This window comes from Syngnathus typhle, linkage group LG13 (genome assembly GCF_033458585.1).
Source record: "Syngnathus typhle isolate RoL2023-S1 ecotype Sweden linkage group LG13, RoL_Styp_1.0, whole genome shotgun sequence".
Lineage (NCBI taxonomy): Eukaryota > Metazoa > Chordata > Actinopteri > Syngnathiformes > Syngnathidae > Syngnathus > Syngnathus typhle.
Window position 1 is genome coordinate 10,787,171 of NC_083750.1, and position 139,033 is coordinate 10,926,203.

The window sequence follows — 139,033 nt, forward strand, 5'->3', positions numbered from 1 at the left end:
TCGTCGAGCATTTAGTGTTGCAGTCTCTGCGCACTCCAAATTTTAAATTGAAAGGTAGAGATACCCTATAGAATAGAGACAGCTTCATTATGGAGTCACATCATTAATTTTAACTATTGACTTTTATGGTGTGCGTTTTGCTTTTACTAAGTCAAATTGCACTGCACCAAAGGCTATCAAAGGGTGTTGCTAATTTCCATCCACCGCAGAAGACTGTTTGAGGGGCGCCCTACTCTGCCTGTGCAAATAATGAAAGGAAAAAAATCCAGGAAAGGCTTAGAAAGCTCCGATAAAAGATCATACACATTTTATATTCACTTAAGCTGACTGTACCCGCGATTGAAATCTGCCTAGCAACAAGAGGCCGTGCAAAATTTACGTGTGATATTATATATTAATAATATCATATATAAAGCAGCACATTGTACCTGTCTGTCTATTTTTATTGTATTATATATCGCATTTTTTCTATCTGTATCTCATTGCATCATATCGTAGCTACCCGTCATATCACCTGTCTGCATATCCATCCATCTTCAAAAAGAAAACCCCACCAAAAAAAAAAAAGAATAAATAACAATGTCATGCATTTTGCATTTTTAAAAAGTCGTAAAAGTTGATGTGGTGGGAAACGTGTTTTACCGCGTGCGTGCATGACTGAAGGTAAACGTGTCTTTCTTCTTTCACCAGAAGGGGGACCAGTCCGTCTGCTGTACGGGCTGATCGACGGACGGAGTGTCCGCCGGCGGACTGCAGGAAGAGGCGACGCCAGCCAGCCAGCCAGCCCGCCAGGCCCACTTTCCACTTTGCGGGGCTGGGAGCGCGACTCCGGATCCGGAGCCCGGTGCGAATCCAGGCGTCCACATCTTGCAGCGCTCCCTCGGATTTTAATCATGCCTCTCTGTCTGTGTGTGAGTGCAGGCAGGCTGACAATGATTTCCTCAGTGATTACGTACAGAGCGAGTCCCTGCGGGGTAGGGGCCCCCTCTGGAGCCATCCTGATGGCTTTGGGGGCCTTGCTTCCATTTTCCATTATTATGTGGACTACCGGAGCGACAGCGCAGTCCAAGACCTTGCAGGTTTGTGATGAGGAGGGAGCTTCCATCTTCTCTCTGCTTCTTCATCCTCCTTTTAAGAGCAATTTAGACGTAGACTCGGAGCACATCCGCGCACCTAATTCTACATTAGCTCTAGTCCTCTGACGCGCGACTACTTTTTGTGTGCTTAGCTGGATAACCCGCCCCAAAACTCTTATTTAGTCCCCTTTTCTCGTTTTTATTTTTCACGGAAGGGTGGTTTGTTTTGTTGCACGTTTTTTTTCTTCTTCTTTTGCACTCTCATACCGGAGAGCTCTTTTCCACCACCGCGGATGATTATGATGATGATGGTGGCGGGGGTCGAGAAAAAAAGCAAATATTGCGTTTTTTATTCCTGAGCGTGCACACGCGTGACATTTTCACGGGGAATGGCAGCACGTGACGGAACCACCAGAGCCACGTTCTCGCACTTTTCCCGGGGAAATCGGACCTTTTAAAAACACGTCTTGTCTACCTGCTCATCACAAAAGCCAAGAAATTCTTCTCCTCCAAATAAATCGCTTAGCGTCGCGCGCCGGTGATGGTCGCGAGGCAGCCGCGGTCGAGCCCACGCGCATTTCGAGACGTTTTTGCCACTGAGCCGTTTTACGCACATTGTCAACTTCAACGTTTTGTGTAGGATCATGTCGCGGCGCAAGCAAGCGAAGCCAAGATCCCTCAAAGGTAAGCTGGCTCCCAAAACAATTTATTTGCTCTTCTTCTTTTCAACAATAACACCACCAGCAACAGCTGAAATGTTGCTTTGCTGCGGGCGCATTCCTGCTTGCTGGATATGTTTTTTGCGCATGGAAAAATCATTTTGGACCGGTTCGTTGAGGGCGGGTTCGAGCGTGCGTGCGTGCGTGCGCACGCATGTGTGCGCGCGCGCACGGCTGTGCGTATACAGACGCAAACATCCGGAGCAGCCAACTTTAAGTAAAGGAATGGCGTGCACGGCAGTCACGTGAGCAAAGTAAAGCAGGATGAAAGTGAGACTTTTTGTACGTATGCGTGTGTGTGCGTCCATTATCTTTGAGGCAAAAAGTTGGAGACAAGAACTTTGAAGATTCCACTTTTTTGGGGTGTTTTTTGGGGCAGTGTGGTCAGAGAAATAGATGCAGACATGCAAAGATGGATACTTTGGCAAGGGCGGGCTGGGGGTTGAGCTCTGGTTCATCCATCTGGCAGCCATTGAATTTTGTGTCGTCCCCAATTTTGTGATCATGCATTGGAATCTTTTCCACCTCGTCACTCCTCCTCGGAAGTCTTCATCACAAAGGAATTGCTCTGCAGTAGTGCAGCCACCATTTGCAATCAATATCCCCCCCCCCCCCCCCCCCCCGAGAGTGCGTGCACGTCTTCGATTCTCCGCCGTCCTATTTTTCCTCCTGCTCCAGCCGTTTGTTTGGTTGTTTTTCGTCACTTGTGCGTTTTTGCAGCCTGTTACATGCTACAAGTGTGCCATGCAAAACATCTGTTCCGACTCCTGTGCGAGCGAGAGACAGAGGGAGCAAATCAGTATGCAAATGAAGCCAGTTTGTTTTGTCATCGTCGCAGAGAAATCAACATTTTACGTCTTTGTTCCGAGCGAAAGAAAGCAGGTCGTCGTAGATTTTTTTTTAAAAAAAAGGGGAGAGCCAGATGTTATTTACTGCTCTTTGTCTGTGTGGCTCCTCGGGGAAGGGGGGCTACACTTATACAGATGTCCACAATAACTTTCCTTGTCATTCCGTCTGCCTCGCTATTGTTCAGAGAGGAAGCGCCGTCATCTCCTCTCGCTCTTTCGAAAATGTCTTTTTGCCCGGAAGATTGCTAATTCGTTATTTTTGCCTGCAGTTTGACTTTTTGATGCCTTTAGGGCAAAGGTCATGGTGGCATGGACCGCACGAGTAGCCCACTGGGGTCTGTTCCGAAAAGAACCGAGTAGTCGTAGGACATCGTGATTTCCTAGGAACGTTGTCGTTATTGTGACGAATTAAGTTGATCCGTGTAGTCTCACAAATGAATCTACTCGGATACGATCGGCGGAGTCGCATCGGCAGATATTTCGCGTTTTATGAGCGATACATCGATGACGTCATTGATCGCATCCGCGGGGTGTCAGTGCCCTTCCTCCCTCCATTTTCCATGTATTGAATGTTTTATCAGTGTTTTGGAATCAATTGTTAGGGTTTCATTCTTATTTAATTTTCACATCAATTTTAGGTCAATTTGTTACCTTCCAAAACGTTGGCGAGCCAGACTTGAGCGCGAGCTAATGCTAGCACGGCTGCCTTGCATTCTTTCATTTGGCCCTCTCCTCAGCGTTGGCTACTTGAGGGTGTCCAAGTCTGCTCTTGGTCCCGTCAGGACAGACAGACAAGAAAAAAGGGCAGGCAACATTGCAGCTCGTCTTTCAATTAAGCACGCCAGACAAAGCGGGCAATCTTATTGCTTGGGGGAATAAAAAGGGAGCGAGGGGAGCACGTATATGCAGACGCGAGATCTTTCTGGAATCTCCCGCGCGCGAGCGACGACTGCCACGTCGTCCGTCCCGTCGTCTGCGCTCTCCTGAATGAAGCGCGCCAGCCAGCGTGGATGTTTTCATTCGAAGCACAGACCGCACTCTCAAGGCCCTCGCCGCTGACGTGTTTATTGGCCGAAGAGATGAGTTTCCACATCGGCCGTGCGCATATATAAATATATTTTCCGCGCCATTTGCATTTGAGTGCGACGCTGAAATCGCTGCCGTGTCATGTCGGCTTTAAATATTTCATGTTGTGGAGGAGCTGCAATTAGCCTCCGCGTGGGTGAACTTTGGGGTGCTGCGTCAAGTCGTTGGACTCTTCATAGAGGGATTGGATTTGGAACTCCAAATTTCAATACAATGTTATAAAGTTAAAGTCCCAATGATCGTCACACACACACACACACACATCTGGGTGTGGTGAAATTTGTCCTCTGCATTTAATCCATCCCCGTGTGATTTTCATCCATCCCCTGGGGGAGAGGGGAGCAGTAGCCGTGCCGCGTTCGGGAATCATTTGGTGATCTAACGCCCCATTTCCAACCCTTATGCTGAGTGCCAAGCAGGGGAGGCAATAGGTCCCATTTTTATAGTCTTCGGCCGGGGTTTGAACCCACAACCTTCCAGTCTCAGGGCGGGCACTCTACCACTGGGTAGCTGGTAAATTAGTTGGGCGCTTCAACAAAATATTTTAGATTCTGCTCAAGTGATTTTCAACAAATTGTCCCTTGTGTTGTCCCCCAACTTAAAGATACCAATTAACTCAGCAAATTTGAATTGCTTGCTTTGTTCGACCAACTAATATATTACCCATAGATGTTAATAATTTATATTCTAAAGTTGTAGCCACTTATCTTAGTCTTTTAGCCCCTCCCCCTAAATGGAGCTACATCCTATGAAGGAGCATTTAGTCCTTGCCCCTTTTTGCAATGTTGACACTGTGCAAGAGCGTTGCATTAGCATTAGCATTTGAAGGCCTACTTGAGCTCTATTTCCATGGCGGTTGCCTCAGAACGTGCCGTGCCGTCTTGCGGGCCGTTAATGGACCGTGGCATAACACCCATTAACACCTTTCTAATGTGACACAAAAATATGGTTAGGATTATCATTAAGGAAATTATGATGGAGCCGTTGGTTTAAAGGAGAAGAGGGGGAAAAAAATCCCATTAGCACGGCTGTCAGCGCGCTTGACACGCGGCTGAGGCGAGCCGGACGGGTGCGTCACGGGAGCTGGCCGATATCTCCTCTTATTTCGCGGCGTGCGTCTGTCTTGTTGTCATGGATGGTCTGATCTCCAGACAGTGATTGATCCCCACCGCGTTTGCCTTTTTTTCTTTTTTTTGCAAACCCAAATGAGATGTCGCCCGGCTTATTTGCATCCCTCTCGTCTGACTTGACTCGCGTAGCCCGCCGCTACATTTGCAATCATGGCGCCGCGCTCTTAATGAATCCTCCCTTCTATATATAAATGAAGGATTACAGACATTATGCAACGTGATTAACATGCTGCTCCATTGCAAATTATTTATGACACTAATCATCAGTTCAAATAATGCTCATTAAGAAAGTTAGTCATGTGTGCGTGTCCTCCACCCGCCTCCTCCCGGGCCTAATTGAAGAGGGTTGACCTGCGCACCCCCAGCTAAATTGAGTTGTAGTCCCCGTGGCGAGCATCTCCTTCGCGGTCAGTCAGGGCGGATTACAGCGCCATTGTGCTTGCCACCGTATCGTCCGGACGCCTTGTAACCAAGCGGATGAGTCACGCGTATCCACAAAGACACGCGTGCACAAAAAGACGGCTGAATCGGGGATACAAAAGCTGCAAGGTTATTGGAAAAGCAAGCTCGACGTAATCTGCACAAAATGCTCATCGGCGGCCATTCGCTGCGAATGGATTTGCCTTGTTTGGACGGCAAGGTGAATTTGTCCACGTGAATCGACATAATTGGTTTGTTTGCTGAACTTTGTGGACCGTACGTCGGAGCAGCTTGGAGATTTCTAAGCAACAAGTGGATAGGATAAAATCGAAGGGGGATGTATTCCGGGTTGCAACTTCTGACCTGTTGCTCATACCTCATTTTTGTATCGACACTTGTGCAAAAGATTTGAACTTTCTTAATTCTTTAAGTCATTTTTTTTCTTCATGCTAGGGAGAATGAGTTACATAACATTTTATAATCACGAGGTATCGGAAAATCCGCAGCTAATCAACCTTGTTGAAATGTATTGTGGAATTTTTATTGTCATTTCTTACAAATTCTTCAAATAAATGCCGATTAAGAGTCAATAAATGGATCATTTGTGTAGCTTTGTCTGCACGCAATTAACTCATCCCCAAAAAGGGAAACATTCCGTCGAGGGGATTGTCACTCACGGTAAAATGACAGCCTCCATTCATTCCCGTGTGTGTGTGTGTGTGTTCGGTATTTGCTTGCTCGGTTAATTAGTGGCCTTTAATGTTGCAACACTTGTTGTGGGATTAGGTGGTTTTTTTTTTTGTTTGTTCGTTTTACCCCGCTTTGCACTTTGATAATCAAAGGAGAGCGGTCCCGTGTGGGTTTGGTATTGTATCAACAAATGCTTTTTTTTTTTCCAAGTAATGTCAAACATTAATTAACTGATAGCACTGATTGTGCCGTTGCACGAACGCACGTCACATCCGTCCCGTGTCGGTACGAGATAATATTTCGTATCGTATATTTGTCTTTGCTAACATCTTTGCTCATTTGCGTTGGCATGTCAATGGCCTTTTGCATTATATGTTAGCATTAAGCTATCTGTTTTCTGACATGACATGATTTGGTTGGGTGTTTTTAAATATATAAGATTTCAATCTTAAAATTTCAAGCCGTTTAAGCTCCATTGACACAATGAGCTCAAGTCGAAACATCAGGATCACAAGCCAGGTGCGCTTAACCAAACCCAAAACGTTCCCGCGCTGATACCGGACGATTTAGAGACGTGCAGAATTCTTCTCAAAGTTGTCATAATGAGCAAACTTTTAATATGCTTCCAGCGGGCGACAAATCATTCCCTGACCGCCAGGGCTTCTTATGGTATCATAAAAGAACATTTTCTGCCCGAACTCCCTCATCTCACCAACAGGGATGGTAATCAAAACAAAAAGAGAAACCGCTGCCACCAATCTCTGATGGAACCACGGGGGATTTATTAGGACCCCCCATCCCTGGCCCCATTTAAATGATCTCAGGCGCGAGGAGCTCGACGGCGGCGGAGAAACTCATTAAACTCTCAGGGCGTCAGTCACCGAGGCCCGCTCCGGCGGGAGCGCCTCGGCTGATTCCGCCTTCTGCGGCGGCGCCGGGGGACGTCCCTCCGTGCTGTCCGACCGCGCCTCTTTGCATTAAATGACGCCGCTAATTAATAGCCGAGGTCTTGATTTGTTTGCCGTATGCGGCGTTGGGCAACATTTACAATTAGAGTGGTCATGGGCAGTTTTTCAAAAGGTTCAACAAAATAATCGGATGTGGCTGGATGTAAATTGGAGTCTCTGGGACTTCATAGTAAAGTTACGGGAAAGAAGTCTTGACGCGAGAAGAAAAATGTTGTAATCTTATATATAATCTATTCAATATTAAATGAGCAATATTGCCCAATTAAATCGGTCGAGCAATGAATCGCTCGGGTCCAAATTGCGACTTCATTCCTCTAAAATTCTGGTTTTGTTGTAATGTCGAGAAATGTTGCATTTTCAAAAAAATGCTGAACGCAGAAATGATCTCAATATTTGGACTATTTCAGTTGTAATCATATTTTCTCATAATATTGCAACTTTAGTCTCATAATGGGTTTATTATTGTTTCTAAAAAAAAAAAATCCTGCATAATATAGCATCTTCCTTCCCATACTATCCTTTATCTTGACATTGTTAAATTTAAACAAAATTCTCGCCATATTGCAACTTTGCCGTAGTTATTTTTGTTTTTCTAAAACTTTTCTTAAAACTTTTTGTACTTGTAATTTGACAACATTATTCTCCTTAATTCACAATTTCACCATTGTAAGGTTTTTTCTTGCTACTTCTTACATTATACTTGCAATATTGTGTCATGTTTTTTAGAAGTACATTCTTCCTGTTAACGTTGACCTTTCCCTCGTTCTTTTTTCTGCCGTGCTCGGCTCCTGCAATCCTCATTTGCGACAGCCAAACTTTTCCTCTTCATTTTTCACGGCGCTTGGACTCCCCGCTCGCACGTGACTGGCGCTCCCCTGAGTCGAAAGGCTTCTGCCGCCATAGGATCTCGTCTTAATTATGCAAAGTACAGGATATTTTGCAGCGCTTTTAAAAGCCTGCGTCGGCAGTCAATGGCACTCCCCTGCCGGGAGGTCCTGTCACACTCCCCCTTCACTCCGAGCTGGCGGAAATGAAAGGCTGGAAAATACATAATGGAGAATGCAATTCAACTTCACGGGTGGAACGCAGACGCATGAGAAGCCGTCAGCGAGGCCTTCATTTTACATGGAACAGGTGGGAGACGCTTTTGTTCTCCCCGCTGTTAAAATCCATTTCACTGCTCCTACTTGACACACCGCTTGGAAACCTCACATTGTTAAAGCCGGATTTTTTTTTGGTCTCGTTCTTGCCGTCGTTGCCTAAAAGCCATCCGAGTTGCTTCGCGCTAGGCAGGGACGTAGCTAGAATTTTTTTTTGTGGGGGGTGGTCTGGATGAGAAAAAGTCTCACTGAGGAGTGGCCATGTTGTGGTCTGGAGTGCTGGTCCCTATTTCGGATTCTGGACTTAAGTGCTGCTTGTTTTGGCACATCCATTTTCAAGTCGCCGCCTGATGCACGAACCTTCTCAGCGAAGCAGCTTTCACTGGAGCCGTCTTTTATTCATGAATGTTATTTACGTGGTGGTTGCTTGCCTTGCTGCCACTAAAAGTCGTAAACAAGCCTCGTGTGGATCGCCAATCCGCCGAAAGCAGTTCAAATATCCCGGCAGGGTTTTTTTTATTTTGTCCGGCTCCCTATGATTTCAGTGCCAAATTAAAAAAACAAAAAAAAGAGGGAAATCTCAGTGTGTCAAAGTTGTTTTTGCACTATTAAGCATATCTTTGCCTGACTATTTCTCCCCCTCCCTCCCCCTCTTTCTCTCTTTCTGGGTTTGTGGCAGTAGAAGACAATGTGACAGAGGAGCAGCAGCAGCACAGTCCCGGGCACGCCGCCATTCCGAGCGGTAATGCTCCATTTCATATTTCATCATTTTTGTCTGGAAAGTGGATCATGTGTCTGCGTATGTGTGTGTGTGTGTGTGTTTGTTGAGTTGATGAAGAAACGCGTTTCCTGTTGTTGAGGCTTTTATTGAGTAACCTGCATTGCTGCTGAGTGTGTTATTCCCATAATATTGACTTCACTCAAGTAAGAAGAAAAAAAAATCCTGCTATTACCACTGTGAATATTTTTTCTTGTAGTATTTTTGGAGATTTTTTTTAAGTTTTCTCATAATAGCATGACTTTATTCTTATACCAAATGCCTTTTTTCATCTTACTCCAGCAACTTCAACTTTTTTTCCGAAAGTGTGTTTCTGGGAATGTTATTTTCATGCTCATAATCAAAACAACATTTACCGTATAACCACAGATATTTTATTTTTCTCCCAATATTCGACTTATCCTCACTACTTCATTCAAATGTGAGATTTTCTTTTTCTTATTCTAGCAACTTTAAAATATTATCCCATTATTCTCCTAATATTCCAACTTTATTCTCTACAAATATTGGAACTTGCTTTTTAAAACATCGCTCCATAACATTCCGACCTTTACCTGGTGACATAATTATTTTCATTTCAAGAATGGCCCTAAGACTGCTTGGTGACAGGCCAGCTTGCCATTTTGATGGACGCGGCCACAATCTCCATTAACCCCCCCCCCCCGACAAGCTTCGGGTTTAATCGCAGCTACCCCCATGAGCGGTCAGCAGGCCCCCCGCTTCCTGTTTCTCATTCATCTTTGACAGGAGGCTCAGCCAAACGGCAACAAAAGACAGAAAGACATCATAAAGAGCAAACGGCGAGACTTAATGAGGCTTTTTGGTCGCCAGCCCGACCGAGCCAGGCTCAAGACGCTACTGCGAGGCTGAGTGTAATCCAAACCACATGCCCGACGCTCTTTCTTCCCGCTTCCGTCCCTTTTCCTTCTCCCGTTTCTGGGAAAAAATGGCGTCGTCGTGTCTCAAAAAAGGACTCGTGGCTTTGCCAATCTTCATCTCGATGATTCATCTCCTATTTTTTTCCCAAGAAGAATTTCTCAGGGATCCCAAACACAGAATTAGACGTATGCATTAAATCCTCACTTAATTATTAATAGCGGTTAACAATGCGTGGAGCTAGCAAGTGTGACCTACTGTACATGTGGATGTACTGTATGTGCGTATAGATAGTACCCAAGTTTTTAGATATTTAAGTAATGAGGTGCTGCCAAGCATGTGAAGGTTATTCAATCTTAATGTCCTCCTATTCCTGACAGCCCCCCCCCCCCCCACCCCCCCACTCTGATAAAGGAGCGCACTCACCTTTGATCAGGCCTACCGACATGTGTCGACAGAAGCCGCTCGCTGGTTAAAATAAATTCTTAATTTGAACTTGGGGGTGGTTTTGGAGGAGGGGGTGGTGGTGATGAGGAAGCAAGGGTGGGGCATCAGAGGATCATGATCTCCGGGAAGCGATGGGGAAATAAGGAGAGCCGCTTGAGCGGGTAATTATGTTTCCAACGGGTGCACAAAGAAGCTCAAAAGCCTTGACGGAGCCAGCTCGGCTTGAAACCGCTGCGTTTTCTTTTGCATCAACTACCACCTGCAAAAAAAAAAAAAACTTTCCCCAAAATTCAAATGTAGCGTCGTAGCCCTGATCTTCGCCACCCTAAACTGAAGACATCCATCATATGATAGACTCTCTAGTGGCGTTCTGGTGACATTTATCACGCCACAAGTTTCATCCTACGCCTCCAAGAGTCCCCTGGACACCCCCACCCTTTATATTATTGAATATTTCTGCACTTAAATATTTATAAGCCTTGAACTGATATTCTCCTCTGCGCTCCATTAGCTCCACCAGGGAGCACAGGGTCCCTGGCAGGGGATCCCCCTCCCTGCCTCCCCTCTGTTATGGTGGCCCGCTCATACTGAGACAGGTAGTGAAAGGGAGGAATAAATGCTTCCATCCAATTTTCATTCCATCCCCTTCATTAAGAATTTTTTTTTGCAGGGATGTTGCAAAACGGTTCCCGAGATTGAGTTGCGAGATCGTCAGGTAGCGGTTGCGCGCGACGCTATTGATCTGCTGTCCGGCCCTCAGAGGCTGTGAGAAGATGTCCTGATCTGATAGATTACTGTAAAGGCCCACGGGCGCAGGAACCTCAAGTATTGACGTGGCTCTGTAATCCCAGGCTTGGACGTGACCTTGCCGTGTCAAGCGCCGGCCGGCCGGCTGGCCCCTCCCCTCTTCCCTCCTCTCCTCAGCAGATGTCCTATCTGCCCCTGCCACCTCCAACATGTTGCATTCATCATTGCATCAGAAATGACAGTTCTGCTTATTATGGGATTGCTAAAGATAAAAAAAAAAAAAATATGAGTGACTTTTAATCTTTGTGGGCTGTGCTCTTTGGTGAACCACCTCTGATGTTGTGTTAGCAATAGCATTGGTGCTAACCCTACTGTTGGGCACTTGCGTGAAATTTGGTATTTTTACACTTTACCTTTATGTAAATAATGTTGCTGACACAAGCTTGTCACTCGCTTACAATGAGAATGCATTCCCCGCCATTGCCAGAGTGAGCCACAGTTTTTCTTCTTTAATTGTCTGATTAATGGGCCAGTCAGGAACTTTCTCACCTTGTTTCATGTCACGCTAACATTGCTGTTTAAAATTTACAAACCTTGCCCCATACTAAAATGATGATCAGTGCAATCATTTGGCCATTAAGTAGGCTAACTAATAATAAGGCCGACTCTAGTAGTGAAATAGAAGAGATTTAGCAATATCATTAGAGAAATTAAGCATTCTAAACAGCATTTGAGGTAAATAAAATAAATTTCACAGGCATATGCTCGAAAAAGAGTTGACTTTCAAGTGCCTATTGTCATTCGGTGTCAGTAGCTGAGGTCTATATTGTGCACCGTTTGGCCCCCACAGCGACAAAGGCTCGCTCGCTCGCTCGCTCGCGTGCGTCTGTGAGGATTGAGTTGGGATTTTCATTTTCATGAAACACCTTCCGCTCTCTTCTGCATGCTCCCACCAGGGACCACCGGGCTGATATTTTTAGAGGGCATGTTCAGTCTGCAGGAGAGAAGGACAATGAAGGGTGTGATGTGGCATCAATACTTTGAGTTGGGGAGGTTTGCTGGGGTGGCAGTAGAGGGGGGGGGGGGAAGACTGTGTGGCCTCGGTGAGTCGTGTGGCATAACAAATGCACTTCAAAGTATTAAGAACTCAGTTGCTAGCCAAAACAGCAGCACCTATGCCCATGATTGCTCAATTGTAGGCTGTTTTATGTTTACATTACCGCTTGACCCTTCAAGGACTCATTGTAGTTACTTTTGATTTCATTTGGACTTTTTTTTTTAATATTCAGTTTTTTGTTTATCTAAAATATTATAATATTTTATAATTATAATATACATATATTAGTAATTAATAAATTATTGCATAATCAAAGTATCTTTTCCTCTTTTGCGCACCACTTTAGACAATTGGTACCTTATCATACTAAAAAAAAAACAGAACTTGGAGTCCAGGCGTGCATGATGGAGCTTTAAAATGGCTGCCAGTCTAGTGCACCAGATCCTTTGCCCCATGGGGTCTCAGCCAGGGTGGCCGCGAATGTAAGTGCGGCCGGCTTTTTAATCAGCTTTATTATGAAGTGCATTGCTCACAACAGGGGAGGGGCAAAAAGCGCAGCTCGCCGCTCGCTCATAAAGCGCACGTCGGCCCGCGTGAGCTTTTCGGCTTCTTGTTGTTGTGATTAAAAAGCGGCACGTCGGTGGTCATCGTTCCCGCTTTCCGGTTGCACGACGCCGGCCAGAGACAAACGCGGAGATGGATTGAAGGATATTGATGTGCGTGACCCGCTGCTGCCTGCGAGCCAGGCTGAATAATTTAGGGAAGTGTGTCATGCCGGCAGTGGAACACACACACGCTCAGACGTTTGTGTGTATCGCCACTGTTGTGGCCTGCGATGTCTCCTTAATATGTTTTGTCTCCTGACTATTGCAGTCCACAACTACAGTACATCCTGCTATTTATTTGATTTTTTTTTTTTTTTTGGTCCAGTCCAGTCCAGCCAAAAGCTGTAGTCCACAATTTATTAACTCCACTTATTCCCATCAGTCTGCTTTCATATACTGAAGTTTTGCTTGGGTGAAGCAGGGCAAACGCGGCATAAAACCATTTCTAATAACAGAAGTGTGTGTGTGTGAGTGTGTGTGTCTTTCACCTGCCGCACAATTTTGCAATGGCGCAAGTGGTTGAGTTACAGAGGTCCAAAGTGAACCTGCATTTTTATTAAACTTTTTATTATTGTTTTTTTTATTTTTTTATATTTTTTATTAAACCCAAAGCTAGTTTATTGCCGCCCAAAGGATGTTGGTGAGTCACCCGTTTTTCTTTTCCCTTCCTCTCTGACTGTGTCATTTCCCGTGGCTCTCCAGATCCAGAGTGCGCCCCCGAGAGGGCGTCGGAGGACGCGGAGAGCGGGCGTCTGAGGAAGAAGAGGCTGCTCTCTCCCGAGGAAGTCGAGGAGGGAGAGGAGGAGGACGAGGAGCCGGCGCCGCACAGCTGCGACAGCTGCCGGCAGGTGTTCGAGTCGCTGAGCGATCTCACCGAACACAAGATTAATCAATGCCAGCTGACAGGTAAACAACGCTCAGCCCACCGCGCCTGCCCGCCACTCTGCCACTCACTTTCCCACCCTCGCCGGAGAATACGTCGCGTGGAGGGGGAGCGCCGCCCACGCCAGACTGCCACTTTGGCTCGGCTTGGCGCATATTAGTCATGTTTGCTGCACGTCAATACAGATGTGGCGTGCAAATAGGTTGTCCTTTCGCATTTCAATTGGTACGATCTCTAAAGCTGACCAATTCATTCCATTCAAATGCGTTTTGATTTGATATACAATTTAATTTGAGTTGAATGAACTGTTGTAATGTCCCCAAAGTGGAGTTTGCAAAGCGCCCCCTTATGGCGAGAAAACGGCCTCCCGATGCTAGCCCGCAAAAAGGAAGGCTGCCATTGGCAGTGTGTGTCATTGACCTGTTGATGGATGAATGCTGCTAAAAATACTCTGACAAGGGGGCCGGGAGAACTAATGATGTGGTTTGAAGGTTTTTCTGGGTACGTGTGTGTCTTCCCCGGACATGGTGTCCTCCTTTGCACACCCGGCGTTCTGTCACCGTCCTTTTTTAAAATCAAGTGGCCGTAATCCATTTCGCCAATTAAATCCCTCCAAAATATTTTCGGGCCCAACATATTGTGGAGAACTGAACTTGACTTTTATTGCCGTCACCGGTGTCAGCCTATGTGATTGAATCCGCCTTGTCATCAAGTAAAATATATTTATATACATTTGCATAGAAGCTCAAAATATAACATATACTTACAAACAGGTTACAACTATAAATAAAACAAACAAGAAACGACTGTTCAATAATCCGGGTAATTATTGTATACCATTGGCTGCATCTGACGTTCAACAAATTGAAGCTACAGTGCCCCTGCTGGTGCCAAGCAAATAGCGCACCTCATTTTGCCTCACCCAAGACTTCAAACAGAATTTCTTAAGGCTGGATAAATACATTCGAGCGATCCCGCAACTCTTTGCTGCTGCGTGTGCTAGATGCTTCCAAATTGTATTCCAGTTAGGAAGTCTTGCAATGAATCATGAATGATTTGTGTTGTCTGTGCTATTTTTAACATTTTGGATGAGGCGGTACTGAAGTAGGGTTCCCGACCATTTTTCTATCCAGTCGTCCACTTTCTGGGGCGCTCTTCCGGATAGCTACAGCGGCGAGTGACAATGCAAACGTGCCGATTCATTTGTTCCTTCCGTTGGCACACACTCGTGTGCATTATTATGGCAGGCGTGAGCATGCACGTGCTTGTCGGCCTCGGGTGTGCGCATTTGTAAAGAGCGGCGAGCCACTGTGAAAAATCAAAGCACGCTCGGCTTTCACCGCCAGCCAAGAGAAAGCCTTTCAGCGGAACGTATCGGCGCTGAACCTTCTTTAACACGCTTGTCCTTCTAATCCAGTTTCATCCGTCTAACTCTTGATTTGCCTGTTTGGGAACATCAAGACACAAAGGGCATTATTTAAGAGGCGGCAAGGGCTGGAATTAAAATTCTCTTTGCTGTAATTAGACTTATTTTGCGGCGAAATAGTCGGCGGTGTTGTGAGAGTTGGAGATGTGATCCGAAGCTTTTACGTCGGGCGCCGGTTGGACTTTGTGGTCACGACTGACTCGGCCATACTCTTCATCTAATGAAGCCGGGGGCTTTTATAAATGTCAATCTTACGGGCAAATAACTCTTAATTGCTCGATGCTGATAGAAAAAGAAAAAAAACGTAGTTTAGATAAGAGCCCCCCTCTGAAAGCAAAACAAAAGATTTTAATTGCCATCAGGGCATTGTGATTGTGCAGAAACACTCGATTAGTATTCAAACAACAGTGGCAGAAAAAAAAAAAAGAAACTTAGAGATGGCATACTAAGTACCGCTCCGTGTTTGTGTAGCTTTGTGTTAGTGTGGAGTCAGAAATATGGGAGGAGATTTCCTTTGCGGCGTTATGTAGAGACATCCATGGCCAATTAATTTGCCTTACATCCAGCTTTCCGCTCACAGATGGATGCTTTATTGGAGACATTTTCTAGTCAAGAAGCGGCACCTGCGAAAAGATCCACATTTGAAACCTTTTTTTTTTGGGGGGGGAAGAAAAATGGACATATTTTGCCTTTTGGATGACATGGTTAGATTGCAAATGTACAGAACGGCAGCTGCTTTCCTGCTTATGCTGAGCTGCCCTATGATGACTCGGCGTGCAAAAAAATAACCCACCATCATCAAGCAGGTGCTCAAAACATCGTTATTGTTTCTTCGCCAGAAACAATAGAGCTCGTACAAAGCAAAGTTGTCTGGCTTATATTCAACGTGGAGTGACAGAAAACTCCGAAAGGCGCATGCGGGCCACGCCCGAGAAAGAAATAGATGTCACCACGATCAATGGCGACCATTGTCTCCCCCGGCTGGCCGTCCGGCCGGCCGGCCCCCACCCCGTCTGGCGGAGGTATAACACCTTTCCGTGCACTTAAGCCATGACCACTGCAGTGCGCTAAGGGAGCGCGCGGCTATGGATTGCCTTCTGTCCCAGATGCAATCGGCGCTATCGATCGCGCTAATGCTGGACTGCAGAGGAAGGCGAGAGGCTGCCGGAGGGGGAGCGAGCAAGGGAGGGAGATGGAGGGGAGGAAAGGGAGAAGGAGAGCGAGTGCTGCAGGAATGCGTCCCCTGGGGAGCGGCCGGGCCGGCCGGGGCAGGGCTTCAGGAATGCTCCCCCGGAGATCACAAATGAAGGCTACGGGCACGGCTGCAAGAATGCTCCTCTGGAGAGTTGGGGTGGGACTGCAGGAATGCCCCCCCCCCCCCCCCTAACCAGAGCACCCCTTCAACTTCAGGGGCTCCGAGGGGAGGCGAGGCGAGACGAGGGGGGAAGGCGGGCTGGCCCCCGTGGCTCCAGGATGGCTGCGGATCAGATTTCCATGTGGGGATCAGCATCCTGCCGCCTTGGGGAAGAGACGAGAGGCCGGGGGCTTTTTTTTTTTTTTCCGCAGGGCTCGCCAAAACAACACTTCACCATCGCTTTGTCTCTCGCAAGGGGAAGTGAAATTGTTTTGAGGCAAACTCGGAAAGAGAAATAAGACTCTAAAAGTTGAATTCCAAACGGGCAGCCACATCTGTAGCTATTCGAACGGCCTTGCGCACATTGGGCCATTCTTTCATTACGGCTCCCCGGAGCAACACCTTTCCTTGTGTCCTGAGCCCCTCCTCCCCGCCCCTCCCCTCCCCTCTGGAGAGATCGGCGCCCGGCTATTTTAACCCTCTGCGAGATGACCTTTTTAATAAGTGTCTTTCTCTGTTTTCCTGCCAGCCACTGTGCGAGCAAACAGAGCATGTCTTCTGCTTCCCCCAGATAAAGGAATCAATCAGAAAAGGGTGCGACGCAGAAGCAGAGAGAGATAACTGGGCCACGTATGGATTTATATTATGTAGATTTCTCTCCCCTTCTTCCCCGTAGACGCTCGCGCTCGGCTTCAATAAAGCGCATCTCGGATTTATGAGAGAAGGCAACGCTAACGCGCCAAACAATAACAACCTGGCCAATGTGATGGAAACGGCGCCGACATGTTTGTAATATGCCATCTGACGGCGAGCGTTTCCCGAAAGCCGCCGTACATGCTTTCCTCCCGTTTACATCAAGCCTTTGGGTCGGCCACATGGAAACAGTTAGTAACATCACTCCGAGCGAGCGAGCGAGCGACTGGGCTGGCAGCCGGGCCGTGTTTTGCAACAATTTCCAACAGGATCCCATTAGCCGTACTCTGTAACTTTCTGCATTGATCCAACATCTACCATGCCAAGAAGACTGTGCCGAGGCTAAATTTGCTTCAAAATGGCTCACGCAAGACGACGACGAGAAGAGACTCACTCTGCGTCATGTGGTAGAAAGCGACGGCACGCCGATTACAAGGATTTGCCAAAACGGTCACTTCTGGCATGCAATCCGGGTTCGGGGTCCTGTCTGGACCGCCCGCCCACGCCAGGTTGGGAGGAAGGAAAAAGACGGAGCTTTCAAGTCGCAGGCTTTAGCTCTCGGTGCGCCCGTGGCGCTAACATTAACAGGAGTGTCATTAGGAATTCAAAGCATATGCCCTCATGAGAGAGTGCCCCTCTTTCTCTCTGCCTGCCGTGCGCCCGCCGCCGCCGCCGCCGCCGCAGACATTATGCACCGTATAAAGTATTTATCGGCCTTTGTCAGACGAAAGCCGCGTCTCTTCCTGAAAAACAATGAAAAGAACGGAGAGCCTCGACTCGTACGACCGAGCCCGACGGCGACTCTACCTCATCGTCCTCGCCGCTTTTATTCGTATCTGCTCGGAGGGCTCGGCAGTAGCGGCACCTGCGTGCATCGGCTTGGCGCTTTGGATGACACGTCCTTTAGCGCCCCGCAGGCTTCACTCGACCTCCTTCGCGTAGCGTCGTATGCGGATGGCAGCAGCTCACAGAGCAGCCTTTGCTAGCTGCTGCATTTGCCATGTATTTTAATTTTATTTACCCCGGCAACAACGAGGTGTGTCTCGTTGGAGGTCTCTGAATGTTTTTCTTCATTTTCGATCGGCGCTATAGCAAGCGGAAATGTCAAGTGGCCCGACTGGATCCTGTTTCAACTCCCAAAAAGTTCATAAAAGTTTGCATGGAAATGTAGCAGGCATTGATCCATCCCCATAGGCTTGTTTTTCCTTCAATGGCATCTATGCCAAAGCTGCCCGTAATGGGAGGAGAGGAAAGAGGGAAACAGAGGGCAGTGGAAAGAGTGACCATTCCGACAGGTTTATGTCTCCCGGGGGGGTGGCGGCTGAGGTTTTAATGCTGCACAGAGCAGAGCCAGCTGTGACGGCATCCTGCTCGCCTTTGGGAAATTTTTGGGTCGATGGCGGACTCAACATTTCCCTTCTCCTCCACCTCTCCCTGGGGTCCATGTTTTTGTTGGCCGGGGCTGTAGCGCTCGGGTGGGGTGGTGGTGGGGGGGGGGGGGCTGCTGCCGGGGGAGCGGCCACTCCTAAACTTCAGGATACGGAGAGCCGAGCCACCCAGAAGGTCTGGGATTCTCAAATATCGCGTGTGGTTCCCATTGGAGCGCTAATTGCCGTGTCCCGACTGGAAGGTGGCATTCGCAAATGAGGTTTTCTGACGCCGACATCCGGATCGGAACGCCAAGCAACAGAGTTTGTCGCCGTAATGTTAAGAGCGGCCCGCAGCGGCGGCCGAGAAGGGAAAGGTCATCTGATCTAGCAAGCTACCCGCTGATCGTTTCCGAGCAATCGATGGATCGATCGGAGAGCCTCTCTGAAGAGAGACTGGCGGCTACTCGCCCGAGGCTACGTAAAGTCAACTTGTTGCTCCTCTCTGCGATAAAAGCAGACAATTGAATTCATAAAAAGCGATTTGCTTTTCCGAACTGGGTAGCTGTGGATTTGCGGCAGATTGTTTGCAATTTTGGTGGACCGCCAGGCTTTGTTGAACATATCCCACCAATAAAGTCAACAGAATGAAAAAGGCGCTGCGATTGTATTTTAATCCAAGGGCTTGATTATTCCGGCCTCCCATTGGCCGTTCATTCCTCTTCACGCGGTGCCCGTGTGGGTTGTTATCGCCCAATCAGACGCGGGAATGCATTCCGCGCCATGCTGGAAATCCTGCGAGCTTTCCCTCTCTGCGGACCCGCCGGCGGAATGCCTAATTCCAAAGTAAACTGATTGCTCTCCGCAACCAGATTAAGGCTGTGATGATGTTAGCCAAATGAGATCGCTGCTCGGATGCTTGCTGCAAGATGACTGATCAGCATGTTAAGGTTGGAGGATAGGATGGAAGGGGTGCTCCAAATGCAAAGCGTGCCGCTGATTGTGTGTGTGTGTGTGTGCAGCGTGGGGGTGAGCAGGAATGCAATTTGCCTCTTACCTCAGGCGACTGGACTCTAAAGCCAGTAAATATGCAAACAAGCTGAGCCTGGACATCAATACCAAGACCCTGGATGATTACTAATCTCCGGCGTAGATTGAGATGTGCTCAGCATGGCCATCCATTTTTCCGAAACAAAACCTTGGTTCGAGTTTTGACTATACGGCACCTGATAGAAAACAGTAACTGTTGAGTAACTTTTGATTTATCTTTTGAGCATTGTATGAATGATTTTTTTTTTTTGGTTCACTTCTCCTCCTTCCACCTTGATTGCGCCGCCATTACAAACACAAGTGTTCGCGTTGGAGCTTAGCAGTCCAAGACCCTGTCAGCTACAAGGAAAGGAGGAAGGACAGACAAGGGAGTTGTCTATGGCCCTCGGTGCAGTGCCTGAGGGTGAACTACGTGTGGAGGATAGTTAGTGCGGCGAGGAAGAGTTTGCGGGTGAATCTGTTCGTTTTCGGGAGACTTGCAGCGCATTTGCATTAGCACCTTGAGGCGACGCTTGGGAAAAGAAAAAAAAAAGACCTTGACATAAAAATGCAGCCTAAAGTTAGATCTTTCTTCAATGTTTTATTCCACTTTGCAGGATGAATACACACGTACGCGTACTCACGGGTCACACTATTAGGAACAAAAGGGTGGCGAAGTCAATGAAGGCTGGCTAAGTGAGTGGCAACGCAAGATGGCGGATTCACTTCTCGCTTAATGCTTCGGATGGGTCCTTGCAGAACAACTACTAAGTTGAGCACTGAGAGATGTTTCTAATGGCGTGACCCTCTTCACTTCCGTATGAATCTATCGTCTATATTTGTGTACGGAGGAGCATGCGTGGGAATTGATTAGGCCGGAGAAGGTCAGCGAGTGCGTCTCGGCCGAGCGATCATCTCACCGGTCCTTGGATTTGATTTCAGGATGCGCACGGCTGGCTAAGCGGGCTCTCCGGCAAGCAAGCATCCATCTCTCGGGCCATCAATCTCCCGTCCGTCCCCTCCTGTTCATTTACCGCACCGGCTGTTTATTTCCTTCTCACCCGTGGCCAAAGGGCCGCGTCTCCTTTGCGGCCCCGATCATCTCCTCCCATTTCCTCTGCCATTTATTTTCCCCGCCACTTGAGCGAGTGGCTTCTCAAGGTGGGAGCCCTCCCCCCCCATTCCCGTTTCGTCTCCTTTTGTGTTACGTTTCTCCGACGGCGGTCCGGAAGGTGCTGTTTACTCACCGTCCGAGCTCGCGCCTCTGTCTTTGTTTTATTCTGTGCGAGACTCCTCCCTCCCTGCCTCCTTCTCTCCCTCCCTACCTCCCTCCCTCTATCCTGTGACGGCTCCTCAGTATTCCGCTGCCGTCTTGTGCGGAGTGATTTTGCCCAGACACGTCTGGCTCCGGGTAAAGTGCGGTCCCCCGAGAGCGTGTGCCGCATCCCCTTAGGTTGCCGGCACCATGAATACATTATGATCCCCATTTCCATCCTGTTGCCACGGCAGCACTTTTGGAAGCCGCAGGGCGATTAGGACGAGCGCTGTCGATATAACCTGATAAGAGTCTGTTGCGGGAGCTGTTGGCTTTTTCGTTTTTTGTTTAATCCGAACATACTCGTCGTCATTTGTAGCATGTTTCGGGTTGACCCGGGATAATGAATCCAGTCATTCTTAACCGCCGTCATCTCGCCATCTTCTGATTTCAGAGTAATCGATGGAAACATCGATAGGGTCAAAATAGGTCAAATTTGACCCAAACAGTACGAACGGCGTAAAGTAGAGGGAGAATTTTTTTTTTTTTATGGCGGTGACCATGTGACTTCCTTCCGTCCTTCCTTTCTTCCTTCCTTCCTTCCCTCCCTTCTGAAATATTCTGCACTGACTGCTTTCTTCACGATGTGAGCAACTCTCTTACCTTTCGTATTACCCCCCCCCCACCCCGGCCCCCCCGTCCTTCCCTCCCCTCTTCCTGTTCTTTTGCGTGAGGGTGGGTGGGAGACTCTGTGCGCATGATGTATAAAACATGGTGCCTCAGGTAGAGGATGTTGGCGAGGAAGCCATGTCCCCCCCCTCCTCTAAATGGCCGGCCGTGTGCACGCGCCTAACACTTCACTGAGCAATCTGTCAACATGTCAGCAACACATGTTTTGTAAAAAGCCTCTGGTGGGAGCCAGGGGAGGAAAAGGAGGAGGAGGAGGAGGAGAAAAAGCACTCCTGCCAGACCAGAGAGGAAATGCTTTTTTTCTTCTCCATGCAGTGGATTTTCTATTGCTGGTGCTCAATCCCATGGGGGCCACCGTCTACACACACACATATGTCTGTACTTCAGAAATTTGAGCTGGGGTAGTGGTTTGGGGGTGGGGTGGGGGGTGCTCTAGGGGTTTTACCACAAACTACCCCCACTTTTCTTTTCTAGAGCATCTGAAATTGCGAAGGTATATTGCGGCAGGTCCCCAAGCGGACTTTTCTAATACTTGAGTTTCTGGAAATTACCCTGGGCCCCCCCGAGGGAGGGCTTTATCCACGCCAGGAAGGGGAGCACAGATCAGTAGGGAGGTGACTTAATGTACGGCTGAAATAAAAGAATTTCTCTCCCTTCTATTGGAACTTCCTTCCTTCACTCCTTTCTCCTCTCGTCGCCCCAGTCGTCTAGTTTCCGCCTCTTGACGGGCCTCGATTTTAATAAAGTTTCACAGGATCCCGCCTCCAGCTGCCGACAGCTCCGCAAATACCCCGGTGTGTTCCTCTTTTGTCGAGCTTTTTGTTATGTGCACGCGCGCAAATGTGATTGCTGCCTTTTGCTTTTTCTCTCCACTGCCCTCCTGTCTTGCTTCCCTCTCTGCATTTTGTCTTCATCTCGCTACCCCCCCCACCCCCCCCCCCCCCCTCGGCGAGTTGTCTCCCACTTCAACGCGCACACACGCGTTGAAAATGCGCACACAGAGTCAAACTCTGTCACATGTGGTTGCGCTTATTGTTTGCTCTGTCTCTCTCTCCTCCCCCCCCCAACCACCAATGTATTCCCTTTTGTATTCTGCATGTTTTGTTGTATTGTGCAGAAATGCAGATAGAATACAAACACTTTGCCCCGAGTTAACCCTTTGTGCAGCTCCTGTTGAAAAACTTGGCAAGTCAAAACAATACACGCAGTCAATTTCCATGACCTAAAAAAAAAAAGGCATAGGATGCTACAATAATTCGACACCATTTGATTAGTTAGTGTCTTTATAAATGTTAGAATACAGTGTGGGGGGTGTTGACTTATGAGAATAATCTGTCCGTGACCAAGCTCGTAATTAAAAGTACTCGCATATCGAAGCAATTTTCCCCATTAAATTGGATTTAAGAAAACTGCCATTTTTATTTTTGGTATTATTAAAAAAAAGAAAACACACTTCAGTGCATAAAGACAAATTGACAAAATGTATGAATAATTTTTTTTCTTCTCACTCTACGACATCATGCATTCTAGTGTGTATCTATCTTGAGCAACCACTACATTTTTTTTCTTCATCCACACTATCCAATGATAATAAATCTTCATTTATAAACTAAAAAAAAAAAAATAGGCCCCCCTCGCACCAAATACCGTCCCCCCACCTTCTGTTGGTAAATAATTAAACGGTCTGCTTCCAAGTGCAGGTCTTAATGCGCTACTCCGGTTGGTGGTGGCTAAGCGAGGCAGGCTTTCTCAGCAGCGAAACAGACGGATTTGCCCTGCAAGAGGGCAACGGCCACCATTAATTAGACCCTATAGGATAAAGGTTAGCTGAGGCTGCCAGAGGCCGAGTTGATGGCCGCTTTCATGTGTGGCCCATCTTAATAGAAAGCGTCGTGTGAAATAGCTTTACTAATTTTCTCATAAAGTCACTTATTTATCCATGACAGCAGTCCGTTTATAAGATATAATCAGATGTTACAACATGTTTATTAAATAAAATAAAATAAAGGCTGTGAATATTTCCTCGGTTAAACTCAAAAAGCTAATAAACCCCTGCTGTATAATTATAGTCGCTGATGACACGGCAAACGGTGTCTTAAGTCCTTTCTCATCGGCTTTTGCCATTTCTAGCCAAAATATAACAATTTGACAAACAGAAAATGTACTTGAACCCAAACATCTCAGTGACCAAAATTCCATGTTCACGCAAAAACCTGAATTGAACAAATTGTCCGTTTTATAACGTTAACATGGCTGCCTGCAAGGCCATTGAACTATAAATACCGACGGGGGCCTTTGCCAGCGTCTTCTTTTAACATTCTCGCGAATAAAGGCCAAGGCAGAGTGCTCACTCAGCTCTAGAGAATTCCATATTTAGAAAGCCACATTTCCTTTTTGTCACGTCGCATTACAATAACCATGCGTTTTTGGAAGGACAAAAATGTTTGTTACTTTCGCATTTTAGCTCCTAAAACTAAACAGCGTAGCCAAACTCCAACCAAATACTCGCCCAGGCCGCATCATGACCTGAAACTGATTCATCTGCATATTTGCACAGCAAATTTAATTAAAGGTCACCCTAGTTGTAAAATTCAGATAGCAACTTAAGCACCCGTGCCACTTTTATTGCCTTCTCACTGTATATTCCAATCATTAAGGATTTGGAAAAAAGGAGGAGGACGGAAGATCAGCCTTTTGTCTTCTACTTCTAAAACTTCTGCCATTTAGCAAAATAGTTTTTTTGTTTGATCTTTTTCTGCTGCTAAAGAAGAATAAATCAATTTGCAGCGATGGATGAATAAGTAAAAAATGCCCCGTAGTCATTCGCTCGCTTGTTTTCCGTCCGGCCTCACGATGATGATGATGATGCGTGTCGGCGTGTATTTGCGCGGCGCTTATTAGCATCAAGCTACAATGCAAGAGGGCAGGCGGAAAAAAAAAAGCTAACCCTGAAATCTGTCAGCCATTTGTGCTCACATACTCTACACACATGGCGGGAATCTTCTGGCACGCTTTAGTGGGCCCAGGGAAGTGCTGGTCCAGGGTCTGTTTGCTTCTCCAGGGAGCATCCGCACACAACCACCCGCCAACCTCCTCACCCCCTCCCCTCCCTGTGCAGTCTGTGGACACAGTGTGAGGTGACAAGGTTGCAGCAAAACAAAAAAAAAAAACACGAGCATGTCCGTAGGAGTCTCCTCAAAGATGAGGAGACTCATCACAGTGGTAATTGTGTCGAGTGAGAGATCAGACGAATTATTGGGGAAAAGCGGGGGAATCTCGCCGTGGCTTTTGTTACTTTGCCGTTTGCGCCGCTTTGCGCATTGATCCACCCTTCCATCTGTCATCTTTTTGCTCGCGTCCCGTCTTCTTCTGCCGCCGCCGCTGCTGCTGCTTGGAAGTTGGATTCAAGAGCGCGGAGAGGAGCCTTCTGGCTGGCGCAGAGAGGCGGGATGACGCTGTTTATTCATCTGGAGGGTATTAGAGGCATGATTAAGGAGAGGAGGGAGCAGCCAGGCCGATGCTACGTCTGAATCGCTCGACGGGATTCGGGCCAACAACAAAAAAAAACGAGAAGAATGACTGGAAAAGAACTTGTGAAATTTTATTCTCTCCGGAAAAAGAAATATGTCTGTCTCGAGCTAATTATTAATAAATGCAGGTTCTCTTGGACCTTGGAGAGGTGTCCGTGCTGTAGTCAGTGAGGTTTAAGAAATCTTGACATTTAAGACAGGGATGCATGAAAATACATCGTCTTGCTTGAGCAGATGCTTGTTTTTTTTTTTCTTCTGAATATGTGTGTGTTTGTTGTTCTCCTCGTGCTCCTTTCTCCGTGTTTTTGTCTCCCTCCCGGCCTGTCTCCTGTTGTACTACCACTGACAAGCATGGACGCCTTTGAGGAGATATCAAATAGAACCTCTGTGTATTAATCAGGGGAAAAAACACAAGTCACAGGTCAAGAAGCAAGGGAAAGGCGTTTTCTTTCTGTGTGCGGTTGCTCAAGCCAAAATGCACACAGTTTTCAGATATTTTTATTTTTTTTTTAGACCTTAGTGGACTCCACACATCGAGGAAATGTGTGCAAACAGTCCATCAAATCTCCCTCAACAAACTCTTCCCTAAATCTGCCGTAATCCCAAAACTGACCAAATTGGTGCTACATGGCGTCTCCAGTTATAGTCGTCGAAGAATCAATAAAAAGCGAACTATTAGCTTAACTGCATTATGGTTACAAATTTTCATGGTGGCCACTGAGAAGATTGGGCAGAAAAAAAAAAAAATCTTATTCATTTAAAAAAGTTGAGCTCAGTCAGGAAACTTGGCCGTACAATAAGTCGGCATATTTCTACGCACAACAACGATTTTCCTCATAAGTCATATTCACCCGAACAAAATCAAAAAGAGAAGTGCACACAATGAGCAGATATTAGCAGAAGCACATGGATAGAATGGATTCCTGGATCTTGCATCTGATCTGCCGCAGTGTTCAGGGAACAACACACACACACACACACACTCCGGTTCTCCCTAAGAGCCAGTGCAGTGAGGCGGGCGATGGAGGGGTCATGCTGTGGGACAGATTGTCATCCTGCTCTCTCCCCCTGCGAGACTCACTGTGGCCACTGGACAAGCCAAGACCTGCAGGACAGCCTTCTTCCTGTTTGCGCTTATGCTTCAACCTCTTCTCACTCTCTCGCAAGCTTAGATCAGCTTAGACTGCCAGAAGAATTGGAAAAAAATCATTCCAAATTGCCAATCTCCTATTTATAGTTTGGTTTGAGACATTCGCTCACCATCTCGCTCGCTAGTATTGTCGGACGGACAAGCTTGCTACTAGCTGAATGGCAGCAGGACTAACTTACTAACATCTAGCTGACTGACTGATTAGGTGGCAAAGATTTTTTTGGGTTCCATATTGTCCTTAATATATTTTCCGTTTCCTAATACACATGTATTTTTGCTGCTATTGGTAGGCCGACTTGTAATTTGTCCGCATTTTTGTCATAAGGTTCCTTCCAAGAACTGTATGTGTAAATATTCCACTTGTTCTTCATCTCAGTTACTGTCTGTGGAAGTCTTTGTGTGTCAGGGCCATGTCTTTCACACAGTATGTAAGCCATTTGTCACGGTCACAGGCCAACCACAAAGAAAAAATAAAAAAACAGTAAATGATGACCGTCTGCTCTACTTTTCCTCAACTCTGGCCTTCCATTTGTCTAACTTTCTCGAGGTGGCGCTGGGGCACTGTGATTTCTGGGACAGTGACCAAGTGTGCCTGTCTGAGCTCGGGGACGTGGCTAATGTGGACAAAGTAGTTGACGCTTTGCCGCTTTTCCCCAGGGTGGGAGGCGGGGCGGGCGTAATGGATACCGAAAAAACGTTAAGATTTAGGTTTGTCAGGCTTGCCGATTAAAACCACCAAAAACTCGGGTTTGATGTCTTCGGATGACTTCCGGCCTCTTGGGATAATGCGAAAATTCATTTTGCCGCATCCTCGATTCAATCTTAAGTGACGCTGTCACATGACGCGCAGCTATTTGGGTATCAGAAAAGCTAAAGTGCTGAGATGACACGTGCGGTTGTCTCGCGGGGGAAATAATCATAATGTTAGAAAAAAAGAAAATACATCGTGTGTGAATATGAAGGAAGGTCACGGTGTTACATCAGACAAGTTGTCAGCTTTTTTGTTTATTCATCGAGTCCCCCATCCCTCGTGTGCCAACAAATACGCTCACGCTCAAAACACATTTTTTATGACAAGCATAACACACAAAGATGTGATTTACTTTGGACTGGAGTTGAGCACGCCACCAAAGTGTTGTCCCGCCAACCAATTGCAATGGCGATGAAAAGCCCAAAATGACCAGCGCCATATGTGGACGAATTAATGTCACGCTTTCTTCAAATGATGCCCGTGTATTTTTGTAAGAGCCAAATTTATTAATAGCGGACATAAATCAAAAGGGATCCTCTGGGTTTTGGAGTCCCAAAATGGCAGCCGACCTGTTCCCAGATTTAAGGGCTTTATTTGAACAGGAGTATTTACTCTGGGAAAGGTTACTATGAATGAACATAGAGGAACCGGGGGGGCACAAAGAACACTTCAGTCTGCTACGAGAAACCTCCAGACATGAGTGTGGTAGAAAAAAAAAAATACATGGTATATAGGACTTGTGTAAATAGAAGAGATTTTTTTTTTTTTAATATAGTGCTCATGCATGTGGAACCTGGTGAAATTGACTCGCTATATAGAAAGCGAGTGGTCCTGCATTCATTTTGTGGGTTTGCTGTTTTCTGCGCGGGCTATATTTTCTGTTCGTACCTTACCTTTTCTCCAAAATCAACTATGCATTTTATAATCAGGGATGTCGAATGGAAGCGGACTTATTTGCTCTGCTGCTTTGTTTAGTTGAACCCACCGCTCTCAATTATGAAAGAAATGTTTCTTTCCAATTATTTTCAGTAAATTTGGACAGAATAGAGTGCTGGGATGAAATGTATTGTCGAAATGCTCACATGACCAGAGCTGTTTACTTTTGGGTTGTGCCTTGAAAAGAAGATGGCTACCTCAAACCCTTCCCAAAAAATGTTAGTAAAGTATATTTGAATAAATATAGGAGAGAGATTTTCTGGACACATGATCTTTAGGGTGTTTCTAAATAAATCAATAATTCATTGAGACGGTGGTCCAAAAAAATGCGGCATATGAAAAATACAAATATTAGTTGCTCGGCTTGCCAGGTCACAATCTTTGCACCTCGGTGGACTAGCGATTGCCTTTCTAGTTGCTGTCATGCGGAAAGGTCTAAGATCTCATCTCCCCAGCTAATGTCAAACGATGGCACACTCCCTCCCGCCGGCCGGCCGGCCGGCCTTGTTTTCGTTCACATAGGAGACATTGAACGGAGTGTCGGCATTGCCGCAACTCCCGGAGAGGGACAGGCCTTAAGATGGAGGTCTTCCTCCCAGGATGTGACAGGCTGTTGGCTGAAGGATGCTCAGGAAGGCCTTGGCAGTCCAACAAAGACAGCCCTTCAGCTGCAGGGTGTAGTTTTTCAGGCCCCAGCATCCCCTTTGGCAGCAGCACAGAGAGCGCTGGCGTGCACAGGCCCCCGGCCCGAGAGACCGGGAAGTAAGGCCCCCTTCTTTTATTTACTCAGGCTGCTGCTGCTGAGGCCTGGGCATTTCTTGTCAGGGTGAAGAAGGGGAAAAAAACAAGGCTGTCTCTTTCTCTCTCTTTCCTCTGCCGCTCTCCTGAGGAAGGACTGAGCTTTCATCCACGCTTGTTCACATACTTGTTTTGGCCATTGGACTTCTGACTCTGTTTTTTTTTTTTTGTGTATGTGTGGGAGAGAGCGAGAGAATGAACCTGCACACGCGCCAGGGAAAAAAAAGAAAATTCTTGTTATTGTCCTGCCATTAAAACAAAGAACTAAGTCGCTGTGTCTTTACAGCAGCAGAACCTTTCAGCCGCGAGGGATCTTCTATCGTTCATAAATCATATATACACGGTGCAGCTTCAAAGCTCTTTTTCTTGGACTTTGATTACATTTTGTTTCCTATAATGGAAATAGAAACAACCCATTGCACACAAAAAGCTGTTGGCATCTTAAAACATGGTTTTTCTTGTAATAATTTCATATTCTGGACTATTTGACAGCTTGGTCCAATACTCGAGGCGTTTTAATTCTTTTATGCTTTTTAGTTTTCACACCTCAAAGTTGTAAGACTTTGGATGTTTGGATAAATATCCAGCTGATGCTTTTCTGAACTCAACCTGTTCAATTCGAGTGGCAATTTTTCTCTCTGAATATTTTGGTCAAATTTGTCTAGCTTTGATTCATTCAAATTGTGACTCGACTATTATCTGCTCGTCTTTGCTGGAGAACAACAGTTTTTTTTTTTTTTATCAGATTGATGTTTATGTGTCCTTGGAGTAACGGCACTAAATAAATAATTGACATCAAGCAAATAAGCAAACAATGGAAGGACAGCTTGACGGTGTCCCAAGGCAAAGGCTTCCTCATTTCGGAGCGTCAACTTCCATTTAACCTCGTGCCATACGGGCCCATTTGTTTGTTTGTTTTATAGCGTTGTCTTCACGCCAATACGTTTGACTGCGAGGCATCGGCCGGGGTCATTCTTCATGGCAGAACCCGCCTCCTCTGTGGAGGAGGGCCTCGCTCTGAGTCACGCACCCAAAGAGCCGAGCCGGCTTTGCACCTTGAGAGAGATGCCGAGAGTGGGCGCTTCGCCAGCGGGGGGGGAAGGCATTGGGGAGGGCCGCGGTGTGGAGGTGGACTCCTCTCAACCACGGCGGGGAGGAGGAGGAGGAGGTGGCCTCCTCCGACCGACCGCATCTGTTTCCTGAAGATAGGCCCTGATGGGGCGAGAGTGTTCCGAGAGGGCACGATATCCCGATGAAGGGCAGATCACCCCGTAAAACAACAACAGCGAGGGGAGGAGAAGGAGACGCTCGGATTTGTCAGGTTGGCTCCTGCGACCAGCTTTTCCTTCACCACCCCTCCCTCCTACCTTCATAAATCTTTGCCGTTTCCTTTTGTTTTCCCATTTCTCGGTTTTGCCCTTTGGACTCGGCTTTTTCTGAAGGGCTTGAGATGACACGCTTTTATTTAGCCGAGGAAGTGGAGAGCACTTGGAATCGGACGGCAGGAAGAAGTGGCCCGTAACCTTTTGAACTTGTGGAAGTGCTGTTTTTCAGTCATGCCACGGCGCGGGAACGTCAGCACATTTCGGGAGAGCGCCGAGTATTTGGAACACGTATGGGAGTGTTGGCGTGTTTCACTACACCTGCAATAAGTGAGGCTACGCATGCGGGGATTTACAAAAGCTAAATGCCAAAGCAAATAATAAATAAATAAATAAAATAGTGAATCTATCCATCCATTTTTCGTGTTCAGGGTCGCGTGATGCTGGAGCATCCAGAAACTGGTCACGCATCAGTCGCAGCATCCATACAAAGACAGACAACGGTTCGCAACACCCCCAAGAACTCCAATATGGTTCCCGTTCGGCAAATTGGATCAAAGCAACATTTTGCGATTGGAACCTTTTTGACGTGTCATTAGACAGACTGCTGGCTCCCTTGTTTGCCTCCCCTGCGCCGCGCACATTCTCGCCTCGCAGCTTTGCACGCTGATAAATATGTTAATAATCTTCATTCCGTAATCGGATACGTATTGAGTGATGCTCGGCGCATTCAACTTTTTCATTCCGATCCTTTGTCTCGCGGCGGAGGCTTCCTAAAGGCTACGTATGGCTGCCGTTGAAATTGCACATTTAATCTTCTCTCCCATCCCAGCCAGTGTCGAATCTGTATTTCTCGTGTGTTTCATCCGGCTTTAAAGTTGTTTCAAGGGCTCCTTTTTTTACATTTGTTTTATAGTCTTTTAGCTGTTCAGAAATAATGGAAATGTTCTAATTTACCTCATGCCAGGCTTCCACCCACTGTCTTGCTTTGGTTTTAAATGTCAGAGAGATTGTGTAATGAGTCACAGTGGGCTAAGCCATTACATGGCCACATACAAGGTTAATTGTGCTAAAAGTATTTCTTCTTCTTATCATTTCTAATTATACTTTCAATTGTGTGTTTTAATGTCACTTTTTTTGGTAACACCTTAGATTTGTATTTAAAGTCCAAAAGAATTCACTCGGATTAATACGACGGACGAGACGACAGTGACTCAAACGAATCGTGGCTCTTTCTATTTCCCTTTCAGACGGCGCGGACATAGAAGACGACCCGTCCTGTTCTTGGCCGGCGTCATCTCCTTCCAGTAAGGACCAGACGTCTCCGGGACATTGCGAGGACTATGATTTTGGAGAGGACGAAGGCGGGCCAGGCCTGCCGTACCCGTGCCAATTCTGCAACAAGTCGTTCAGCCGCCTGAGCTTCCTGAAACGTCACGAGCAGAGCCACGGCGACAAGCTCCCGTTCAGCTGCACCTTCTGCAGCCGTCTGTTCAAGCACAAGCGTAGCCGCGATCGCCACGTCAAGCTGCACACCGGCGACAAGAAGTACCACTGCGGCGAGTGCGACTCGGCCTTCTCCCGCAGCGACCACCTGAAAATCCACATGAAAACTCACGCCTCCAACAAACCGCACAAGTGCCCCGTGTGCCGCCGAGGCTTCCTCTCCTCCAGCTCGCTGCACGGCCACATGCAAGTGCACGAAAGGGGCAAAGAGGGCCGAGCGGACGACTGGAAGCTGAAAGAGACGCGCAAGTGCGACCGCTGCGAGGAAGGCTTCGACGTCCCCGAAGACCTTCAGAGGCACATCGCCGAGTGCCACCCCGAGTGCTCGCCGTCGGAGGACGGAGGCCTGGGCGCCACCCTCCAGTGCATCTACTGCCACGAGCCCTTCGGCGACGAAGGCGCCCTCCTGAGCCACATCGACCGGGCCCACGGCCGGGACCGCAAGAGCCACTCCTGCGCCGTCTGCTCCGAGCACTTTCTGTCCGTGGAAGACCTCTACGCTCACATGGACGTCCACCAGCTTCCCGAATCCAGTAACCATAGTAACAGCCCTTCTTTGCTGACCGTGGGCTACACTTCCGTCTCCAGCACCACTCCTGACTCCAACCTCTCTGTCGACAGCTCCACCATGGTGGAGACAGCGCCGCCTGTCCCCAAGACTCGGGGCAGGAGGAAGCGGGCCGCTCACAACGCCTCGGACGCTGGCGGGCGAGCGGCCAAACAGCCAAAGGTTTCTTACACTTGCATGTACTGCAACAAGCAAGTGTTCTCCAGTTTGGCCGTGCTTCAGATTCACCTCCGGACCATGCATCTGGACAAGCCGGAGCAGGCCCACACCTGCCAGTTTTGCCTGGAGGTCCTGCCCTCCTTGTTAAATCTGAACGAACATCTGAAGCAGGTCCACAACGCCGAGGGCCACGCGGCCCTGCTGGTCGGCTTGTCCGACTCGCTCCTTCAGTGCAACTTCTGCCCCGAGATACTGAGCGACCTCAACACCCTGCAGGAGCATATCCGCTGTTCCCACGGCTTTCCCAGTCCCGTGGCCAAGGAGAGCAACGCCTTCTTCTGCCCACAGTGCTTCATGGGTTTCTTGACAGAGACCACCTTGGAAGAGCACGTCCGTCAGACTCACTGCGACGGCGGCAGCCTGCGTTTCGACTCTCCTTTGGCCGTCACCCCCAAGGAGCCCATCGTGGAGGTCTACTCCTGCTCGTACTGCACCAACTCGCCCATCTTCAACAGTGTTCTGAAGCTCAACAAGCACATCAAGGAGAATCACAAGAACATTCCCCTTGCTCTCAACTACATCAATAATGGCAAGAAGACGTTGCACGCTCTCAGCCCCTCCTCTCCAATCACCGTAGAACAAGCGTCCATGCTCAAGCAAGGCGGATCCTCCGCGCGCTCGTCCGGAGAGTTCATCTGTAACCAGTGCGGGGCCAAGTATACCAACTTGGATCTTTTCCAGACCCACCTGAAGACTCACCTTGATGGCCTGCAGCCACAACTCACCTGCCCGCAGTGCAACAAAGAGTTCCCGAACCAAGAATCCCTGTTGAAGCACGTCACCGTTCACTTCACCATCACCTCCACCTATTACATCTGCGAGAGTTGCGACAAGCAGTTCACGTCGGTGGATGACCTGCAGAAGCACCTGCTGGACATGCACACCTTTGTGTTCTTCCGTTGCACTCTGTGTCAGGAGGTGTTTGACTCCAAGGTGTCCACTCAACTCCACTTAGCCGTGAAGCACAGCAACGAGAGGAAGGTATACCGCTGCACCTCCTGCAACTGGGACTTCAGGCACGAGACCGACCTGCAGTTGCACGTCAAACACAGCCACCTGGAAAACCAAGGCCGCGGCCACCGCTGCATCTTCTGCGGGGAGTCGTTCGGGACGGAGGTGGAGCTGCAGTGTCACATCACCACACATAGCAAGAAGTACAACTGCCGCTTCTGCAGCAAGGCCTTCCACGCCATCGTGCTGCTGGAGAAGCATTTGCGGGAGAAGCATTGCGTGTTTGAGGGCAAGGCGCAGAACTGCGGCGCCAATGGCTCCGCCGCCGTCGGCGGGCCGGACGGCCACCCGAAAGATGAGGCCGAGCTGCACGGTCTCCTGGCCAATAGCCACGGCACGGGGACCACGGGAGGACCCACGCTGGAGTCCCACAACAGCCACGATGGGAGCGAGGAAGAGGTGGAGACTGCGGAGCCCATGTACAGTTGTGACATCTGCGGCGCCTCCTACACCATGGAGTCGCTTCTCACCAACCACCAGCTGAGGGACCACAACATTCGCCCCGGCGAGAGCGCCATGATGAAAAGGAAAGCCGATATGATCAAGGGCAACCACAAATGCAACGTCTGCTCTCGCACGTTCTTCTCCGAGCCCGGTCTGAGGGAACATATGCAGACCCACCTCGGGCCCGTCAAGCACTACATGTGCCCCATCTGCGGGGAGCGTTTCCCCTCTTTGCTCACCCTGACCGAACACAAGGTCACCCACAGCAAAAGTCTCGACACGGGCAGCTGCCGCATCTGTAAGATGCCTCTCCATAGCGAGGAAGATTTCCTGGAGCACTGTCAGATGCACCCGGACCTGAGGAATTCCTTGACGGGTTTCCGATGCGTGGTATGCATGCAGACGGTTACGTCCACATTGGAGCTCAAGATCCACGGGACCTTCCACATGCAAAAAACGGGGACCATGTCGGCAAACCAATCCATGGTGCGCGCCAGTGCCCTCGCTCACAACCAGCACCTACATCACGTCCAAAAACCCTTCAAGTGTGCCTCCTGCCTGAAAGATTTTCGTTCTAAGCAGGACCTAGTCAAGCTGGACATCAACGGCCTGCCTTACGGACTTTGCGCGTCGTGCGTGGCCAACGCCGAGTCCAAGAGCTCCAGTCCGACCATGAACGGAGGCAGGCAACAGCAGCAACAGGGGGGCGCCGCCACTCCGGCGCCAAACACCGCCCAATGGATCCAGGGAGAGAGACTCAGCCCAGGCGAGGGCAAAGGCAAAGCCGTCTCCTCGTCGTCCTCGTCCTCTTCGACGTCCTCAACGGCTGCCGCAAAGACGCGGTGCTCCAGCTGCAACGTCAAGTTTGAGTCCGAGGTGGAATTGCATAACCACGTCCAGGCGGTGCACGCAGGGGACAGTGGCGGACAGCTCAAGACACCGCAGATGTCCCCAATGCCCAGATCCAGTCCGTCGCAAACTGAAGAGGTAGCGTGCCTCCTTCTGTCATTCGGGTTTTTTTTTTGCGTGTGTGCTTTACTCGACGATGAGTTTCGTAAAATTGCTTTTATTTACAGAAGAAGACGTACCAGTGCATCAAATGTCAGATGGTATTCTACAGTGAATGGGACATCCAAGTTCATGTGGCCAACCATATGCTCGGTAGGAGATCTTTTTTGTTGTTGTTGTTGTTTCTCGGCGTGTCCCTGCATGAGCTATCGAAATGTATTCACTGTTTCCAAGGTACTTCTATAGTACGGAGAGACCGTGATCAATCTCCTCCATTTGAAAATGATCGTTGCCATTTTGTAGCTAACATGAATCCGACTTGAGCCCATCATCCATTTCAACATTCAAATTAAAAAGAACATCATTTCATCATTTTTGAGGATAAATCACATAGTGTGAAAAATCTAATAAAATATTTGACCCTGTCTCATTTAGGCTCACAAGTTTCCGGATCACATCACAAACTAGGTGGAATTACTTGAATATTTTAACGTCATCCCCAAGTGTTGTGCATCCATAAACATAAGCAAGTCATCTTAATTTCCCCATGCATGTGAATGATCAAAAATGTTGTGAGCATGCTTATGGAGCCTGCTGAAATGTTGATTCAAATATTGATTCAAAGTGGGAAGAAAATATCTTGACACTGTGTAGATACTCTATATGTGTGTGTCTGTATTTATATATATGTATATATATTTATATATACATACTATATATGTGTGTGTATATATATATATATCAATAGATTAATTCATTAATCTGTTGAAGACTTTATCATTTTGTCAAATAATCAGATTAAAAACTAGAAAATACACAAACATCAATTATGATTCAGATATGAACAACGCTGCAAGTGACATATTATTTGACCCTGAATCTATTTTGACAACAAACCACACTCGCCCCAAACATTTCGGCCGGCTTTGTGTGTCATCTGTATGCAGGCAGAAGCATTTGGAAAGACAAAACAATTGGGAAACATTTTTTTTTTCCTCCCCCCCCCCCCTCGCCTGCAGTAAGTAGGTATCTGAATTCTGGTCTCACGTTCCTTTATTCATTCATTTATTCAGCTCGTTTGGCGGCTCTTTCATTACACTGCATTATCTGTTGTCTTCAGTGGGGGAGCGAGTCATTGATCTGGAACCAAACCGCCTCTCTGTTTGGGACACGCTTCTAGGCGCAGGTGAATTTAAACACGGTGGGCAATTCTATCAGGACCGCTCGGCAATTCTATCAGGGGCCCACTGTTTGTGCATAAACAATCAGAAGCATGTGATTTGTGATTTTGATGCCACGGAGCATTTGCAAAGGAGAGAGATGAGCCCAGAGTGTAGGTGTGTGTTTTGTATTCATCTTTGCAATCTGCTCACCCACTATTCTTCGGGGGGCGCATAATACAGTACCGTGCCAGCATTAGTCCTTTCTGTTGCAAAGGCGGGCACGGAGCACACCGGGAGGATACAAAACAAAGCCCCCTACCGGTTACTTTATGTCTTTCAGCGGCGCCCGCGCACAGCTCCCCCGTAATAGTGGAATTCGGGCAGCTTAAGATAACAGGAGGATGGCTGATTGTCTGATGTCTTACTCCTCTGATATGCCGTCGCTTTGTATTCCGCATGATTGCGTCAGACTCCTCTAAAGGCTGCATGGATGCGTTTGCTTGACCATTTGTGAAATGCGGAGAAGGGCCTTTGTCATATCCGTAGAGCAAATACAGAGAGCGGAAGGAAAGGGAAATGCGCCACAATGTGACAACCTGCACAATTTTACGAGATATCCAACATTAGTGTATCCAACTTTCCGCCTTGACAAAAAAAAAATCATGCATCGACTATGAGCCGTATCTGTCTGATTCAATCGGCTTCTCGATTACCTGATCGCGCCTCAGTTACCATTTCAATCAGTTAGAGGAGTGAAGGTAGCAGCCCCGACCAGGTTGGCGAAAGCTAACCGACAATTGTCTCTACGTCGGCGTTAGCATCACAGAGTTGAATCCCATCCAGTCCTATAATCACTGCAAAACTAGTCTGGGCCAAAAAACGCAGTGAAAAAAAAAAAACTCATTTAGAAAAGCTCTAAATACCTTCTCTGGTGGAAAAAAAGGACACTTTCTCTCTTTAATGGCCATCTGCACGGGAGAGGGGAAACAGGGGGGCCGGGGTCATCGCCGCTCAGCTGTCAGCGTTATTAGCGTAGGTAATGGAGCAGACGCTGGATTCATAGGGGTGTTGTTTTCATCCATGGCCCGTTCCTCTACGGTGTCACTTCACACTGATAACTCTATATATAGTCGCTCCGAGCGCTAATGTACGCGAAAACGTAACGGAAACTCGGACGGACGGACAAAATCGTCCATATGAGCTGCCTTTGTAATGCGAGCAGCACTCCAAGCTCCGCTGCACCTTTCCATGCCGCTCGGACGCTCACGCATAAAGTATTTGAGATGTGGGTATTAAAAAAAAAAAAAAAAATGTATGTGAGGTGGCAGTGCACCGCGGCGTCTTAAGCTGGAGGTCGCAGCCCGAACGGGCCCAGATGGATCAGCGCACATTTGCCGTGCAGCTGGCCGCTCTGCTTGGGGACCTGGTGGGAGACTCCTTTGAAAGGAGGGAGGGAGGAAAAAAAATGATATCGCCACCATCCGAGGAGCAATTTAATAGCAGGCCAGAAGACAGCTGGCCACTCTTTAGAGTTTTTTGGCATGGCGGGCTCGCAGAATCGAGGGTGTCCAATTTTTCTCCAGAGACTGGCAGATTTATAGTTCTTTCAGCTGCCGTCACCGTATAATCTTTTATATTTCTCTATAATTCGGATAGGAAACCTCACAATATCTCCACGTGGGGAAAATGGAAGAGTGGAACGTACTGTAGTCAAAAGCACTGCTGGACTTCCAAGTCAATCCATTTCCCCCCCCCCCCCCATCAAAATAATCTGCTCCAGACCTCATTTACCCTCAGTAACATTTCAACTTTTAGAAGGCCATTTATTAGAAATAAAATACAATTAAGTACAACTGTGTGCATGGGATAGCGAGTGTTAAATTCATCAGGATTATTTTTTGGACAGGTAATAAATTATTACCGTAGAACACTGCAATAATGTTTCTCTTATGTCAAGTCAAAAGGGAAAGAATAAAAATAAGTTTTCCCCTAATTGTGTCACCCGCAGTCTAAATCCAGTTGCACTTGAGCGATGCTCTGAAATCTCAAGTCATTTGAATTTTGTGTCTCATCTTCAAAAAAATGGAGCTTCGGCTCAGCTTTGAAAGTCCCAATGTAGTTTTTTGGTGATATTTTACCAGGACGTTTGGAGGTCTTTCAATGACACAAAAGCCCGCTCTGGGTTTTACCAGCACGCCATGATGAAGCCCCGTTGCTTTACTTTGACCCCGCTGTAAACTTTGACATTTGGAGCCTCACGAGGGGGGTCGCTTGTGCTCCATTTATCGTACTGTTTCAAATGTCGCTCCGTGCGGCGCAGGCTGCCTTCTTAAAAGATGAAAAAGGCTTTCTCTTTTAATCTCTGTAAAATCACTCCATTTGGTCTGAAGGACACTTGTAAACAAAACAAACAGCATCCTAGCAAAGTTTTTGTTTTTGTAGTATGGAGGGGGGGGGGGAGGGTCACCTTTAGAATTTTGCTGGGCTGGTGACGGCTTGGAGCCAAGTCAGGGATGAGCCCTCTTCCTGCACAGTGCGACCCGGGCGTAAGACGGTGGGCACCGAGCAAAGGGGTGGGACGCTTTGGGGGACGGAGAGGGGAAAGGCACATTTGCTGTACAGCTGGCCGCTCAGTGGGAAGCGGCCACTGTGGGCTCCCTCGTTTTTATGTTTCCACTTTGGTTTGCGTGATAACACGGAGCTCGTTTTTGTTTTCGATGATTTAAAGGTTCAGTCGTGTAGCTTGTGATAATTTACTTTTATCAGTTGAGGTTTGCAACTTTTCAGCCAAACTAAATCAAGAAACAAAAGAAAGAAGCAAAGAAATACTCTATACTATATTTTATTTTATTTTATTATCCAACAACAAAAACTCTGAATCTGTAAAGGAATTTTCCCCCCTAACAAAAATCAAGCTAGAAAAAAAAACAAACTAAAAATGTCCTCCTCAGATAATTGGCTCACGTTAGATAGTTCAATTTTGAATGTTTGATTCTCATTCCAGCTCATATTTACTTGAAATGTTTCCAGTTGAATGAAATAGCTACATGATAGCTAGATAAAAGTAGAAAATTAATCTTAAAAGTGCCTGTCCAAGATGTTCTGGATGCGGCAAATCGATTAGTGACGTCTGACGGCACGAGTGATTTGTTATTAGAGCATGCACACACGTCATGTGCAAACAAACACTCCTGGTCGAACTCCTCGTTGGAGGCTAGAACGCAAGAAGTCAATAGATCAGGAATTGAGCACCATCAATGTAATCATAATAAAGAGGAGAAAAACCCATCGGAGCTTCGGGCTGGAACAAAAGAAGCCGCCGCGCGTGCTGCATAGCGAGTGTGATATCTGCCCGCTTTTATTAATTGGTGATTAATAACACCTCTCCTTTCGTTAGCGCAGTCACCTCCCGCGCAGCCAAGTGTGCTGCCGCTAATATGCAATTATGTGCACCTTACCGCTTGTTACATTACACCGCTAGCTGACTAATGTTGCATCCATGAGGAGAATTGAAAGCAAAATGAACTTGGGGGGGGGGGGGGATGGACAAAAAAGTGCTGGCAATACAATTCTCAGCTTAATTCAGTCGAGCTTGGAATCAAAGGAAAGTTTTTTTACAAATACCTCCATGCTGAAAGTAGTGCCGACTTTTTGATGTTCTTTTTTTTTTTTGTTGTGAAGCAAAGATAATTGACATCACTGCAGGGATGCGCCTTCCCTAGGCCAGACAAGCGGGGTCTGATGTGGTCCTTATCTATTGATTTTTTTTTCTCTTCCCTGACATTTCCGCACACCTCACAGAATGGGCCAACATGTGAAAAAATATCGGATTTTCTCAGTTCATACGACCTGTTTGTACAATCGCAGTGGGCCGACTGGTTGGCTGTCGCCATGGTGATGTGTACATCGAAACTAGTTTGGCAACAATGTCATTATTTTTAAGAGCCTAATGGAGAATTGACTTGAATGCAGACTGAATGAAGGTAGGCTCCTCCTGTCCTGCCCTTCAGTCTATGTTTTATTGATATACAGGAGGGATGTCTCTTTTGGAGTGTTAATGCCAAGCCTTGTTCTGAAGTGAAGTCCATAAATAGTGCATGATGGAAATTAACCTCGGCGTTACTCCGCCTCTCGTCGGTCTCCGGGGTGTCACCCCTGGATGTGCACCCCTGGTCTGATGAGGTTGCTTAGCAGTCTGGCCGGAGGTGGGTGGCGGGCTGCTCCAGGGAGGGGCGACTAATAGGAGCGGCGCAAACAGATCCCCCCCCCCAATCGCTAAAGGTCAGAGCTGCTAGCGACGCCTCTCAAATCCCACGACTGGCCTACCCGGTGATGCTTTTGCGCCGAGGGCCTCGCGCTGCTGTCGAACCGCGGCGCTCTTAGAAGTTGGCGTCGCTAATGGCGGCGTGATTTAACTTTTGCACCTAAGATGGCCGTTGGTAGAAGGCTCCGATTCCAGTCTTTTGAGAAAAGACACATGCTGATGATTAGCAAAGTTGTCAAAGTTATCCAAAGTGCAGAGCGAGCTTTTTGGTGGTGCTTTTCCAAAACTGTGACTATTCTCATCTAACTTTTACGTCGCCAATGGCTGACAGGGGAGGAGGAGGAGCAGGAGGAGGAGGGAGCGCATGTGTGTGTGTGGGGCATGGGGCTCTGAAAAGGCCCCCCAGCGTCAAAGCCTTAATAATCATGTGAGCAGCGCCGGACTTCATTACCCTCCTGTTCGACAGGCCGAGTGCCAGCCCGGATTGCTGGCTGGCTGTGGCAAGGTCAACGGCGGAGGAAAAACCAGTTACTGTGTTACTCTGGAGCGGAATGGAGAGAGGGGCGGCCATCTGTCAGCTCGGGCCTGCCATACCCGCAGAGCAAATGGACACGGGCGACCAGAGGAGAGGCCACAGACACCCATAGAGCCAAACCCAGTGAGCATAACGCCGAGGCGAGGCGAGGCGCGGGCTCAGCCAAAGAGACGGGCCTCGGTGGCACTAAAACACATATAGACACACAAAGCCAGACTATATCTGCGAGAAATTTGGCAGACGCTTTTGTGTGTTTATGCTTGTTTGTTTTCAGTGTCAGCACACTACTGGGCCCTACTGTTTTAAGTCCAGATGGCAGACCATGTGACAATAATAAAAATCACAAAAAGAAAAAAGTTGATAAAAAAAAAAAAAGTTTTGCTTGGCTCGCCAACAGTAAATGTTTTGATCATGGCGTTGCTTTGTAAGAATTGGGAGCAAAGGTGGCTCAAACTTGAGTGACCAAACAAACATTTACTTCTAAATCTACTCGTACTGTTTCACACTGCTCTGCAAGGACCTTTATGATGTCCTCTGGCTAAAGTGAAGGAACCCTGTGGAATGTTCCACAGCCCCGTAATAGGTTTCAGGTGCTGCAGGCCACTAGCCAGCCAGCCCCCAACCCCAACTCCCTGTGTGTCTCCTCTAAAGGACACGGGAAAACTATAAAATGATTTTCTGTCAACTGTTCACCTTTTGTTGAAAGTTTAGCAAAAAACAGTCTCGATGATTTACACTGGCTTCTGTTGTCGGACTTGCCGGGACAGCGCCGGCGCTTTAAAAACAACGCCAGCTAGAAAGAAATAAGTGCGGTCGTGCTGGCGTTTCCATGGCAACCAACGAGCACCCAATTTCTGCAATATTGACACCTCTCGTTTCATATTAGCACTAGCATCAGCGCTAATCTTCAGAGATTTGTGTGGCGCTTGGATGAACTAGCTTTGATAGTAACCATGTGTAGAATTGTACTTTGAAGCAAAAAAAAAAAAAAAATCCCGACCGCTCGCATTAAAAGGTAGAACTCCGAGATAAAAAAAAAAAATCGATGTCTTGAGCACTAATTGGTGAAGTTGGCGCAGAAACGCAGCTTGCATCCTCAACATTCGGCAACTCAGCACACTTCAAGTTGCTGCTTGTTTTCCTCTCGCACGCAACCCCCCCGGCCGGTTTAAGCATCCACATGCTCCGGAAAACAGGGAGATGGTCCTGGGCTATTCCCGCCCGCATAGCCCCCCTCCTCAAATGAATGGAAATCACACAGGAAACTCCCTGGATGAAAGCCTTATTCGTTATTAAGCTTTAATGTGTAGCAGCGCTTGGATACAGTATTTACCGGAGCTGCTGAGGTGGAATTGTCAGGGAGGTGGCGATATAGACAGGAATTGGTGTACACCCTGGGCTTAATTAAGGAGATCTATTTCCATCTTGTTAGCGGGAGATAATGTGAGCGCTGCCATGCATCGCAAGTTCTCATATTAGACGCTACTTCCTGTTATATTAGATCTGTTGGCACTTCAAGACTGGTGTGCCAAACTCTATCCAGGAGTGATGCCGTGAAAAGTGTCAAATGTTATTTCTTCTTTTCCTTTTTGACACTACCTTGGAATGTGTGTCTGCAACTTTCATTTTTAGACACGAGATGTGTGAGATTGCTGGACCGACCGGGTCTCCTTTGTTGTATTAGCATTAGCACCACTGCTAAATTCATAATGAGCACAAATTATAGCCGGCAAAATATGGACGGACGTGTCAAAGCTCGTTTTTCATTTTAAAAAGGGTGCACTGTTTGCTCATGCAAGGAAATACAGTAAAATTAAAACAAATGAATTCATAACGTTCTTAAAAATCAAGATGGTGATGGACTGGCCAAGACATTTCCTCCCTCAATGAATGTTTTGAAATGTCTTTCCGGCAAGAGAGTGAGTGTATTCCTCACGGCACGTTCCATTTCCAGTGTGAACATGAACGTGGCCTCTTTTTGTCTCTGCGCTTTTTGCCCACCCCCCCCCCGCCGCCTAGAGACGCCAACCTTAAGCCACTCACTGGCTGATTAATCTTTAACATTCATAATTACTAATTAAGTTAGTAAGAGACTTTTAATGTAGTCTTCCTTGAGAGGACAACAGATCATTAGCTTCAATAATGAACGCAGATGAAACGCATAATGGCCTGTGATAGGTGAATAGTGACAGTATGAAATGAAGTGCGGGTGTGTGAGTGTGTGTATGTGTGTGTGTGCGTGGACACCCGAAAAGGTGGCAAAGTGCTCTTGCCGATGCTGCATTAGGAAATTCATCTTAGGGCTCATTAAAACATATATAATCAAGACTGTTGTTCCATGAACATCTGCAGTGGTAACCGTGTCATGGCCACTTTTTAAATCCAAATATTATTTATTCATTCACCCCGGATTTGGTCTCCCTAATGCCTTGGCTGTCTCTCATTATCACATTATTGCATTAGTGTCGGCGCTATCATGGTGACTGTAAGTTGTTGCCCATTAAGAGTCATTTCATCTCTTCTTTTTTTTTTTTTAACGACGATGCTACTCTGGCACATTTTCGTGAGCCGTCCCGCATCGGGGGAAGGTGCTTATGCTGTAATGATTATTATCATTAAGAAGATATTAATGCGCTTAGTGTTTGTGACCCAGCTGCTCATGGCGGCCCGGAGGGGAGGCAAAGGGTGGGTGGGCGTTGAGGTTGCCAAAAAACGGACAGCGCGCGTAGGCTGCCGCCGCCCGCCTGTCCGGAGCTTTGAGGGTCGCGAAAGGTCGAGCATACCAAGGACGTTGCTTTTACGGGGGCTTCATTGCGGCACATTGTGCTCCGTTAGCGAGGTGTGCTACGTTAGCTTAACTGGGGCAAAACAAACATGCTAACGTGGCAGCGGGATATAGCAAACGTATTATGAACTCAGCCAACATTAGCTACACCTCCACAATTATTCTTTTATTAATTTAACAACATATTGTGGCTTGTTGGTGAGATTAAAGTGATGAGAAGCATAACTTTCGTTCTGAGGGTCCAGTGGGAGCTAACGCTGAATACGTTCATCCCCAGAACTTTTGTTTTTCCTCCCTGCATTTGAGCAGCCGTACTTCATTGGCACGCTATCCTCCCGTGTCTTCGTTTCATTAGAATCCGTGAAAAACAAAAACCCAAGCTCACATTTAATCAAAACGAATCGGTATGCAAGACCCGCATAATCAATTGGAATCTCGATGCAGCCAATACGCAGCGTCCTGCAAGCGGGCTTGGCGGAAAGTCAATGACGACAACGCGCTTTCTGCACTCGTTTTCACCATGCGAACGTGGCCGTGAACATTCTTTTTTTGTTCTCCTGATATACGGTGGTGAGTATGACGCGCCATATTGGAATGATCAGATTAACTATTGATGAGGTTCTGCCGCAGCCGTTCTACGGAATGCCGCTCGCTTCCTTCCGAGCTCGTCGATGCGGAGGCGGCCCAACATGCACACTCGTCGCACAATCCATCAGTCAGTGCCTTTCTTCTTCCTGTGTGACACACTCATCATGCCATACACACACGAGGTAGCGTAGCGGGGGCCGCGGGGGCGGCTCCCTGCATGGCTCCCGGGGCCCGGCTGCCAGTTGTTTGCCAGCGTCTCCGTGTGGAATTCATTCAAATTAAAGCGGCGGAATGAGGCCCGGGTCCCAGAATGCCTGGTCCCTCTCCTTCATCAGCATTCCGCCGATGAGAGTAATTAAAGCAGAAATTAATTCTGCTGTAAGCAGAGGAGCCACAGAATAACTGATATTAGAGGCTGAATGATGAATGCTTGGCATCAAGGGAGGTCTCGCGGGGGAACGGAGAGAGGGGAAAATCACAAATCTTTCCCTCCATTTTGCCGTCCTGTTTCTTATTTATGTGCTGCTTGTATTCCACTTTCCAATCTTTGCGTTTGCTCAACTGAAGATATTGGTGCCCACGTGCTCTAAGGCGATTTCACATTTGGAATGAAATGCCCATTGGACGTATTGTTGGATTCGAGAATATGAGCCACACAGAAGAGGAGATATTAATCGAATCTCAAAAACTTCAAACGTGACTTTGAACATGATGCTCTTGTTTTGATTCGGGGTATTCATCACAATCACAATCAATTGATGATCCAAACACAAAAGCCTCCAGGTGATGCTTCTGGTTCCCTGATGCTTTGGTGAGAGAAGGCCAAACAAGTGGAATGGCTTTCCTCCCTTCAATGGAATGGAGCTCTTTATGGTAATTAGCGCCCATTCTGCCATCACGTGTCTAACTCGGATAGAGAAGTGAATGGTAATTTAATGACCTCTCCCCCCCCCTCCCCCTCATGTTTTGGCCTCTGGGTAAAAAGCCCGAGGAGGTGATAAACAATAGATAGATTTGTCTTGTTTGGATTTCACTTGCCTCTCCTAATGGCACGAGGGATCGGCCTCTATTTGGAAAATATTACACGCCCAGATCTGCAGGTAGCTGTGTTGCATTTTTAATTGCTTTTGTGCTAAAGAATATCTCAATAAGATGTTAATGAATGGAAGCGCAGCCTGAGAGTTGCTGACTGTTATTAAGAATTTAGCAGGCTGTCTTCCACTCGGCACAAAATGAATTATTAGGAGCCCTAAAGGGCGCCGATGCTGAGGGGCTACTAAGCGGGGCCAACAGGAAGACGGCCGGGATGGCGGTAAGACCTACCGCAAACTCAGACCAGAGTCCTTTGAAGGTCTGCTGCTTCTTCCCCGTATGTAAAAGAAGGATAGATGCGCCATCCATGGCTTTGTGGAACGAACGAATCAATCCGAGAGTTGAATCATTCTGAATCATTCTCAAAATGACACTTTGTGTCTTTACTTGACCTTAGATGGAAACCACGCTTGTCTTATGACGCAGTCCTGTCCAATATTCCAATCCATGTCCCCAAAGAGGACTTAGAGGAAGTCTAGGAGGAACCAAATGCGAGGGAAATCGATGACATTCCTCTCTCCACTGTCTCGGCCCTGGCTGAATTACCGAAACAAGATGCTGCACTTAGATGAGTCTTTGGAGAGGCAGATGGAAGTAGGGGGGAGAGAGAAAAACACTTTTCGGGACATGGGTGCCATTTAGACCAAGACCATCTTCTTACCCAAAAAGCCACTAAAAGCCGCCAATGATCCTTTTCCCGTCCCTGGCTGGGTAGCGGTTAGCATCCCGCGGTCCAGTCGAGACAGACGTCCTGCTTTTCAGGTCACGGCAAAAACGACCAAGAAAGATGGCAAAGAATGATTTTTTTTTCTTATCCGTTCACGGAATCCTGGGGCATGTCGCGACTGCGGCGATGTCAAACGGGCGTCGTTTAACATCCGCGCCAGGTTTTCTCCTCTGAACTACCAAGATGAAAATGAATCCGGCTCGTTTGGTAGACAGAACAGGGTGCTTAAGGGACCCAATCCCTGTAAGTGCCATTAAGTGGAAATTGCCGTTCGCATATTCCAGTGGTTTGATTAATTACACTCTCTCATGTGCTTTCATAAAGGCCCAATGAAATATGGGGAGCAAATTGCATTGTGTTCCTGTAGCGTGTTACGTAAAAGCAGTTTAATTATTGACACATGTTTTGCCACCTGGCAGGGGAGAGAGACGATAGTCGGACGTGAACGGGCAGAGCCAGACGTTTTGTATTTGTGCTGACCTCCCTTCAGCTCCTCGCCAATCAAAGAGTAACGCTGGATTGTAAGCATTTTACCGTTGCCACTGCGGTCACGTTTGAAAAATATGTGAAGGAGATATTTTACCAAGGCAACAGACGCTCTCCAGGGGATGGAAAGATCCCCGCCGGCTTTGCGTGATATCTGAACACGACTCCTTTTTGATCAGAGTGCGGGCTTAGACGCCGCTTACTTACTGATTCGCGGCGACTTTGATCTCGAGGAAGACAATAAGCTAATGTCTTCATTCCGTGGCTCCTTTCTGATTTAGTCTGAGAACAGCGCCCTCTAAGGCTTAAAGAGGCAAAGCAGCTGTGAGATTCTGATTTGTTTGAGTCCGAAAGATTCAATCGAAGTCAGGAGCGCTTGTAAATAATAGGTCGTTTGGTTGCCATCTTTTCTGGAGTTGCGCCCTCCGCAGTTACAGAAACTAAGCGAGAGGAATGCAGTTGCTCCACTCTTTGTGTGATCCTTCAGTTTCTCTGACGTGCCAGGAGGACACCGAGATGCAGCTTGTCGTCTCTTTCCGCCAGCACTTGTTCAGCATGAACCAGATGAGATTTAACGCACATGTTGTAATTTCTTGGTCCATTACTTAGCTTTTATGGGGTTTTTTTTCCCCCCCTCCACGAGCTGGGCCCTACAGTGTCATGGAGGTTAAGTAACCTCCAGAAGCTGTTTTGCCTTTTAGGTTTGTCTGTCTTGAGTCTAAACGGCAGGATGCATCTTATGCTTTGATTCAGGTTGCATTATTCGGCATCAGCTCAAAATTTAATTCCATGCTGCAATTCTTTGCCCCAAACACAGCGCCCTCTACTGTTGCGGCAAGTAAATAACATTGCTACATGCCATCTGTCGTCAGGAGCAGTATTTAGACCCGATTCAATTGTGCATTCTGCAGTGGATGGAGGTATTAGCTCTTAAAATCCTCCTACTGTCATCTGATCCCAGAGCTGGATGAGAACAGCAGGCTTCTGGTACTTAGTCCCAAGCTGTTCCTGTTTGCCCAAAACGACCGGCCTTGTGCACACTACCCCGATCTAGTTGACTGGGCTGCGTAAGTTAGCTCGGCAGTCCTCGTCTCCTTCGCCAGGCTCCCCCCCCCCCTCCCCTTAAAACGCTCTTGGACCAGGGCTCAGGCTGCACCTTTTGAGTTCCATCGGGACCACGGGGGCCAGATGGAGGAATTTGATTAACCGGCAGTGGAGGACCAAATGTTCAATTGGATACAGAAGCGGGAGCGGGAGATGAGGCAGGGTAGAGGGAGGAATCTAAAATGGCCGGTCATGTGCGCCGGCCAACACTTTCCAAAGGGGAGCCCAAACAGACAGGGAGGTGTAGTAATGCACAAGCTCTTTTCCAAGTACCAGCTGGGCCTTTTAGGAGCCGCTATCCCCACAGCAGACACTCGGCAGTCTCCGAGCAGCTTGACTTTACCATATGTGGAACTTTTTTATGCTCCACCTGGTTTCCCCGGGGGAGCTGTGCCGCTGGGATGCCGCAGGCAGGTGAATTGCTCTTAATGCAAGGCACTGAATCACTGGGCCAACAACACGGGGGAGGGAGGGAGGGATGGAGGCTGCCTGCCCGCCTGCCTGCCTGGGGAGGCAAAATGGATCTGCGGAATGACTGGCATGGACCGCCGCGACCTTGGAGCCGCTGCCCTGCCCGGCGTGGAGCGGAAAAGGTGGACGTGTCATTGCGCCTCTGCTAATAATACACGTACTTTGGCAGCGGCCATTCATTTCTTCCATAGCGATTTCACCGCGCCTGCAGATTACACATTATTTGAATAGGTAATGGGGCGTGACTTGATTATAATTAGCGTTATAGAGCCGTCGAGCTAGTGCTTTGAAATGAATTTGAAAATAGACGTCGTTCGCTTCCGGGCTTCAGAGCATATTACCGCCATTGTTGGTGTTCTTTGGATTATCGCTCTCCCTTTCTAGCCAGGGTGTCCAAATATCTTCATCTTTGGCCGACCGCAGAACATTTGGACAGACACGCGTTTGGCTCATTTATGTGGTCAGCTGCAAAAGTGTTGATTTTGGTGCAGTCTTCCTTCTCGCTCCATTCCAGGAGACGCTGATGTTCCACCTCTTTTCAGTTCTTTATATTTAGACAGAAGAAGAAGAAATGTCTTGCTAATGGTTGGTGATCCCAGTAACAGATAAAAAGACACGACGACATTCTCGAAGCTTTCATTTGGTTTTAAATGCCAGATGATCCGAACAGGCAGGTAAACTGCCCACCATTGTGGAGGTCATTCTTTTGCATCGTTGTGTCCGTGGCACAGAACCAGAGGTCAGGGGTCATCACAGGGGTGGGGGGGGCGTCACGGTCAAAAGGTTTATCACGCTCCGTGGGGTCTTGGAGCCATCACTCAGGCCCTGCGCTACTGTCCGGTTCGCCCCCCCCCCCCCCTTTTAATCCTTCCAAATGGCTCAGGCCGAGCATCTGACAGCAGCAAGAGAAACAAACTGTGGGGTGTGGAGCTCTAAGCCATCAGCTGGAGATTTCACTTTGAAAAGATTCCCTTTCACTGGCTGCCCTTTTCCAGCGTTTGCGCCAGCGTTTGCGAAGGCGTCCGGGCACCCGGGGCAGCTGCCCCCCTGACCTCGCCAGCGGTGGCTGCTTTATGTTGTTTGGGAAGGATGAGGAAGCTTTTTGACAGGTCAGGCGGGCAGGCGGAAGGACCTGGGCGAGCGAGGTCTTGGGCAAAGTCAGCCAGAGGAGCTAAAATTTCCCACATGGATTTGGCCCCAACTCATGTTGCATTTCCACTCATCTGAGGCCTGTCGTCTTCATGGAGACATGTGGAAAATGGTCCTTTTTGGCCCGGGGAAAATAGAGGCCATTCATGCAAAGTGGATTCCATCGAGCAGGCAGAAATGGCCTGATTTGCGTGTTTGTACAGCTGTGGCCGCCCATGAAATGACAGCGATCCTTTGGCCGCACCTCACTTGCGCTCCCGTTGACTTTACCTTTGGACGACTCGTAATTTGACCGAACATCTCAAGGGCTTAAGAAAAAATCAAATAAACAAGAACCCACACCAAAATGACGACATTGAATTCAAGTCATTCCCAAAAGACAAGGACTGCCATAAATATACAGATTTTTAGAGGTTCCATATAATTCCATTCTTTCTTATTGTGGTGTGTCCATAACAAAAAATATGCTAAAATAGATGTCGGAATGTGTTGAGAAAAGGTTCTAGCCACGATAGCTCCTTTTGGCCCATCCCTCAGGATGAAGTACCAACTGTCACTTTGTAGTATCAAGTGTGAAAGACCCGCGGGGGAGGGGAGGAGGGGGTGGACCTGCTTCGTAGGGAGCCTGTCAACTGATCCAGCAGCAAGGTGACGCTGGCGCCCTCCACCGGGACCGCCTTACTTCAGACTTTTCCTTGTTTTATTTTTCTGGGTAGGGCAGCGTTGCGTGCATGCCTGTCGGACCGAAGGGGGGGGGGGGGGGGGCGTCGAGCGGTATAATTGAGAGCACAGAGGGAGTTTCTGCACTCCATCTTATGATTTGAAGGTGAAGACAAGCGCCCTCGGGGGCCCCCTGTCAGGGCTTTTGGGCGCAGACTTCAATAAAAACACACAAAAAGAATTCCCCCACAAGGGCGCCTGGCTGAATTGCTGACGCCGATGTAAAAGATTCGACTTTTCTGTGAATCATTTAGTACGCCGTATAACGTGACAATGAAAGAGAAGCTCCCCAGCCCGTCCCGGCCGCCCTCTGTGAAGGAACATTTTCAGACACGTGGCGCCACGTGGATCAAGTTGAATCAAATTGGGACCAAATTCGGATCCAAATTGAAGTACAGATTTTCTTTTCACCCTGATTATCGTTTGTGAATTTGTCAGAGCGCTCTGATTCGACATCCCTGCGTGAACAATCGAAACTTGTTAGCGCCCGACATATAAATAGAGCGCACACAATCAAAATGGTGATTAAATTGAGAGCTGCAGTGTAAATCGGGCTCGCTCCTTGTTTTGCACGTCACCTTCCACCTCTCACTTTGCTTTCTCCCACCTCCACATGCCTGCTATAAAGAATGTCAGCTATCATCTGATTTGTGTGTGTGTGTGTGTGTTTGTGCTGGGACGAGGATGCGGCGGAAGCATCACACATGTGCATCAGCATCAGATATTTCTGTGAAAGTAACAGAAATATTTCAAGGTGTTGTCACGCGCTCACAGGTTCCAGCTGTTTGTGTGCGGCGCCGGTGGGACACCGCGCCTTCTCCCCGCTCACCTCCCTGCACTCCGATTGTTGTTGTTTTTTTTTCAAACTTATTTCTCTACTCAGTTTGTTACTTTTGTTACACTTAAGCATCTCAGGGTGGCGTTTTTTTTTTTTTTTGACAGAGAAGCTCTGCGTTGTGGTTAAAATTAGAGGAGCGTTCTGTCATCTCCTTGAAGCGCCGGGGAGTCTGTCAGTCAGCGCCGCCGTGCGTTTTAATCATCTCCGTCCCAGTTGGTGAGGCGCTGACGGTTGGAGCGAGGGTTCCCTCCCCTGGACAATAGCGGCGCGCTCCGCTCGCGTCGGCTCTGATGTGAGACGCAGCAGCCACCGGTTAAAGAAAAAGGCGAGACGCGACTTAATCCTGCGAGCGCAATTGGGGAATGGTGAATTTTCAACATGCATCACACGCGCGTTTGAAGGCGCCTTTTTTTTTTTTTTTGTGATCTTTCGATACACTTGACAAGCGCGAGGAGATTGGCAAGAAAATAGCAAGAATTTGTCACTTTTGTAAGGGAACAGAGCGGATACAAATCATCAAAACAGCCGACATCTTAGAGGCTTAATGACTGAGGTCTCCCCCCTTGCGAGCTGTAATAATAGTGCGTTGTAATTCCAAACCCCTTTTTAATGATACTCAAAGGGATAGAATAGACGTTTCTTTGTAGAGCAAAGTAGGTTATGTTTTCAATAATCTGGTGACGCCGGCATAGATATCACCGAGTCGGGCTGGAGTTTTCTTGAACCCCGAATGCACGCCGAGCCCAATCCTGAGCGCACTCCCTGCGGACCTCTCCAGAGATACTGCCTCTCAATTTCTGAGAGCTTCACCTGACAGTCTTAATGGACAAGTATTCTCTCCAGGAGAGCTCTTGCTGGAAATACCGCCGTGGGCCAGTCTGGCCTAAGTACTCCTTCCCTGCTCACCTCACCTAAAATGGTGTTTATGGCAGGGAAATTAAATGGCCGTGAACACAAAAGGAGGAGGAAGGGAAGGGGCTTTTTTTTTTCTGGAGATTTGAATCAAAATAGTATTTACTGCACGGTGTTTTGTTTTTGATGACCTTTTTTCACCACAGTGACAGTCAAATGTTTTCTTGTGTACTGTTAAGTGGTGTCCAAAGTGCAGCTCGGGGGCCATTGGCGGCCCGCCTGCCGTTTTTGTTAACCTCCACATAGGAAGGTCGAACAGGGATTGTCCCCCGAATCTAGAAAATCGAGATGCAAATCTTTCATCCTCTGTGCTGCGTTTGACATTTTGCCGTATTCCGATTGTGGCCTCGTGGCTAAACAAAATGGTCGAAGATTGTGCTTTATTTTATGAATTTATTAGCCCTCTAATTGTCTTTGGAGATTGTACATTATTATAATCTGTTGCCTCTGTTCACAAGAGCAACCACGTTGCCTAATTGAGCTTTAAGCAGAAAGAAATTGTTGCTACCAGTCCCCAAGTAATTAGTGCGGCTGCCTGCGTTTGTCCACCTAGCCGTTGCAGTCTGCATAAAAAAAACAAAAACAAAAAAAAAACACTTGAACTATCTCCATTCTTAAACCCACAGTGGATTTTAGTGCAATGAAATATATATGATGTATCTGGCGAGCTTTTGGTGTTGTTGTTGCAAAGTTAACTTGTATCTTACAAATCTGCACAGTAAATGCTGAAAAGATTTGAGCAAAAAAAAAAAAAAAAAAGTCTTTTCTGCCATTTCCCAATTCACGACTGCTGTTGAAGTACTCTCGAGTACACGTTTCACGCAGTAATACCGTCAGCTAATGGCTAACACATGCAAAGAATAACTCCACGTACGAGGTTGCGATTCGCCAGAAGCGTTTTTGCGGGTTCTTGATTGTGCCTTTTCTTCCCAGCGTGCGCCGTACACGGATATTGCAGCTCGCAGCCAGCGTGAACGTCCGCCATATGCAAGGTAGCGCGAGAAAGAGAGGGCCGCCTCTTTGCCACGCGAGTACCCGCTGTGTATTCAGAGCTCGCGGCACCAGCAGGGTGCGCCATTCCAATTTAGCCATCAGCCGCGGAAGTAGGGGGTAACCACGCGGGGGCTTCACGGGCGAAGCGCGAGATTACAAGTCAGGAGACTCCCGCGTGGAGGTGATGAGAACTCGGAGACCGCGGGGGCCTTGTGTGGGGAGTTTGGACTGTCGGGGGAGGGAAGACGGGGTCCGCTCCCCCCTAAAATCCACGGGCTCTCTGTTTTGAAGGAGAGAGCTGCCAAGCTGCACATCTGTTTGACACCAGACTCCGTGCTATGGCAGTCAGGGGCTGTCTGTCCTCCCTCTGTTTCGCTCGAAAAGAAAATCAGCGTAAATCAGCTTGAGTTGCCTGAAAAGGAGCGTGTTTGAATCCCACAAAGCTTTATTTGTACGGCGCATTTCAAACACAATATGCTTTGTATCGTTCAAGGTGTACAATGTCGCTCGGAATGAACTGCGGCTGTTTGATGATCGTTTGAAGGAGACCCATACAGTAGTGGAGTATTTCTGTAAGATGCCACACTACTCAGGCATGTTATTTATTGCGAAGCGGAACGTTTTGAGGTGGGCCGTAGCCTCCCTCACCAGAATGCGGCATTAGCCATGGCATTGTACAACGGTCTTGGCGCTTCCCTCAGACCCTGAGCTTGAGCGTCGGCCAAATCCATTGCGGCTCCTCCAGAGGCCTCCCAAGCCTGTCGGGGAGAAGGGACATTCCGTGCGGCATAAGTCATCCTCTCCACCCTGCCACGAGTTAATTCTATGCAGGTGTTTGCCGTTTTTTTTTTTTTTCGCCGCCGATCCCATGAAATTGTGACGGTACAGACAGAAGGAGAAAAGAAGGAAATGGAGCACTGGGGAGGAAGTGGCTGAATGTGCTGCGTGAAGCAAATGATTGCCCCCGTGTAGATTCATCAGTTCTCCCGGCTGGATTAAGGAAGGGCCTTTCTAATGAAGTTCGCCCCGTCAAAATGAAGGGACTAATTCTGATTTAGCTGAGGTAATGAACTTCTCCCTCACCGAGAGAGAGGAGCCGCGGCGTGGGGCGACGAGAGAGCGCCGCCTCGGCGCTGGGTGGGATCGGAGGGGAGGGCGGCGGGGCTCAGACAAGACAAGGAGAGAAACATGATGTGAGGAAGCAAGGTAGAGAAGAGAAGAAAAAAAAAATTATGCAAAACGCCTGTCTGGTATTTGCTGAGGTGTATTAAATTTCCAGTGCGGGCGCCTGTGTTATATAAAATTATGCAAATGTGTGGCGGCCCGCTGCGAATGGCAGCTTGCTGGTCCTGAGCATGCGTGGCTGGCCGCTACATGGAGCGCACTCAGTGGGACTCAGCTTTTCTATTAAGGAAAACCTCTAGACACCTGATGATGAATACTCTGCCGCCAAATGTTCCCTTCTTTTTTTCAGGCCAAAAATATGAGCGCTTTCCTAAATGACTTTGGAGATCCCGGAGTGGCGAGAGGGGGAAGGTGGTGATGGGGGGGGGGGGAGGGGGGTCCCTCTGCAGCAGGCTAGGGGAGTCAATTAAGGCAAGCACTGATAATTATAAGCCGGCAGAACGTAGGGGCTGGCTAATTGTACAGAGTTGCATGCGGCGAGCCCAGCCAAGGGGCCTGTGTGCAACGCTCCCCCTTCCCTCATCCTTTGTGCGGACCGACCACAGAGCCAGTGGAGCTGCATACCTCAGCCTGACAATGCTGCATTGAAGAGGCTCGTGAGAGGAGGAGGAGAAAAAAAAAAAGGAAAAAAAAAGACAGGCATGAGCCAGTAATTAACTTTTCACATTCAGAGACTCGCTTCGACTCACACCTCAATCTGAATCGTTTCTTTGGCTTTTTTCTTGCTTGCTTTGAGGATGCTAATAATGCGCTAGACCCGAGTTGGACTCAGGCTTGAGGGTGTTTACTCCTTCTAAAGAGCTGTGACAAATTGTAGCAAACGTGGGATGCCACCACGGTGTGGCCAGTTGGAAAGTAGTAACCTCTGCGTGTCTGAGGGCTTCAACGGGATTCCAATTCAGCATTGTGGAAATGCATCCATTCGGTTGGTTCGAAAGGAGGACGCCGTTTTTCATTTTGTCAAACGTCGAAAAACTGTTCCAGCGGTCTAAAACCTTTTGTCACATCCATTCAGGCGTTACCCGTGGTTTTGTCGACAGCGGAGAAGTGTCATCTTTGGCTCGTTGGCGGAAACGCTGCGGGCCGGCGAACGCGGGCTGATCTTAGCAGGAGCTCCGCTCTGCTCTGATTAGCACCTCCGCCGCCGCCGCATCAGAGCTGACATTCTCCGAGAGACGTGTTACCCCAGAATTCTTTGCTCTCGCTGTGTGAGGGTGTCTCCACCCCTGGCGTGTCAACCCCCCCCCCTCCCCCCCGGAGAACACGGCATCAAGCATGCAATGAACCCGGGGCCCTGACATGAGGGCTTTGGTAGTTGGCTTCGCTTCCACTTTTCCTTCTTTTACATGCCCACTTCCCCACCGGCAAAACACAGCGGAGCTTCCACTTTAGCTTTATTCAGTCGCTTTGATTTTCTTTTCTATTTGTCTGATACATCCATTCACTGATCGAACGATGGAGGGGGGGCTTCAAGGTACCTCGATTTAATCTCCTCCTTTCATTGCCGTATTTTGCACATGCTTTCTCGAAGCATGCAGGCAGGAAATACATATCAGCCGCGTTCCCCGCCGGCACCGGTTCTCCAATCAGCTTTGGTCCGGAGGGGTTCGCATCCCTTGGCGCCACCACCCACCATCTTTCCTTTCTCCCTTCTGCCCCCACCTTAATGGGCTCGCGACGACTTCAGAAATGAGTTTGTTTCCACGAGCGGTGTTTCTACCTCAGGAGAGCGCATCGCACGGAGGTGGAGTCAATTTGTATTCACCCATAATTCCCTGGGCCTTAATCACTCTGATTTTCCCCCCATTATCTGTTAATGGATAGTTCCCGCCGAGAGAAGAGAGAAGTAAACCCACCTACTGTTTACAGGCCTGGAGCTTCCATCCAATTCCGCGGAGGCTGGCGCAGACTGCAGAAAATCCGGCGAAACTCAAATCTTACTCACGGAGAACTCTTATATCAGACGGGAAATTACGAGACAGATGGTAGGCCGGAAAGTAAACGAGCTAAAGGTGAAATTGCTCATAAACAGGACGGCGGGGAAAGGTTTGCTCTTTGAAAGGCTGCGCGCGAATCTCATTGACCTGTTTTGTTCGATTAGACCTCTTTTAATTTCTAGGGTGCCCTCAAAACAACCCACTGCTGCCTACTAAATATTCCCAATTTTCTCCCTCCCTTGTTTACTCATTACTTTGGGCAAAAGAGTGCCTTGATTGATGTCCTTAATATCATTCGGGGGAGCTGCATCGGCCGCACAAGCTTCGGAGAACAACACGGCGGCCATTAGCATAAATCCATCTTGACTCCCGACAAATGCTTCTAGTCGTTCTGAAAATAAAACACTCAGCGGATGCGGCACAAACTGTTTGGGAGGGCGGTATTTGATCATGTTTACGTGGATCGGAAATAACAAATGCAACCGTGACGGCTCGAGTTTTTGATTTGGGCTGTTTTGGTTAGCGTAATTGTTGTGCTTTGAGCATTTTGCTCAGGCTTTTACGATGAGCGCCTTAGGATTCCATTTTGGTTCTTCAGGTTGGGTTTTTGTCCCGGTTTTAAGGTTAGAATCTGGGTTATTGTTTAATGTGTTGGCTTGTTAACAATTCTACATGAGCATTGGAGTTCAGTCCGAACGAGCTGGCCTGATGATGTTGGAAGCATATGAGAGTCTTTCATTAATTGCCCTGCCTGTACTTAATTATTAACTGGAACATCTTCAGTTACTTTCGTCTTCTTCACTGGCTGTCAGTTGATCCGCTCCCAAGCAAAATGAAGACGAGCGGATTGAAGACTTCCAGAATTGACCAGGCAGCGACTCCTGTCCTGTTACATCAAGGATTTACTAAAGCATGCCAGCCCGAGAGCGGCGAGCGCCGGCTCCCCAAACAACCTTCAACGGCGCATGAACTTCAGCCAGGATGGAAAAAAGAAATAAAGACGGTTCTTCTCCCACTTGTGGTGCCACCGCATGGGAGGGATATTAGCCGTTTGTGTTTTAAGGAGCTGTGAAATACATAAAGCATCAGCCCCGGGAAGACGAAGCCCTGTGGATATGCAGATGGGCTTACTTTTCTGGTGTCAGACGCTTAGAGGCCCGGGAGAAGTCGGCATCTGAAGGATTTTGCGAGCAGTGCACTCGGGGACACACGGCCATGGATGCTGCCGTTCCTCCCCCAGATATCTCACAAGGGAGGAACAGGAAGTGACTTCAGCCTAATCAGAGAGAAGAAGAAGATGTGGTTAATCTAGTTAGCTTGCTCCTCCGACTGTCGCTCAGGCTCAGTGCACGGGTATTCCAAACATATTCGCCGGTTGTCATGTTTCACTTCGCCGGGAAAAAAAGACAGCACCCAACTGTTTGTTTATTTCTTTTACAGAACTCAATTGACCCTTTTTTAAAAATGGAACGGCCCGCGGTAACGCTACTTCGTCCACTGTTGGATTTGAAACACAACACTTGCATTCTTGCAACTTTGCCTCCATGCACCTGCTCCCAAACACACACACACGTCCACGGGTCAGTCGGGCAGGTGCGGAGGTTTCTGCATAATGAAGCAGGGCAGCAGGTCCGACGGGAGCGCGTCGTGCGCCGGCCGGGGTCAAGCGAGGGGCTGCGCATATGGCGGCAGCATAGATGAGTGAACCCTGCAGCACGCTTGACCTCCGCGTACTCCCCAACACACACGCACGAGCCGAGTGAATGATGATCAAAGAGGGCAGACGTGCTCGTGCTGACTGGCTGGCTGGATGGATAAACTCTTCCCTCCTCTTCCTCCTCCTCCTCTTCGGCTGCTCCACTCAGAACTATATTTAGGCTGCGCTAGCTCATCTGTCAAATGCGCGGGCTGCGGCAAACAACACTGTGATCAGCCTAACCTCGGTGTCGCTGCGTTAAACCCTGAACAACCTGCTAGCTTGTCATGTCAAGCGGCATCGTTCATGTGTCCTTAAGCGGAAGCGAGGTCGAGTAACTCCAACACGTGCTTTCCTCCCATTTTGCTCGATAGAATTGATTTTCATGCACTTTGCATCCAATTCTTCCGGTACGTCAGGAACGTGGACGAAGCCTAAAGAAGCATCCCTGGTGCATCCATCCTCCCCGTAGCGAACGCTGACCAGCGGGAGTTTAATGGAGAAGCCGTCTGGCCCCCGTGGCAGACATTATGGGCTTTTTATTGACATGCTGGAGATGGGTCGTTCCGCACAAGGCTGACTCGGCGAGATTTTCCGAGCTGGGAAACGAATGTGTGGAGTTTGTCTAAATGATTTAAGCCAAGTGGCAAATTGATCTATTCCGATGTGGTGAAGCGGGGAGGAGAAATGGAGCGGGCATCTGCGCTTTTCCGACCTGAGGTGTCGTACAAGGGGTGATGAGATGAGTTTTGCTGCCGTGAATGACTTCAATCAACCATTTCGAAGTGATCTTCTGCTGAATATTGAAAATGATTTGCTACTATGACTGCTTCTTTAAGCCACTCATGAGTGCTTTGTTGTCTTGCAGAGGAGGGCTTGAACCACGAATGCAAACTCTGCAGTCAGTCGTTCGACTCGCCGGCCAAGCTTCAATGCCATCTGATCGAGCACAGCTTCGAGGGGATGGGCGGAACCTTCAAGTGTCCTGTCTGCTTCACAGGTGTGTGTGTGTGTGTTGCTCTTTTCGACGCAAGTCAGATATTTCCGCTCAACTTTGCATCTTCAAGCCAAATGAGTTGGGAAAGGTCAAAGCAGGTGCTTGGACTAAAGCAGGGAGAACTTCTTCTGCATGCGCTTCCTTATTTAGTCCAAATGGCTTCCGCTATCGGGGGGCCTCGGGAAGTGTCAGGAGGGGAGAGGGGGAGGACGACATCACGAGGCGAGCGGAGGTGGTGTTTGTGGGGGAGGGAGGGGGGGGGGGGGTCATGTGCTAATTGTGGATGGCAGTGGCGCTGATAGCTGTAATGATCTCATCTGTCTCTGCGCGTGGAGGTGGAAGGAGCTCGCTCCTCTCGAGAGGAGAGCGCCCTCCTTCAGTGTCAACAGGGTTAACTATCTCCATAATGAAATCTGCAAAGTCGTTAACTTGGGCTCTTCACTGTTATTTCTCCGCCTCAGCTCTTTAGTCTTCTTTTGCACTTTGGAAGTTCTCAGCTCATTTCCTTCCCTTTCGCCCAGCACACTTGATACGTCAATTAAAACCATTAGCTGGCTTTTTTTTTTTTTTTCTTCTCATCAAGGTTATTATAGTGAAGCAAAACTAACAGTAAAATGGCATTTTATTCAAACGAAGCATTTTGGATGAATAAAGAGTAATCAAAACTCACTGAAATGAAAGAGCAAAATAAAAAATGGAAAAAAGTAGTCCCAAAGCATAATAAGCCTGCTCCTCTGCCATTCCATCTCTCTTTTTAGCTGCAGCCTATTGATATAGGCCTCTCTCTCCCGTCCCGGCTGATTTAATATACACAGCATGCCTCCTCTGAGCATTCATTTTCCTCCACCAGCTTTGACGGACAGGTAGTCACCCTGCTCTCCCTCCGCGTCCGTATTGATCACGGTGCACCAAGGGGTGGGGGGATTGAGGAAGGGGGGGACCCTCAAGACAGTAGTCACAGAGTAGACAGACGAGTTAAAGCCATTGCGGAAAAGCCGATGATGATGCTAGGCTGTAACTTTCTGTCCGTCGGAACTTTAAAGGTGGAATTATGTCAAAGTTTGTACATGAAGGTGGAATTAAAATACAGAAAAATGTTGGTCCATTGTTAAATAAACCAACAGGCGAGATTTATTTCTATTCTGGACCACAAACAGGGAAAACATCTCCTGCTGTGGAGGGAGCCTTCAAATTTGCGACCCGTTGACTTCAGCTGACATTTTTCATTTGAAATGCTTTTCCAGGCATTTAGTCTCACCGTTCTTGCTTTGTCATGTTTGCATTATTGTTTATGTTTGATCTCGGATGTTCCGTAAACTCTCAGCTGCCGTGAAAGCGCTCGATAAATAAAGTACAGTTGAGAAGCTTCGTGCGACGTGGTGGGCGGTCCAATCGTTCATTGACACACGTGTCTATCACCACCACAGGGGACAAAAAGAGGACAAATCTGGCCCCAAAAAAGTGACTGGCGGGAAAGTGCGAGTCAAAGTAAGTCATAGACAAACTAGAGGAGAAAAGGAGACCAAAAAAAAAAAAATACAAAAAACTCGGGAGGAGGCTGAGAAGGTTGCAACCGGCAAGTTTGGATGTGAGATGAAAGTGTGGAAGAGGGGGAGGAGATGTGGGGGGAGAGGAAGGGTAAATGGAGAGAGAGGTCCACAAGCCCCTGGATGATGAGAGGCAGGCTGACTCTCCCAGGACACATTTGACAGGTTTCAGAAGTGGGGGAGCCTGCAGCTAGAAGTGTCTGCTTGCACCCTTAGGAGCCGCAGCAAGGAAGCAAGGCAGCAAGGCAGCAAGGAAGCAAGGCAGGCCTGCTGTGGATATTGTGATTGGGAATATGCACTTAAAACAAACAAAATACAAGAAACTCTGCCTGATGAAAGTAGCACACACGGAACCTGGAGCTTGATAAAAGTACGAAAGCTACGAGCTTGTCACAAATTCCCAAAATTAAAAAACGATGTGACTGTTAGATAGCATTACATTTCATTCGCCTTCCCTCATTGGCTAAGAGAAGTCACATGGCCTGAGAGTGTGACTTTGCTCGCCATTAGTGAGCTTCCATGTGCCTGCTTGCATCGCCATTAAAGTTGTAGCGATTGTCTCTTGACTTGTTTGGCTGCAGAACATCCTCCGCATTCGTGATTAAGCGGCGGCAACCAAAACACATAGCTTAGAGGAATAAATAAATGAAAAGCAGGGAGAAAAGTGGGCGATTGTTAACTTTGTTTGCCTCTCTGCTCAAACAACTTAGTATTGGTGCAACGCAGCCTGCAGAGAGTGCCAAAATAGAGATGAGCCGGGGCCTGTCGAACAGGACATGTCTGCCATGGGTGGCCCCTGAGAGCCAATCAGAGGGCTTAATATCCCCCACAGCGAGGAGACCTCGGGCCCCCGCATCCCCGTCAGCCTCGACACTCTCGACGGCCTGCCGACTCCACTAAAAGTTGCTTTCCTCTTAGCGGTAGCTATCCTCTTTGGTTGCGCTTGTCCAAACCACAACCTAGCGGAGGCAGGCTTTTAGCTACTTTCATATTTTTCAAGCAAATGTTTTCCCAGTTACTTTTAAACACATTTGTGTCCGGTATTGCGAGTCGACGTGGTGAAGCGTCTGCCTCTGGTCATCGCCGTTGTGTTCAGCGTTTGAAGGCCCCCCCGCATCTCGGATCCATTTTTATTTTCGCTGTATCGACTTGTTCCTGTGCTAGCCAAAGACATAATGAGGGCTTCCTGCCGTCGCCCTGACCTGCTGCTCTTTAGCATATGCACGCAAAAACACGCCGCTAATAATAAAGAATCAGGTTGTTGTCGTTAGCGCTCAGACAAAAGATGCTTTCTGCACCAGCCACCTGTTAGTAAAGAAATGAATGTACCCTTATTTATTATATTTCATTCAATAACCTTCTCAATATCCGATGTCATTTCTGTGAGTTTCTATTTGTGGTTAGAGTGCATTATTCTGTTTGGACAACTTCATGTCACATCACCTTGCCCCCCCCCCAACACACACATACACACACACGCATGCCCCATGCCCGAGCACCTTCCTCCATCTCCGCGTGGCTCCACATTGCATTTATTAGAAGCAAAGTTATTTTGAGCTGTAAGAAATTCAAATGAAGGCCCCTGCATGGTAACTTCTTTCCCTTTGAGATCGGACGGCCGTCGTTAAAGCACAGGGGTCCGGGATAACAAACGACGCGTTTGAAGTGTTCCTCGGAGGACGTTGAAACACACCCACGCGTTGAAGGCACAGCAGCTCAACACCTACACCGCCGCCACCGCCATCCCCCTTGGCTCTGCCAATGTGGACTCTGGCTTCATTAAAGCGCAAATATATATCTATATATGTGTTTAAAGTGCCAGTGTGTTGATATGGTGGCGGCATGAATAAGTAGCGCATGAATATTTATATTGTCAATATAATTAGCCATGTTGACTAATGGAGGCCATGTTTTGCACTTGAAGCTATGCCAATTTTGCCGCTTGTTTATTTTCCGCCTTGTTGTTCCCACCGCGGTGCTAAATAAGGAGCCTTATTATTCCCGACACACAATATGCATTTGGGAACGCCCATGCTGTGGATTTGACCGTTGCTGATAACATCTCAATTGTTACATTTTTTTTTTCTTTCTCAATTATATCACATAACAAGGTTGTTGTAACGACAATGCAGCGCTCGTTTGTTTGTAATTAAGTCGTTTTCCTTGCCGTTTGACATCGTCTCTTCAATTTTCATTCAGGCAAATGCAATTATGATGCCGCCTTTGTTGGAGGAATGCTTGCAGCGAGGTCCCCCCTGCATGCCTTTTGTTCGCCACGCTTTGTGCAGGCCAACGATTCATTCTAATCTTACAAGATTACGGTCCTAAAAAAAAAACTTTGAGCCAAACACTGGGACTATTATAAAAAAATATATATATATATTTATTAAAAAATTATAAAAATTATTTGAGCCAAACACTGGGACTATTATAAAAAAAAAGAGATAGATAGATAGATAGATAGATAGATAGATAGATAGATAGATAGATAGATAGATAGATAGATAGATAGATAGATAGATAGATAGATAGATAGATAGATAGATAGATAGATAGATAGATAGATAGATAGATAGATAGATAGATAGATAGATAGATAGATAGATAGATAGATAGATAGATAGATAGATAGATAGATAGATAGATAGATAGATAGATAGATAGATAGATAGATAGATAGATAGATAGATAGATAGATAGATAGATAGATAGATAGATAGATAGATAGATAGATAGATAGATAGATAGATGATGGAATATTTTCTTATCCTTGTTTCCACCGTACGCTCTAAACAGACAATAAATTCACGAGCACGTGTCGTGAAGTTTATCACTGCTAACCTATCAATTGTTATTTTCCAATGAAACCTCTTAACAGTTGTAATATCGTGTCCATTGTTTGTCATTCCCTCTTTCACCTTGCCATTTGACATGTCCTCTCGTCATTGCATTTATTTCCATCCAGGCAGCGAGAATTAGACCGGCTCCCATTTGCACGAGCGGAGTCGTCGTTTTAGAACATGAGATGCACGCCGATAGCATCATCTTAATTCTTCTTCTTCTTCTTCCGTCCACAGTGTTTGTGCAGGCCAATAAGCTTCAGCAGCACATCTTCTCCGCTCACGGCCAAGAGGATAAGATCTACGACTGTTCGCAGTGTCCTCAGAAGTTCTTCTTCCAAACGGAATTACAGGTATCCGCTCCCTAACGTGGCAAGGAATTACTTCAGACCGTCGGAAAACTCATTTGTGATTCCCAGATACGATTTGATTTGCTTATTAGACCGGCGGAGCAGTAAAATATCTGGAATGAAGGGATTAGCCCAATGCTCCTTTTTGAAGCTGTAATTACGCGCGGCGCAGAGGCAAAAAAAAAAAAAAAACACGGATGGCGCGAGTCAAAACGGCTGCATCTCCACATCCAATCGCAGAGGAGGCCTCGTGGCTAAATAGGAGTGTTTTCCTCCAGGGGGCGGCGGGGCGGATACATATCTGCCCTTCAACAAAGTTACTAGTTGGACTTGTGAACTCGTAGCGTTGGAGAGATAATCCGTTTTCTGGCAATCTTTTTTCCCCTTCTTTTATCCTCAGGGAGTGTGAGCAAAAATGAAACATTCCTTATTATTTCATTACACTGGTGGTGTGTGCGTGCGTGTTTGGGGGATTCTCCATAGTGCACATGGCATCATTTTTTATTAGCGTTTGAAGATGAATCATTAAAACCTTACTCCATAAAGCACCTTGTTCTGCTCTAATCACTGGCGTTTTCCCTTAATTTGCCAGCGAGGGTAAAAAGAAACAAATGAGGTGCTCGTCTCCAAACGCGCTTTCCTGAATGCGCGATGAGCAGGTAGCCAGAAGAAGAGCTTGTCTGCACGCCACGCAGTGAGTCTGCCAGGAGGAAGGTGAATGGGATCATTATCTGGCACTCATTGAAATTCTGTAAACATGAATTAAACAAACAGGGATTGTGGATTATTTAGCACAATAAGTCATGCTTCAACTATATTATTTCCTCCAGCCAATGTCAGGGATTTATTTTGGTGCCCAGTAAATTGCCGCTTGCGCCGTTGTGGGAGTGAGCGCAGCCGGTTTGTTAGCCCGCTCATCATATTGCGAGCGGTCTATGGACTTGATCAAAGTAAAAATCAGGAAGTGGACCTGCCTATGCTGATGAAAAGCAATTTTCCTCCCATGAACTCGGATGGTTCGACATGCCCCGTGTCCCCGAGGTGCTGTTCCACGTATGATAACACGCTTTTACACTTTGTGTTAGGAGATGAGAGCACAACATGACAGACCTGTGGCACTTTGTTGTGAAAGCAGGAAGGAACTAGGGGGGAGGGCAAAGACGATCATTATAGTCTACCTGTGCTCCGGAGCCTTCCAAGTGAGTTGATCACAAACAGCACGTATAGAATAACACAATGGTTGCTGTGCATTATAACCCAATAGTTTATAGTAAGTCTAATAGAGCCCTAAAAGTATTTTTTAACTCTATGCTTTTATTTTGAAGGTGCAACCTTTTACAATAAAAGTTGTAGTATCACAAAACAAAACACCACTTTTATGACTGTATGGCTTTGATTTGACTTTCAGTGAGACCAACTTACTCTTTGGCCCACAATAAATGCTTGCAAGTTGCGAGTTGCACGTCTCCCTGACACACGCTGCTCCTTTGTCAGTCCGTGTGAAGTCGGACTGTCTTCCAGCAGCGGCGCCAGACGTGGAAGCTCCCGGTGTTTGCTGTCTTGCACTTTTTTCCCTGACACTTTGGCTCCTCGGCCGTAGGGGTCAAGGGGGCGGCCGGCACGTAGTGCCGCCGCGGCAGGTAAAGGCGAACGGGAAGGATATTTTATTAATCTGGAACAGACCAAAGGCTGTGACAGGTATCCAGCGTGCGGCGCCTCGCAGCCTCTCCCCCCCCACCTCCCCCACTCTGGTGAACTCTACCCTGCGAGGGGGCTAGCCAATTTTCACCAGCCTGTCGAGATGGATGATGGGAGTGCATCCGTCTAATCAGCCCTCCGAGGACCCCCCGCCAGGCGGCCCCCCTCCGACTGGTCAGATTGACTGACTCCTGGGCCACTGTGCCCCGGAATCCACATTCCAAAGGAGAATCATCTCCTTCCCTTCACAGACAAAACAATACAAGTCAGATAGATGCAGGCCGCGGCTCTCCAGAGGCCAGCCCCCTGCACCCCCCTTCCTCCTCACGCCATTAAAATATAGAGTAAAGTCGAGATATTTCACGAGGTGCTGATGGGGAGGGCAAGCGCTCGCCGACCCTCATGGAGACACATCTAGGCTTGTCTTTTCAGTTCAAGAAACTCTCCTTCTCCTACCAGCCTGAAAAAAAGTCCCTCCCTCGGGTGGTTGCGAAAGCCACACTGCTACGCGAGACCCGATAACAAACTTCCTCCGCCATCCCGTTCGGCCCCGATTAATTAGGCGGATTCATTAACTGATGGACGCGCGCTATTAGCCGCAGCTTAAATCTGACATCTCGGAGAGAGTGCGGCGAGTCGCTTTAAGAAGAAGCCCTCAAGTTTGGATTCCGCAGCGATGCGGCAGAGGGAAGCCACGTCTCGGTCCTGATTCTGGACTGGCTCAAATTTGCCTTTCAATGTAGTTGTAAATTAATAATAATTAATGTAGTCCTCAAAATGCCATATACAAGTCGAACCCTCACAAGAATGAATTTGTACTTTGTAGTTTGTTACTGGTTGTGTTCAGCGTTTGTTGCGTTCACTACAGTAAAAACAAGGAGAAAATCGCGAATAGTTCTTCTACTTGTTCTTTGTATTTTCCGACAGTCTGGAGGCACCACGCTGCCTCCCACAGGTCAGTCTTGGTACGACGGCAATCATTCTGCTGGCCTAAAAGCACTTGACCTACATTTACAACCTCAATTGGCCCTCAATGACATCAGCAGATTTCCTTTGGTTGGTCAGCGCAAAATTTCTTCCACACAACTTTGACTAGCGAGCGGCACACAGATAATCAATCAATTCATCAAATTGTAGACTTTTTACATCAAAAATGGTGGGTGGCTGCATGGCTTCCTGCTAACCACATACCTTAATTGGAGTATCTTCCAAAAGGATTCCTTTGTAGACAATGGGCGCCATCCTTAATGAGTGACGAGGGCTCATCTGCATCGCCTTCTGCTCAAATGAGAGTCTCCTCTCCCCGCGTGATGCCAGTGATTGCCACGCTGTGACCAATTCCGGCGTTTTAATTAAGCGTATTTATTGGCTTGGCGGTCACCGGGTCAGTGTAAACAGCCATGTGGCGTCCATCCAGCGCCGAAATTAAGAAAATGGACAGTCAGGAAAGAAACATGTCAGGGAAATAAAGCCATAATTTGATTTTTTTTTCTCAATTGAATTGAATGCACTGTTGTTTAATATACATAATTCCTTCCGAATTTGAAACACCCCGAATGCCCCGCATCCCAAAGGTAAACCAAAGCTCTCCTTGTTTGTCCCTAAGCGTCTTTCAAACGGCCCGTTTCTGGAAAGATCTTGATCGTGACAGCTCTTCACGCCTTTGAAAGTTGCGTATGTATTTTCCCCCCCCTTTCATATGACAACTTGTTTTCGTCTTTGTCACCTCGGGTGCTTCGGATTCTGTCACCGTTTCAAAATGCTACAAGCCCAACAACGATGAATGAGAAGGGGGGAAAACGGCAGCTTGTGAGGAGCCGTCATTAATATTTAAGCTTATTTCTAATTACCTACACAAGTGTAGCGGCGTTACTGTAATGGGGGACGTAAACAGTCTCAGATGGTGAGTGATGTTGTCACCATTGTGGCGCTCTTGTTGTGAAGGTGCATCAGAATTAGACAGCATGACAGACCTCGCCATCCTGGGAGGATTTTCTCCCACTCGCATGTGTGTGTGTGTTTGTCTTTGTGGCGGTCTCTCCCAGGGTCTGCTATGTGCACGCAAGCACGTTGTCCGCGGGGAGACGTGACAAAAAACTCCCAGAAGCCTTTGAGCTCTTTTCCTTCCCTGTGTTGCGCCACCAGGGAAAGTTAAATCCAAACAAAGAAGAGATGCTCGCTCGGCGCGCTGCGCCCCGATCCGTCGACGCGTCTCTTACGCAAACATGTCGTCTTTACTTTCCGCCGTGACTGTGAGAAATCAACAACGTGTCGGCGCTTCTCAGGAAAATCCGCGTACCTCGGAACGTACTACCCCGGATTCTCGAAGTAGTCTCCCAATTGTTCCCTCCTGAATTCCAACAGCGGTTTCCGGTTGCCAAAAGTGTCGTCGAACGAATGACGCCCATCGTGGGTCACTTAAAAGCTCTGATTGGCTTCCCAAAATAAAATCGAGCAGATGAGCTCTACGAACTTCTACGTGGATCGATCCGGAAGGTGCGTGCGTTCAGCTTTGGCGTCACATCTCAGACTCAAGTGGTTAAATGCGAGAGTAATTGTGGTTTTGGTTTCTGGGAGTGACATGCGGAACCCCATGGACCTTGTCTCCTTCCCAGTGACAGGCAGAAATCCTCCCCCCTCGCTCTGTCTAATTAGGGGATGTTGCCCAGGGCTCATGTCCCAGGAAGACCCATCCCCCTCCCAAGATGGCTCCCCTAAGAAAGCCTTTAATTGGCTTCTTTAGTCATAGTCTTCATTTTGGCTGGAAAGGCATCTGTGTGTGCAAGTGTGTGCGTGTGTGTGTTGCCATCACCTCCAAATACACTCTGTATGGCTCTCTTGTGTTTCCTCTTTTCTTCTTTTCCTTCCCCTCGCCGGCCCTCTGGCTGACGCTTCCCCTCGCCCGTCTCCCACCTTCCCCTCACTTAATGAGGCCCCATAATAACACAGCAGTTGTGCACTTGTTTTGCTACCTCAGTCAAACAGCGGGATCGCTGCACGGCCCGATTCCAGCGCCGTTCGATTGTCTGCTACGACAGGCTAATGACTATCATTCACAACAACAAAGCCCCCCCCCCCAAAAAAAAAACAGTGGTCCGTCGTCCCCGGTTACACCTCAGAAACGTTTGCCGCCATTTTGAGCTTGAGTATTTGGTGGGAATATGAAGGCGCGGAGATCGCCGCTTGTTTGTCGGCCGTTACTGTACCGCCACGACTCCCCCGGGTAGCTCTCCTCAAACAAGACAGTCTGTTGCCAGGGAAACCAGGCGGGTTTGTGGCACAACGCGGGTGTTTTGGGCGGGTCATCCCTCCCCGCGGCCCGATAAGTGATGACTGTGGAGAATGCCAACTGCTCAATTATTTATTTATTTATTTATTTATTTGATTGTGCTCGTCGTCGGGCTAAGTTGGCCGGCGCTAAGCCTGGCCTGAGGTCAAAGACGGGGAAGGTTTACCGTGGGGAACGCTCAGCTCGCTCGCAGTCGATACTGGACTGAGTTCAACGCACCATTAAAGATGGAGCCTGGATGCAACGCCCTCGCCTTTTGTTTTGAACACAGCACAAGTCGAACTTTTGCGCGTCATCCAAAATGCAGTGCGGGGCGATTGAGTCAAACTTTATTCAACTTTACTTAGAACACAATACAACTTTATTTACACAGCGCATTTTCAAAGAGCAGCGGCCGTTCGAAATCCTTTTTTGCGTGAACTCTGCTTCCTTAACCGCTCGCTAAAGCTCGGCTTGAAAGCTACATGCTGAAAACAACAGGCAAGAGGCCGCTTTGCAGGTATTAACACGATACCAATCAAACATCTTTCGAGCCGCGATTAAGCCCGACATCTTCCCTCTCTGTGATGTGCTACGATAAGAGCTCGTGTCTAATGCGGCTCGCCCGGATGAAAGCCAAGAGACAAGTCCGTCCGCTCTTTCCTCTGCGGCGCTGACGCAAGCCGCTCACCTCGCTTGCCTCAGCGGAGAACGGCCGCTCTCGGCGGAGGCCCGCCATCTAAAGAGTGATCCTAAATCAACTCCCCATCCGGCTGCTTCCCTCCAACTTCTCCTTCCAGCCGCTGCCTTCAACTCAGAACGAGGCGTTGCACCTGTTTGCATGCTGGAGGGTGTTCTGCCTCCTCCTTTTCTTCTTGCCCTGGAGGAGGTTGCTGTGGGGTGATGAAATCACATGAAAGAGGGCTTGAACAGCAGCACCCAGGGAACGGAGAAGAAGAAGAAGGCACTGCCCATCTTGATATAGTGGAGAAGCACATCAGTGATAGAAGATAAATCTAATTTAGTTGCGATGGCCGTTTTATTTTTTGCACAAGCTTCCAGGGTGGAGGAGGGGATTAAGGTTTGGGGGGAACGGCCGAGCTTCCGGGGGAATAGGACGCCATCCAAGAATGGCGTTGAGACGAGCGCTAAAAGGCTTAATGGAGGCCATCTAATCCTAAATTGCAGTCATTCTGGTGTGACACCATTAGTGACATCCGACTTGCCGCCTGGACCTTTTTTTGCTCCATTCCTGTTCCACGTCTAATTTGCTTCAACTAGCGTTGAGCCCGCACTGTGATTTAAGTCGAAAAAAAAGAATTGCGGGTAGGTCCGCTCCCCTTTTTCCACTGTTGCCGGGTAAATGAGGCAGTGGGTAGCAGCAGATGACTATATTAATTGATTAATAGATCATATATTAGCTAAGAGGTGCAAATTAAATAGAATTCAGCTCAATGTGTCAAATATGGCCGTTTAGATTTCATGAAAACTTTTCTAAATTCCTACATGGACCATGAATGAACTGTAAGCAGAAATCTCAAAGGTTAAGTCGGGCTAGCTACCGTGCGCTATGACGACCTACTTCGAAATAAAAACTCACTAGGGCTCTTGCTATGGCACGCCGTAAAAAGTCCCGCTACACTCGAGGCTAAAATACGACTGCGTAGCGGCCGACCGAAAGCACCGAGCTCACAGGGAAAAAAAGTCGACGTTAACTCTCCGTCACTCACAGTCGGGACTCTGCGGAGTTTAGCGTCCGCCGAGATGACGCTATCGGTTTCATTTTCAATCTTTCAACAGCACCCTTCATCTTTCCCCCCCATTTCCCTTTAGTCTGCATGGTTGCCACTGAAGTCGTTTAACACCGTCCTTGAGAAAGCCCTCAGTGAGGGGAACTAGTGGCGTGTCTAAGGGAAAGGTAGGGATGCAGTGTGTGTGTGTGTGTGTGTGTGTCTCAGACAAAGCTGGGACATACTGTGATGGCGGTGGAAGGGGGTAGGAGCCGTTCCCCAGAGGGGTTATTTTCCCCTCTAATAGCTGTTACGAGCCCTACATTATATCCAAGGATCCTTTGGGCTCCACGCACACACATGCCCGCCGAGGTGCTCGCACAAATTTTCTGTCTGTTTCCCTCTCGCCACACAGAGGCACTGACACACACACACACACATCGAGTCTCGCCGCTTTGCTCTCTCCGTGTCAATATCCTGCCATTTGAAGTCACGTACTGCGGGGGCCTTCGGGAGCAGTCGAGGAGTCGGGCTGACGGGTAATGCGCCGCATTCATTAATAAGGTTGCCGCGTTCCTGTCCCTCCTCAGCAACACCAAGGATGTCTTCACCGGAGGGGAGCGAGAGAGGGAGGGAGGCAAGGAAAGGAAAGGAAAGGCGGAAAGGGGGCTGGGTTTGTAGCACCGGCCCATGGGGACTTTCCTCCCAGACTCACTTAGAGGAGCTTTATTTCTGCAAGAAGGCAAGCCGAGAAGCCTGTCCGGGGCCTTCTCTATTTAAGGAAAAGAGGGAGGGGAGGGGCGAGCCCTACGGGAGGGTCACTCTCCCTGCTCCCCCGTCAAACTGCTTATTACCCCACCTGTCGGGGAGTAATCGCCGCAGCTGAAGGGAAAGCCGTGGAGGCGTTTAAACGCTTCATCCGGAGGCAGACGGAAGGGTAACGAGGGAGGCGAGCGACGCGATGGGGGTTAATAGTCGCCCACCGCTGATGCCCGAGAGACGGTGCGGAAGGGGGACCACGCACAATACCACCAAAATAATCACACCTTCTTGTGGTTATCAAATACAAATATTAGGGGGCTTTCTGAATCCCATTTTCAGGTGCCTCAATATGCCCAAAATAAGAAAGATGGGAATACTCGACAGATGGCTGATGCAAAATTTTTTTTGCACGACATCAAAGTTCGATCTTATTGTCACGCCGCCGTGAAAATGAGGCTGCGAGGGTCCCGTCATGGATTATTATTGTTAGCAATGAATAGAAGTATTATTTTGTTGGTATTCGCTGTGCTATATTCCAACAACTCGGTGTAGCTCATTTTATTAGGTACACCTCATTGAAGAGAAGAAAAAAAATCATGCCTTAGCGTTAGCACTGATAAGAATGCTCCATTTTGTTGGCCAACGTCAGAAAATAAAACACGCAGGCATCGTCACTTATGAAATATCTCTCAGCACATTGCCTGGTCCATGTGATTATTTGCGTCCAATAATGATGAGCCCACTCTTGCGCTGGCGTGTGACAGGTGCGTCTAAGTCCGTGCCAGTCGACAGGAGTCCGAGGCCGTGTTTTAAAGTGAGCGCGGCAAGTGGGGCATGTAGTTTGCATTAAAGGGATTAGCAGTCACTTCAAAAGATGACCTGGATTCCGCCCACCAGGGACACCAGTTACACCCCCCTCCCGGTCCACGCTCCCTTTAAAAAAACCTGGCACAGCTGCCCCGCGACAACCACGCGTCGGTGTGTCTTCATCAACGTGGATGAAACAACAAAAAGTCGACACGGTCCCTTTTGCAGCATTACATATGTACAAAAAAAAGTCACCGGCCGCTTTGATAATCCTTTTTTTTTTTTTCGTAGTGCATACATTGATTCGATGGCAGCGCGAGATAAATAAACAAGACTCCAAGGGACGGTATTCCGTCCGGTGTGCCAGTGCCTCGTTATGGATTTGTTTCCATGGCCACAGTCTTTGATTGGGATGTAATATTTTTTCAGCATGGAGAAGGTGGGGGTTATCTATCTGTCAGAGGTGTTGTGCTTTGGTGTCAGAAGCGGGTTTTAGCGCGCTGCATCCAGAGGGTATCGATTTGAGAGCGTGCACGTCTGACTCAGGTGCAAGTTAATTGGAATGGGGATAATGAAAGCCTGATGGGATGATGTTGAAATGTCAAGAATCAAATCAAAGCATGGTGTGTACCTTCAGACCAGGATGTGGACAAAAAGAACATTTTTGTTTATATATCGGTCTGTGGGCAGCCCAAGTCAGACATACATCTGAATCAAGGATTTTGAAAAGGGAGCAAAATTCTCAAATTGGTCCGGACTCCGGATACATCTCCACCCCTGTTTAATGGTGTGAAGAAACGGCAAGACCATTATTAAGCGTGTTTCTTTGTGTGTCCCCGCAGAACCACACGTTGACTCAGCACAGCAGCTAACCCGGCCCGGACGAGCACCGCCGACGACCAAACGGGAGACGTGACGCGGAGAATACAGCCCGAGCGCCAATTATGGCCAGTGCAACGTCCCGCTCGCTGTCTCGCTTAAAGGATTCAGCGGCGTGGCGAGGCGGCCGTGCCGCTGCGAAGAAGGAAAAAAAGAAAACATAGCACGAAAATAAAGACGTGAGCGGGAGGGGGGAGGTCACAAAATGACATTGCCCATTGTTTACTTTCAAAATGTGCTTGTACATAGCCCTCTTTCATGTGTTGCTTCACTTCAGCTATATTGCAATCTTATACAGTATTCGCCAATGTACAGTTTAACATGTTTGTCTGTAAAAACAACGAAAAAAAATGTCAATCAGCTTCAGTCGGTTTTAAAAAGAAGAAAAGAAGCTTCGGCCGCTCCGCATTCCGCCTCAATCAAGAGGATGAGGAGAGGACGGTATCGTCTTCAGAAGCAAAGCGGGACATTATGCTGACATATGCAAATGTGGCCACTCGCATTTGTGGAAGGTGAGGTCCCCGTGGTCCTGGTGGGCTGCTGAACAGAGGCGTGAAAGAAATTCCCACGTGGCTCCGAGAGCAAGGGGATGGGAAGTCTCCAGCCCGCTGATTCAACCTGTACATTTCTACTCTTGATGTTTACTGCTCATTGAAGCCTGGAGATGACTGGATTTGTTTTTTTTTTATGTTTTGTTATCTCTACGTTTTTGCTCGACAAGGGCGCAAGAATCAATTGGAATTCTATGGTTTGACAAGAAATACAGTTTTATTACCGTATTAGGGATGTACTCGACTTAGTCCCTGGCTCTCCTGGAGAGTGGCCGACATCATTGCTCCCTTTTCGTCTTCTTTGCAGTGTTCCGTTGCCCTCCGCTCCAGCCGGAAGCCGCCGTGGCAACACACTTTAAAAACAACAACATTCGGTTGTGTAAATGTTTTGCATTCATTGAACCTGAGATGCACTTTTGTATGAAACTTTAATGTTTTGACATTTTGACTTGAGAATCGTTCGTACGCCGTTTACAGGATATGTCCGGCTAAAACTCCCCGCGGCAAGAGGACACTTATTGCCAATGTTACTCAAAAGTATTGTACAAATATGGAGCTCTGTATTTCAGCAGAGCTATTTTTTTGTGTTGCACATGTGATGGAAATATTAAAAAGTATGAGGAAAATGCTGTCTTTGTTTATTTCCATAATTGAAATAATTATATGAACAGGATGTATGCCTAGTCAGTAGTATTTATTATTTTTTATTTATTTATGTATTTGATGCCCAGTGTTGGCTTTGACAACACCGTTTAAATGTCAATTTCTTGTGTTATGTGTAACCAATCAGATTTCAGTCAGTAAATCTGACGTCCTACTTTTCCGTCCTCTGATTAGTTCAGAGCCATATCCTCTGATTGGTTGAGCTTAGGATGCGCACCAGAGATTGGTTCAGAGGAGAACATGACAAAGTGCATTTTCAAGGCGCCCTTTTCAAGAAAATGTGAACTTCAAGAGTGGAGGTCAAGCAACACAGTTGTTTCAACCCACTAATTGAGTTTTGGAGCATTTTCAGAGCAATATGCAAAGATAGATAACACAGACAGGTCAGGCAGAAGCAAAGAAAGGAGGTCTGCTCTGCTGCATCGGTTTTTAGTGAGTAGCATTTATTTATTTCAAGTTCTGTTGATAAATGTTGATTGTGAGCTGCTATATTGTAGTGTGGGATTTTAGAATTGTTTGGATGTGATGCAATGGAAGATAAAGGTATTGTTTCCTGCCTTAGTAGCAGTAACCCACAAACTGCAGTTCTACCCTAGTTGGAATCACAATTATCAACATTTTGTAAAATTAATAACCCTTAAACAACTGAGCCTTATTGACTGTCATAAAAGTGTAAAGTTTGCTACAGCTCTTGAGTTACTTCTCATTAGATGTGGCACTAAAATCCTTGAACTCATTTTTTTCCCTGGATAAGGTGCAAACACTCGCACTGGCGTCCAATAATTAGTCCCATGAGATACATTAGTGAAAAGGGACACAAATGCCTTCCTATTTGAACATTATTTTTGACAATTTGGGCCCCTCAAGGTTGCTCTCCATGAATGTAGTCTATAAATGTGTGTACTGGCAATTAACCTATCAGACAAGACCTATGACAGCATGAACACAATCATCAAAAATAACCATTTTTTTCCCCCCCCTGATATTAAAGTGCTTTATATTTGCCAGTGGCTCCCTTGTGGCTCAGGCTAACGAACATCTGAGCTTCTTGAGGGAGGTCGGCGTTATTAATGACTCCATTACCCATCACCCTGTGCGGTCGCAGTACACACACACAAAACTACACACACACCCTCGCTTTAGGTCTATTTAGGGAGCCGCCAGCACTACAGGAGACCGAGAAAAGGATTCACAGAACGGGATGAAACCGACAGCACCTGTCCGTCACCTCTGATGATTCATCAGCGCTGATATTACAACGTTTCGTCAAGCTTTCGCTTTAGTTTTTCAACACATGTTGGTTCTGAGGCTCCACTGACAAATGATGCTTATCTGTAGAAAACCTGCACGTACGTTTGACATAAAGTTGCCATTGCAAACATTTGAATTGGAGAATTAAAAACAAAATCGAATTGTTCATCCCTAATAACAATTTTAATCTAATTTCATTTGCATTTTTATCTTGTACTGTTAGGGTTTTGTTGCTATTCTTATTGGAAAAACACATCCTAAGTGTCTTCTATCGAGAGCTTGAACACCCCTCAATCAAAATCCAAGATGGTTGGTTCCAAGTTGATGAAGCGCCTTTCTGAAAGCAAGCCACGCCATCCATTTAACAACTTTGCTAGCATGTCCGTGTGCCAAACACTTTTAATAAGCTTCAAGGGCATTCGATCGGGTCCAGAACTTTGCTTTGCCAAAGACGGACCGGCCCATATCATCCATTACATTAAATTGGGTGGCGGCCTCCAGCTCATATTTATGATTTAATTAAATTCACTTGTGAGGCGTTTCAGAACCACTGTGGCCTCTCTCTTAATGCCAGCCTAAGCAGACGCGAGCACACACACAGACAAGTGCAAGTGTTGCCTTTCTGACGCGCGCCAAAGTGTGAGACTTTGTGGGCGCTTTGGCAGGAGCATTCTCAGGGGCTCATTTAAAGCGATATAATTACACAGCCCCTCAGTATTCTACCATCAAAAAGCAGCAGAACGGATGGCTCGTTCAGAGATAACTTAAAACCTCGGCGGTGTTGTGACGCCAACGTCGGCAAAGAACCGAGCCAGCCTTTTGTTGGAACTGGACTCTTGGAGACAGATGTTAGAGAGGAGCTGCAATGTGCAGGATGTGTGTGGAATTGCATTTTTTTTTTTTAAATAATCAACAGACTTTATATCCAAAGTCCTCAGGAGGAAAAGCGGCTTCACAAACTTAGTAAGCAGAATGATACAATTGCGGAGTCCACAATGAAATGATAGGAATCCGTTGCTACCCAAAACAGCAGCACCAGCACCCATAATCCAATTCTTTGAAATTGTGGATAAACCGTGTTTTAACTGTAGTATGTCACCCATCTCTTCTTAATGTATATAAAGCCAGCCCCGTCTGCAGTTGAGTAACAAAGCTGAGATTTGTGGAAAGATTTGTTCATGTCTTCCCGCTCTGCTTCTAGTTGGGTGCAAACTCCACATTGTTAGGCAGCACATTTCTCCTACTGAAGGAGACCTGGGAGACCTCTTATGGCATTCAATATGGGCGCCCGAGCGTGAGATCCAGATCCATTTGGCCGGCAGATCCGCTGGGAGTGTCTGGGGGTAACCCAATCTCTCACAACGGCACTCCACATCCGCGCAGCCATCTTTTCACCGCCCAACAGTGTCAGCAAAATGGACGCCGCAAACCTTAGGATTCGCTCCAGGGTTTAATGTTGTTGTGTAGTCCAGGTAACTTTATGGACACTATTTTGCTGGTGTCTACAAATTGCAAATGCTGAAATAGTGATGGTGGCAAAAAGGACAGATGGGTCGATAGAAAGATAGATTAGCACTGCACCTCTCGCTTCGTTTGTCTCAGTCATACCATGCCCCTTTTTAATTCCGAGCTTCCCATTCATCCCCGCCAATTTTTTTTCCCATCCTTTTACCCTCACACACGCCTCCCTCCGCCCCCCTTTAGCATGGCTTGTATTGTAAACAGCTCACAAAAGCATGACAAGGTCTCAGCACATGTTCCCCCAGCCTCTGCTAGCTATTTGTTATTGTCTCCCCGCTAGCTCGCGTGTGTTTGTCTCCTTCTCGCTTTCTGCAGGTTTCTTTTTTTCGCTCTACTCGGCACGTCAGAGAAAGAGAGAGGGGAAAAAAGCAAAAGTTAATTAAATATGGAACGAGACGGAGCAGGCATGTCTTTAAACCATCATGTCATTAAAATGGCATCCCGAGGAGATCCGCTTAAAAGGAAGACGTACAACAATGTCTTCTCAGTCATATATTTACGGGTCTGCTTGTGTAAACATGCCCCCTTTATTCTCTATGTATATTTGGTGTCATTATCACTTTTTGTCGCGCTTCCCCCATGAGATTTTTGCAGAGGCAAGAAGGTACTAGGGGGAATGTCATTAGAGGAGACAATCGCTACAGTGCTTCTACGATGCCGCTCTAGGAAAACAAAAAAACAAAGTTGCCGTCCTGCCTGGTATCTATATTTGACTGCTTCGTGTAAATTGAGACGCTGCGGTGAGAGGTTTGGGCGACTGGTCACTAGGGACAGAAAGCTAGCATAGAAGCAATTGGGAGAATTACCCCTGTAAGTTCTTTTTCCTTAATTGTGTTTTTTTCTTCTTTATTTCTCAGACCTAAAAACCCGATGTGAGATCACTTGCGTCCATCCATCCCCCAAGCGCTGTTCCATGTCGGAGGCTCGGATGTGGCATGGCATTTTGAAGGTGGGTGCCAGATGATGATGAGGTTTGGAGAGTTCGTGGGGCGCCGTATGAAAGAGAGCCACCTGGATTCCCTGTGCAGAGGGAAAAAGCTTTGTTGGCTGCAGCACTTTGCCGCCTTGCACTCCAACGTGATGTACGGCTAACACACAAGTGCTTTTAATTTAAGCCTCAGGCACTTGATGCAAGTAGGCGAGTGTATAGCATAAACACACACACATTCCCTCACGTGGAATGTGGACTCCCTCAAGCATACTGTAACTAAATGCCCCCTCTCCATTCTATTGTTCTCTCAGTCTCTTCTAGCACAGGGTCAAAAGGCCTCCAAGTAATCTAACTAGCGCCGACTTAAGCGACAATAGGAAGGTCTGTCATTACCGCTTTACCCACAAGAGGCAGTAGCGCCCCATGCCCCCCCCCCCCCCAGCAACCACTGAACCTGTCATATTGCTGCTATCCGGCCTGACCCCGCCGCAGCAAACCTGAGCCGAGTTGCCGGCGTCGACAGCAATAACCACTGAAGAATTGCTTTTAATCAAAGTCTGAAATGAGGGTGACTTGAAGCGTCGCCCCATGCTGATTAAATGTAATTGTTTAATTGCCAAGTGCTGGTAACCCATCCTAAGAGGATTCTGATGGAATTATTTAATCTCTAGTCAGGAAATGCACTGCAGGAGGAAAAAGCGGCGAGAAAAGGGAAAGTGGAGGGGGGGGGGGGGGGGGGGTTTGAGTCCTCATGAAATATGAAAGGTGCTTTGCATTAAGAGAACACTGGTACAGTGAGGTCCCGTTCTGACCTGCTGCAGAAAGTCTACTTTAGTGCCAAATACCACAACATACAAGTCATGGCCTCTTATATGAGTAGGCCGTGCTGTGCCGAACCTCACATAGGTCTTTCCGCCCGTTTTATTCTAGGTCTGCTTTGAAGGCCACGCTGTTTATAAGATTAGACAAGAGATGATTTCAGCATTAGGTCATTCTAACAAAGGAGTTGAGCTATTCTCAAGGGCTTGTCTCGCAGTCTCCTCTGATCACGGCCTGCTTCGCTTCTAATGCAGCTCTATAAACTTAAAGGGCACAGGTGCTCTCCATTAGGGGCCCACAGCTCTTAGATGCAGACATCCAAGGCCCCCCCACCCCCATAAAACCAGTGTCTGTTAATTAGGGCTGGGGGGGGGGGTTAGCAGAAACATAAGCATGCAGACATGTTTACCAGATTAACACCTTTTCATCCCTGTTTTTCACAGCACTCCAGTGTAATCCTTCAGCCCGTATAGTGCCGCCGCCGTGGCACACATGCCATGACATTTCAATCTATCATCAAAATCAATAGTGGCTTTCCCGCTGGTATAACTGCACACAGTGCAAGTGTCCCCCGCCTCACCGATGAACCCTGGCTCTCAATTCTGCTGATAAATGCAGCGCTGTCATCCCCGGGGAAATAGGCCTGACCCCGCCTCCCTTTAGTCATAAGGATGGGTCGCTCCACACAGGAGTCAGGGGGGTGCAGAGGCCTGGTCCCTGCAGCGGTCGGTGCCTGTCCTCCCACCCAGCACCTGACCAGGAACCCAGATGTGACAACAATGGGAGCCCCCCGTGGGAGCTTGGCACTTGCAAAATGTAACCCCCCGCTATCTAACATGATGGTGTAATTACTGCTCCGGTGAGTCTACATCTGGACAAAACTCCTGGAATGGATCAAGCGGGGGGGAACCATAAGCACAACTTTGCAAGGAAGTTGGTAAAATACATAATTTGAAAGGACACAATAGTCAATCACTGTGCCATGATAGCCAATTAGCACTAGCTAGGGGTCTTCGATACGACCTTTTTTCAGCCTGTTACAAGTACTCCATTCTTGAGTAGTTGTCGATACCGCTACTGCTCTTCCAAGATGCCACTACAAATACTGTGTACTTTTTTTTCCAAATTAGGTGACTTGTTTGCCTGAAGCTAAAATCACTCAAGACGTTGTTGCAAATAGGTTTATTACGTTCCATTTAAATGTTCATTCATTGCAGTCACTCAGAGAGCAATTTGGGTCAACGACGCTTTGAAGCCTTCCACGCGTTCAACGCTGCAAAGACAAATAGTGACATCTAGTGGTGATAAGAAACAAACGCACTTAAACGCTACAGTACAGTCATTGTTGGAAACATCTTTTTGCTCTCAACAAATGTAAACATTTAGGGGAACAAGAGTGAGGGTGTAGTCCATTTTACAAATGTGTTTGTTTGGCACGTTTCTTTATCATAGTGTAAATATTCTAAGTGACGATGGCAAAATGCTTTTTACACGTAGAACGACATCCTAGATGAATTTTTCATAAACGTCCACTTCATGGCAACACCACGGCGATAGCAATATTGATTTGTTGTGCAAATATATTGTGGAATTCAAGCTGAAGTTTGCACGACGGAATAGAAGCAATTCATTGACGACTGTAAACATTTAGTGTATATAAAAACAGAAATGATTGTGAGCATTTACATGTACTTCACAGTTTGAGCTGTCGAGCGGGTCACCGGCCCGCCCGAAGGACGGCTAAAGGGCGAGTGGAGCTCGTCGGCCGCTTTGGGCACAGAATTTTAGCAAAGGCCCTGCGGAAGCTGCTGTGACACAGCGGGTAGAGGAAAGGGTTAGTGGCCGAATTGAGCCACAGGAGCCAGAAGGTGACCTCATACCAGTGCTGCGGGATGCATCGCCCTCTGCAGGCGGCGCGGATGATCATCAGTAGGGTGTACGGTGCCCAGCAGATGGCAAACACGCACACAATGATGGCCAGCGACTTAGCAATTTTCTTATCTCTGGACAGACGGTTAGGCAGGGCCACCCTGCTGCTGCTGCTGCTGCTGCTGGACGGGTCCACTTTGCCCAAATTGGGAGACGAAGACGGGGAGGGGATGGAGCCTCTGACGGCCACTTTTCTTCCCGTCCCCCAGATGTGGCAAGAGGGGTTGGCTTCCCCTTGCCCGGCGGACACGGCTTCATTTAGCTGAAGGTTGAGCTGGGCCTCCCCGCAGCCGAGCCTCCTCCGGCGTATGTTCAGATAAATGCTGAGGTTGAAGAAAGCCACAAAGATGAAAGGGAAGACGAACTCCAGCATGGAGGCGCACAGCAGGAAGTACCAGGAGTGATAGAATTCGGCGAAGCACTCTTCATCGGGCACCCGACTCCGGCCCACCGCCAGTTCCCAAAATATGATGGCCGGGCCGTAGAGGAGAAAGGCCAGCACCCACACGGCGGTCATCTTGATGATGGCGGGGTGAGACGTGCTCTGTCTGGCCCGGTAACTCACCTGCGGCAAACCGTGGCACAAATCACTTCCCCATTTCAGAACCGGTTTGTCATTTCTTTGCTTGTAATCGACATCACCTCGTGCACGTCACGTGTCGTTAAATGTACATCGAAACTGACTCCATGCTTTTCCTTTCAAGGGCACATTTTGTCGTGTCACTGCTGACGACCTTTTGTCTGTCAGTGTTCACAGAGGCAGGCTTTTAAGGGAACGCTGTTTGGCCAGTGGCCTGCTTCTGGCCAGCGTGATTGATCTCGCCACGTTGGGGGGGGGCGATGGCTGCACCAGGGGGAGGAGGACCTCCAATGATCAAAGCTGGCTAATTGAAGAAGAGCCTCCCGCTTTCTCTCTCTTTGTGCTGAAATTTGTATTCATCGTCTGATGTAAAGTGTTTGCTGGTGAAAGCAAAAAGAACGATGCCTTTGTCTACCACGCCAGGCTTCGTCCCATTTTGGCGTTGCAAAGCGTGGACGCGGATTTAATAATTTCATGCATGCAGGCCCCGAAAGAAAAAAAGCTTCAATAGGGATGCGGACAGTTTGGAAAAATCAACACATCTAGTTTGGAGGAGAAGACTCACAATATTGGCTTGAGATTTACATTAGCCTGGTGTTGTTTCCCAAAGCCAATTTTGTTTTCCATTCCTGACCAGAGAGTTTCCATCGAGTAGAGGGTGGCATAGGGCCCAGCTGGGTCAGCCATGATTAACCTGTGCAGATGGGCCCATTTGGGACAATGAGGTGCTGGTGTCACTGCTCCCACCACTAAGCTGGCACGCTGACCAATCAGGAAGGAAGCGACTGACTCCACCCTGGCGGGCAAGACTAAACACAGTCCCGTCCAATTTGTGTGAATTTTGAAATAAGATAAGATAAAAAAAAATCACCCTTGATGATTTGTGACCTGGGCAACACAATCTAGGAATGAAGCTTTTTTTTAACGTTTTCGACGGTCACCCTTTGTCATGTAAACTACTTTAGGGTGTTTATCGTTTCAGGTTCCCACAAAGGCCACGGGAAGGGAAGGACGACTCACCGCTCTGGTGACAGATTGGAAGCGGTCGTAGCTGATGAGGACGATGCTGAAGGCGGACGCGGAACACAGTAGGTAGTCCATGACCAGCCACAGCTTGCACAGACCCCTGCCAAGCATCCAGCGGCCCGTCAGGATGTAAGGCATGTACACCGGGATGCAGAACGCTCCTGGATAGAGTACATAGGATGAACAGCATTATTATTAACATTGCTTCATTCAAAGTTCATTGAGAATTCATTGGCCCCGCCCACTGCACGGCCCTGATGATCATTTTAGTTATTTGAAACTCCCACGTGACCTTTCAAAGATGAACAGGTGTATGTTCCTCTGATGGAAAGATTGAACGGTTTCAATCATTCAACACTTTCCCTTGATTTAACACACACTTGGAAATGAAACATTCATTTTAGTAGTAAAATGTGACTGACTACCTTTGCAAAAAAAAAAAAAAAACATTTTACTGCGGCATGTGTAAGTCAACCAGGTGCAGAGCTGTCCGGTACAGCCAGAGTGGGAATAAAAAAAAAAGAAATTATTAATTGGCTGTCTTTAATATGTCACAGACAGCCAGTGTTTCCCTACTTAAAGTTATTTGCAACCTGCTCGTGACAGTTGTGGACAAGTGTAGTCGGGGGGCTGTGCCCTAGATTTGCTCCGAGTAGCAACGCCCCTGGATTACATCAAACCAGGTTCAAATTGATATGAACCATATAAAATCGTTTTATCAAGGAGAAAAGAACTCAAAGAAAGAAAAGTAATACCTGAAGATGTACTTACCAACAAGAAAGTCAGATATTGCCAGATTCAGAAAGTAATAATTACATTGCCTCCTCAGACTCTTGTCCACTTTGAAAGCGAACATGACGAGCGCGTTGCCCAGAACTATCACGACCACCAAAGTCACCATCATCAGCGTTAGAATGGCAAGGACCGGGCCCGAAAATGCCAAGTTGCTCTGCACTCTTGCGGGGCCATCATCTAGTTGACGCCCGCTGGAGTTGGACTGGCTGCGCTCCTCCATGTGCTCCTTTCCTTTCGGCGCGCCGTCCTCACCGCTGACGTTGCGCGCCGCTGTCCGACAGCCGCACATTCCAAACCGAAGCGCGCGACTGTGCGCCAAAGTTGCCCTTCGAGTGGAGCGAAAGGTGGGCGGGCGTCAGGGCGACGACCTCGACCGACGCATCTCCCAGCGGTCGCTCTCATGCCACCCGGTGATTTAGCCATGCAGGGAGGGAGGAGCGTCGCCGTCGCGTCAAAAAATGACACGAGTTGCCATAGTGCGTCAAGTTCATTGCACTTGCTTACATGTAAAGGCTCGATCAATTTATGCAGCTTAGATTGATCTCATTTATTTCCGAAAAGTCCATTTCTACCCCAATATTTTGGGAAGAAATTTGTGGTGGCACCCTTGCTGCCTAATTCAGCTACAGTTTGTGTATTAAATTACTTTTGAACTATAATGCATTTGAAGTACATTCACTTAACACTGTCCAAATAAATGTACTTACAATTAATTTAATGGTTACAATTAAACTGCAATTTTTATACAGTGATATTCCTGCAGTTTTGCAACAACACCAAAAATCCAAATGATCTTAATGCGATTACGTCATCTGTGACAGGCTGTGTTAACATATCACGAACTCTCAAGTCACGCTTGACAAGCCATGCATTCTTAATTTATAATATACAGCCATGTGACGCAGCACCGTAAGTGCCATTATCCCGGTTGCGAGGAAATAATGGCTTCTTTTTATGTCCCATATTAACCTTTACAGGCATGATCCGGCTAATTTTCCGCGCTCGCTAGACCGCACAACGATGGCTGTAGTGGCGACGCCATGGAAACGTGAGTTAATTACAGATATCACCAGAGTCAATTAGTTTTCTACGAACAGTGATTTCACCAGAGCAAAGCAGATGATTAGATGGTTTTGTACGCAGAGATAGGCACTCGCAATTTCCTTGCTGTGAATCACTGTGATGACGTGCCCATTGAGCCGTGTGTTACCCTTTTTCACTGCTGCAAAACAATCACAGACTTGATATTGAATTCCCAGATGGCACACACTATTGAGTCGTTATTTCTTTCAGTAAACACACACACACCGCATAATAACCATATCGTGCAGGACTTGAGCACGGGAGCAGGCTGAAGTCCAAAACAATTGTTAATGAGTCAGATATGAGTTCCCCTATAAAGGCGTGAGGTTTAAAAAAAAATTGGGGGGAAAGTGTACACAGCATCATCCTTCCCAAATTTGTATTTTTTTTTCTGCAGAAGCCTTTATCTGATCCTTATTGGGTTACACTCAGTCCCCCAGCTGAGACCCGAAAGAAATGAAAAACACTCGAGATTGCACTGCAACCTGCTAAAGGAGCCCAGAAAATGTTACTTCTGGCCAAATAAGACTCGCTACCATCTCACGGAGTTGTGACAAGGAGGACGACATGTTTTTCACATTACAACCTAGATTATTATTTGATATTTAATATATTTCTTTCATCAGTTTAAAATGGCCTTCAGAATATAAAATTGTTCCTGATGGGGGGGATAAAAGGTTCCCCGCACCTTTCTTTTCCATTCATCATGCAACATGTACCAAAACAGCAACCAAAAGCAATGGCTGCTAATAGGGGTGTAACGATACATCGATACACATCGATTAATCGATATAATGCTCTACGATTTATTGGTATCGATGCTAAAGGTAAACATCGATTTATATCGCCGTGTTTGACCTCGGACATTAGACGCGACTTTATTTTGAAATCCAGTTCATTGTTGCTTGCTTCCTCTTTCCGGCGTTGTTGTGTTGTGAGCAGAGCACGCGCGTGAAAGGGGAGGGGACAACTAGTCCGCGGCTCCTGGGCTGGTGCTATGGCTAGTGTCCAAAAAGACGAGGAAATTTGCTCCCCTTTAGGCTTCAAGTCATTCGTTTGGAAGCACTTTGGATTCCAAAGAAAAGATGGCTCAACGGCCAAGACACGTGCAGTTTGTAAATCCTGCCATGCGGTGATCAAATATTCAGGGAGCACAAATCTCGCCGCACATTTAAAGAAAAAACACGACATCAAAGTTCAGTGTTAAAGTAATCAATTTGTATACTACAATACTCTTGTAATTTCCTAAATAAAGAGTTTGCAGTGCCTTGTTGATTTTGCGTATGAATTGTTATAAATCAGGATATTGTTATATATTTTTTACTAAAAAAAAAAAAATATCGATCGTAGAGCACTATATCGCGATATATCGTGAATGAATCGCAGCAGGCTTTAAGATATCGGCAAATATCGTATCGTAGTTCTTTATATCGATATTATATCGTATCGTGACAAAACCCGCGATTTACACCCCTAGCTGCTAATATAAAGGCCATAATACTATTCAATGTTCAATTCAAAAGATCTGGTTTAGCGAAAATGTCGGCAGCTACAAATAACACAGATAGCACTCATTCAGAAATGTAACAAAGAAGCTGGCGGGGGGGGAAAATAAGCTCGTGTGTGGGTCGCAGTCCTGAATTAAAATGAAAAACATACTAGACGTGTAAGCCTGCGGGTGACTTGACTTAATACTTCGCCTTCAACACGTGTTGAGTTTAAAAATAGCGAAAACAAGAAAACTACTCGCTGCAGCTGGATTTGGAAAGACTTGAAGCGACTCATTTGAATATGGAGGACACTCTGAAACAAAGCCCGGCGGGTCCGCGTGAAGTGTTGTCGATTACACCGAGCCTGCTGTGGCATTCCATTATTTCTCCACTCGAGTGTTTGCGTGCGGCGACTGTTGCTCTGGAGAAGCCACGATAGCGTAGCATGCGTAGCCGCAACCGCCAGCCTGAATCACAGCGATCCCAAACAATGTCTACATTTGCTTGCCTTTTCGGCCATCTTGAGATTTTATTTGAATGGGATCATTCATATCAGATAAGAATCAGCTCATGTTTTGTTTGGAGCCGTGTGACCAAAGTGCTTGGTCACAGCTCCCATGCTAATGCAGTCACGTCAGGGCCAAAACAAAAGTCGCATGACTTCCGAGTCCAGTTGGTTCCATGCTGCTGGCATTTAGTCGACTTGGGGTGTGCCCTGCTTATTGAATTTTTCATGAATCTATGAATCACAGCACTCCACCCTCAGTTCATAACGGCAGCGAGCGAGGCATCACGGAAACGAGCGCGCTATTGATTGCAAGCATTAAATGAGAGAAGAAAGAAACATTTTGTTCCCAATATGAATCCTGGGTGCTCAGACACAATACTATTATGTTTCTGTCTACAATTATTCTGGTAATTCAGGTTTTTTTTTTTTTTTAGAGGGCAGTTATTGAATTTGGTGTCCTCATGCAAAGATATTTCATGACTATAATTTAAGATGTATTGTACCTTCAGTCTGCTCTCCTTATTTGACACATACTGTTGAGATTCCTCAGTCTTGATAGCAAGGGATGGAAAGGAGCTTTGTTTGTCGTAAACGGTAGAGTATCATTGGCCTTGTAGGTGTTGATGAAGTGGGGAGTGCATCAGGGATCAGCCGTGAGACCCTTCATCTTTTGCAGTTGTGAAAATACACATCAGGCCAAAGCAGAGGATTGAAAATTAAAATGACTCTGTGTTGAAAGACAGACTTTTTGGACCCATTGCTCCAGGGTCATTTACATTCCCAAGCAGTCAAATCATTTTCTCCCACTCTAGTTGTGAGGGGAATACATACCTCTCACAGTCCCGTTGTCTGTCTGGCTCGTTCGCTTTCCCTGTCCGTCCCGGAAATGTCCCTGCAGGGGATTCTATCTTGTGGTTCCTTTTGAAGCGGTGGCCTCACTTTGGCTCCATTATCTTGTCATTTGTGAGGGATTACGCTTCGGAGCGCTCACATTCCAACCCCTTTGCTTAAGAAGTGTGACAGCTTACAGTAATTGCCATGCTAATTAGGAACAAGTCAAACAGAGCGCGAGCGAGACGAGCTAGCTGCTCGTCCCTCGCCAGATTTGACGGATAGGCTTTAACAATTGAGTTACACCTCGACATGTAACATAAAGCCAGGTCTGATCGTCGGCACATATCGACAAACAACATTCATATTTGCACTTGAGGAGATGGAAAAAAAACAAAAAAACAATGCATGTATAGAAAACATCCAAAGACAAATATGGAACACATCAAACCAAAATATCCTTTTGGTGTCAAACCAAAAGAAAAAAAAAAAAGCATTCATCAGCTTTCAGAAGGAGACGGCCATCTATCAATGGAGGTGTTTGCAAGGCATCCCGATAATAGACGCATAACCCCATGTGTTCATCGGCTGACATTTAAAAAGAAACAGAAGTGTTTTTACACAGCATGGTGCACCCTCTCTGACCTGCTGTGTGCAAACATTAGATGAATAACACTCTTGTGGAAGGAACATCCAACTGTGGCATATAAAAGAATATCTTTAAAAATGTTGGAGGGCCCCTACCTATTATTATTTTTGGGGGGGCCTAGATTTTGGTAAGCGCCCCTGATCACCGGTGCATCAAAAGTTGGGAATGATTCCCTCGCCCCTTTGTAGCTTGGTGGACGTGTACTGTAAGGATTTAGTAAGCAATACGCCCTTACACTGTGCTGCCTGTAGAGGGCGTAAGCAGTGCATCATCAAACACCGGCGCCTGCCCGCCAGTCGAAAACAGCCGAGGTACCAGACCCTGAAATGCTGTTCAAAAAGACATTTTAACCTCAACCGTGTTAAAATGCACATGCTTGCAGAACAGACGTCATTGGACCTGGACCACACGGGCACGACCTTATTGGTTCTAAAAACACCAAAGTCCTGTTTTAACATGGAACCTTTTATATGAAATGTTGCAACGTTGCCCGTCTGTAAAAACGTTGCAACATTTCCATTTGATAGATTTAGCATTGTGTCTTTTTTGCGTTACTCTCGCTCGCTTGGTCTCTGTGGCTGACACCTGCTCCCTCGTTCAGACCAAACCAGCTTCATCTAGCCTTAAAATAATGGAAATAACACTTTTTGTGTGCTTGCCAATTTTCTCTTTCTTTTCTTAAAAAAACAAGACAAAGAAAAAACAGGACGTGAGCAGCAGAGTGCAGATTGAAGACCCTCTTTGGAAGGTACCCAGATGTCAGTGTGCTCTTGCAATGTCCCCGCTCGGACCTCATTACCTTCAGTGGCTAGACCAAGAGATGGCGTGCACCTATCTCACAGGTGTCAAACTCAAGGCCCGGGGGCCAGATACGGCCCATCACATCATTCTATGTGGCCCGCGAAGACAAATTGTGCATCAAATTTGTGCCATTACTAGAATTACAATTTGTCTTTTTTTTTTTTTTTTTAATATTTGACCAGTTTTTAGTCGTCTGATTTGAAAACAAGTTATTTGTCAGTTTGTTTTGTAGCTTTTACTGGATATAATATGAGGTGCTCATACATTGATTTGGGTTGACAGTCAGAATGGCCCTCCGAAAGAAGCTATGACTACAATGCGGCCCGCCCAAAAAATGAGTTTGACACCCCTGGTCTAACTGAAACGTTTGCGATTGACTAAACTGATTATTTTCCAAACTGAAAAAAACATAATCAACTCAGCATTTCCTTTCAGTAACATTCGATAACCAGATATTGTAAAATGCTCAATAGGTCTGATCAGTGGCCGGGATGAGTGATGAGGTGTTTGTAGCATTTACTCAGTGTGGTAATCTCTGGTGAAAGATCCCCTTTTATGCTTAGGTCCGCATTTAGCTTGCAGATCAGTGCGCACTCACACATACGTTGGGATGCGTGAGGGAGGGAGGGGGTGAGGGAGGGAGGAAGCTGAGGTGTGTGCACGCTCGTATGTTGGCCAGTTCACTTCCAGACAAGCGTACTGATAACACAGTCTCGCTTTTGCGTCAAAGCCAAGTGAGAGGAGACACAAGGAAGGCCAGGTTCCTCATTCAGGTCTGTCCATTTTGTTGTCATCGTCCGCTAGTTAAACGTAATGTCGGCTTGATCTTAATTGCCACAAAACATTGAGCGCCATCTTTTCACGGGCTTCATTTCCATTTAGAATGGGGAAAATGAGATTGCTCTAATTGCTGATGACTGCCTGTCTTCCTTTTTAATTGAAAGCGGCCTCTGATAGATGAAGCACAACATTTCTGTGCAAATGAGATCCTATTAAATACTTTTTGGGGGGGGGATTGTAATGGAAGGCAAACTTCTGAAATTGCACGACTCAACTTGAATGCTGAATGTGCACAATCTCTTTTTTTTTTTTTTTTTCCTGCGCTAAGCTACCGCTACTACTTTATATACTAAGTGGATTATATTTCCACCAGTGCTGAGGTTGATATTGCATGAACACTAATTCCAGCATCCTATTAGCCCACGTGGCGTCCTCCGGGCCTGCTCCACTCCGGTCGTGTACTGTTTCACTCCAAAGTCTCGGCAAATATCCAATAGAGAAGCGCGCCTGATTCCTCCGAGGCTTTTGCGGGGAACGTGATGTTGCTCCTCAGCGGCGTTGGTGCGTTCTGACCCACTTGGGCAGCAGCAGCTGTCCTGCGCCTGTTCCTGCAACGGTGTGTTATGTAAAAGAGTCGCAAGGTTGAGCTGCAAGTAGACAGCAAGCTTCAGTTCCCAAGTGAAGCTCTCAGCTCTTTTTTTTCCCTTTCTGGGTGGTTTGCCAAGGACAAGCATCTTTCCCGATTCTCCCGTCGGCGCGGCCATCAACAGGGCTTAAAATAGACACGTTTGTGCTCATGAGGGGACAGTGAGTGAGCGAAGGAGCTGGCACGGATTGTCGGACAACAAAGTGTTCACTTCCCGGATGAGCCAAGAGCCTGCAACCGTTTGCTGGATAATTCAAAGTCCGATTTCATTTCTATGCTGTTCAGCCGTTAGTGAAATATGATTCATTTGCTTGTACAGTGTCAATTTGACTTTCTAAATCGAACAGTCGATGAATCGATTTTTAAATAATGGTTAGCCCTGCTCCGGTACCTTAACAGCTTTTATGGCTGTAAGGATGAGTTACGGATTAAGTCAAGCAGCACGAGATGATCATCTACTGCTGAGGTTCAGGTTGCACTAAAGAGACACTCAATCCTGGCGTGAGGATCGCTGACCTCGGGGTGTTTGGTTCAGATCAGAGGAAAGCGGATCTAATGGCCGGATCGCCAGCAGGATCGATCAAAGGAGTCACCGTGTCACTGTGTGTGTCCTTCTCCGATGATCTGCTCTCGTAGTTGTAGTGAAATATTGGTTACATTTTTGTGCAGGTGTGGAACCTGAAGTTCTGACGGAGGATCTGCAGACGATCTCCGGCGAACACCAGAAGCTCAAGCGTGGACACGAGCAGGTCGCCCGCTCTCGCCCAAGATGACTTCTACGATGCCGTGTCAGGTCAGCACATCCAAACCAAACGGCTGCTCGTCGAGAAGCAAAAACATTTGAACGAAGTCCAAGAACTGACTCAGGTAGTTCATCTGCTCTGTGTGGGAGGCAGATCGATCATGAGATTATTGTGATGTCATTAGTGGTTGGCAGCAGTTGACAAAATGGGCACACACTTTTCATCCGCATTGATTTAGCGTTTTTCAGATAGCGTCACTCGTGCTTTCAAAGTCTCACACGTTGTTTTGCGCCGACCAGAATAAATATGGACTGTTTACGTGTTTGTTCACGAGGAGAAGTCTCCCTCAGGGATGGCTGCATTATTCATCGAGCGCTCTGTGCACTGACCACACACACACACACACACACACACACACACACACGCACGTATGTGCTGTGAGACGCCGAGCTCAGCACTTCCTTGGTATTTGCGCTGAGCGGAATGCCATGTAAAAAACACAATCATGGAGCTCTATGCCCGGGCGGGGCCGCTGAACGTGTAATGATGTGACAAAGTTGGAATGAATGAGCAGGTCGGCGAGCAAACAAACGCTGCCTCGCCGTGGCGTCTCATTGGAATACAACGCTCAGGTGGGGTTTGGCCCGGGAGGAGGAGCGCCAACGACTGACGAGGTTGTCGTCGGCCGGCCGTCTGCCCCACAGAATCTGAGCTGAGCGGCCAGCGACTCCTGCGAAGAGGACGAGGAGAAAGACGCCCCCCTTCTCAGCGGCCGCCGCCATCCCAGCGCGCTCGCCACCGTAATGTCAGGGGAGGGTAACCATGGCAACCGGAACAATGACGCCAAGCAGCACAGGTGGGACGCGCTCTGTTTATTTGCAAACTGGCCGAGGTGATGTTTTGCCGCTTGACAATCTTCAAGCGATATCTTCGCTAACTTCAGGAACACGCCTATTATGATGCTCATTTTATTGAACTTACTAAATTGAGACAATGAAAGATGTTGGACTTTTTAGACCTAACACTTCCAAACAGAAGTCAGACAAACCCAGATATCGGTTCTACTCCTACTTAGACTCAGTTATGAAAAGGAGTCCACCCGAATGTCGGCGGGGAGAGGCAGGAGGAAAATAAAATGGGCCATCTTGCATCTTGTGTTCCGACAAGCCCAGATGGAGCCAGCCAGCACGCAGCCTCTTTCTGTCTTGTTTATTTAACAGAAATAAGGGTGTGTATTTGGGTAGGCACCATCTGCCTGCTGCACAAATAAACTAAAATAGACAGACACACACACACACACAGCTGCGTCCGTTTGCAAATTTGCACTTGACACGTTTGCTGGCGAGCTGAGCGTTTTGAAGATGGAAATGTGTCATGGAAGGCTTCATGTCCTGAATTCGAGCTGACGCTTCAAAACCGCTGTTCCATAGAACATCTCTGCCGGCTCCGATGGTCTCCCGAAATGATGTCAGCATCTGGAGCATCTTGAAGAAATGCATCGGCATGGTGAGAACAAACCAGTCATTTCTTTCACGTGTTGCAAGTAAAGTCTTGCGGCCTCGAGATCTCTTGCGTGCTCGACTCAAAAAGTATGAATTGTGTATTGTTTTGAAGCTCAAAAGTCACATCAATGCTTCTCACATATGAACGTGGTCTCTCAGGAGCTGTCCAAGATCGCCATGCCGGTAAACCTGAACGAGCCTCTGAGCTTCCTCCAGCGGCTCAGTGAATATATGGAGCACACCTACCTCATCCGCCGGGCCAACGCCGCCGACGACTCTGTCGAACGGATGAAGGTAACGCCTTCAAGCTCTTGAGAAGAGCCGATTTGCAAAAGCTAAAGAAATCAGGCTAATTCCAAACAAACCAGTACAACTTGACCGAGCAAGCGACAATGTGCTCCTTGGTCGATGCCGTCACAGTTGGCAAACAAAACTAACCGTTGTCCGTTGGTAGTGTGTGGCAGCGTTTGCGGTGTCAGCCGTGGCGTCGCAGTGGGAGAGGACCGGCAAGCCCTTCAACCCGCTTCTGGGCGAGACCTACGAGCTCATCAGGTCCGAGGACACGCTGGTTAGCTTGATGAATACGCTTGAAATCGTGACGTCGTTGAGCTTGATTGGTCTCGCTGTCCTCCAGAGATGATTTGGGCTTCAGGTGGCTTTCCGAGCAGGTGAGCCATCACCCTCCTGTCAGTGCCTTTCACGCCGAGGGCCTGGAGGAGGATTTCGTCTTCCATGGCTCCATCTGCCCCAAAATCAAGTTTTGGGGTAAAAGCATAGAAGCGGAGCCCAAAGGAGTCATCACACTGGAACTTCCCAAGTGAGCGTCAAGCCGTCAACGTTTGTCTGTCCCGTCCGCCTTCTCACGTCTGTCCTCCTCCAAAGGTACAACGAAGCCTACACCTGGACCAACCCCACCTGCTGCGTCCACAACATCATCGTCGGTCAGCTCTGGATCGAGCAGTACGGCAGCGTGGAGGTCGTCAATCACAAGTAATGCACCTCCCATTGTTTGTGTGTGTGTGTGCGTGCATCGGAGGAGGCGTGACCAAAGCTTGTGCGACAGGACCGGTGAGCGCTGCAGCATGACCTTCAAACCTTGTGGCCTCTTTGCGAAAGAGCTCCACAAAGTAGAAGGATACATTCTGGATAAAAGGTAGCATGTGTTTCGCAACATTTGGACAGCCTAACTTAACCTTAGTGTTAACTCTAACCTCACCATCTTGTGCAGCAAGAGGAAGCTCTGTGCCATCTACGGCAAATGGACAGAGTGCTTATACACGGTGGAGCCCGCTACCTTCGACGCCCACAAAAAATGTGACAAAAAGAGTTCGGAAGAGAAAAAGGCCTGCAAAAGGGTAAAGCTCCTGTTTTGTGCATTTCTACCCTTTCTGTTGAGTCAATGGTGGCTGAGCATGCACACGTGCGTCTATGTGGCCTCAGAGCAGCGTAGACGAAGAGCCCGAGGAGATGCCGCCGCCGCCTGACGCCGAGACGGTGCAGGTGATCCCGGGAAGCGAGCTCATCTGGAAGATAACGCCTCGTCCCGACAACTCAGCCAAGGTTAGCCGGTTCGAAAAACACTATTACGTCTTATTCTCTCTGGTACATTTCCTTGTGTTGTTTTTTGCAGTTTTACGCCTTCTCCACGTTCGCCATGCAGCTGAACGAGCTGGACAAGAGGATGGAGGGACTTCTGCCAACCACAGACAGTCGTCTTCGACCTGACATCTGTGCCATGGAGAACGGAGATATTGGTATGCCCTCGCATGCGACTCGAGCGGCAAACATTTGGGAAATGGCGCAGACCCCATGACAAGGCTTTTTTGTTTTGTGTGTGTGCTCATATGGTAGACGTAGCAAGTGCGGAGAAGAAGCGACTGGAGGAAAAACAGCGGACAGCCCGGAAGAATCGTGGCAAGTCGACAGACGCCTGGAAAAACAGGTAACTAGGTCATCTATGAGCCGCATTCACTCATGAAAAAATCGCTGCACTGGGACCAGCAGGCTTCACCCTGTTGACTCTTTGCTGCCCCTATCAGGACAGCGTGCGCAAATGCACATCTTGATCATGAATTGTTGTTCAACATCCAAAGGTGGTTTCAGCAGGGAGCCAATCCACACAGCAAAGCTCAAGACTGGCTGTGCATGAAAGGTTACTGGGACAGGAAGTACACGCAGTTGCCCGACATCTACTAACACCAGCAACCGCAACGTTTCCTCAAAACCTTCAACACTAAGTTAATGGATTCATACGTTAGGACCAGTGTGAACAATAGAGCACAAAGTTAAAATGCATTTTGACGTCATTCAAGAGACTTATTATTCATTCCCTGTGTGTTTTGATCCTTACTTTTATTTTGTGTAGATTTTTGCACTTTTTTTTCAAATAGTGTTAACGCTTTGCTTGTCATTGTGAACATTTGTACATGTCAGGAACATGAACATAGAGTAGGAGCATTGCATTGATTTGTTTTTGTACATCAGCACAATAAGCTGCTCTCTGACTGTGAAAAGTCACGTCTGATGACGTACGCGTACGATAAGTGCATGTGAATCACGGTAACTATGCAAGCACTTCCGCTAGCCTCATCAGGTGAGTAGCTGCTCTTTAACAATCTTTCCTATTGTTCAATAAAATCTCAATTACAAGTTGTAAGTTGTAACAACGGAAAGCTCCTGGTCTCACTTGCTTTTACTCAGTGCTTCTCAAACAGTGGGGCGCGCTGACACTGACGGCTCGTGAGTGAACGATTCGTTTGAGAGACCGAATCTTTTCAGTGAACGAATTTCTTCCTAAAGTGATTCGTTCTTTTTTCAGTTCATATGACTTCGACCAGTAGGTGTCGGTAATGCGCATTGAAGCTGGTGCCACCTCGCCGTAAAACAAAACGAAGAAGAAAATGACGTCACTTCCTGTTTACGAACGAGTCGTGAATTGCTCTCCCTTTCACCAACTGAACAGGTCTGTGAGTGAACGAGTCAGTGAGTGATTTGCATTTCCAGTTGATCGCGAGAACGGAGAGGTGAGGGAACGAATCCTGACTTTCCCGTTCGCGAACGAGTCAACGGGTCAACTGCCTTCCTTCCCCGTCCAAATGGATCAGTCAGTGAACGTGTTGCGTCTCCCTCCTGGCATGAACTACGTAAGCCAGGATGTTGATTTACGATTTGCCAAGGAAAGAAAAAAACAGTCACTGAAACACCACGCACGGTTAGAGCTAGGGTTAGGGTTGGAGCTAGGGTTAGGGTTAGACCTAGGGTTACGGCTAGAGCGAGGGTTAGGGCTAGGGCTGGGGTTAGAGCAGTGCTTCTCAATTATTTTCTGTTACGCCCCCCCCTAGCAAGAAGAAATCTATTCGCGCCCCCCCTCCCCACCGTGACTATCCTAACTTGTCTTGTAAGTCGTAAAATGTTGCACTGTCGCAAACGTGACAGAAGTAACAATGAGAGCGCCACTGACCCCTGCTGTAGTAAACCCGCAATTACACTTTATTCTAGTACTGCCCAAAAAAAAGCCTGTTCCCCAGGGTCACACGCGCCCCCCCAGGAATAGCACCGCGCCCCCCAAGGGGGGCGCGCCCCACTATTTGAGAAGCACTGGCCTAGGTGACTGATTCACAATTTGGTTTTGTCTGATTTCAGAGATTAAATAAAGAAAACCAACTGGCTGATTGATTTGTTTTAATTGAGAGGAAAAAAAAACAGCAAAAGCATTTCACTAGCTGACCAGGAGATGGCGACAGCGTGGCATCTGAAGACCATGGATTGTTTGTTCTGCTATAGCCTAGGTGACTGATTTACAATTTGGTTTTGTCTGATATCAGATATTAAATATAGAAAACCAACTGCCTGATTGATTTGTTTTAATTGAGAGGGGAAAAAAACAGCAAAAGCATTTCACTAGCTGACCAGGAGATGGCGACAGCGTGGCATCTGAAGACCATGGATTGTTTGTTCTGCTATAGCCTAGGTGACTGATTCACAATTTGGTTTTGTCTGATATCAGATATTAAATAAAGAAAGCCAACTGGCTGATTGATTTGTTTTAATTGAGAGGGAAAAAAAACAGCAAAAGCATTTCACTAGCTGACCAGGCGATGGCGACAGCGTGGCATCTGAAGACCATGGATTGTTTGTTCTGCCATAGCCTAGGTGACTGATTCACAATTTGGTTTTGTCTGATAATAGATATTAAATAAAGAAAACCAACTGGCTAATTGATTTGTTTTAATTGAGAGAAAGAAAAACATCAGCAAAAGCATTTCACTAACTGACCAGGAGATGGCGACAGCGCGGCATCTGAAGACCATGGATCGTTCTGCTATGCCGGTTTAAAAAAAAAAAAAAAAACGTAATTAGCTAGGGGTCAAAGGTCAAAGTTTACGGTTCAAAGTTCACCCAGGGGTCAAAGGTCGGTTCAAAGTTCACGGGGTCATGTGCACATTTTCGATTTTTAACTAGAGTTGAAAGTTCCGGGTTCAAAGGTCACCCAGGGGTCACCACGGGGTCACCGCGGGGTCACCGCGGGGTCACCGCGGTCACCACGGGGTCACCGCGGGTTCAAAGTTCAGGGTTCACTTTTTTTTTTTTTTTTTTTTTTTTTTTTTTTTTAGGTTAACCTTTATTTAACCCAGTGCTTCTCAATTATTTTCTGTTACGCCCCCACTTAACGAGGGAATAACACGGACACTCCATTAGGTACACCGCCATTTTCAAGTGTACCTAATAACAGGCCACTTTATTAGGGAAATATAATGGTCAAAGGTCACAGGTGTCAAGCTCAAGTCCTCAGGGCCACGTTCCAATATGTTTTCCAAGCTACCCTCGTTAAGCGCACCTGCGTGAAAAGTTTTAGCCACTTTCACGTTCAGCAAGAGCTAAAAGTTTTCACGCAGGTGCACTTAACGAGGGGATCACACAGACACTCTATTAGGTACACCGCCATTTTCAAATGTACCTCATAACAGGCCACTTTATTAGGGAACTATCATTAGAGTGTCCATCTTAGAGTGTCCAAGTGACATCACAGATCAAACAGCCAATCAGAAAGCCAAGTGACATCACAGATCAAACAGCCAATCAGAAAGTGTGTGTGAGTGTGGCATTTTTCACTTTGAAATCAAATCAATTTTTCTTTGCCAAGTTTGAGCATGCCAAACAAGGAATGGGCATCATAGAAAATAATTGAGAAGCACTGCTTTAACTCAAGAAATACAAATTGGCTGCATTTTTAGCCTTTGAAAGAAGCTTTGCTGCTGCAAAACAAAAAATATCACACATCAGGTTGTCCAGTACAAATCTTTTTAATAGATTAAAAGAATATGAAAACTGAAATGGTTCACATTAAGAAGTACCATTGTACATGTGAACTGTAAAAAGTAGTCTAAGAAATACGTGCAAAACATTTCCACATGGGGAAAAATGTGCAGTGTATTGCAAAGGCCAGGAAACCTTCTTCTTACAAACATGAAATCATTTTCCAAAAAACGCCGTCAAATCTTTGTCTTGTCAATTTTTGGCTTTGTCAAGGTTGAGCTGCCGCTTGCACGGAGGCGAGAGCCGAGTGGATCCGCACGTGAAGTCTGTTCTCAAAGTCATAGCCCGCATAGTCCTCCTGCAAAAGATAAACACTCGTTCAAAACAAGCAGCACGCGTTGCGCTACAATCTCCTGGCAGCTCCACTCTCTCCTACTGTACCTTCGCCTGAAGCATCAATGTATGGCCTTTGGCTGCAGACTGGGGGAGACAAGACAAGGTCACCTTAGAGCCAACAATCCCCATTAATATAGCTTAATTAATTAATCAATATTTTTATTTGAATTGTGTTCTTTGCCTTGATTTGGTTAAACGTGATACGCCGCAGTTTTGACACGACTCGAAAACCATCAATGAAAGGAGACGGTAACCATGGAAACGTGATCACGGTTTATCAGTGGAGCCGTTTGCGCCTACCGCCGAGTCGTTGAGGAGCATGCAGCCCAGTTCGTAGCAGGCGTAAGGCTGCACGTACGAGTTGCTCAGCAGGCCCAGCTCATCGCGCGACGCCAGCTGGAAATACTGCAAAGACAACAAGTCAAGGTCCGGAAGGAGCTTTGCATTTGATGAGAATTACCTGAACGGCTTCTTTATTGCTATGCAGGCATTTGCTTATGGTTCCCAAAAGCAGGTTTTTCAGCCCTGCGCAGGAGGCGTCGTCAATAGCCTGCAGGACTACAAAATGTTTTTTTTAAACCAAGAGTAGACGACGATCAAAGAGTAGCGTGCTACCTTCTATCATTGCGTGTAATTTGCTGGTGGAGCAGTTGCAGAGAGCTTTCCACAGGTAAAGAATCTCAATGATGGAGAGGATGCACAGTTCCTTGGACAGACTGGGGATCCTCAGCTTCTCAGCCTGACGCAACACCAACGATTGCATTCATTCGATTTTTTTTTTTCATTTCAATTAATCAGTGATGTGTGCCAAATATGGACCTAAAAATAAAAAATCCACCCGCCTTCTTCATGGAGAAAAGCTCTATTTGATTGTTCTTGCGTTTGAAGAGTTTTTGGACCTGGTTGAAAACTCCCAAGGCTCCCCGCAGGTCGCCCATGGCTCCTTGGCACACTGCAAGAAAACAACACGCCCGACAATCAGCAGCCAATACAAACACGGTGGAGGGAGGACGTGGGCAGGGTTAGCACCTGCGGTCATATACGCGTAGTAGCACTGGGACCAGCGAGACTCGTTCTTCAGGCGCTCAAAGGCTGTGAAAGCCTCAGAGTAGTTGAGCTCGATCATATTGCACCACCCTAGAAAACACACAATGCAACCAAGAAGTCATCCAATTCGCTTTGCTCGGGGTGCCCATCTCCTTTTACGAGTTTATTTTAGAAAATGATTCTGAAATGCAATGTCTGACTCTCAGTGAATTTGTATGGATTTTGTTGGACTAAGAAGTCATCTTACCGATTTCATACAAACACACGTGCTGGATCTCTCTCTGCTCCGCGGCCAGCCGCAAAGCCTCGCCGAAGGACGTTAAAGCGGCGCTCATCTGGCTCTACGCACGCACATACAGGAAGTTGCGTGACGCAATGTTGCTTTTTCATCACACCGACGAGCGTGTTTGCGGTGGCGACCGACGGGCGCTCACCTCCAGACGCTGGACTCTGCCTTTAAAGAACATGAAGAGCGACGAGTTGGGGTAGATGATCTCTCTTTGCCGAAGAATGGCTTTGGCCTCCGCCAGGCCCGAATGGGTGTCGCTGTCATCCAGGGCGAAGAAGGGCTGCACTACCGTGTGGTACCACAGGAGGGCCAAACTGTCAGCAAAAACAACACAACTTTGATGTCTCCGAGGGAAAACACACAAATAGAAATTATATGCATTGTCTGGACTTCAAAAACATCTCCTGATTTTTTTTTTCCCCAGCTACATACTCACGTGGCTAAGGGGGCCTTCATGTCTTTACTCTCGCTGGCGCAGGCCAGCGCCGAGAGTCCTTGGAGACGGTCGCCGGGGAAGCCCAGCAGGTTGACGATCTTGAGGAGGTGCGGCGGCACCATGGAGATGCACAGGTGGAAGAGGCCGTAGCCGAAGCTGACCGAACCTTTCAGCCGGCCCAGGTCTTCGGCGCCGACGGCGTCCGGCTGCTGGGAAGGGCTCGACGTGACAGAGGACGACGCCCCCTGCTGCTGCTCGGAGGCCTTCTTCCTCCTCCTGCTGCTGCTGGCACCACCGCCGATGCGGTCCTGCAGCTGCGTGATGTCGCAATAACATTTGTCGTAAACTTTCCAGGCTTTGCGGAGGATCCAGCCGCCTTTGATGTACGCTGTGGAGGGTCGAGGGGAACACGTACAGCACAGATGAGTGGAAATGATCTGAATTTTTTTTCCCACAAAAAAACCTTACCCGAGAGTTCTTGTTTGGTGAAAGCGAGCACAGCGAGGTAAACCTGGCAGTCGGCAATGATGATCTGCCTCTGGAGTCGTTCCACGGCGGCCAACTCTGACCTTCGAGGGTCCGTCTGCTCGCACATGAAAGAACTTGGACTTGTCTAAATGTTTTCCAAATCTTTTTTTTTTTTTTAAATTCCAATTCCAAACCTGCCCTCATCTGACTCACCGAGCGCTTCATCTTGTTTTTGAGGGTTTGGATGACACCGGCGTTTTCGCTCTCGCACAACCTCTCCGTCGCCTTGAGGTCCTCGGACGCCTGCTGCATCTTCTCCTCTTCAAAAGTCATCATGGCGTTCTACACAGCAAAGACAAAAACGGCATTTATGTTTTTGCAGGATGTTGCCCGTGTTATGCCGCAAGAAATGTTTGGCCGGCAAGCAGTCAAAGTGACCCAAAACATTCTAATCCTAGTGCTAGATTAACACAACTTCAGAACTCAAGAATAGAACTCCCAAGGAAAAACAGACTCCGATCAATTATTAGTATGTGCGATGGGTTCTGCGTAAAGGGGCCACGCAACATCGTGCCGCGTGGACTTACCAGAAAACTGACAAAACTGGCGCCGAAGCTCATGAGAGGACTGTGGTGCCTGCAGTGCCAAGAAGAAAACAGCACATGTCAGCACGCTAATCATTCTAAAGAAGCTCTACTACTACTGAGCATTAGAACGCACAAGGTGATTCTTGTGAGGATGTTTAGGCAGTCACGAGCTGCTGTTTGAGCATCAGCAGCTCGACACTAACACTTGCTGGAGGCTGTTGGAACAAGACAAACGTGTCTTCTTGTGACCCGTTTGATCGATCCGAACTCTTGGACGAACTTCTGGCTCATCTTGTGAACGTTGCATGAGCAAACTGAGAGAACAGGTGAGCCGTGATTGGTCATAACAATCTATATGGCTGATTTATTGAACTTATTGTAGCGCTGTTCTGCAACGCAACTCTCACAAAGGCAGCGTCGAACGGAAACAACGTGTGAGCAGTGTCATCGACATGTCACCCCCGAAAATGCAACATGTCATACGGCAATGGACGAGACTCGGCGTCTCCCTCACCTGTACGCTCTGAAAAGCTTGTCGCTCTCCTTGAATCCATTATTAAGAAGCATGTTGATGCCTTTCAGCGCCAGCTCGGCGTCGTTGAATGGCTCCCTTTCATCGTCTTCCACGGCGGCATCCGTCGAGGCCGCCATTGAAATTGGCCAACACCAGAGGGGGGGCGAGAGGCCGAGTGTGGCCGCGAGAGGTTGCTTGGAAGGCGGCGGCGAGGCAGGGCGACGCGCGCTGTCTGCTGACTTTACTTCCAGGCACCACAATCTCAGCCGGTGGCGCAGTTCCGAGCAGACGCGTCCATGTTGATGTTGCACGACCGCTGCCTTGCCTGTGAAACGTTTTTCGGCTTCTGGAGGCGCTAAAAAGCCGTTTTGGATCGCCACTGATCGACTGAGCAGTACTGCTCCACACTCGACAGTGAAGGAAGCGTGGTGCCTTTAGTTGTCATTGGAATTTGGACAACTACTGTAGTAAATCAAGTGTTAACTAACTGCGTAAAGTAAGAGTTATTAAATGACGTTTCATCTTTTGCTCACTCCTGTTTGATTTGTACGCCTGCGAACATCGGAGGGTGTACAATGTATGAAGCGCAAATGCATATGTACAGCAATAAAAGCATAGCTCTCACTTTGAACGCATTCCGAACTACGTGAAGGCTTTTAAATGTCTCCTCCGAATGGGCGTGGTCTTTGTCGGGAGACGTCACCAATGACGTGTTGGTTTAATTCAGTAATTTTCAAACAATGTGATTTTTTTTGGACGGAAAATTATTACTTTAATGACAAACAGTGACATTGACAAAAAAAATGACCCATAAAATAAATAAATATATATATATATAAAAATATATATATATATATTTCATCTTCTAAACCGCATTTTCAGTGCATTTATTATGGAAGTAAATTATATGCAGATTTTTGATATTCTAGAGCTGGGGCGCAGAAAAACGGCATAATGCACAAAATAGATATCAGAAGTAATTTATTGGAGATATTACAAAATGGTTTACAAACCAGTGGTCACAAAACAGGAATGCAAATTTCAAACAAATCAAAAAACCCCAATTGTGATGATTTTTTTATCTGCCTTTTTTTCTTTTGCTGTCAGCGGTAAACACTGTGCTTTTTAGGGTCTATTGTTCCGTTTTTAGTCTTCAGCTATACTTGACTCGAGACATGCTGTTGTCCAGCGTAAACCACATTGACAACCACTTGGAAGAATGCATGCAAAAGGAATGCAAAAAAAGAACAAAAGGGAAAAAAAAAAGGCAATCATAAACGATTTCTTGGCATTTGTGAGGATTCATATGATCAACAGGGAATCAAACATGCCAAATGGGAAAAGTAGCGAGCACCATCAACTGCAAAGTATTGTTACATAAATGTTTGGGTCCAACCATTTTTCATCTCCAAGCATCAACACACACAAACGCACACATATACATGCTTATATATATAAATTGATCAATTATGATTTTAAAGTGCTGTTATGTACTGTACACTGCAGCCCTGACTGAATAATCGTATCCCCCCCCCCCGAAGTAACAACTCAAGGAGATGCATTGAGAAGTTGGTGCTGTACATGATTTTAAAATAAATACTCACCCACACACACACCTCACCATATACACACTGTGACACACACACACACATTCTCTGTCTTCTTGGTAGCAGATTGCACATTGTTGTTTGGAGGTGGTCCCAAGTTTTGGCCCCCAAAAAAGCCCCCCCCCCCTCAAAATCCGCTTCAACCCGGACATTCCTTGAGGTTGACGGGCCCAACCACCGAAGGCAACCTGGCGAACGAGACGGGCTCGCCATTGACCTTCATGTCCTGGATGCAGCCCTCAAAGGACGACCTGACAGGCGGCGTCGGCAGCAGTGACATCTTGTCTGCAGGGAGCGCAGTAAAGTCGGCATGTGATTTCAATTCCAAAAGACTTCTGTGACCTCACACAAATCCCACCGATACGTCAGTTTGTACTAACCCACTTCCAGCTGTCCCAATACTTTTGCACACACCGTTTAAATGCATTCAAGAGTAGACAGGCACTCACCGGGAAGGCCCCCCACATAGAGGGGATATTTGGTCAAAGTGGCAGTGGTCGACGGTGGTCCTATCTTGTATGTGTCCACCGTGTCCACATGCAGTTGCACAACGTTCTTCCTCTTGATGACTGCAAGATTTGGACGGACGTTTGAGTGGTGCGTGCGTAGAGGAAGAAAGAAATTCAAACATGGCGGCGATGGCCTTTTACCAGAAATTTTATGAAACGTTCCATCGCAGAGTGTCGTTTTGGGCTGGACGGATGCCTTGAAGGCGCCATTGCCGTTGTTCACGAGGGCCACCACCTGGTTTGAAAAAGAAAAAAAAGTCACCGAGTTGCTACACGCTCATAGAAGGAAAGAAGAAAAGAAAGCTGAAATCAAATTGAAAAATCCTCACCTCTCCCCTGAGCAGGTAAATACTGACGTAATGGCTCGTGGTCAGTCCTTGATGAGTTTTGCCAGAATCGCCCACGTGCAACAGAAGTCCAGTCGGCGTCCTGGGACGAACGTTAAACAGTAGCTCGAAATCGGAGCCCACGGCGAAGGAGTCGTCTGGAAGGCAAGAAGGAAACGTTATTTGAGAATGGCGAATTGAGATTGTTTTGACGGGACGTCGTGAATCCTCACTGATGACGACGTGCGCGCCATCCCCCGAGAAGTAGGCCCCCCTCTGAGCGGGGCCCTCAAAGCAGGGGCCGGCCCCGTGGTTTGCAGACGGATTCAGCATGGCCGCGCCGTTCATTTTAAAATGGCGCACACAGCCGGACACGCTTTGCTTTGGGAGGTTCTTGGACTACGGGTCACACAGAGGGCCAATCAAAACAGAGCGTTTGACATTGCCGTGGCGTTCTCTACCTTTAACTCTTTGTGGAGGTAGTCGGGGGCAGTGCCCAAGAAGACGGGCGAGGTGAAGTGCTTCATGGAGGCCACGTCAGCCGCAGTCAGTTGACCGTCCTGCGCTCGTATCCCATCCACCACCAGGCGGAATTTCTTCTTCTCCAAACTGAACATCACCTGCAGGATGAGAGTGGCCAAGAAGCGTCAGGTGCGTCCAGGCTATTCAGATGGTCCTTCAAAAACGGCCGCGTTGGTCGTCTCCCCACCGAGTGCCACTTTCCATCGTTGTACTTCTCCCTGTTGAAGATCTCGTTGTCTCTGCCCACCGACAGTCTGATTCGCCCTTTCGACATGTAGAGAGCCAGATGGGAGCTCCCTCCCCTGGTAGCGGCGAAGAACAGCAGGCCTTCGGGGGATCGAGTCCGGAGGTCCAGAGAGAAGTGCGGCCTGGAGAGGAACAAGGACAAAGGCAACTCTTGACAAATGCGATCCTGAGACCGTTACGTTCTTCCTGCTGCCTTCTACGCTCGGACTCACTCACTCACCTGGGCTGCAGCACCTGCAGGGGCAGGCTGTAGCTCACGCGGCTAACGGGCCCCCCCAAGTGATACGCGTCTGGCACCAGGTCAGGTAGCGCGCACGGAGACGCGCTCTCGTTCAGCACATGCATGGCGAATTCCTGAGACACAAGCAGAGCAGAGAGACTCGGATCAAAGCTGGCCCTTTAAGAAAATTACAAATGGCTGAGTTCTTCTGGAATACCCTAAATACAAAACAAGGCGGGGTAATCTAAAATACTGGATTAGATATTTTCGTTGGAACACACACACACACACACACACCAAGTATTTCTCGAGTGTCTGTTAAGAGGTGATCAAGCGTGGATTTTCAATTTCATGACAAGCGTACGCACGTTAAATTTGGAATGTGCTGTTGTGCAACGTTGATGCCGGAGTGCTGAGTAGGGTCGGATACATTTTGGGCCTGACGTGTACCAACGGGCTTGCAAATAGCCATTGAAAAAAAATACATTTGGGTTTACGTCATACAAAATGGATGAACATATGGACTGGATATATATTATTATTCACGTTTTAATTCTGCTCTGACTGGGATTGCTAAAACCAGGAGAATTAATATTTGAATTCCATTTTTATGAATGTTATATTTTGTATGGGATGTGGAAAGCAAAGACAGAACAAGTGAATGTCATATAATATTTCTTGAAAGTCTTCATAGGAATTGACTTTCGAGAGCTAAGGGATGTTTATTTTTTTATTTCCAGGTGCGATGTTAATCCAGCATTACGGATTATATCTAACGTTTGTGCAGTTCAATCCATGTGGGTCAGGAGGACATGCTGTAATTGGATATCTCTCTCCAGTTGGGATTTCAGAAGCACAATCTGAGCATTGTCATTTTAATGCTTTGCTACTTCATTAAAAAAGCAAACGCTTCTAAATTGCTATTGTTAATTGCGTGTCATGCAGATTCTAAAAGCGTCTGATGATTTACATTTAAAAAAAAATGATGGTCATCTGGAGTTGTTTAGTTTCTATCGGGTTTTTTTTTTTTTTTATCTTCCAATCCTGTCATCACTGAGAAATAAGTGAAGTTGCACAAGTCACGATTGAAATGGTGAATGATGGAGTGCTTGTGTGTTACTGTCATCATGGAAGAAAGAGACAATGAGATGTTTTCAGTCAAGCCTTGTCATTTATGAGTGCCGCTTAAGCATAGAAACATCTGACGAGATTAAACATGGATATGAAATTTGGAATGGCTTATGATGCTCCTGTTGCTTTTATTGAATGACTGCCGAGAGAAGCAAGGGTGTTACGGTTAGACTCTCATCAGCGGGTCTTTAGGCTCCTCCTCCTTCATCTCTGGAAATGAGGCAGCAGAATCAAGTCAGTCAAACACCTCAAGTCACACCTTTCAACGGCAGCGAGCACCGGGCGGGGATGGGCCCGGTAGAACAGCAATTGAGCAGCCATTGAGCTCACTCACACAGGAGCTGCTGTTAGCCACAACTCACGCATACGCAAACGTCACTTTTTGCTGTTGCCGGCAATCGTCGGGTCCTTTCCGCTCACCTTCTTGAGGTCCCGATAGAGCATCTGTTGGACAGGACTGTCGGGGGTGCACACGTCCAACAGGACATCTCCGGACGACCTGAATTGGCTGAAGTCTTCGGGCTTGTACAGATTGGTGGCCCTGCGAGCGAAACAACAAACACGCCGTTGAAAAGACGATGACGAGCGGACGCGACTCGCCCGTGATAATCACCGTCTGGTGTAGAGGTTGGAGATGCAGCCTTTGAACTTGTCTCGGCCCAGAATCACCGAGCTAGCGGTGTCCGGCACGGAGATGCTTCCGCTCTGCTCCGTGCCGTTGTCGTCATCATCGATGAGCATCTCCGTCCTGTGGGCAGCCATAAAAAAAAGATGTGAGCTCGCTTCGACTCTCACGTGATGTAGTCTTTTTTATTTTGACAACGAGATTGCAAATGGCCACGGATCGACGCGTGCGTCGCTGTCCTACCTGCCGGCTTTTCTGGACACGGTCAAATAATGCCAGTGGCCATCGTCGTATTTCTTGTTTGAGAGCCACATCTTGTTGCTCAAAGACACGACCACGTTGCCATTTTGCAAAGCCAGATGGATGTCGTTAGCCTGAAGGAATAAAGCAATTGATTGCGAACGATGGCTTTGAAAGCAAAGCCACGTCACGGTGGAGCTTTCAGGGACCCACCGCTTTTTTCGACTGCAGGAGGATGCCGTCCTTGTCGGTGCTCATGAATCCCAGCGACACGGACATGTCGTTGGCAAGACCCAAGTCGGACAGGTCCGCCGAGAGGGAGCTCCCGAGGCTGAATTCTGCTTTCCGAGAAGTCTGCGATGACAAGCGTATGCGTAAGGCTCATTTTGATCCCAGACTGCAATATTTTTAAAAAAACAAGAAACATACCAGGGAATCTTTGGGACAACCTTTGCTGATGCCGACTTTCTCGTTGATCTGTTTGAAATTTTGGTTGAGCTTGAAGTTGTTCAAGCAGCCTCTGAGGGCTTGCATGGTGATGTTGTTCCTGCCAGCCAGCAGAGAAGTCGGTTAGTGTGACAAGCTTTCCTCACACGTAGCGAGAAGCAAAAATCTGCTCTGCGTACTTTTCCCTCATTTCCATTGGCGCACCACCGATGTAGAACTCTTTAAAGTCATCCATGGCGAACTGGACTTGGGCCGTGGCCACCTCCTTATTGGCTACGCGGACTGTAAATTTACCCTTGCTGGTTAAAATGATGAGAATGTCCACCCAATCGCGGACCTGAGGGGAGGAAAAAAAAAAAGAACGTGACTATTCTGATGGTATCAAGTCACGAAGCTTTGACTTACCGGGAACGATTTCACATCCTTTGTGGCTGGTTCTGGCAGCAAGTTGCTACGCAGGTGGACGGCACCCTTCTCTATTGTCACGGTGAAGTAATTGCCCTTATGTGGGAAGGAAACGAGATGGGGACTTTTCATTTTTTAAAAACATTGCAAAAATGTCCTAATGCTGTCATGACGAAACAATTTCAAAGAGACACATTACCAAGAAGGACTTACCTGGTTCTCAATGTACAAGAGCAGCCCGTTTTCCGCATGCGTCATGATGGACATGCCGATGAGGAGGACATTTGTCTTCTTGTCGATTTCCACGCGGCCGTAGCCAGTGCCCTCCAAGTAAAAGCCCAGCAGAGAAACATACCTGTGTCCACCAAAACAAGCAGATACTGGTTTTGAAATCAGAAATACAAAGTGAAAAATCTTTACACTCAATAAGTTTCATAATGGTGACTGTTCGACCTGCCTCAAAAGTCATTTTTCCAGTATTTAAAAAAATAAATGTCCAAATGTAGCTTGTATATAATACTAATATATATAATAATAATAATAATAATACAGTTTAAATAATACAATTTCATTTCAAATGATATAATAATAATAATAGAGTTGAAAGAATCTAATTTCAAATGATTGCCACCCAAACAGAGACCAACCTCTTGCATGGAGTTTCCACATTGATGTTGTCTTTGTGCTTGAAATTGTACAGGCTGACAACCTTGTCGTTAAAGTAGGCCATCTCAATGCAGCCTATGTACATGGGATATTGGAGGGACGCTGGAGGCTGGCGAGGAGAAAGAAAACACAAGCTGCCGTCATGTCCGTCGGGATAGTGGCCTCCTGGGACTCACGGTGAAGTTGGAAGGGTAGCCTCCCACGTAGAAAACCAGATCTTCCGGGGTGAGGTCCAGAAGGTTTTTCATTTCGGCTCCCCGCTTGAAGTCCACGGTCGGAATGCCGGGAGTGTCCGACGTGTAGTCTTTAGTGAGGATCAACTCTGCATCTTGATAAATTCTAAATGACAACAAGCAAACAAGTGAGCAAAATTTTGGTGCAATATTTTTTTGTCTGCAGACGATTTTACCTGCGCAGGTCGACTTTATCAAACTTGGCTGGCTCGGACGGAGATGTGGTGATGGAATCCGTTTTCATCGTGTGCTCAACTCCGTTCAGCTTGTAGACACCGTGTAGCACGTTGTTCCTCAAGACCATGCCGATGTAGTTCTTTGAGGGCTAGAGAAGGCGGTTTGCGTGAGGATTTCAATTCATCCATCCCCTCCCTTTCCAGACTCACATCTTTGTTGCCAAGGTACATCACAAACATGTCTCCTTTGTCTGCCGCCTGCCTGCGTCTGCGTCTTCCATCGCCCCTGCCCTCGGGCCTCTGCAGGGACAGGGTCAAATCGGTGTAGGCCTTCAGCTCTTCCAGGTTCTTGGGGGGATGCAACTGCACGTGGGCGTTGCCGTTGAACTTCATCGGGATGGTAATCTGGAGGAAGGCACGGAAAATCGTTAGGAGAAGACCTTTATGGGCACCACGTAGCTCCGCCACTGCGCATGATGTTTGACCAAGAGCGGGCCGTCACCCTGTTAGCGGCGTCGCGCGCTTGGTTGATGAGCTCCTTCAGTTTCTTGACGTTGTACGTGATGTTCTTCAGTGGCGGAAACTGCGAGGTCAAGGTCTCCACCTCGGTGATCTTGTCGCTCAGCGTCGGGATGCTTTTCAACAAGTTCCTCACTGAAAACGGTTGACAAATTCGATGACGGGAACTTTCTTTGGTCTTCTTTGGTCTTCTCACCTGTTTGCTCCACGTCGTCCAACGCGCCGCCGAGGTTGGAATCCCCGGGGCTGACGTTGATCTTTGCCATTTCTTTCCTGATGGCGTCCAGCTTGTCCATGGTGTCGCTGGCCGAGCCGTTGGCCAAAGCGGCCTTCCTCTTGGCCTCGTCGATCATATCCGCAATGTCATCTGAGGTGAAGAAAACAGGGTTGGAGGTTCCTGCACAATCGTGCAGACGTGGCAATCGCTGTGGCACACTACCTCTTCTAATGTCATTCAGCTGCCTTCGCGCATCCTGAAGCTCAGCCTCAAGATCATTCTTTTTGTCCTCGCCATTCTTCAGGCGCCGCTTGATGTTAGGAATTTCCCTGGCAGCATCTGGGAAAGGAAAAGGAAGAAGATGTGAGTGTGTAAGTGAGAGAAAGTGAAAAAGAAGAGGTGATTACCATCCAAGACATTTTGTGCTTCTTCTGCATTCTGCACCAGTTCGACGCCATTCTCGTTCAGCTCTTTGGCCCTTTCCGCCAGTTTTTGGTTTTTGACATTCTATAAAACAAACATTCATGATGCAAGGTATTTGCGATGGCAAATTTTTCATCATTTTTTGGGGGGGGGGAAAGAAGAATCTTACGGTCAAGGCGGTGTTGGCGGCTTCTTTGGCTTGGTTGGCGGCGGCTTCTGCGGCTCGGACGGCGTCCGTGATATTCTTGTAGGCATCGATGGCGTCGTTAGCGTTACGTACCTCGGGGCGATCGCTCGCAGTCTTCACGGCGCTGCAAAGACACAAGAGCTTTGAGCGTCGCTGGAGTTGGCAAAGTCTCGTTGGTCCTCGTCGCCAACGTACTCCTCCAGTTCCTTGGACAGCTTCTTGAGATTCTGGGCGTGGTCCTCGGCCGCCTCCACGACGTCCTCCTTGGCTGCCACTTTGGACATCTCGTTGACCTTCTTGATCAAATCGGTCTTGCCGCCATCCAGCTCGGCGGCCAACTTTTCGTACACCTGGCAAAGCGAAGCTTATTTTCAGAATTCCAGCGACCTCACCTCAGCAGCAAGAACGAGACGCAGCGATCTTTATCTGCGGGGACGGCATGTTAGGACGTGACAGCTATCTCGATTCCATCATAATAGAGTAATAATATCTTCTTGTGTTTTTAGTCCTCGGGGTGTTCAGTAGGAGTGTGGTGTTCAAGCTTGCGCACCGTTTTGTTGTTGGAAAGCCCTTGGACTAAATTTTCTATTTTCTTCAGCTCGTTCGCCGCCATGGCCACCTGCTCCTTGACAGTCTTGCGCTCCTTCTTTAGGTTGTTGATGCGATCCTGTGGGTCAAAACATTAGGTACATCTGACAAACAAATCAACTATTTGAATTTCATCAGATGTTTTTTTTTTTTCTTTCTGAGCTGCACTGTACACTTGCTCTTACCCTCAGCGCGGGGAGAGCCTGAGCGTTGAGTCCGTTCTGGACGTTGGCTTTCTTCACCAGCTCCGTGGCGTCCTTCAGAGCCGTGTCCAGCTCCTTCAGTTTGGCGTCGTAGTCCTTCAGCTCCTCTTTCAACTTTGTCGCCGAGGCGACGTTCTGGTCCAGCTGTTTACTCATGTCGTTCTTGATGTGGTCCAGGACTGAAGAAGGGAGCAGTTTCGACAAGTTCATTGATCAATCCTACGCTTTGACGACAATGCACTCGGATGCGGAAAGCTTGAACGAGGTCTCCATACTGTCCAAGCCTTAAAGGTACGTCTTACGTTTCCTGGCCTCCTCCCTTTCCTTCTCGGCGGCGGTCTTCTGTGGCGTGAAGTTCCTGTTCTCCATTTCCTTCACCATGCGCTGGGCGTCCTCCAGCATCTTCTTGGCATTCTCGCCAGGCTGCGTTCCCCCGCTGGAGCCGGCGTCCTTCAGCTGCTCCAGCATAGCTGAAAGCACCAAGAGGACGAATGAAGGTCGCTCACCTTCAGCCGACGGGGTCTCGTCGACTTTACCTTTGATTTTCTTGAGCATGTCTTGAATGGCTCGGTCCATATCCTGAGCCCGCTTGTGGCTTTTTTCAACCCCGAGAACTGCTTTGTCAGCATCTATAGCTGTCTGGTCAGCCTGAACGTGAATCAAAGTCACACATTGCACTCGATGGATGGATTTCATTCTAAATTAAAAAAAAATAATGACCTTGTCTTGAAGAGAGCCAATGTCATCGGAAAGATTCAACATGTCATCTTTCAGTTGTTTGAGCCTGGAACTTTGACCGTTGACAGAGGTGCTGTATTTGATCACCAGATTCTGCCCAAAACAAAAATGTATATTTATGTTTGGATATAACACAACATTTAAAAGAAAATCATTCTTCAACTCAAGTAGACTGTTGCCCTGCCTCACTCGCTGACCTTTGGATTTTTGCCCTGTTTTACTGCCACGTCCTCAAAATATGATTTGTAAGTAGCATGAACTTTATAGAAATGTGAAAATGTCAAAAATATGTCTTGTCAATTTTTGGGGAATGTTTCCAAACCAAGTTGAGGCACAGTGTGAGACAAAAAAATCAGTGATCCCATCTGGAACGTTTGAGCACACCCATCCCTGCCCACCGGCATTTGCCACGTAAGCATAGAAGGAATCTACGACAAGGTGAGGCATCGGGATTCACGAGCTCCAACATGGTTACCTTGGTGTCCGTAACGGCTCGCTCCAGCTTCTTGAGCCTTTCCTGGGAGGAAGCGCCGGCGGAGGCGTTGTCCATCTGAATTTTTATCCGTAGCAGTTGGATGTCCAGCCTATCCAAATCTTTCAGTAGAGTCTGAGCGCAGTTGTCACACTCTAAAAACAAGCGAGCATTTCAAAAAGTAACCCTACGACTCTTTTTTTTTTCTTCTCTCGTTGACTCACCGAAGCAGCGGTCGTCCGTGTTTGTGTCTCCGGGCTCCAGTGTGCTCTTGCAAACTGCAAAACAAATACCATATTAATAAATACCAAGTGAATAAAAGATGAGGATAAATTTGAAGATATGATCTAATGGATGACGTCACCTCCGGTCCTAGGATCACAAGTGTTGCCGTTTCCGCCACAATTACAAAGACGACAGCTTCCCCCGGGAATTAGCGGGTCACCGTAGAAGCCAGGAGCGCACCTGTAACAAACAGAAAAAGTGGAAATCCATCCCAGCAGAGAAGAAACGACAGGTTTGAAATTTCCACTCTATTGTGGATTTGCACTTACGTTTCGCATTTTTCTCCCGTGTATCCCGTCCTGCAAATGCACTGGAAGTCGCCGTAGATCTCTCGGCAAGCGACCGCAAAGCTAAAAAGTGTAACGCGTGAGTTGTGTAACGAAATAACGTCTAGTTCTGAGTTCTGTTTTGGTTTGTCTTAAGTCACCTGTTTGTGGGCGTACTGAAAGGGCAGGGACACACCTTGCACGTCCTCTGAGCCGCGTTACCATAGTAACCCTCTCTGCAGTATTCACATCTGTCCCCAGCTGTGTTGTATTGACAATTCTGAGACAGACAGAGGACAAAATTGGACTTTTGGGCATGCACTTTGCAAGCGGACCATCAAGTCTTTTCTTCCACACACACACACACACTCCAAGAGGAGCTTCGACTTGTAGTCGAGAATGCGTTTGATGTCTCTGCAAGGGCGGCGCACACGCGGCAACGCAGGCCCGGTCTTGCATGACCATAACGTAATGGAGATGATTGAGATGTTCAAATGTGCACAGACTCATCCTCCCTTCAAGGAGAATAATGACAAGGAGAAAAGCACCACGCCATAGCGAACTTTTGTGGTGATTCAAAAAATAAATAAAATGGGGGGGGGAAACACGAGAACCTTTGTATTTTATTTGTCGGATCCTTTTTAAAATGGCTTGAGATTGGAGCATCAACTGTAATGGAGCTCACCAGACACTTCCCGGTCCAGTCCTCGCACTGCTCTGCCAGACCGTTACAATTGCACGGCACACAGCGACCCAGATATGGCCCGTTGCCATCTCGAAAGTATCCAGCGGCGCATTTCTACAATAAAAAAAAGAGAACAAAAAGATATAACAGCAGTGCCCACTTGAGACTTTGAATTCCTCCAATATATTTCTTCTCGTAGCACAATTCCGTCAAATCTCTCGAGACGCCCTTCAAAGAACGAGCAAATCTAAAGTGCCCAGAGCGCGGCCTTTGCCCTTCCTCCCCAGATGAACAAACACACCTAGAGAGCGACCCTTTACCTCAATCTGATTCCTGGCCAAGTCGTTGCTGAAAGAAGGAAAGCTGACCACATGTACCCCGTCGCTCTCTTGCCCGTTTAAGCTGGGATACACCAGCCACTGATCCGCCTGCGGTCTCAACCTCAATCTGCCGACATGTTTGCCGTGCCTGGGTCGAGTCGCCCCTCCCTGTCGGGGCCTGTTGCCGGCCCAGCACAGCGCCATCAGAGACCCCCACAGCAGGATCCTGAGAAGAAGCCCACCGGAGCGCCGGTGTCGGGCCATCGAGCTATCTGACATGATGTTGAGTCCGTGTGAAATAACGCTCCGCTTTCCCCTGCTTCGGCCTCTTAAACTGACAATGAGGACACGCCCCGTCTCCCACTGACTGTACGGAGGCAGACGCACAAGCACGCACATGCCGTTGTTAAGGTGCGCTCTCATTCCTTTTTCACTTCATACACACACAAATATGGCTGAAAACCATCTGATAAGACGAGATCAGTGAACATTGTGGAATATCAGTAAATAATCCAATTTGTTCTATTATATAAAGCATAGACATAGATTTGTTGATTTTTGTGTCTGGAATGCCTTTCGAGGGTCTGGCGAATTGACAAAGACGCGAATTTGCCCGAGCGCAGTGTGTGTGTGTGTTACAGTTGTGTCAGACACCCTCAGACAGTCGACTCACACCTGAATCATAGCGTGAAAACAGACACACACAAACATTATTGAGGTGTGGCTGCTGGACTTTGACACACACACACTTGAACTGTAGGGGATTGAGTGCATACACAATAAAAGCCGCTCTAGTTTATGAGTAACAGTGAGGTCAGGTGAGGTTTCTCCACTTGTCGACTCAACTTCCCTTACCAAATCCAAGCTTGCCATCCATCGCTTAAGGGTTCAAACCCACGACCTCTCGACTGTGTTGCAAACACGCGAACCACTATCGCACTGTACTGCTCTTATAAGCGGAGGTGGAAAACAAACACTGAATCTCAACAAAGAGTCCCGGAGACGAGATGGAATGTGTGTATGGGGTGGGGGGAAAAAAAAAAAAGTCTTTTTTTTCAGCTGCAGCCACGGCAGCGATCCCGGCTAATATTATGTCTGCGTGATTGTGCATCGCCGTCCCGTCATAGCCCGAGGCCACGCCGTTTTGGCCGGCCAGTTATTTCCTAGCAGTACATTCCGCCCAAGTCTTCAGCTGATGACTTTGGCCCCCGGGGCAGAAGGTTGCTACGTTTATTTCGGGCGTGTCGGGACAACCTTCGTAGAGGCGGTCCCTCCCCAGCGAGATGACACCACGCTATTTTACTCAACACCTGAGAAGGTGATCCTCCCCGTTCTTTCTCAGTGCTGCTATGGGGATGTCGGCGCAGGCAGTGGAATTGCTCAAGATCAAATTGACAAATTCCACTCACCTGGCAGGAGTCTCCGGCAAACTGAGGAGGGCAGGAGCAGACCTCCACGGTGTTCCCAGGACCCCCCGTCCCCGTATCGGTGGCTTCCTCTAAGCCCACCTGGCCCAGACTGAGCCGCTGGCTCTGCGTAAAGTACAAGGCTCGGATCTCCAGACGCGCCAGGCCCGCCAGAACCATCATCAGCTCTTCTCTGGACACGGGCCTGTTGGTGCCAGCATGGCGCCAGTTTCCCTGTGGACAACAGAAAAAAAGCAGGTGGACAATTGCAGAATCACAAAGCAGGATTTAATATGAATTTCAAAGTAGTCTGACAAGCTGTGAGCTGTTTTGATTTGTTTACCTCAACAATCTGGACTCGGCCTTGATACAGTCTGTCTGGCAACTGGACTTTTAGAGCAAAATGGACCAGTGTCATGTCCTTACTCTAGAACCAAAACATGAAAATGTTTATTCAAACAACATTACTGACAGAAAACATGTTGACTTACAATCAGTAGGACATCAGGTGTCGTGTCTATCAGAATCATTCCCTCACTGGGAATTCCAAAGGATTTGGACTGGTAGGTGAGGAAACCACCATAAGATGAAACCTGGGAGGACAAAAATACATCCATTAGCTTGTACCAAAAAAAAAAAAAAAAAAAAAAACAATGACTCATTCTTCTTTAAGTATATTTTGATGAGGCTTCTTAAGTCTCGGACTCACCCTGTCTCCCTGGTACGAGGCCGGCGCCACCCAGTGGAGAGCTCGAATGGAAGACGGAAGCTCCTGAATGTCCGCCACCGCCGTGTTACTGGCCACGTTCAACACGGACGGAATCTCTCGGCGGTCGGAACGTTCCAACCTCCATCCGCGCATGTCCACAAACTAAAAAAACGGCGAGCGAGATAACGACCGATGTCGTTCGACGTTGGTGTTTGCACACGACGCCTACCTTGCCCCTGCGTTTTCTGGAGCTGTGACACTTGTCGGTGGCTCCGAAGCAGAAGCAGCCGGTGCACCCGTTAGGGTCGGCCGGGTCAAAGTAGAAGGAGCCGTCCCGACACGTGTCGCACCTGACACCGGCTACATTTCTCTGCAGACATACAGAGAGAAGGTAAACAGGCAAACAGACAATTGGGCGTATTCGGCGTACCTTGCAAAGACACATCCCGGTGTCGGGGTGACACACGTCGGGCGTGACCCCGCCTTGCTCGCAGTCGCAGGGGACGCAATGGGGAAAGCGGTAATAACCTGCGGCGCATCGATCGCACTGGCGCCCGCCAATCCTGGGCTTGCAGCTACACACACACACGGTCAGGTAGTTGCTAAGCGAAGGAAGAAAAGGCCACAAGGACCAGCGTTCACCTGCACTGTCCGGTGACGTGGTGGCAGCCGGGCCCGGCGTTGGCTCGCAGGCCGTTCCCGGAGCAGTCGCAGCCCTGGCAGCCCAGCAGGGGATGATAACTGAACGTCTGGTTCCGACACACGTCGCAGGCCGGCCTGACGGTCTGAGGCGGGCACAAGCAGCGGCCCGTCACCTCGTCGCACAGCCGGCGGCCGCACTCGCACGCTGCGGAGGAAGACATTGCAATATGCGCCGGCGGATGTTGTGCACTTTGCCTTTGACTCACGTCTGCAGTAGGGGAAGGCGAAGTAGCCCGTGGCGCACTTTGTACACCTCCGACCGATGACGTGAGGTCTGCAGAGACATTGTCCCCCGGCTGGCTCGCACGCAGATCCGGTGGAGCCAGACTGGTGGCATTGGCAAGGCAGAGCCCCGTCGTTGTAAAATGCCACCAGAGAGCGGGCGGAGTCTCTGCAGAATCGGGAAGATGTTCTGGGGCTGAGGAGACAAGCAAGCAAGACTTTTACATCGCCGCTGTGGTCGGGTTTGATGTTCAATTTCAATTTCAGGCTTGTTGTTTCAGAAAGGAGAGTTCAGGATAGCAAAGAAACCAAGTTTGAAATCCTTCAAAGAGCAGCGCATTTAAAATGAGCACCTACTCAATGAAGAAGCCTTCTCCTCGGCACTGCTGGATAAAAAGTGCGGACTTATCCAGAGGCTTCTCTCTCAGGACGTCTGGGCTGTAACGACTTTCAGGAACCAGCAATATATGATCCTATACACAAGAGTAGAGAAAAGAACAGGAAATACATTTCAAGAGCACCAAGCACAATAAAAAGTGGATGAGAAAAAAAAAAAAAAACACTCACCAGAATGAGAGTCTTGCGAGGAGGAACAATCACAGAGATTCTTGGCAGCTGCCAAGATTGCTGGGAAAAGTCGAGGACGGTGCGGCCGTCGGCGACCAGCGCGTCTCTGCAGCCAGACACCGAGGGGCAGAACGTCACGTTGATGGAACCTGCGAGGAAAGCACGGGCGACACGGTTCAGGAAGTGACGAGAGAAGAAAAGCAGCCTGAACGTACCCTTCCACTTATGGCCGGCGTCCACTCGGACCTCCACGGGAAAGGTAACGTGCTCCGGCTGGCGATAATGCACAACGAGCACATATCTGCCAGGGAGGGGCACGTTGGGGGTGAAGCTTATCTCCGTCTGAATGGACAGAAAGACTTTCAAAATGACAGATGTGACCCAACCAAGGCGCCGAGATGAGGTTCTGTGATACCTGAGGGTATTTGAGGAGAATCTTGTCACCGTGACCGGATAAGTCGGACTGTCGTCTCTGCCGCCAGTCTGCGTTGTCTCCTTGTTGGCGGGCGGCGCTGAGTTCCCCGTCTCGGGCCGCGTGCAAAATCCAGCCCGGCGAAGGCTTGTCCAAGTGGCTCACAAGGCAGTGCTGACTAAAACCACAAACATGTTTGTTGTGGTTGAGATTTGAAAGTAAAATTTAGTGCACATTTATTTTGTCCATATTTCAAATTCTGAGCCCTGTCCAGCATTTAAATTGCCCATCCCAACACTAGAGGGCGCCTGCGTGCCACGACTGGGACTCACTTGTACCATACTGTGAGCAACTGACCTATTGTGAACTTTTAAGTACATCTACCTGTCTTCAGTGAAGCGACCGTGAGTGGAGACGCAAAGCACTTTGGCCTCCACATACTCCATGGAGAACTCCTTAGCGGGAACTGCGTACACTTTGTGCTGCACACAAAGGCATGGTCGACTCAGCATCTTCAGAAAGCCAGACGCTGGTCCGTCCGTCCCGCAAAAACCTTTCTCACCAGTAAGAAGGAAGCTGTGGAGATCTGCAGGAGAAGCTGCGCCCTGTGAGCCAGCTGCAGCATAGCCACCTGGTTCTTGCTGTCCAATGCCACGCTCCGGCACAAAAAGCTACGCAAACATTTGGTGATGAAACATTTGCAATCGAGCTGGCCGTTTGCACGACTCACCTGTAGTCGCAGCTGTAAACGTTGGCTCTGGCACGAATCTGTCCACCCTGCTGGACACCTACCAGGATGTTGACGTTCTGGACACTGTCCACCTGGCTGGCGTACTCCAGGATGAGAGCGTGAGGACCGGGATGAGCAACAGGCAGACTGAGCTGAAGCTGAGACTGCATGGAGAGAGGGCACACAATATGAACAACACTCCACTCCAGTTGGAAGCATGAAAGTTGTGAAATGCATTTCTCTTGCGTCACCTGTGTGCCATGCAGAAAGGCCATGTCAGGGTGATCCGGAGTGGGCCGTTGCACGGGGGCTTGCCTCCTCTTGCGGCCCCTCCGACTCGAGAGGCTTCCCTGCGAGCCCAAAGCCCAGCCGAAGGCATCCATGGCCGCGTGCTTGAACAGCAAACAGCTGCCAGACATAATGGAGAGTCAAAGTAAAGCCCAAAAAAATGCCTCTCTGACTTGAAACAAAGAAAATACAAAATTACTTTTTATCTTTTTGCGGCGTGGGCACGTATGTGCACGGTTCTGCGATGTCTTTGCGCAACAGCGGGGCCTCGTAGTAATCCTGAGGCAGCAGGACCAAATAGTCCTGGAGAGCAAAAGATACTTTTGGCGTTGTTTTAATCAGAGATGGCTTTATGTGTTGGGGCAACTCACAAGGAGAACCCCGGGCGCTACGATGCGGATGATCCAGTTGCCGGGCGTCAAAGCAAAGGGCTCAGCAAAGCCGTCTCCGGGCACGGTGAGGAACGATGGTTGCCGACTTTCAGGGAAAATCACTTCCTTAGTCTGATGTGATGCTGCAGGCGCACACATGTGAGAGACATTTAACGAGACATTTGAGTCAATCTTTAAAAAAAAAAAAGTCAAAATGCTTCCATAATGTGTTCGTTTCAATCAGTGATTCTCAACTAGTGCGTCGGGACCCAAAATCCACTCTGCACAGGACATTTATTGTAATTTTGTGGGTTCATTATAAGTGTATGACTATTTTCAATTTCATTTTCTTTCTTTTTTTTGTTATAAATGACAATGTGATTCTTGGATTCCGTAATAATGTGCTCTGAAATGCATGTATGATGTACATTTGGCTTTAAAAATGTGAAGTGCTATATTTGCTCTGCGTGGCGCAATTCTGTGCAAACGGAGCCTTCACGACCTTGGGAAAATGTGGGTCCCGAGTGAAACCGACTGAGAACCTCTGATTTTGTTTTCATGGGCGATTCCACTCTCCAGAGGCTGACTTACCCGCACGGCTTCTGTAATTGGCCGCCTGGACGCTACCACTCACACCGGCACGGCTCGGGTTAGTGAATCGCAGCACCACGCGGAATAAGTTGTGTCTGGCATCTTTCAGCTCAACATGCACTACAACTCTGACTTCACTCTGCGGGGATAATAGAAATAAAAAAAAAAAACTGACCGGATCAGACATGGGATCCGCTTTGGCGGGGGTTAAGGGGGCAAAGCAGTTGCGCAACCACACGAGGGTTAATCAACACACGGCAAGCCGGCGGAGGAAAAAAAAAAGAGAAAGGAAGCGAGGGCCTCCACTTACAGTCGCAGCACCGCCGCGAGCCGGCTTCATCCGCCACTGTGACCCTCGCTCTTAATCGTGTGGCCCTTCCGTTATATCGCGGGGTGGCATAGCGCAATACAATGTGGAAAGTAGCGGGAAAGCCGAGTGGAAGGGAAAGGATCACCTCTGGCTGAAAAGAGACAGCTCGAGAAATTGCTGCAGAAGAGCTAAGAGGAAGCGGTCTATTACATTGCATAAGATTGAAATGTTTAGGAAGGAGAGGTGGATAGAAAGCATCACATGGATATCTGAAGAGCAGAAGATAAAAGGAGGATGAGGTAAGGCATTTAGTATGGAGAAATGTACAGGAAATGTGAGTTGAGGAGCTTCATTGAGACAAAAGCAGTGATTTGCCGCCATCTCGTAGCGACCATTTCGGGGAGCGACTCACTCACAAGGGCTCATATTTGAAAACACTATAGAGTATTATTTATTTTGTATTTTTGGATGAGATAAACAAACGATGACAGTAAAATAATTCATTCTATGACTATTTTGAACTGGATTATTATTTGGAATGCGTCCTCACCTGTGCAGGGGACAGCTCAGCATAACCTCTCCAGCTGAACTCTGGGAACTCTTGCGGGTCGTAAGCAAAACGCACGGGCCTGCCGTTTGGCGCCGTGCCCTCCTCCACCTCAAACTTGAACTGATGCAAGTCGGGGAAATAAAAACTCGGCGCTGGTCTGAGAGGAAACGCAGCAGCTTGAAATAAAACCGCAACAATGCAACAATCTTAGTGAAATGTTTGGACAAGTCCTACTGTGTGCATTTCAGGCCGTCTACGTTGCTACGGCAACGGCATTGGCCGGACGCCGTGTCGCAAGCCGGGTTGATAGCGCCACCGACGTCGCACTCACAACCTGCAAGGGATTCAAATGTGATTAGAATGATTTTGGGTCAAGAGGAACAACCACCTGGACTCACCTTGGCAGCCGAAATAATTCTTCTTCTGCAACAGGAAGTAGCCGTCGTGGCAGGAGTCGCACGTACGCCCGCCCACACGAAGCTTGCAGCGGCACTGACCGTTTCTCTGCACGGATGCAAAAAAAATATCCGATTTACCATATTGTAGACACGAGACATAATTCAAAAGCAATTGACAACAATTTGAACAAAACCACATCGAATTCCCAAATTCAAATTCACTACCTGCTCACAATCTCCAACACCACTTAGCGTCCCTTTGACTTCACACCTGCACCCTGGAATTAAATACAAAAAAAAAAGAAAGGAAAGAAAGAAAGAAAGAAAGAAAGAAAGAGGGGATGGTTATGTGCTGAATAGACTCTGATTGCAGGATACTTTCATGGGTGAAGAGCAAGCGCTCAAAAGCTTACTGGGACCTTTAAAGTCAACCGAGTGAAATCAAAACATCCCCATAAATATCCAGCAGAGACATTCTTGAGATATTAAAAACTTTGTTTCTTTTCTTCCCTTCTTGTTGTAGAGGTCACATTCTTGTAAGTAGTAAAAGTATCCAAGTAAAGCAGGAGGCCCAGACCTTTCTTTTTCATTTTAAATTGCTTCCATGCCAAGTCTTAACATAATAACCATCTCCATGTTGAGTTTCTCAGCCATGAGAAAGATGGCTGGCTGGACGCTGGTTGAAATGGGGGGCTTCGGAAAGTTACCTTCGCAGCCGTATACGTTGTCGGCTGCCAGGTTCCAGTGAAGAGCTTTGCACTTGTCGCATAAGGCACCCTCCGTGTTGGCTCGGCAGCGGCAGAGACCCTGAAACAAAGGTAGAAAAGGTTGTTTTTTTAAAAATCGATATATTTGATCGTGATTTCAATCTTCAGCTTCTCTTTCTTCCACACATGAGAAATGGTGAAGGTAGCAAAACGTCGCTTTCATTTCTTGTTTGGCTTCCTTTCAAAAGGGCAGGAAGTCTCTTTTCCTTCATTTTAATTACGCTTTAAGGAGGAACAAGGGCACTTCCTCGTTTGCTGGAGGCAAGTTTGGCAACACAGTTGCGTTATCGTTGCCAAAAAAAAAACAACCACTAAGCAGTCAGAACTGGATTGAGCAGTGTAAATTCTGAGAGTGACCCACTCATGCGGTTAATAGGGCACTGCCATAAAAAATACGAATATAAAATCCAATGTGTACCCCGCTCAGTTCATAATCTTTTTACCGTTTGAGGTTCTGTGCGCTCTGTCCCATCCGGATTGCATTGACTGATGGAAGCTGGAGGTACAAAGTGCTGAATAAATCTCCAACCCCCACAAAAACCAAAACAGCAGGGGCGGCGTTTGTTACCTGAGCACGAAGGGAACTTGCGTCCCGAAGCGCAATGGTCACACTGCTGGCCCACCACCCCGGGCAGACACACACACTGACCTGACAGCGGGTTGCACAAGCTGCCGTAGGAGCCTTCCAGGGAACACTGGCAGGCTGGAGGAACGAAGGCCTGATATAGTCAGCCCAAAAGACTTTCGAGGGGGGAGATTGTGACACAACTCACCAGCGCATTCTGGGTACCCGTAGTAGCCTGGCGCACATTGCTGGCAGCCCTCGCCTCCGTAGTTGGGGAGGCAAATACACTGACCGCCGGCACCGCAGACGCTCTCAGCCACGCCGGCCCCGTCGCAGAGACACGCTAGAGCGAGGGAAAGAAATACAGCGGAATTGCTTAACCACCGTTAGCATCGACGCTAGTGCTAAGACAGTATCTCGGATGGCCTGCTAATATACACTATCAAAGTTGGCTCTTCAGGGTCACAGTTTGGTTGTTGTTGAGTTGTTACTTTTGTTGCATTATCATCTGACCTGATGACGGGGAATTCTCTTGGACAAGGTCGTGACGCACATTTATATATTTGTAATCATACTCACGCTGACAAGCGATTGAGCCGAAAAAACCCACAGGGCAGCCAGTGGGCACTCCTCAGAGGGGGAAAAAAAAAATAGCTTTAGAATATTTGTATCACAGTTTTTTTTTTTAATATCATTGACGTGATGCCAACTCACCTGCGGTGGGTCCTGCAGGGGATTGTGTGGTTGTGTGGTACGCGGGATAACCTGATTGCAAAAGTCGCCATGCACAGAAAAAAAGATTTTCAATTTGACCATTTTAACCTACCGTATTTTCCGCCCTATAAGGCGCACCTAAAAACCTAATTTTTTCTCAAAAACCAACAGTGCGCCTTATAGCCCAGTGCGCCTTATATATGGACCAAATTCCTAAATTTAAACTGGCCCAAAGCATTGTGTCATAAAATCAATCATAAGTGGCCCGCTGAAGACTATGAATCATGACTTAAAAAGACTATGATCATTATTTTATGATTATAAAGTAATTTGTTTCCGTCTGAAGTTGAAATAAAAAAGATAAAATGGAGAATGATTTGGATTTGGATAATCTGACATGATGCATTAATGGTGCGCCTTATAGTCCGGTGCGCCTTATATAAGGATAAAGTTTTAAAATGGGCCATTCATTGAAGGTGCGCCTTATAGTCCGGTGCGCCTTATAGGCCGGAAAATACGGTACTCCTTTTTTTCCCCCACTCAAAGGTAAAGCGAACCCTGGAAAGAAAGAAAAAAAAATACTCCGAGCTTATCTTTCCGCTCGGGCAGACTTAAAGGAGGTGATAAGATGAGGAAATGCGACTTGTGTGTCGAATGTGCGTCTGCTGCTCAAGCATGCAGAGTGCGAGACGTGTCGGCTTAAAAAGTTGAAATCTTCAACATTTGCTTTTGTCACCCTCAAGGCTGACAGAAAAGAAAAGCTGGAACGAGCTCCCGCCAAGTTGCATGACACAATCGGTGTCTTCCTTCCAGCATTGGAAAGGAACTTACGAATGCAGTGAGGGTAGTGGAAATGTCCTTCTGCGCAGCGCTGGCACGTTTCTCCCGCAAAGTGCGCTTTGCAGACGCACCTCCCGGAACCCATTTCGCAGCCTGCCGCGGTCCGCTCGTCGCACCTGCAGGCTGCCCACGCACACACAATTCATTTTGAGTCCTTTTTTTTTTTAGATATATAAAATTGCACGGTAGGTTAAATGTCAACAATTTCCCAGCCCTGACTTAAATCCTCCACTTTGGAGCGGAGGAGCTGAGAAATGTAAACAAGAGAAGGGCCCACTTGAGAGCAATGCCGTACATTTCTATAAATAACTACTTTATGCACTCGTATTTCCTTTTTCATACATGAAGCGAGCCAGTACAGCAAGACACAACGTGCCACGAATAGTCCTGCTTTAAATCTCCCTCCACACACATATGCGGCCATTGTGTGTTTTTTTTTTTTTTTATCCAATCAGCTCCCAGCCCACCCTCGCACATCGCCACCTGTTGCCTCATTTATTTTGCACCAAGTCTCGTTGTGTTCAGCGGCTAAAGAAAGTCCGATATCACTTACGTATACATCCAGTGGGTGAGTCGGGGGCCACTCCGTAAGGTCTGAAGTAGCCGTCAATGCATCGCTCGCAGTTCACTCCAGCAGTGTTGTGCTAAAAAGACAAAGAAATTTCTTCATTAGTCAGAAGAGTCATGATGAACACAATAATTCAAAATGATCAAGCTGTACTAAAAACTGAGCGTTGTTGTGTTGATCTCAGTGAGTTTTGCAGGTGCAGCTAATATTGAGCGAGTGTGCAGTGGGGAGTTCAGAGTGTCGGAAATAGGGTCAGTTGAGGTCAGACTGCATATACAGTATACTTCCTCTCCGACAACACGCATAGGAATCAGTCGAGACTTGATGAGCGCTTCATACCTGGCAGTTGATGCACACGCCTCCTCCGCTGTAGCCGCCGGAGATGTCTAAACTTGCTCCTCTGGCTTCCACCTCTGGGTCGTAATAACAGTCGGCGGCATGAGCAAAGCACTGGCAGGCTGAGGAGGAAACCCCCCCCGACACACGTAAAATTCAGATATATGGCCCCAGCAAAAGTCACATCACGGTTCTTAAGCACGATAAGGAGTGAAAAAAGAGCTTGTTAAACATCACGGGAAAGAATCAAATCCAAACTAAGCTGCAGGTCCTCTTCCGGTCCTTGACAACAATTACTACTTTCCTATTTAGGCCAGGTTTTGCCACCATCTTTCGGAGCAGCTAAATCTCTGACATTTAACAAATTGGTAAGTTGTAAAATATTTAAAAAAATGCATATGCCTGTACCCCTCTGAACTCTTTGGCATGCTGGCCATATGAGGAATGCCCTCCCGGCTCTCAAGGAGGCGCTGAGTGATACCATATCGGGGCATCCACAACAGCAGCAAGTGGACACTTGGGCTTTAGAGTACAACACAGTCATGTCGCGCACTTACGCTGACACTCGTTGGCGCTGTCGACGGTGGCGGCGCGCCACCGCTTCTGGCCGAAACCCGGACAGCAGCGGTCGCACGACTCACCGCAGGTGTTGTGTCGGCACTCGCACTGGAGCCTTGATAGAAGATAATAACGATGGATATTAATCAGCAAGTTAAATGACGCTTCTTGACTTTCATTCCGTTTGCGCTAACAATCTGAAGTTGCGCCTCCCATTTTAGCGCTTTAAGATTGCCTTTGACATGACACCATTTGTTTACAATGTCAGTCATGGGTGCAGCAAACAATCGGGCCTTGTCCGGAAACAAACACATGAGGTAAAAGCAGGCAGGCAGGAAGAAAGCCTCCACTGTAGAAAAGATCTGTTAATGAATAAACGCAGACGACGGAAGGAAGTTAACGTTTGACAATCTCGGGAGAAGAGCCGCTGGAGGTGCAGCGGATGACGTACTTGTTTGGCTTCTCCGGGTCGCGAGCGGCCACGCACGCCTGGGCGTGGCCGTGACACACGCAGCGCCCGCCGATGCTGATGTCCTTGATACTGTAGAAGTACTGAACACAAAAAAAATCTCATTTAAAGCGTTTGGCTCGGTCGCTCGGCAACAGGAGTTAGTCATACGTGTCATGGAAAAGTTCACGGGCTGACTCACTGCACTGGGATAAAAATCATCAAGTCCTGTCAACACATTTCAATTCAATGTGGCAAAATTCAAGAAAAGGTATGAAGTCCGGTTCAGGCCTCACCCGTCGTGTGACGGTGGGATCTCGCTGGGCCTTGGAGATGAGGTGGCCCAGCAGCGTGTTGGTACGCAGGAATTGCAGGCGAACGTTGGTGGCCCTGGTGAAATCCTGAAGCGACGGCGAGCGAGTGAAGTCTCTGGAACCGGGTCGACCGTTGATCAAGGACACCACAATCTGGAAATCACAAATTATTTGTCAGCACACCCAAAATAATAATCATCATCTTGATTACTACATTTGAGGAGATGTTGCTTTATTTACCTCTCCATTCTCCAAAGGGACGATTCTGGAATAATGTGTGGTGCAGAGCTGATCGTCGTCGTTAACCAGGCGAGCATTGGGTTGCTTTCCAAACCTTTCAATGCACTCGCGTTTTGAATCTGCACCCCCCCCAAAAAATAAAATGAATGAATTTTAATCTTAGCAGTTGCAACTTTGTTTCTTTTGCCTTAGCAAAAACAAGGAGATTGGACCGTGTGCGGTTAAACACATACTTGACATATTTTTACATTGATGTTTGATGGCGACACGGAAAACATTTTGCTGCTTTATCAGAAAAACTCTTTTCTATTGATTATGATTTCTATTTGACAACTTACGGGCAAAATACTGCCAGGGGGTAAAGGTCTTCCCGTTGTCCACGGAGCGCTCCAGCACCCACAGGTCGGGTCGAGGCGAATTAGCAAACTTGATGATGACGTAAGCGACGTGAAACAGCTACAAAACATGAAAATCAAATTTGGTTACAAGGAGAACCACCTGCTGGAGCTTCCTGCGGCGACATATTTATAAACTTTATTGGCGGCTGCATAATTACAGAGGATACAGCGGTAAGCTTTCTGACTTTCTTCTCGCAGTTGGCACAAATCAACACGATGACAAACAACAATTTGAGGAGTGGATCAAAGCAGCAGAAGGCCCACCGTGTTTGCGAGCAGAGCTCAACCTGCGCCCACACGAAGCCTTCCTTTATCTCCGTCGCTCATCGAAAGCACACAAGAGCGGAACATGGTGTCTGTGATTGTTTCTGGCGCGGCGCATATTTTCCATTTTGCAGGTGACATCAGCTCGATGGAGCGTGACACAATGGATGCGAGGGGAATCGTCAAGGCTCTCTTTGTTAACGTCTGGCACGGGCGCTGTGTGTCTTGGAGCCTCGCCCACACTTGACCGCCTGAAGAAGATTTTTAGACTTGGAAATGAGCCTGAGACAATATTGACAATCACGGGGCTTTCCAAATTCTTTGGGTTTGAAGTGATTGATGGAAAATTGCGTGCGTCTTTTATTTGGAGACATTTGTATAGAAGATCTCTGGAGAAGCCTCCAAGGCAGGCCTGCACTCGTCTAGTATCCATCAGTGCTTTGATGAAGGAAAAAAAAACAGCAGGAAAGTTTTTGTTTCTCTCTAAAGAAGTTTTTTTTTCTTCCAAATTTCAAACAGTTCACGGGAGTCTTAATAATGTCTCTGAAGTGCTTTTATCAAACGAGATCGGAATTTATGACAGTTCATACGCAATAGTGACTTTTTTTTGTCCAATCGTCTAACGGAACCTGCGTGAGGTCAGAGGTCACAGATGGTGAAAGTAAGCTCGGCCTCAACAATGAGTTTTCCTTCATCCCAAAATTGATTGATGCTGTTCTTTGCCGTCAACGCCGGGAGAGGGCCTTCCCCAAACTCCGACCCAGACTAACGCGCTCATTAATTGATAAGGTTGATGTCTCCATAGTTTTCTCCACATCAGAGCCACTTCAAACAAGATGTGGGCTCTGGGTTTGTTTCAAGTGTGTGTTTAGACTGGCCGAGCAGAGTTACAAGGACGGCAATGAAAGCCGGCGATGTCCCATCAGGGTCGCTCTTATCCTGAAAGATTCCTCTCAAAGTCGCCGGCATCAACAACGCAGCCGGCCGCATTTAGTCTATTGGAGGGATTTTATAGGAGCTTGGATGTAGCGCACCCTCAACAGAGGGAAGGACGTTCATTAAAGCGCACGCTTGAGAGGCCGGCGCCTGACTTGCGGCTAACATCTTAATCCGTTGTGTATCTATCACATGGGAGAGAAGATTTTCACCAGCGTGAGTTACGGCTAGTGACAGGTTCCCCCACGCGGCGGCACGCTCGGTCGGCTTCACGGGGCATTAGGAGGGGGCGGGAATGTGGCGCTATGCGCGGAATTTCAGATGGCTCCGCATGCCAGCCAGCACGTCTCTGACCACCCCGACGCTGCCCTGCCTGCTAAACTTCCTGGCAGTCTTTCATTGATGGCGGTGGGTAGGTCCCCACGCAAAGCTTTGTTTCTATTTTCAGCCCTGCTGTGTTTGCCCATCCTGTTGCATGAGCCGGCATTTTCTCTGATTAGCTGGAGGGACACGCCCGACGAGGTTAGGGGTCAAACTACAAAAAGGAAATCATGACGTCTTGTTTCCCCAGAACAAAATGAAAGAAGAAGGAAAATGTCTCGCATTAGCACTACTTGTCATAACGAAGTATGATTTTTTTTTTTTTTTTTTTGCCCCGCTCACCCAAATTCACCGGAAACGGATGGAATATTTACAAGCTCTTTCCAGCTAGATAATAAAACAATGATAATGGTGCCGTGCCTTAATCTATTCTTAGCACTAAGCAAGACTCCTATCAGATTCACTGATATCATTTCATATTATTGCTCTCCTGCTTTCCAGATCTACCAAGAGTATTTCTCCTCTCATCATTCGCACGTCATTTCTCGGGCTATTCCAAGAAGCGCGTGTGATGAACTGCTAACGCTCATTTACGGTCCTGTGATTCGCACTGACAGCTGACGAGAAGCTTTTAGACGAGTACCGACAGTATCTGGCACGTTTTTTTAGATCCCTCTGATACATTCTAGCACATGAAGGTGTCTTTCCCTTTTCTAGATGATTGAAATGCTGTCAAGCGTTCATTTAGAGGTCAGAAAGCCACGCGGGAGGAATTTGGCCCGCAGCGTTTCACACCTCACGGTGCTCGTTTATCACGGCGCACAAATTGGCTGTGAGCTGCTTGGTAATTCAGAAATGACAATAAACACATGCAAAATATCCACTTGGCATGTCAAGGAGAAACCACAAGCGCATTGGTCAGAGGAATTTACACTCAAGAAAAGCAAACTTGGAGGGCTGACATCATGCCAGTGACACGCATGTGTTGTATATGTGATGCTTTTATGGGGGTGTAAGGTCAGGAACCCGAGATGCACGCGTACGTCGAAACGGTCCGTACGTGTCACGACTCGCCACCTGACCTATTTTGACACTTGTCGTGCGGCATCACTCGTATGTAAAGCCGGGCCGAGCTACTTTTAAGTGTTTTTGTTGACGAGCTTGACAATCGCTGCGGTAAAGAACTACTTTTGTCAAAATAAAGCTCCACAACTTACTTCAACAGTTCTTTGGCAACACCTTGTATTGGGCTTGTGCACAAAAACAGTGGCTAGGAAATCAACACAACTTGGAATGCTGCAGAACAAATTAGGTTAAACTTTTAAGCTTGCATCTGATTTAGTAGTTCCACTCACAACAGAGTCAAGAAGCCAAAGTTCAATCAGAGGGCACAACAGAGAAGCAGAGATCTACATCAAGTCTCATCAAGTCTACATCCAGCCTGATTTGAGCGCAGAGGAATGCCATTCAAAGAGGAGGACCTTCTGTCACGGCGGATCAGGTCCGTCGGAGGCTTGCGGCGACAATGCATCGGTGCAACTGTTTGTGCGTGTGCGCAACAGGTGGGCGGTGGGGAGCCCGCTAGTCTGGTGTATTTTTCTCCATGACTCCATGGTGGAATTAGGCAGTTGGCAAACAGTCAGAGCAGAGCCGCAGTGGTAGGTGAGAAAAAACAAAAAACTGTGGCTACGCATGTCTATGTGATCTGGCTGCCATTGCAATGAAATTTGGATGGTGAAACGGCGGTTAAATTATATGCATGTATGCTTTTTGATATAAAAAAAAAAGCATGTTAAGAATGCAGGACAACTGCACCATTATAACAGCATGTCATAGAAACCAGCCAACTATCAAAAAAAAAAAAAAAAGCACAATGGATTTATTGTATGGAGGCCTGGAAAAAGATGCAAAAATTAGCTGGCATTTTTTTTCCCCACAGTGGAGCAGCAGATTTATAAGGACGTGCAGGCTGGCAGTTGCACTTTCCCAGCCTCCCGTTAACAAACGTGCGGCGACTGTAGTAAATATCTGCCACGTTGGCCCGGCGCCCAAGGAAGACGGACGCTTATATCACCGGACCATATGAACACATTGGATGTCACGTTGGGCAACAGAGCACCCGTTACCATAGAAACGACAATGGACGTGCTTTTGTTGATTTTATGCCGCTTAAATGGGACATCATCGCTTGATGATCGTTTCTGTCTGCTGCCATGTGCAATTAACATGCTGCATGGTTGTTGTTACTTGAAACTCTCACCACCAAATATAGCACCTCTGTATTTGTTTGGTCTGAGAGGGTCAGGTCATTTTTAGCTATGCTTTTTTTTTTTTTTGGGGCAAACTTTTGTAAAGGCCTGAAAGGAATCCTAGAAGGACACAAAAGGGGGCGACGGCAGCAAATACAACATTGGTGGGAAGTGGAGTCCTGACTGAAGGGATTAAGTTCCGAGGGAATGCTCCTAAAATTGCATTCTTGAAAGCAGATCACTCAGCTGAGCCAAAGCCATTCCCTGTACCTGAACCTAATCGACCTCTCCTTTCACACAGAGTGAAAAACAAGCACACTCAACATCATCGCCTGCTGAGAGACAAAAAAAAAGGGAACCTTAATTACCCGCAAACTATATACGCTGCACTCCGATTAAAGCGACAAAACCAACACGGCATTTAGGAGAAGGTCGAGGAGAAGTTTCACACAACGATACTGTCGAAATAAACCAGCCCATGCGACGACTTGGGTTGATGTCATTAAATACCAATAAATGAACAGACTGTCAACTTTGAACCCAATCAACTCCTCAGTACTAAATAACGGTGGCAGTTTATGATGCAGGCATTCATCCAAGAGTTTTCAAATTGTTTATATTTATGTTATTAATTAGATGAGCCGTTGCTAAGGGCTTGATACGAGTGCTACACGTCATTCGATAAGATCGGCAAGCGTGACCTCCTGCTTGCCAAACAGTGAGTCCGCATTTAGCTCCGCAGCTTTGGGCCCTTTGTTTGTTACGAGTGCTAGAAGCTCATGGTGACAGTTGGATTCGAGATTTATCCTAATATAAAGCCGTGATGCTAGGCTAGTGCTAGCTAAATAGTGACTGCTAAACCGCCTTGAATGATTTACAAGCGTTTACGAATCATTGAGCAGTTACAAGTCGTGATTAGTAACTGATTCACAAAGCCTTCTCCTTATTCCAAAATGTCCTTTGGCGTCACTCGTATGTGGATGAGCTCCGTCCGGCTCATCGGATGGAGCGCAGACAGCGGTATCGCTTGCTATGTTTGCCTCACATGCTCAGCTCACTCAGTCAGACAAGCACATGTAAACGCCGCAGGCCTCTTAAAATATATTCCCTAGAAAAATGCAATGACCGCACGTCTGATACGCGTTGTCCGTGTTTACGGCAACAATGGCCTGACGGCTGCTTGCGGATTGTCGTGCCACGTGTTCCCGGAAAAAGAACTTTGTATTTTGGTGCGGCTTAAGAGAGTAGCCGAGTAAGAGTAGCCTGTTGTTACTTTAGGATATTAGAACTCCCGCAGAAAGAAAAAGTACCGTAATTTTCGGACTATAAGTCGCACCGGAGTATAAGTCGCACCGGAGTATAAGTCGCACCAGCCATAAAATGCCCAAAAAAGTGAAAAAAAAACCCATATATATTTATATATGTCGCTCCTGAGTATAAGTCGCCCCCCCACCCAAACTATGAAAAAAAATGCGACTTATAGTCCGAAAATTACGGTAGTCTTCCAAAGAATGACTTGACTCACAAAAGGGGTCTATTTTCATGACCGGCATAAATCCTACGCAATTTCACAGATGAGCACGGCCAGCGGATCTGTGAGAGGGAGGGCTGCGCCACTGCATGAGCGGACTTTAATCACGCCGTTTCAATCATTGGCGCGCTAAGGTACTGGTTTAAGGTGCTTGGCAGTGGCCCTTCTGAAAAATCGGCAAACAAACCCAATGAACCTTGCGCTGATACAAAAATCAGGATACATACATACAGTCGGAAAGGCTCGCCCCGCTAATAAGGCGTTTCTTTACGCTCGGTCGACCGTCAACTCTTGTTTTCAAAGGATCGTCGGAAATGACTTGTTTAGAAAGAAGAAGAAAAGAAGAGCACGCTTTGAAGCTTGCCGTACGCATCAACAGCACCGTTATCTTATTGATCTGCTGGCAGCAGTATAGAAAAGCCACCTGCGCTGGCCTTGAAAGAAACCGCACAACTCATTCAGCTGCTCGAAGCGCAGCCACAATATAAATTATCCTTGTGAATGTGTGTTTTCTTTCATAACACCCACAAAGCAGCCATTCGTTTATTATTTAACCTTGACATCGTCATAATCAATCAACTTTAATAAGAAGAAAACGATCTTCGTCATGGCCCGTGCAACATATATGTCTGGGATGGGTACCACAAGAATCAAGAAGCACACTTTACACACACTATTTCTTATGTTGTTGAAAACAGCGCGGCGTAACGTCCCAGATACACAGAGCGTTACGACATATATGAAGTAAGAGCATTGCTAAAAACATCACAACTAGCAACAATTCCTCTGGTCTACTGAAAGACGCCCCAAAAAAGCGTGTAAGTCAAATCCGAGCAGGGAGAACAGTGGGGGGGAAAAAAAATCCAAACAACCCAACAGCGAACAAGATGACAATCATCTTACCTGTCCGAGGTCCAGGGTGATGTTGACCTGGTTGTAGCCTAAGCCCTTGGAGAGAGGGGGGCTCTGCCACCAGCGCTCCGTCCCATCGATAGCGCTGCTCACCGGGTGAGCTTTGCTCGGGTCGGCCGCGTTGCAGTAGTCACAGAACTGGCCCTGCGTGATATCAAATATTTGGTTACGACTCGTTTGGATGAATGCATTTTTTTTAATTTACTGGAACCGATCATTTCTTCATTTCGACAAAATACAGTGAAAGTAAACAATAAGATGGAAAAACAAGATATTATATGTCCCGGAGATTAAGTTTAGACCTTAAGGAACAGAATTGGACCCCTATTGTCCCCCCTTCAGTGCATTCAAATGCTGGCATTGTGCGTATGTTTGACTGAGAAGCGCTATTATTCCTAACGTGATGGAGAGCCCTTCTATTTCTACTGCTGAAGGCGATTTCCTTGACAAACAATGGAGGAAAACTCCACTTGAAACCTTGTATGAGGCAACAGGAAACATTCAGAATGGTGCCTTTGTAATGTTAGGACAGATGCTGGTGCGCGCAATCTTTACCCGAATATTTTGAGTCAGAAGTCCAGCGGTTGGTCCCCCGACAAGTTTACAGTACAAATCCGCCCTCGGCGTCCCGAACTCATCCTTCCCGCAGGTTGCTGACGCAGAAATCCTCGATCTTTGCGCCAGGTTGAGGTACGGGGGGCTCAGGCTAAAACCAGTGGCTCCACTGAACGTTTCTTGTGCACGCGTGCACCTGCAAATAAGAATCGAGAGCAAAACTGCCGTGAGGTGAGCTCCCGTCACCTCGCTCCCCATGTTCCACACTAGAGGTCCCAACTGGAGGTCTGGTCATCTAAAAAGCCCCGAGGAGCGCCGCGTCCTTGTGGGCTGCGCCATTTACGCGCGACAGCAGAACACTTTGCCCAAGTCCAGCCTTTAGCGTGACGACCCACTGGAGGAGGAAATGTCCCGGGGACGCATGTTTCCTTGTGGAAAGCTTGTGGAAAGTGGAAAAAAAGAGAGAGAGAGAGATTCCGCTCACCGACGCTCTCAGGTGGCACACGTCGACCAGTTGTGTGGTCCACCTCTCGCGATTTGTCAGTGGGGGGTAAACAAAAAGTTGAACATTACAGAATGCACTGGACTGATAACAACACATTTGTACTGAACTTCAACAAAAGTTGGCAAAAGTAAACAGTTATACACGAACTAAACATTTGTTTTCACTGTCGATTAAAATCATTATTTCCATGTCTTACCACAACGACAAAAAAGGTCTCCACACAAAATGTTCGTCCTCTTATATGTATTTAACTTATATAGAGTCCTGGGTCAATTATTAAAAGGTGTAAATATCTGTAAATAAAAAAAAGACGCGAGGAAATACAAAAGGTTACTCCAATTTTTTTTTTTACACTCTTATTTACTGTTTATGCCATTAGTTGTAATTTACAGACTTTGTTTGGAATAACAAAATGACCTCTTTTTCAATCATTCTTTTTTGGACACGTTATAAACTTTAAACAAAATAAATTTCATTATGTATTTGGGGGTTATTAATATATATGAAACTGCAGGCGTTTGTGCACATCCCAAGTTATCATGACAATCATATAAAATATGTGCCTGCGTGCTTGTGTGTTTTCAACTCTAAATAATTGGAATTATTGAGGGATTTAAAACCGAAATTCGGTTTTTGGTAACGGAGTCAACCGCGTCGAAAAAAGAACTCTGGCGTTCTCTAGTGGTCACTATAGTGTATAGCAGTAGTGTCGAAAAAGAGAACTCTGGCCTCCTCTAGTGGCCACTATAGTATATAACTTTTCTCTTTTTTTAGGGGCGTAACAGAAGCCTCAAGTTTCAGATGTCGAAGTCAAACAAGAGCGACCCTACTGAGTTTCACTTCAGAACTTTTTTTCCCTCTCTCTCTCAAGAACCGCATGTATAATAATTATGCTTCAATGGTAGGTGAAGAAAAGTAAAGGCGCAGCAGTTTGGAACTTTTACGTCAACAACAAACTTGTGACTCACCCACTGGACGGCATTGTTGAGCGTGGTGCCCGTCTGTGTCACGCACTCGCCAACCAGGAACTTCGACCAGTGCGTTTCCATTAGTGGACCATTTTCAACTAATTGAAGCCCCGGCTTTACATTTGTTGCCTTTGGGTCCCTTTAAGACTCCGACATGGAGCCCACCACTCTGCAGGTAGGATGAACGAACCGTCTCCTGTTGTTTCCGTATTCAACATTCATGACAAACTCATTTCGTCAACATATCAAGTCCTAATATTCTGTGTCAACCTGGAAAAGCTCATGTTTTGATTATGAACGCTTCTAGCAGCCATTTTCGAAGCGATTGTGGAAGGACTGCTCTCGTTATAATACTTTGTGGACTGTAGTTAAAGGTCAACAAATCCAGCTTTTTCACATTCTTTCATATTATTGCATTTATCATAACGTCTCTGCCCCGCTTATTGCAATAAAAGTGAGATGAGGTCATGCAGTTCATAATTAAAACTTATTTTTAGCCCTACTCAAACAAATTGCGAGTTCCATAAAGGTTAATAAATAAAAAGCAGGAAATAATTGATGCCTATCAAATGAATACAGACAGTAAATGAACAATGATGTGCGTTTAATACAGTTCATCGCATTATCCTCCTTAACCTTGAACAGTGTTGAGATTAATTTTGTTATTTATATTTTGTGATGAGAACACATTTGCACTCCTCTCCAAATGTTTTGGAACAGCGAGGCCTCTTTAGTTTTGCTGTCGACTGATGACAATATAAGGACATTTGTAATAAAAATGCCATGCTCATTACTCTGCCCTATTATTTAAACAACCTTATATTTATACTTGATACATTTTCAGAAAGCTATAGCAGTGGCCCAGAAGGCGTCACAAGAGGACCAGGCGGGCAACTATGAAGAGGCCGTTGGCTCCTACAAACAGGCTGTCAAGTACTTTCTTCACATTTTAAATCGTGAGTAGCTCCAACTGGGGTCTTCAGAGTCCGGACAAAAAAATGGCCATCACTGTACTTGTTGAACAAAATTATGCTATTAAAGATGATGTCTTTCTTTCCGTCAGGTGAACCCCAGGGTAAAGTTGGCAATCAAAAAATCAGAGACAAATGTAAGGAGTACCTGGACCGAGCGGAAGAGCTACAGGAGTACCTCGACTATAAAGAGGTTGCTACACAATTGTGTTTCATGTGCAAAAATAACTACACACAGTACATGTGGGTACTATATCACCATCTTGACATGAGGTTGAAGTTACAAAAAGATACACATCGAGGCACAAGAATACTTTGTTGTCGCGCAGCACAGAAGGCACATCGACTTACCGCCATACATGCTGTCATCATTTGAAGGAGCAAAGTCGTAAATCGACGACCGCTTGAGTGTATACAAACTGTACGGATTTGAAGCAACTGTGAATTTTTTTTTACATGGATTCAGAGTTTAAATGTCAATATCGTAGGGTTTCCTTCGAGGTCAATTCCTTTGTTTTTGCATACTGAAGACATAGTTTCTGATCAAAAAGATTATTCACAGAAGATTAGAATGCCAGCTTTAAGTTCATGTTACGTACAATTAGATAAATAACTTGGGACAGAGCGCCTTTTGTCACCCACGGCGAAGTGCTATTCCACCAAATAATAAATATTATACACTTGAAGTATCTGTTCAAATACTTTTGCTCAATTGAAAAGTTGGATGGCTTCAAACAGAAAGCGCTCTGTCCTAAATTATTCAACACATCGGTATGTAAAGACCTTGAAATAAAAGATACTCTGATACTGCTATAAATTTGAAACCCAATGGTCTTAAAACAAAGGAATTGACCTTGCCGTTCAAATACTTTTGGAGGGGGAGGTTACCGTCACAATTTACTGCCAAAATAAACTCATTTGCAAGTCAGCAATAAGAAGATGATGGGTAAAAACAAAACAAAAAGCTCATATACGGTATCTAAATTTTGGTGCGTAGTTAAAAAAAAAAAAAAAAAAGTGACGTGCCCAGAGCGTCGGCTGCGTCGTGACGTCATTGCATTCCCTGTGCGCAAGTCGACGCTTTTCAATGCGGAAGTTGCTTCCCCGTACCAAGTGGGGGACGAAAACAAGCCGAACAGCTCCTAGAATTACATGTTGACGAGTTAACTTATCAACTAGGTTTTAAAGGAAAACTATTTTGAAGATCTCGCAATCGTTTAGGCTATCGGACAAGTGATCAGCCCTCATGGCTACCAACAATAATTTACAGGTAAGTGAAGGCTCAAAACAGACGCTGCCGAAAGATATGTAATTTAAAAAAAAAAAATCATCGGTAACATTGACTAAAGTTATTGTTTTCTTCTCGGTTGTTCATAATCAGGAAAACACTTTTAGTATCGGAACGATTGTCAAAAGAGAAGAAAAACCCAAATGTTTTCTGCTAAGTAGCCATTTTAGCTCCTTTAGCCCTGGCTAACTTTGATATTCTCCGATCAAAATCGCCCTTGGACAACTAAAAGTATCGGCAATGACCTTTACGCCAAAATAAAGGAGTCCTCAAAAATGATTTTAATACTATGTCCGACAGTGTGTCACTACCGTGAGCTTTAGGTGACAGCGCGGCTAACGATACTAGCATGTTGTTTTTGGCCTGTGCGGTGACTCCATCTTCCATTAGATGGGGACGTTGTTGTAATTATATCACAAACTTGAAAGATGGCTTTGGTATTGCGAAGGCATTTTTTTTTAAAGCTAGCTTTGGAGTCGTCTAGCAAAGAAAAAACAGAAGCCAAAAGGAAGTAGCCACCGTCGTCAGGTGCTGGCACTCCTACCTTGATGTCGTCACACGGAACTACTGTTTGCCTTCCAGTACACAACGTCGGTCCGGACATGAAACTATTTAACACTAGTGTGTGGAAAAAAATAACCTCCGTGGAAGTATTATGAAATCTTTTTAACATTAAATGATCTTTCAAAAATCAGATTAACATTTGCTATATTGTTTTCCAAGCAGTTTGGGGAGAAGAAAAATAGTACATCATGCACCTTAAACTCCTTGGGCCTTGGATTATTTTGATTGCCATTTTCAAGGGAGGGAAGTGTTCTAATTTGTAAGCGTATTAACTCAAATGGTTCTTCTGGTGTGTTTTTGCGCATAGAAAGCCATCGATCTTGCCAGCAAGGCGGCTCAGGAGGATAAAGCTCAGAATTATGAGGAGGCTCTGCGAATGTACCAAGCTGCTGTACAGTATTTCCTTCACGTGGTCAAATGTAAGTGATAATTCAGCCGGCATCGATGGCAAAGCTTTGAAAAGTCACACTCTGTTTCTATACGTCCTTTCAGATGAAGCTCAAGGTGACAAAGCTAAACAGAGCATCCGCGCAAAATGTGCCGAATATTTGGATCGGGCAGAGAAGTTGAAGGAGTATCTCCAAAAGAAGGAGAAAGCGCCAGCCAAACCTGTCAAAGAGTCAAATGACAAAGGGTGCGTATGTGCTTCTGCGGGTGGGGCAGGTCATATTTGCAGCCATTCAGGGCAGACTTAAGATCGTTGCCTTTGTTTGTTTATGTGCTCAGGAATGACAGCGATGACGGTGATGATCCCGAGAAAAAGAAGATGCAGAATCAACTCTCAGGTTTGTTATTTGTGTATTAGAGTTGTTGTTGTGACGCACAGCCCATCAGAGGTTGTTTATTGTTTTTATTATTATTATTATAAATATCTTGGCTCTCAGAGCTAGAGTAGAATCAACAAGGTTGAAAATAATCATTGATCATGAGGAGCCAGACTAAGTTGCAGAATGTTCCATTTGCAAAATTTGAGTTAATCCTTACGACATCTTAAAAGATTTGCTTTTGTTTTGTGTGATGTCACAAATGAAACTTAGTATCGTTCCAATTTTAGTAAACAAAAAAATAATTGGTTTACGCCTTTGAATATATTCGATGTGTTTAGATTTGGTGGTTCTTGTATCTTAAATCTCACTGTGTCACTTGACTTTTTTAGGTTAGACTGTGTTGCTGTCAGTGATGTATTTTTTTTTATTTGGTTTTCCCAGGTGCAATTGTTATGGAGAAGCCAAACATCAAGTGGGATGACGTTGCGGGTTTAGAGGGTGCCAAGGAGGCCCTGAAAGAGGCTGTGATTCTTCCAATCAAATTCCCTCACCTCTTTACAGGTAGCGTAGACCACCGAGTGTTCCGACCAGACAGGTCTTGTGTTCCTTCATCGGCAGTTAAGTTCTAATGCCACCTTTTAAAGGCAAGAGAACACCTTGGAGGGGGATCCTGCTCTTTGGTCCTCCAGGTACAGGAAAGTCCTACCTTGCGAAAGCTGTCGCCACGGAGGCAAACAACTCCACCTTCCTGTCTATCTCTTCTTCTGATCTCGTTTCAAAATGGTTGGGAGAAAGTGAAAAGTAAGTTCTGCTCTTAGCAAAACCCCAAGGCCAGAGTGAAACATGATCAAACCAGCCAATAATCACATCACGAACGTGTGATCTGTCATCCAGGTTAGTCAAGAATCTGTTTGCCCTCGCGAGGGACAACAAGCCTTCCATTATCTTCATTGATGAGATTGACTCCCTCTGCGGCTCCAGAAGCGAGAACGAGAGCGAGGCGGCGCGACGTATCAAGACGGAGTTCCTGGTGCAAATGCAAGGTACCAACTTTTAATCTCTTCCTTTCTTTTACGCCGGCAAGGGTTTTTGACTAAATTGGCCTACGTGTGTACAAGTTGTGTACTTCTATTTCAATTTCTAGCCAACTCTTCTTTTGACTCTTGACAGCATTCCACCCCACCTATCTTTCCATCACTCTGTAAAATGTTAACAATGACTTGTTAACCGGGTGACGTGGGGCAAAAAAAATGCTGCCGCTGCACTATAAATAGAAGCCAAGTTCACAAGCCTTACACAAGGTGCCACTGTTGTCCTTACACTTAGCATCATGCAAAAAGAAATATTTAGGAGCGAGCTGGGTATTAAATCTCGTGCTGAATACATTGTTAGAACAAAAAATATTGGCCTCAACAGCAGTTTTATCATGCGACATGAAACTCTACTCTTATTCCAGGCGTCGGAACCGATAACGAAGGAGTGCTGGTGCTCGGGGCGACAAACATTCCGTGGACCCTCGACTCTGCCATCAGAAGAAGGTACTGACTCGAGTGGCTGGGTGCAGGTTTCTTGGAGCGCGCGCACGCAATTGTCCACTCACCTCCGTCCAATTGAACCGTGTCAGATTTGAGAAGAGGATCTACATTCCGCTGCCGGAAGAGCACGCTCGCGGCTTCATGTTCAAGCTCAACCTGGGCTCCACCCCCAACAGTCTGACAGACTCGGACTTCGTCACCCTGGGCAAGAAAACAGATGGTTACTCGGGCGCGGATATCAGTGTCATCGTGAGAGACGCGCTCATGCAGCCCGTCCGAAAGGTCCAAGCGGCAACCCACTTTAA

The 139,033-nt window shown here is 47.2% G+C and overlaps 6 protein-coding genes and 1 long non-coding RNA gene across 16 annotated transcripts in view; 4 read left to right on the forward strand and 3 right to left on the reverse strand.

The window, feature by feature from the left end:
* Positions 1-722: 722 nt before the first annotated feature.
* Positions 723-73,187, forward strand: LOC133165380 (zinc finger protein 521). 4 transcript variants are annotated; one of them, XM_061294996.1, is made up of 10 exons: positions 723-844; positions 922-1,079; positions 8,720-8,779; positions 13,250-13,453; positions 30,982-34,466; positions 34,556-34,640; positions 40,381-40,572; positions 58,001-58,132; positions 62,754-62,869; positions 71,974-73,187. In XM_061294996.1, the coding sequence occupies exons 5-10, from the start codon at positions 31,338-31,340 to the stop codon at positions 72,001-72,003; spliced, it is 3,684 nt and encodes a 1,227-aa protein (XP_061150980.1). In that variant the 5' UTR covers positions 723-844; positions 922-1,079; positions 8,720-8,779; positions 13,250-13,453; positions 30,982-31,337; the 3' UTR covers positions 72,004-73,187. The 4 variants fall into 4 exon arrangements, with proteins under 4 accessions (XP_061150980.1, XP_061150978.1, XP_061150979.1 ...); XM_061294994.1 differs by lacking the exon at positions 723-844 and adding an exon at positions 1,717-1,760 and having other exon boundaries at positions 946-1,079; XM_061294995.1 differs by lacking the exons at positions 723-844; positions 40,381-40,572 and adding an exon at positions 1,717-1,760 and having other exon boundaries at positions 946-1,079.
* Positions 73,188-78,942: 5,755 nt separating this feature from the next.
* On the reverse strand, positions 78,943-82,296 carry LOC133165400 (histamine H3 receptor). The gene is made up of 3 exons (XM_061295041.1): positions 82,053-82,296; positions 81,276-81,442; positions 78,943-80,240 (listed from the first exon to the last, which is right to left on the reverse strand). The coding sequence occupies exons 1-3, from the start codon at positions 82,294-82,296 to the stop codon at positions 79,464-79,466; spliced, it is 1,188 nt and encodes a 395-aa protein (XP_061151025.1). The 3' UTR covers positions 78,943-79,463.
* A 5,778-nt stretch (positions 82,297-88,074) lies between these two features.
* LOC133165398 (oxysterol-binding protein-related protein 1) lies at positions 88,075-93,781 on the forward strand. 2 transcript variants are annotated; one of them, XM_061295035.1, is made up of 14 exons: positions 88,075-88,211; positions 89,534-89,731; positions 90,312-90,463; positions 91,038-91,113; positions 91,269-91,403; positions 91,564-91,661; positions 91,744-91,926; positions 91,992-92,099; positions 92,173-92,262; positions 92,338-92,464; positions 92,550-92,669; positions 92,740-92,863; positions 92,961-93,051; positions 93,203-93,781. In XM_061295035.1, exons 3-14 carry the CDS (start codon positions 90,411-90,413, stop codon positions 93,303-93,305), a joined length of 1,308 nt encoding a protein of 435 aa, XP_061151019.1. In that variant the 5' UTR covers positions 88,075-88,211; positions 89,534-89,731; positions 90,312-90,410; the 3' UTR covers positions 93,306-93,781. The 2 variants fall into 2 exon arrangements, with proteins under 2 accessions (XP_061151019.1, XP_061151018.1); XM_061295034.1 differs by having other exon boundaries at positions 89,534-89,657.
* Positions 93,782-96,393: 2,612 nt separating this feature from the next.
* On the reverse strand, positions 96,394-100,239 carry LOC133165393 (tetratricopeptide repeat protein 39C-like). Of its 3 annotated transcripts, none has more exons than XM_061295023.1 (14): positions 100,103-100,239; positions 99,589-99,637; positions 99,215-99,343; positions 99,002-99,116; positions 98,534-98,921; positions 98,243-98,411; positions 98,056-98,149; positions 97,791-97,898; positions 97,604-97,713; positions 97,377-97,500; positions 97,222-97,319; positions 97,062-97,166; positions 96,807-96,845; positions 96,394-96,723 (listed from the first exon to the last, which is right to left on the reverse strand). In XM_061295023.1, exons 1-14 carry the CDS (start codon positions 100,237-100,239, stop codon positions 96,634-96,636), a joined length of 1,755 nt encoding a protein of 584 aa, XP_061151007.1. In that variant the 3' UTR covers positions 96,394-96,633. The 3 variants fall into 3 exon arrangements, 2 of the variants coding, with proteins under 2 accessions (XP_061151007.1, XP_061151008.1); XM_061295024.1 differs by lacking the exon at positions 100,103-100,239 and adding an exon at positions 99,722-99,846; XR_009717588.1 differs by having other exon boundaries at positions 96,623-96,723; positions 96,943-97,166.
* LOC133165420 (uncharacterized) lies at positions 99,749-100,448 on the forward strand. The gene is made up of 2 exons (XR_009717591.1): positions 99,749-99,914; positions 100,171-100,448. It is a non-coding gene; the product is annotated as an uncharacterized LOC133165420 (long non-coding RNA).
* A 618-nt stretch (positions 100,449-101,066) lies between these two features.
* On the reverse strand, positions 101,067-132,584 carry si:ch211-241e1.3 (laminin subunit alpha-3). 3 transcript variants are annotated; one of them, XM_061294991.1, is made up of 76 exons: positions 132,131-132,584; positions 131,567-131,719; positions 125,303-125,420; positions 124,965-125,083; positions 124,707-124,877; positions 124,414-124,514; positions 123,962-124,077; positions 123,408-123,526; positions 123,054-123,144; positions 122,492-122,623; positions 121,661-121,711; positions 121,526-121,573; positions 121,155-121,289; positions 120,950-121,084; positions 120,825-120,877; positions 120,322-120,421; positions 119,840-119,892; positions 119,615-119,720; positions 119,451-119,550; positions 119,217-119,373; positions 118,357-118,495; positions 117,766-117,908; positions 117,594-117,697; positions 117,358-117,514; positions 117,107-117,270; positions 116,939-117,047; positions 116,761-116,858; positions 116,380-116,554; positions 116,180-116,306; positions 115,965-116,113; positions 115,755-115,870; positions 115,382-115,593; positions 115,116-115,320; positions 114,904-115,048; positions 114,703-114,843; positions 114,474-114,635; positions 114,256-114,357; positions 114,108-114,191; positions 113,768-113,998; positions 112,039-112,152; positions 111,515-111,633; positions 111,357-111,437; positions 111,167-111,267; positions 111,027-111,080; positions 110,806-110,957; positions 110,313-110,423; positions 110,129-110,240; positions 109,895-110,062; positions 109,575-109,771; positions 109,352-109,468; positions 108,997-109,151; positions 108,784-108,925; positions 108,599-108,698; positions 108,414-108,530; positions 108,171-108,341; positions 107,958-108,109; positions 107,666-107,860; positions 107,456-107,604; positions 107,223-107,385; positions 107,028-107,155; positions 106,594-106,735; positions 106,381-106,476; positions 106,155-106,312; positions 105,958-106,075; positions 105,742-105,882; positions 105,532-105,662; positions 105,277-105,411; positions 105,084-105,204; positions 103,533-103,666; positions 103,254-103,434; positions 103,006-103,164; positions 102,778-102,943; positions 102,548-102,702; positions 102,360-102,453; positions 102,159-102,278; positions 101,067-101,994 (listed from the first exon to the last, which is right to left on the reverse strand). In XM_061294991.1, exons 1-76 carry the CDS (start codon positions 132,386-132,388, stop codon positions 101,849-101,851), a joined length of 10,074 nt encoding a protein of 3,357 aa, XP_061150975.1. In that variant the 5' UTR covers positions 132,389-132,584; the 3' UTR covers positions 101,067-101,848. The 3 variants fall into 3 exon arrangements, with proteins under 3 accessions (XP_061150975.1, XP_061150974.1, XP_061150976.1); XM_061294990.1 differs by having other exon boundaries at positions 121,526-121,576; XM_061294992.1 differs by lacking the exons at positions 101,067-101,994; positions 102,159-102,278; positions 102,360-102,453; ... (3 more) ...; positions 103,254-103,434; positions 103,533-103,666 and adding an exon at positions 104,684-104,873 and having other exon boundaries at positions 121,526-121,576; positions 132,131-132,582.
* Positions 132,585-133,418: 834 nt separating this feature from the next.
* The window catches only part of vps4b (vacuolar protein sorting 4 homolog B), a 7,191-nt gene continuing 1,576 nt past the window's right edge, over positions 133,419-139,033 (forward strand). The window contains exons 1-11 of one of the 2 annotated variants that reach the window (XM_061295029.1): positions 133,419-133,778; positions 134,448-134,559; positions 134,667-134,767; positions 136,734-136,845; positions 136,919-137,060; positions 137,153-137,211; positions 137,635-137,754; positions 137,838-137,994; positions 138,088-138,236; positions 138,650-138,731; positions 138,818-139,033. The exon at positions 138,818-139,033 is cut by the window's right edge and continues 4 nt beyond it. In XM_061295029.1, the coding sequence (XP_061151013.1) occupies positions 133,758-133,778; positions 134,448-134,559; positions 134,667-134,767; positions 136,734-136,845; positions 136,919-137,060; positions 137,153-137,211; positions 137,635-137,754; positions 137,838-137,994; positions 138,088-138,236; positions 138,650-138,731; positions 138,818-139,033 (1,271 nt within the window). In that variant the 5' untranslated portion in view covers positions 133,419-133,757. Of the gene's footprint in view, positions 133,779-134,447; positions 134,560-134,666; positions 134,768-135,635; positions 135,845-136,733; positions 136,846-136,918; positions 137,061-137,152; positions 137,212-137,634; positions 137,755-137,837; positions 137,995-138,087; positions 138,237-138,649; positions 138,732-138,817 lie in introns of those variants that run through there. The other variant, XM_061295031.1, reaches the window with a different exon arrangement.

What these genes read in the sequence shown, in the direction of transcription:
- LOC133165393 (XM_061295023.1), bottom strand. Translation starts at nt 100,239, where the DNA reads ATGGCGGCCTCGACGGATGCCGCCGTGGAAGACGATGAAAGGGAGCCA. An exon ending in AAAACAAGATGAAGCGCTCG is followed by an intron (nt 99,117 to 99,214) that starts GTGAGTCAGATG and finishes ATGTGCGAGCAG; the next exon opens with ACGGACCCTCGAAGGTCAGA. An exon ending in GCAGAGTCCAGCGTCTGGAG is followed by an intron (nt 98,150 to 98,242) that starts GTGAGCGCCCGT and finishes GTGCGTGCGTAG; the next exon opens with AGCCAGATGAGCGCCGCTTT.
- LOC133165400 (XM_061295041.1), bottom strand. Translation starts at nt 82,296, where the DNA reads ATGGAGGAGCGCAGCCAGTCCAACTCCAGCGGGCGTCAACTAGATGAT. An exon ending in AATATCTGACTTTCTTGTTG is followed by an intron (nt 81,443 to 82,052) that starts GTAAGTACATCT and finishes TACTCTATCCAG; the next exon opens with GAGCGTTCTGCATCCCGGTG. An exon ending in TCCAATCTGTCACCAGAGCG is followed by an intron (nt 80,241 to 81,275) that starts GTGAGTCGTCCT and finishes GGTTTGCCGCAG; the next exon opens with GTGAGTTACCGGGCCAGACA.
- LOC133165380 (XM_061294994.1), top strand. Translation starts at nt 1,721, where the DNA reads ATGTCGCGGCGCAAGCAAGCGAAGCCAAGATCCCTCAAAG. An exon ending in GAAGCCAAGATCCCTCAAAG is followed by an intron (nt 1,761 to 8,719) that starts GTAAGCTGGCTC and finishes TTGTGGCAGTAG; the next exon opens with AAGACAATGTGACAGAGGAG. An exon ending in TCTTCCAAACGGAATTACAG is followed by an intron (nt 62,870 to 71,973) that starts GTATCCGCTCCC and finishes GTGTCCCCGCAG; the next exon opens with AACCACACGTTGACTCAGCA.
- LOC133165398 (XM_061295035.1), top strand. Translation starts at nt 90,411, where the DNA reads ATGTCAGGGGAGGGTAACCATGGCAACCGGAACAATGACGCCAAGCAG. An exon ending in ATCACACTGGAACTTCCCAA is followed by an intron (nt 91,927 to 91,991) that starts GTGAGCGTCAAG and finishes CCTCCTCCAAAG; the next exon opens with GTACAACGAAGCCTACACCT. An exon ending in GTCCCGACAACTCAGCCAAG is followed by an intron (nt 92,670 to 92,739) that starts GTTAGCCGGTTC and finishes TGTTTTTTGCAG; the next exon opens with TTTTACGCCTTCTCCACGTT.
- si:ch211-241e1.3 (XM_061294990.1), bottom strand. Translation starts at nt 132,388, where the DNA reads ATGGGGAGCGAGGTGACGGGAGCTCACCTCACGGCAGTTTTGCTCTCG. An exon ending in TTGCCGGAGACTCCTGCCAG is followed by an intron (nt 112,153 to 113,767) that starts GTGAGTGGAATT and finishes TTTTTATTGTAG; the next exon opens with AAATGCGCCGCTGGATACTT. An exon ending in ACCTCCACAAAGAGTTAAAG is followed by an intron (nt 102,944 to 103,005) that starts GTAGAGAACGCC and finishes TGTGACCCGTAG; the next exon opens with TCCAAGAACCTCCCAAAGCA.